Source organism: Megalops cyprinoides, chromosome 20, assembly GCF_013368585.1.
Source record: "Megalops cyprinoides isolate fMegCyp1 chromosome 20, fMegCyp1.pri, whole genome shotgun sequence".
NCBI classification, from domain to species: domain Eukaryota; kingdom Metazoa; phylum Chordata; class Actinopteri; order Elopiformes; family Megalopidae; genus Megalops; species Megalops cyprinoides.
The window spans coordinates 21,567,053-21,711,231 of NC_050602.1; the positions used below are offsets into that span (position 1 = coordinate 21,567,053).

General features: G+C 44.8%; 3 protein-coding genes and 1 non-coding gene across 4 annotated transcripts in view; 2 read left to right on the forward strand and 2 right to left on the reverse strand.

Moving 5' to 3' along the window:
• The window catches only part of LOC118796155 (transmembrane 6 superfamily member 1-like), a 10,071-nt gene extending 6,111 nt beyond the window's left edge, over positions 1-3,960 (forward strand). Inside the window, exons 8-10 of the mRNA XM_036555006.1 lie at positions 283-375; positions 2,090-2,209; positions 3,075-3,960. Of these exons, the coding sequence (XP_036410899.1) occupies positions 283-375; positions 2,090-2,209; positions 3,075-3,284 (423 nt within the window). The 3' untranslated portion in view covers positions 3,285-3,960. The remainder of the gene's footprint in view (positions 1-282; positions 376-2,089; positions 2,210-3,074) is intronic.
• A 2,568-nt stretch (positions 3,961-6,528) lies between these two features.
• On the reverse strand, positions 6,529-6,601 carry trnaa-agc. The gene has a single exon. It is a non-coding gene; the product is annotated as a tRNA-Ala (tRNA).
• Positions 6,602-16,555: 9,954 nt separating this feature from the next.
• LOC118795626 (neurocan core protein-like) lies at positions 16,556-98,618 on the reverse strand. The gene is made up of 14 exons (XM_036554249.1): positions 98,164-98,618; positions 73,685-73,770; positions 65,353-65,742; positions 62,472-62,646; positions 61,899-62,026; positions 60,871-61,164; positions 59,474-60,295; positions 53,678-54,952; positions 35,220-35,333; positions 24,528-24,686; positions 22,385-22,467; positions 21,255-21,399; positions 16,871-17,053; positions 16,556-16,732 (listed from the first exon to the last, which is right to left on the reverse strand). Exons 2-14 carry the CDS (start codon positions 73,761-73,763, stop codon positions 16,614-16,616), a joined length of 3,966 nt encoding a protein of 1,321 aa, XP_036410142.1. The 5' UTR covers positions 73,764-73,770; positions 98,164-98,618; the 3' UTR covers positions 16,556-16,613.
• Positions 98,619-129,469: 30,851 nt separating this feature from the next.
• On the forward strand, positions 129,470-143,327 carry LOC118795413 (myocyte-specific enhancer factor 2B-like). The gene is made up of 9 exons (XM_036553872.1): positions 129,470-129,482; positions 134,006-134,084; positions 136,483-136,686; positions 137,124-137,246; positions 138,303-138,483; positions 140,035-140,180; positions 140,596-140,698; positions 141,007-141,115; positions 142,844-143,327. The coding sequence occupies exons 2-9, from the start codon at positions 134,031-134,033 to the stop codon at positions 143,181-143,183; spliced, it is 1,260 nt and encodes a 419-aa protein (XP_036409765.1). The 5' UTR covers positions 129,470-129,482; positions 134,006-134,030; the 3' UTR covers positions 143,184-143,327.
• Positions 143,328-144,179: the final 852 nt, after the last annotated feature.

Consider the following 144,179-nt stretch of genomic DNA (forward strand, 5'->3'; position numbering starts at 1 on the left):
TTTTTGCTGTTTTCTTTCCCCTTGTTTTGAATGACAAAATGTAAGTAGTGAATACAACACAAACATTTTAATTGAACTTGCTAATACATGTTTTTGTTCTAAAAATAGCTGCGGTTTGTTTGATATTGTGTTGAAATTATGTCTTGCACAGTACGTTGTCCTGGATCAGGAAGGCTGCTACATATAATGAGATTAATTATGAGAATAATAATAATAATAATAATAATGATGATAACGCATCAGAGTTCACCTGTTGATATTTCCTTTCTTCTCTCTGTCTAGGTGGTTCTCGATTGTCCTCTGGATACCTGTTTTACTTACATCTACCAGTACGAACCCTACCTGAAGGATCCGGTGGGCTTTCCACGAGTCATGGTAAATCAGCCGGGTTTAATTCAGCTGTGCAGACCAAACTGACACAGCCTGGAAGCAGTGTTCCAACCTGTCTAAAGTGGCTTTCACTCACGGCTTAGGTGGAGGGCGTGTTTTTCGCATCAGAGCTCCTGTGCCGCTTAAGTTTGTTTCCCTTTGACAGGTGTGAAAGCGTGTTTTCGTAATGCAATACAACTACAACAAAAAAAAAAAAACAGACAGAGACAGAGCTGAACTGTACAAAGTGGTCTCAGTTTGACTCCGTACGAGCAGGGAGGGAGTGGAGCCAACTGGAGACGATGGGGTGGTGATGCAATGTGCAAGGGGTTGTGTTTAGCCTGCTCTACATGTGTAAAGACACAGCAGGGAAATGTCAACACACAGGGAGCTGTGCAAGGTGGGCTCCTCCTTAGCCCTGAGCCAGCCAGATAAAAGAAGCAGCAGGGGGAAAATATGGTGTGCGTGCTGATTGTGCACTAAATAAAGATAAGCATTATGACATGCAAAAGATTATTGATGGTGCTTGTGTCTGCTGCTGCTGACCGAAGGAGTGGTAGAGTTTTTATTGTTGCACATCTGTTCCTGTGCAAAACAACTTCTGCTGTAAGAGGCTGCAGTACGACCTAATTTTGAAAAAAAAAAAAATCCTACTGATAAATTTTTTTTTTTTTTTTTTAAAAAGGAATACGAATCATTACTGTTGCCTAATTTTGTTACTCATAGCAAAAGACAAGTCGTGTTACGGTTTGATTGAAGCCGGTCCAAAGTCTCTCCTGTACGTCAGATTGAGAGAGCAAGGCACTGATTTGAAGCACCACCTGGTCAATAGACTATCAGAAGTCATTATTGCGGCTTTCATCCCGGCACAATGGGGGACTAATGAGCAGGCAGGGGAGGCGGTGGGAGTCTGATAAGCCGGCCCACCCCAGCCCCTTCCACCCCGAACCCTCCCTAACACTGATAGAAGGAGACAGAGGGGAACGAGAGGAGAGAGCTTGCTTAGGGCTCCATCGCTCTGACCTTTTTAACTATTGATGAAGATAAATGCTAGCAGACAGATAACCTGATGGCCAGTGTCGTGCGGGTGAGCGCTCCTCGGGCCATGCTGGGAGGCCTCTAATTGTGTCTTGGGCTGCCGTCTGTAGCTCGTTACGCTGAGAGCACAGTCTGACGATAAAAGCACCCGCTGAAAAGTAAAGAGATGATACTGCAGGACTGCAGTCTATAATTGACCGCCTGTGCTTTTGCTACAAGTGAATGGGAACAGGCCCAAAGTAGCTCCGTATTGTGCTGTCCCCTACTGTGTATGGTCCAGTTGAACTTATGTATCCTGTATCACTGTGAGGGCCAGTAGTCCTACAGGTGTTTTGCAGCCAGGCCCCCTGCCCTGGAATATCCACAATGACAGCAAAGATACTGTATACAAACAAGATGCTAGACTTTACTTACTTTATTGCCAGTTGTGCCCCCATTTGGTTGAACCGAATATTCCATTGCCAAAACTCCTTAGTTTGACAATTTAAATCCCTGCTACTCCTCAGCTGGTCCAGAAAAGAACAGAGGGTGTATAGCCTCTCAAGTGATACATCTGGTCTCTAGGTTATATATATATTAGGCTTAGGCGTACTAATGATGGGACTGTTTTGGTAAAGTTGAGGATCTTGGCTCCTACAGTACTTTGGTGCCATTTTGAATTGTGATGTCATTGCTTCCATAGATGCTGTTGTACGTGTTCTATGCCCTGCCACTGATGACTGTGTTCATCTATGGTCTGTGGACACCTGGCTGTACCTGGATGCTGGACTGGAGTGTATTCTTTGCAGGAGCAATAGCTCAGGTAATGAATTGCATTACCCTTACTTCCAGATCTAGGTGTGAGAAAAAAACACCACAACCACATCATCTTATATTTAAGTATACACTTACTGCAGTGCTTTTTACAATGAACTGGCTGATTTGGACCAAAAACTCAGGTTGATGGTCTCCCTCTCTATGTAACCTTTCTTTAACCATGGAGGTCAACTGAGAGCTCAGTTGTCTTTTACAGTGAGGAAACAGCAAGAGAAGCTGTTGTGAGCGTTTGTGAGTAATTAGCCAGTTGTAGGGGGGTGGTTAGATTGTCTAAAATTAGACTGTTAGATTGTCCTTTTTTTGGAATTTGACCCCTACTCTTTCAATAAGTGTCATGGGATCATAAATGATAAGCACGAGTCAGTACTTTAGCTTAGCATCTCACTCAAAAGGGTACAAAACTCCTTAGTTTGAGAATTTAAACCACTGACTCTTACAACAGAGGTGTGTCACTCCTTTTGTGAACTGAAAGGGTTTGATAGCATGTTTCACATGGTGTGAGACACAAAAGTTTGCGCCAGGGAAGAGCCACGCCCACGACCCCTCCGGCTTGCAAAGAGCTGGGTGATATCTCGCTGTCTGCTCGCCAGGTTTATTATGAAATAATACCTCCTCTGTTGTAGGAACAGTGGTATAAATTGTCGAACTAAAGGGTACAAAACTCCTTAGTTTGACAATTTAAACCACTGTTCCTACAACAGAGGTGTGTCACTCCTTTTGTGAAAGGAGTATTCTCTGACTGGTTCAATTGCCGTGCCTCGGGTTGTTTTAACCTATGAAAAAAAAACACCACTTTGATCATCGTGTAACTTGCGTTTCCTCTTTGACCCCCACCCCTCTCTCTCCCCTAGTGCCAGTGGTGCCACACTGGGGCTTCCCTCCACTCCCGGACCCCGTTCACATATCGGGTACCGGAGGGGACCTGGTGGCCTGTCGTCACCCTAAACGTGCTGTACGCAGTGGTACCCCAACTGCTGGCTCTGCGCTGCACAGCCAGCCCCACCTTCTTCATGAAGACTGTGCCCAAGGGACAGACCAACCACGAGAAGAAACACAACTAACCCCGCCTCAAACCCCGCCCCTTATAACAAGGCCACGCCCCAACACCCCGTTACCCCAGCAGCAGCTCTACAGCGGGGCTGGAATTCTGGAATTCTGGAACACACAGCTAACTGTGAAAGCTTATTTATGGAGAGCTGTCCCAAAGTCATCGTGTGAATGACCTCTTCTCTGGATTGTAAAACCGAGGCAGATAACGAACTATGCCAACTTGCCTCAATATCGCCGACTCGGCTTGGACTGTTGGACTGCTGGAAATTATCACCGCTTCCACAAACACAATTAATCTGAGTAACCAAATGACTCATCCTTGTAACCTTAACGTCGACATCTACACTAATCCTCCCCTCCCAGATTTTATAGCTCAGTATATCAAGGCTCTAACACCATGTCAATGTATATAGGAATACAACACAATCAATGTGATAGTATGAAGATAGTGATGACATAATGGAAAGCAGTGACTCCAGTAAGTGACTAAAAGCAAGGGGCATTCTGGGATTGGGAACAGTGCAGTGTTAATGCAGACATATCACAAAGGTGGTTTATGACTGACAGCAGTATCATATTTAGGCCTCTTCAGGAAATAGAACTGCTAGAACCTGCTTTTGAAGAAAGGTATTATGTCATAATAAACCTGGCGAGCTGTGCTTCTGCAGACAGCAAGATATCGCCCCGGCTCTTGGCGAGGCGGAGGGGTCATAGGCGTGGCCCTGCCCTGGCGCAAACCCTTGTGTCTCACACCATGTGAAACATGCTATCAAACCCTTTCAGTCGGCTGCACTTCCTCCGAGACAGCGAGGGGGGTCACAGGCCCATCAGATACTAGCGGAGCCCGAAGGCTTAGCATTATCACATCATTGTCTGAGGCAAATGGAATGAGCCTGCAGGTGCTTTTCTGTTCCGTCTGGGAGGGGGGGTCTGGGGGGGGGCGCAGAGACGTGCTGACCTCTAGCTTTTTATCTCTCCCCAAATTACGTCACTGGGATCTGCGCACCGGTGCCCGACTAAACTTTGTCCTTCCTGTCCTCTGCTGTAATGTGAAAAGATAACTGATGAACAAGCCTTCTCATGCATGTCTTTTTTGTTTTTAAACAATCACACGTATATATACACACACACACACACGCACATGCACACGCACACACACGCACGCACACACACACGCGCGCGCACGCACGCACGCACACACACACACACACAAACTGACACTGGCACAAAATATTTATGCTGGTTAATACGGGCTAGTTTTCTAAAAGTTGCCCATGCTGCATGTGGTGAATAAGCAACGTGTCATTCTCTGGCGCAAAGGCCTTCTGTTATCTTTTATTGAACTGTTATTGGCGCATACAGACCTGCAGACACAGTGGGCACAGAGTCCTCTTTCGCTTCATACCCTTACAGGGCACTATTGTTTAAGCAGTTACAGCTCTGCTCATGAAAACAAATGTCTTCAGCAGTTCAGCTATCTGTGTTGTTGTTTTTTTTCTCAGAGTGCTGGTTAATGGTTTTGATAGATCCTCGGGACACATCCTCAATTGTAGATTTGTATTTCTTGAAGCATCTTATTACAGCTACAGTGATAACAATTCTCGCCTCGGCTGGTGGTGTCTGACACCTCAGAAAAACCTGACAAGACGTTCTGATTGACCTGTGGGAATGTGTCGTTGTGTCCCCTCACACTGGCATGATGATTGGAGAATATTAAGGCCACATGATATTAAAAAGAAAAAAACTGGTTGCTTTCAACAAGTGGCAGCACGGACTGTAAAAACTGCAACGATTTCAGGCAGATGTCTGAATACTGACCATCAACAGCCTCACAACAAGGAGTGATACTCTGCTCTTATGTCTACTGTAATTATGTCATTTCCTTTTGACGTGGAACATTGAGTAGCCCAGCTACAGGATATAAGAAGAGCAGTCTACAAAACAACATGCCGTGTATTCTAAAGACTCGCCAAACGGCAGCCTGACTATGCTCTGCTGTATAAATTAAATAATCTATTACAATTAACACACCAATTAACTGGGATCAAAGGGCTGCTGCCTGGCACAGAATAAACCTAAAGAAGCTTTTACTGGCCAGCTATGAAACAGCTCCTTAGTTAGAGCCCCTTCTGACATCTGTGACTTGTAACCCACGCTCAGCCTCAATATCCGGACAAAAGGACACATGAAGCATGTACTATAAGTGACTTCACTGAAAACCCAAAATGTATCCTTTGTCAGTTCTACAACAGAAGCTGTCGTTGAAATGGATCAAAATGTGTCTTGAAAAATGGGCCAATTTTCCAATAAAAAGTGCAATTCAACAGGGGTTTTAGAAACATATGTGTTATTTCTCACTGTGGCTACAATCAGAAGATCTTTTCTTTTTATCAAGGAATACAACTAGTTAATCTGAATTTCTTTCATGGTTTAATGCTCAGCATAATGGTAATCAAAGCCTCATTCAAATTCCAGGACACATTTCACATTCGAACAGAGTGAAAAAACTCAGATCTTAAGAATATTTAATGGCCTTCATTTGTATGCCTTTAAAACATTACTCTAGAGACAGAACATGTTCTGTGAGAACTCTTCAGACCAAACTCTTCAGACAGAGATGCTATATTCAGCTGGCTTCCATGAAATTCATTCAAGGTTGGCAAAATTGCTGTATTATGCATAAAAGTATGCTCCCACAATGATCATACATAAAATACTCAACTTTGAGTACATACACTCTTCGTGATTCCCACTACTCAAAGCCTGAAGATAATTTCAAAATCTGGTGAGGAATAAATAAATGTAAATTTCGTGTACAATTGATTTTCACCTTAAAGTGCTGATCACATCATAAGCCAGGTCCTGTCGACAAAACTGTTATTCCTTCAGCTGTCGGAGGGAGGTGCTCATATTCTCCTTACTTTCACTTCCCGAGCCCGTTTGTCTGCAGGCCCCAAAACATTATTTCTTACGACAGCTCCGTAAAAAGTTTCTTGTAACATTTTATCATGGATCAACAGATCAATTTCTTTTAAATTCTAACTAAAATTTTGATGCTTAGTCTATAATCTGAAAGGATAGCATTCAGAAGTAAACTGAGTCAATTTATTGTAAAAGAATCGATCTAGTTCATCAACCGCAGACCACAGGGTCTATGTGTGTTGATGCACAGTAGTATTTACACACAAAACGTTCTGCGTCCTGACACAAAATCAATATTAGCTGAAAGAACTGATGGTTAAGGACACAAAAGCTTGGAGAATGCGGGCATCGATCCCGCTACCTCTCGCATGCTAAGCGAGCGCTCTACCATTTGAGCTAATTCCCCTCCGTATCTACGCCCCTTCGACACGCATAATAACTAGTTCGGTACCCTGTTACTTCATGATTTCGTAATTGATTAAATGTTCTCTATGACTTATCCGACTGACGTTTGTTCATTTTCCGCGTTTTTCCCCGTTTTACTGTGGCATATACACTAAGAAGTTCAATAAACCACGTTAGTCCCCTGCGTTCTCTTAAAAAACACCTACCAACCCTCGTAATCAGGCCACATTACCGTCCTACAGGTGCCTAAATTTTAGAGAGCACTTTATTGTGGCCCTGGTGAGGCTGTCTACCACTACGATTGATATTCAAATAAAACTTTTAAAACCGTCGCCAAGTAAAACTGACAATTTTTATATGCATACACAACCCGCTATCACGAAGGAGGTGCCTTATTGATTTTGTTTTCAGTGAATTTTTCTGGGGTCACCCCTAAACAACCCGAAAAGATGCGTTGCCAAACTGAACTACACGCCAGGTGTGTCCTCGACAACGCAAGAAACTCAAGGAACAGCAAGGAGAAGAGCACAGAATATATTGTATTTTCTTATTATATTCGCATCAAAGGCAAACAAACAGAGACACACTGGTCAATCCAGCATCCTGTGGTTCCCCTCCCCACTCCTGTTGCCGGATGTTGTCTGTCTCATCGCAACGTGTGACATCATTTAAATTTGAAAAGAACCTGATTCTTTGGGGGAAAAAAATTCCCTTTGAAAAAAAATAATAACTTTGGATACTATTGGAAACCAGATACCTGACATCCAGGATCTGGAATTGTAGCTGTTATTAATAACAGAACAAATATTTTATGTTTACTTACACAGAAGTCTTAAAGCAGTGCCTCAAATTGTTTCACAATGACAGCAAAAACCGGGAAATTACGCTCACAAACAAGTGTAACTGACAACCAAAGCAAACAATGACATGTAATATAAATAAGGCTTTAAAAAGCCTAACAGATGGATTTTTTAAAAAACAGATTTGAAGCTATACAGACAGCCTTGTTACAGCGTTATATAAGTAGGCTACAAGCCTTTGATTCCTGGCCAGCTATTAAATTCATCGTGAAAAAAAAAATCTAGTTGAGTTTGCACCTCCAAGTGCGATATTAGAGAAAACACATCGGGAAAAAGGTCAGAGTTGACGCAGTGGTGTGCGGCAGTGTTAGCAGCCCATCTGGGAAAGACACACCGAGCCCAGAGCCACCTCCTGGGAAAACACGAGACTAATTTCCTCGCAAATAGGCTGCCATAAGATAAACAGCAAATCGATAACAGTGCGGAGGACGGCTGGCTGCTTTCTGTGGGAGAAACTGGCTGAGACTTCTCCCAGCTCAAGCCCACATTGTTTCACCGTCCTCCGTTTTCAATACACTGTGAAATGGACTATTTTTCCATCCCCACCACCTCTCATGTCATTCTCAGATGTGAGACATATTTTCTTGACAATACAACTATGAAAGTGGAAGCGTGGTTCCATATTTATAGAGCCATTCGCATCTTTATTCATGAAGCCCGGAACAACATCTCACAATTTTTGAACTCCACAATGGAAAAAAAAAAATCTCCCAAAACTCACAGGTGACACAAAATCTTCAGGATGCTATTTTGAGTGTTATTGATAAAAAGTATTTACTTTCTATTTTACTATTTACTTTAAACATTGTTGGCAGTTGTGACCTAGTTTTCTTCCTGTCTTAAAAAAAACTGTAATGAATATCAGTTGACAGTCATGCTTTATAAATATATAAATATATATTGGTATTAGAGTGGAAATGTGTTTGGTACAGATTAGAGTTAATGTTCTCATGAGGTGGTTCTGGATTAACGCCAAATAAATTCTTCAGCTGTTTGACAGCAACAGCAGCATCCAGCAGCATCCAACACACCATCATCTCCAGCAGCAGGTCCACTGCTGTGAAAGGGCCTGAATCTGGAGTCCTTTCCCTGGGCCTCACCGACAAGAAGGTCCACCTGGATGGTGTCCACTTCCTCCACACGGTCAAAGACGGCCCTCAACCTCGCCCTCACTCACAGGATGGTAAGCCTGTCTGCTGCTTCTGTGTCTAAACTGCTTGATTACAAAGTTATTTTAAAAGTCTCAAACATTGCCTCTCGCTGTCTCAAGCCTGTTCCCACATAGGCTCTTGTATGGGGACAGCTGTCTTCAACCTGCTACTGCCATGAGGTGAAATTCCCGGATGAAAGAATTTTTCCCTTCCTGAGTATGATGAAACAAAGTTAGACCAGTTTTCGGTCACAAGCCACAGATTGTGTGTTCTAACATTGTTACAGCCAGATACATCTTTCCATGCAGTAGGGAACTGTCCAACCAGTTCAGTTCTCTTCCAAGTACCATGATAAACCCACCAGCAGCCTAAAGGAATTCATTAAAATAGCATCTTTCCATGTGTGGGGGAAAAAAACCCAAGTTGTACCAAATGAACCGAGGTTTAGATCCACACTTCAAATTAACATGGTGTAATGGCACTGAGAGGGATGCCCTCACTGCAGATGTTTGTGAGATTGCTGCTAGGTTCATCAGCATAACAGAACATAAGTAATCCGGTGAACCACCAGCCAAGAAAAGTGCAGCGGACTTGGCCATTTGATTTCATAGAGGAGCCAGTCTCCTCCAATAAAGTGGGAGGGAATGCTGTCTGCAGAGAGACAGAGGAATATCTGAGCGCCTCAGGTATTCCACCAACTGTCAATCCTCTGCAGATCTGGAGCACACAGAGTTTGGAGCTTACCAAACTAACTGCTGACCAGATACATTATTTTCCTGCATCTTCTGCATCTGGAGAGCCCATATTTAACATTGGAAGCTTTATCTTTAGGCCTGACTGTTGCTCATTTTCAGTCAAAATATTTGAGAGGAGTTTTTGACATGTTACTAGACTGGAGTGCATGTTGTGATTAAAACATGAAATAAGACCCATGAATGGCATGTTGGTTGTTTTTCTACACAAAGATATTAACAATGTATTTCCAAATACATCAAATAACTAAATACTTTCATTTGTAAATGATTTTTGTAAATACATGAGATAAAAATGTCTGAAAAGCTGAGAAATATCTGAAATATGAACAATATGAACAAAGTCTGCCCAAATCTAGCCTCACTGATGGAAAGTTAGGTCTCTACTACTTCCTGAAAGACAATGTGAATGTGTGGATGGACAAGAGTCACATTGTTTTCACCATCATCAAGCAACATTTTTGAGGAGGGGGAAGGCATACTATGATACTGTACACCCACAGTATAGTCCCACTGCTCTCAATGACTTGTTCTTAAATGGGTTTAGAAGACAGGATAATTTGCTAGAGACAAAAGGAGGCAACATTAAATTAGTAGTGGCTACACATTATCCCCCTCTTTTTTAAATTGAGATGTCACCCATTCTTGTCCAGCCGTGAGTGCCAGCTATTCGTCTGAAAGACCAAACAATTAGACACTGGAGGATAATTACAGCTCCATGTCACTGACACACTGCATTCAAAAATCCTTTATGCTAACGGTTTACCGCTGCGTCTATGCATGATGACAGAAGCCTACCTCTCTGCTTCAAATGGATGTTTTCCCCTTTGTCTGTCCCAGAATGATGCACACCAGCAGCGGAGTCCACTGTTTGAAATGTTAATGGGTGCGAGCAGAGGCAGGTAATTTAGCCATGAAGGCAACCTCGCGACGAAGGCAGCACATTAATCAACGCTGTCTCCCAGGTCTGGTTATGAAAGAATGATGAGTGGCCTGATAAAGCTGATCCTTTCCTCCCCCTCGGCCTCGCGCCAGCCCGAGCTCTGCCTTCCAATCCCTGCTGCTCTCATGGCTGGTGATGGAAGAGTGCGTGGTGGTGTAAGGACAACCGTGAGTCAGCTGGGGCATCGCTTTCCCTCGAAAACATTCACATCCGCCACCCTGCCATGTGATGAACTTTGACTACAGATCTGAGATCAGGAGGGAACCTCTTTCGCTCCAGCCATTGTAGGTGGCAGTCCAGCATAGTAGGAAGGAGCAGGACTCGGTTGCCGGTTCGATTCCCCACTGGATTCCCCGTTGTACCCTTGGGCAAGGCACTTAACCCAGAATTGCCCCAGAAAATATCCAGCTGTATAAATGGGTAACGTGAAAAAATTGTAACCTATGCAAGTCGCTCTGGATAACAGCATCTGCGAAATGACAGTAACGTAATGTAATGTAACCCCACACTACTGAGAAATTTGATTTTGGGAGTATTATGCTGCCTGTTGACATTCACTGGGCAAATATGAATAGAAGAAAACAAGCTATATATGTAGAGGTATCATATGCATAAAGTATCCACACCACATGACACTAAATTAAAGTTTATGTAGGCCTCGTTTCATTTGAATGGGATACCTGCTGTAGCATTGTCCTTGAAAGCTGTCTCTGGCACATGTTGAGCAGGAACATGCTGGTTTTCCCTCGTTTTGAAAAAAACCCCAGCCTGGATAGACATGGACATGTGGGCGGTCCATGAACAATATAACTCTCTTACTCTAGAATGAGGCTAAGCCTGGGTCATGTGACACAAGGAGCCCCAAAGCAAGTAGATATTAGAACACCTCAGCAAAAGCAGCAAGCATGGAGAAATAGCGAGACAGAGGTGAGAGAGAGAGAGAGAGACAGAGACAGAAATGGAGAGAGAGCAAGAGAGAGGGAGAGAGAGAGAAGGAGAAAGAGGGAGAGAGCTCTCCCAATAACTCAAAAACTCAATCCAGTCCCCCTTCAGATGTAGAGCTATGGACACGAGGAGTCGCCTGACACTGGAAGCAGAAATCCTTCCATGGCCCATCTCCCATGTCCACGTGCTGCTGCAAGATATCATTGCTGGCGCCTGTAAATCTCAGCTCACAGCTTATCTCAGTGTGACTGATGTTCACCGCTGGGGTATGCGCTGGCCACGGTTCCGGACTCCTGCGCACCACCATCACTCTCCAAGGCTGTAACGCTCAAAAGATACTGTACAGCCTGCCAAGAAAAAAAGACACTAATTTTAAATGCCAAAAGATGGGGGGGGGGGGGGGGGGGGGGCCAAAAGACGAAGGTCTCTAATCACGACAGCAGAACTGTCCTGTATCGGACGTACCGTCGTGCGAGAGGAGAAAGATGAAGCAATGCACGAAGTAAATGTTGAGAGTTTCCGGAGGAATATGAAATGTGGAATGTTAGAATCTGCCAGGGACATTCTATATGACAACAAAGGGCCAAAAAGGGCCAAAGAAAGTGCCAGCCACATCAACCGTTATACACTGAATCTCAGCCACTGGCTGTGCTAATGTGCATTCAACTAAACATGCACACATATGAAACCTGCAGGGTTGGGTATACATACACATACACACACACACACACACACACACCATACACACTAGTTTAGCACTTAACTCAGTATCTGACTGACCTCTTGTAATACTTAACTATAAGTATATAAGTATATATTATTTATATATATAAATAACTACTCTTAGCATAGTGATGCACTTACCCAGTCACTCTGGGTAAGAGCGTCTGCTACATGATGTAATGTAATGTGTACGGTGACAACATCTCCTTATCAAAATTGAAACAGAAATATTCTTATGTTAAGGCTGTTTGTTCTGCGGAGAGGAAAGTTCTACAGAAGACGTGTCTTTGGTATTCCCTTTCGGTTCCAGTCCGGCGATACACGACAACATAAGTGATGCCGTTCTAAACCTGCTCGGACGGCCAAGCGGAGCTCGACGGCTGTGAATTACACGCTACAGACACCAGGTGTTAGCGCTGCCACCTCTGCCACCAGCTGGACACCGGCTGTTCGTTTCACCAGTGCAGCAGGCGCGAGGTGAGGAGGCCAGCCAACCACGCATCAGCGCTTCGTGCTGACATCACTTCCTGTCAGCTTCAATCGGGTTGACTGGCAGGGGGAAGACAGCCACAACATCCCACTGTGAAAACACTGCGATGAAATGATACGCCGTCCGTGGAATGATGTGCTGCTTTGCCACCAAGGAAAACAAAACCCTTCTGTGGTTCAATCTGTCACATTACAGACAAGGGACGGACATACGGGATCACAACTGATTGTTTTGTTTTGTTTTTTTAAATGTCTGATGATTGTTTATTTTTCATCCTTATAAAGAATATAATGCAATAACAATAATAACAACATGGATGGAATTCATAAGAACATCAAGAAATATTAATACTGTACTTGCGGACCAGATTCACAAAACCTTTCCCCAACACACAGTTTTCAATCGCTAATGAACTGCACAATCTTGAGAGGGACTGCCAATGCTAAATCCATCAGAGAGCTGAAATACACATCTATTCAGAGACCCGTCAGGCATTTTGAATGTTTCCTTTTGATAGAGCAGGATTAAGGGTTTCCTATCCGACGGGGACATTGTGTGAGGGAGAAACAGTATGTGAATAAGGTCCGGGGAGTCGAAAGAACAAACACAATCAGATTTCAAAGAATTGCAAATCCCACAGAGTATTTACATCACAGAAAGAAGAAAAGTTCAGTTTGTTATTACTGTCTTGGTTCTGGGAGAAAATGTTGGTTTACACTCTGAAAAAGTCTCCATAGCTGTTTTTTTTTTAGTTCTGTGGTTTTCTATTTTGCCTGTAACTAAAATTATAATTATACAATGTGCTGTAAATAAGGGATATGTTAAAAAAAAGATTAATCCAGTGCAGCAACAGAGGAGAAGAGGATAGCCATCAGCAGCAGACAGCATAATTTATCCTCATTGGGGATGAACAAGAGTCACTCAGGACTGGAGGGGAACAGATCAGTGTTACCAAAATGAGAGAGAGGAGGAGGGAGAAGGAGGAGGAGATGGAGAGGGAGGGGAAAGACAGCAAGAGCAAAAGAGAGGGGAGAGCTGAGAAAAAGAAAGGAGGGAGAGAGATGGGAAAGAGAGAGCAACTGAAAGAAAGGGTGATGAGGGAAGAGGATAGAATGGGAGAGAAAAGAAGGCAGGTTAAGATAGCAAGGAAGGGAGATGGAGACAGAGAAAAAAGAGAGCGAGGGATGAAAAGAGACAGTGATACCTAGGGCCCTATTTTTCTCGACCCGTGTGACTCAGGCAGGAGTTCAACTTGTATTTCAATCAGTATCCTCCAGGGGTCGCTGTAGGCACTCAATTATCAGTCGTGTTCTGCACAGTCACCTGACTAATTATAAAATTATTGGCAAACTGTGAAGTTCTTAAAAATACAATCATTTGGCCTGGGGGGAGGAAGAAAGGAAGGACCATGGAAGGAATGTCAAGAAAGATTATCTGTGAGCCAAAGATCCACATTAGTATCAGTATCGGTATTAGGGATACACTGTCATTCATGATTTGACAGCGTTCCTGCAAGCACACATTTACCCCTTGTTTACCCTTCATTTGGCAAATTTTGTCAGCTTTTTACAGAAAATGTTTAATCCCATTTGCCGCTTTGACGGACAAAAAAAAAAAAATTTGACAAGTGATTCATAGAGAACGCTATCTGTGATGCTCTGCCCCTTTAAAGGGTTCGTATTGGTCCTCTTTTCAAATTCATCCATTTGTTTATCTCACAGAAACCATTTACAGTCACAGAATAGAAATTTCCTCTAAGGATGCCTCAAAGCCTCCATCTGAAATCAAAGACTACCTATCTACAGTCATTATTAGGAACAGTCCGCAACACTGACCATCACGTTAAAAAAAAACTGGGCAGGGGGATACAGGACAATGGCTTTTTCAGCTTACAACAGCCTAGTGCCCATGATAGATTCCATATATTACTATTCAAGGATTTATGTTCAGAATGATTTTTGTAAATTAAAGAGCTAAAATAAATTAATAGACATGAATTCATTTATTACTGAATTATTGTTTTATGCGTTTTAGAGCCGTACTGTGGAGCGCTCTATTGCTCCTGAAACTCATTGCAAATTAAAAGAATGTTACAGCCATAGTCTAACTGAAATATTTACTGTACAGCATGTCAACTGAGCAAAATTGCCAAGGGTTTGTAAAATATACCTGTGCCGTCTTTATGGTGATATTTTCTTCGATAGTAATGAAACGATGAATTGCTTACCTGTGAAAATAATGATGGACAAAATTTCTGTCTGTTATTGTGGTGGATGAAAATTCACCTTGGATAATCCGTTTTTCTTTAAAAAGTGGATAATCCAAAACTTTTGCTTTTTGAACTAGCATGTAATAAACACTGAGGAACTAACTTCAGCCGACCAACTTTGACAATATTATCTTCCAAGGAACAACCGACTTGCATAAAAACAAATTAAAAGAAGTGATCCAAACATCTGACACTATATCTATAGTCACGGACGAATCAACAGATGGTGAAAACCATTATGTTTCACATATTGTATTTGTTCTGCAAGGAAACTCCATCATTCTCAATTTTAAAGCCGTCCATGCTGACAGTGTACCTTACCGCTATGAATTACTCAGTGGCTGCAGACGGCATAAAGAAATGCAGACGAGATTTCATTTTAATAATGCGGCCGCATTCGTGTCAGACAATGCCACCTATGTGTTAAAGGTATATGATGACATCCTCCAAGGCTTGTTGCAATCACTCCCCTGCACAACATTTCAAACACGTCCACATGGTCTGTGGTTCACAACAGTCCCACTGAATTTAATAAGGGACAGCGCCAAACCTAAACTTTGCTATAATTTGTGCTTAATTGAGAATAATTTGCTCATTAACTTAGCTGATTGTTGAGGTGCAATCATAATTGTTGATAATTGTTTAAAAAGTGGCTTGAGAAAAGGGTGTATCGACTTCTTGGTGTTGGAGGACTTAAGCAAATGCAAGAGAACAAGCTGAGAAAAACCGAGGGGGATAACAAGAGAGAGAGAGAGGGAGAGGGAGAGGGAGAGGGAGAGGGAGAGGGAGAGGGAGAGGGAGAGGGAGAGGGGGAGAGAGAGAGAGAGAGAGAGAGAGAGAGAGAGAGGGAGAGGGAGAGGGAGAGGGAGAGGGAGAGAGAGAGAGAGAGAGAGAGGGAGAGAGAGGTAGAGAGAGAGAGAGGGAGAGAGAGAGGGAGAGAGAGAGAGAGGGAGAGAGAGAGAGGGAGAGAGAGAGAATAGAGATAGAGGTCAAGGGAAGGATGGAGGCAGAGGGAATAGGCTTACTTTCAAGATCTGATATCTTTATGCCTTGCATTGTCTTTGCAACATCCTCCTCTAGTTCACAATATCAAACCATCACATCTTTTCACTGTAATAAATCATTCCACTGTTTAAAAATGCAGACAACAGTAAAGGTAGCAAAAAAACAAAAAAAGTTACAAAGAAAAATGAATAGATGCATAAATAAAGAAATTGGTAAACTTGTCAAGAGGAACAGGGCTAGAGGTACAAATTTCAGCTATCAGATATTTGGCAAGTCAGTCAAAAACTGTGCGGACAACGAAGTACAAAAGGAATGGTCATTAAAATACTCAATCCAACACAAGTCTGGTCCAGGAATACACAGACCTTTCATTAAACAAGTCTACGTTTGTGATATGACCTTTTAGCAAGAGGAGTTCATTCAAAAAGTAAAATACTTATATTCCTAATCAAGTCTTGTTTTAACACAACCGTGACCTTTTCGAATGAGACTATTTACAACGACAGTTTACCAAACCCAACCCCTGAAAGATAAAGAAGAACAGAATGACAAAATCAATTCTGAAAACCGTGGTCACGGGGGGCCGTGGAGTAAACAGGAAGAAAATGATTTTGACGGACTCCACAACATATTCAACAACAGAAGAAGCGAAAGACAGTGAGGAAGAGGAGGGGAGAAGGAGGAGAATACATAATTACATAAACTGTCCGTGAGAGAGGCCTAGCGGTATTCCTCCAAGCCTCAGAGTTGGGTAGGATTCCACCCGACTTGCTGAGCCTCTGGCTGGGCCAGACAGGGCACGGGGGGGGGGGGGGGGGGGGGGAGAGGAGGGTGGTGGAGATGGTGACTGTGGAGAGTTAGCAGCGGCCGTTGCCTTATGGGTGGTTGTGGCCCTCGGCTCCGCCCCGGTGGCTTCCTGCTCCATGTCTCTTGTGCTTCCTCCTCTCTCGTCGGGACCTGTGGTGGTGACGCCGATAATGGTGGGGTCTCCTAGCTGATGGAGGAGAGTGAGGGTGTTACTTATGGCATAAATATTCACACACTGAACATTATTATACAAGCCACCACGATTTCAGAGAGCCGTTGCACTCCTGGATGTGAGCACACAACGCTTTTGGCGGCTTTCACTCACACTTTGTGCAGACAATCTTGGGCGTGTCCCACTTCCCGTTGGCGCGGCACTTGGCGGTGGCGACGTGGCGCTGGTGGAAGCCGTCCGTGCACTGGTAGCGCACCACGGAGTGGATGTCGTAGCGCGACAGCGTCCGCCCAATGAGGAAGGCATTGTCCACGGCGGGGGGAGGCCCACACAACACTGCCACACGGAGAGACAGAGGCTGAAGACACTCTACTCAACAGCACAACTGAAGGAAGAATGACACAGCAGCTTCTCACTAAAGCCCCAGCAAATATTTATATATAAAATATATATTTATATATAATGATGTTTTACCATCAATTATAACACATCACTGTGAGATGAACTGAATTGATGTAAGTTGAATATATATATATATATATATATATATATATATATATATATATATATATATATATATATATATATACACACACACTGTATATGCACATACATACACACACACACACACACACACACATATCATTTGTACATTCACAACGTGAATACTTGAGAAAAGTAGTCTTATCACTAAATGTATCACTAAAAGCTCTAGTGATAACAGAAGAGAGAGAGTTCTTTTTGATCACTGATCACCACTCTGGCTTATCTGTGCCAGCTACTGCACATTGGTCCTTCTGTTACAGTAGTCCGTCCATACATTAATTTGAAACGAGAGTGTTTAGTTTTTTAGAGGTAGGCTTCCCATTTTCATGAACGTATTCATATGTGAAGGCACTCATTCGACAGTGGCCATTGAGGTTTGGCCGGTGTGATTGTTTTTTTAATGTCGGGTGAGAGGATAACTGGAGATAAATGCCTAGCTTAAGGTTAAGTTTCAGAGAGGAATTCTTCACACTGTCTCATAATGTTCAAACCAACGGCAGCAGAGAGACTCTGCTGTGATTCTGTGACTCTGCTGTCTTGTGAGGCCAGCCACAAGCTGGCAATCACCACATACAGTTCTCTTGCTGCAATTCCTCTCTCCTTCCCTAGATGGCGACGTTGCTAGTGAATCCCAATTGGCTGTGCCTCCACAGGCGAAGCACTCCGAGTCACCGTCTGCGCGTTCCTGCATGCTGTATGAATCTGCAGCCCCTGCCGCGGACGGTAATGAATGCCAAGCTTGTCAATTCCCAGGACCTGGGCAGCCAGAGGCAAAACTTAAATATAGAGTGCCCCCCCCCCCCACCCCACCCCGTCCCCTCTCTCCACCACGGTGTACATCAGCACCGCTTACCATCAGTCCAGCCGGAGGGGGGTCGAACCTGCGTCATTAGTCCCAGAACACAGCTTCACACAGCATTTAAAATCAAATGAATCCTGGAGAGAACGCCCCATCTAGGCCGTCTGTCGGACGGACCAACCAGTGGAAAAGTACCAGGGAGCAGATCTGAGGGGCTAGGCAGTGACTACACTGCGTTTCTACTTCACCAGCTGTACGTGCATGCCCGCTGCACGTAGCCTAGCCTCTCTCAGCGAGCAGAATTTCGGCAGTCCACAGCACTCCGTGTTCAATGTGAATGGCACCTTATCTCCGCTCAGCTTGTCGTGCTGTTTTCTTCCACAGGGACTCTGGAGAATCGGCTCCAGCTTCACTGAAAGGCACACAGGCCTGGATTCGATTAGCATTCGCCCTTAACTTTGACTCAGTTTGGCAAGTTCGGTGATGGCAAAAAATTTATGAAAAAAATGCTGTTTTAAATGTTTCCTGCATTTCTTTTCATTGTAGGTAAAGGACATATGGACATAACAGATTGTTCAATAGCATCAGCTTGTGCAAGAAACATGCAACCAACAGCGCAAGAAACATGTGACCAACAGCGCAAGAAACATGTGACCAACAGCGCAAGAAACATGTGACCAACAGCGCAAGAAACATGCGACCAATAGTGCAAGAAACGTGATCAACAGCGCAAGAAACATGTGACCAATAGTGCAAGAAACGTGATCAACAGCGCAAGAAACGTGATCAACAGCGCAAGAAACATGTGACCAACAGCGCAAGAAACGTGATCAACAGCGCAAGAAACGTGATCAACAGGTCACTGATCACTCAGTCACTGAAGTGATGCAAGCCCTTGTGCTGAAACATAACAGCATAACTAAATGCACAGGCATACACATATAGTAACTGGCAATGTAATTGACTAAATGTAGCCAATTACATCGGAAAACGGATGAACTCAGGTCAAGAGAAAACCACCAAGCCGGTCTCCAGAAACATCAGTTGAGCTCGGTTGGATCTTTATTTTTCTTTTTTTCCCCCCTTTATCCAGAAATTTTCAGTCAACTGGAAATGTCACCATTTTCATTTACTGTGAGGACACGGAAATCAGAGAGGGCTACAGTGATACTCCAGAGTAGCCGAGCCCGGAGATCGATATCATCTGTGAGAAAGAGAGCGCTAACGTTTCCGCCAACGCGCCTCAGCTCAGCTCAGCAATTCTCAGTTCACAGGCCTGTAGGAGGGTGCGTTCACACCTTGTTATCACCAAGCTGCTCAGTAGTAACCCTTATCCTAGCAACACCTGTAACTTCTATTTCTACACACATCAATCTACCACATTTTATTTGTAACAGCGTATTTTCGAAATTATCACAAAGTAGTGTATGTGTTGCATAGATTTTTCAGAGAGAATAAGAAAACAGAAAACGCAGGGCCAACTGGGAATAAACTGGAAAATTATTCCGTGACCCTAGGAGAAGGCTGGCAAAAACAGACCTGGAAAAACGTGGAAATGTTAACATTGGAATAACACACAGGCGTTTACACAGCCTTATATTTTCTGAAACAATTCAATTTAAATAACCTGGCTGAGGCCACAAAAGCAACACCCCACAAAGGATTTGAACTTGCAACCCTCTGACTACAAGCCCGGTTTCATTATGCCAGACTGCTGTCCTGCAAACCTGGCTAACAGCGGTGCCCCACTTAGGATGTGAACCAGAAACATTCAAATTACAAAGTTCAGCTCCATTATGCCGGATCACTGCCCTGTGAATCCAGCCGACAGTTGTACCTTCAGCTGGGATTTGAACTGACAACCCTCCGGTGTCGGGTTCAACCTGCTTGGGGTCCAGAGTGACGCTAAATGCAGGCGAGCATTCTGGACGCCCCTGAAGCGCCCTGCCTCTCGGACTCCTCCCACCAGGGACGCGGCCCCACGGCTATTTTTGCAGCGGCTCTGTCTCTCCCTCATGCAAATGGCGGGACAAAGCAGGTCTAATAAGCCCACAGAGGAGGGCGTTATCTCTGCGCCTCTGTCTGCTGGTGTGCCTCTGTGACAGAGAGCCGCAACGGAGCGCTCCACAGGGGGGACGGAGGGGCTCAGAGCAGATGGCAGCTGAATACCAATTTGGGCCTGAATCCGAAAAAAAAAAAGCCGAAGACCAACCCGAAGCCCACTGCGAGCAGCCGAAACAGTTCCGGGTCATTTGTGCCTGTGCTCCCCCGGAGCTTCGGTAAAACGTGGAGAGACCTGGGAAAGCGGCACGCGTGTCTCTTCTGGGGCCTGCTGTGTGCTGACAGCGAGCCGCGCTGTGTGTTTTCTTAATTGCACGGAGACCCCTGTGGGGAGCAGCTTACACGGAATGCATTTTACACGCTACCCGTTTCACAGCAGATATATGGAAATAGGGTTCAGAAACTCGCTCAAGGGCATATGAGCGGCAAGATCCATGGGATTCAAATATGCAACCTTTTGATTACTAAGTCCAATTCCCATCCGCCTAATAAACTCTGCCGACCCTGGAATGTGAGAGAGGACCGAGGCAAGTGCGTAGCAGAGCTGATAAAGGATTGATCAAGAGCGCTCAGAGTGTCTGCCTCTATCCCCCTGCCTCTCTCCATCTTTCTCTCTGTCAAACACACACTGTAAATTTTGACTTTTTAATTTCCAAATGCTTCATTGGTATAACACATTTGAATAAATATGAGACAAACACCAAAAGTATATTTTTAAAAAACAATAATGACCCTTTCGCTATCTCTCTCTTATGCACGTACACACTGAAACACACACGCAGACACCCCCGGCCCCAACACACTGTGACACACATCCATACAAGCGCACGAACACACACTGTGATACCCCTCCCTCAACACACTGTGACACACATCCACACAAGCACACACACACACACACACGGACACACACACACACACACACACACACACACACGACACACACACACACACACACGACACACACACACACACACGGACACACACACACACACACACACACACACACACACACACACACACGGACACACACACACACACGCACGCACGCACGCACACACACACACACACACACACACACACACGGACACACACACACACACGCACGCACGCACGCACGCACGCACAGACCTGTGGCTTTCTTGCAGATGTAGGGCAGGTTATAGTTGCAGGGCACGTCGTTCCACTTCCCGCCCTCATGAGCCACCATCACCACGCAGTCCTCCCCTCCCGCAAAGAAGTTATCCGGCTGCTTCTCCCGCCAGTTCTCATACTCCTGCACGGGTTTGGGGGGGGTGCAGAATCAGACAGGATTAGCCTGGAACTTGATTTGGGATCCATCACAGCACAACAGTGTAAATGTAGCAAATGGCACAATTTCAGCATCATAAACGCATAGAAGAAACAACTTACAACTTAACCGGTTTGGTTTGGACTAGCGGTGAAATTCGAAGATATCCGTAATCAGTGGAAATGACAGATTCAGAGGATACTTGAACCAACACTGTAGCTTGTGCAGTCGCTGAGATATTAATACTAATATTACTAATACTAATATTAAACCTGTCTGACCCACCGGTGGGTCAATGGGACCCAGGGGGTTAAATACCCTGCAGTATAGCAGCAACAGCCCATCTGGGATTCAAACCGGCAACCTCTGGATTGTAAAACCAGCTTCTAAACTACTGCATCCTCATAATGTAGATAAATAGGCAGTGCTGAACACCAAACATGCATCATTTATAAAGTCACACAAGCAAAAAAATCTGTCATTGCGCCAAATTATTTGTATTGAATGTTATTATATATCATATTTCATATTTTTGCAGCTTGGTTTGTTGTATCAATGCATAATATTACTGCAGTAATAAATTAGACATTCAGTATTAATAGCAATATGCATTAGACCTCCTCTGTAAACATCAGGCATAACTTTACATCAATTCTGAGGCTGTTGCAAAATTATGCCTGATGAAAAGTTAAACATAACTTTAAACTTAACTTAGGAATAAAAGTTAGCATACACGCAATATGCTGAAAATGCCAATGGGCAGCAGTGTAGCATAGTGGTAAGGAGCACCGGTCATACCCCAAAGGTTGCTGGCTTTCTTCCCTGCTGGGGCACTGGTGCTCTACCCAGGGCAAGGTACTTTAGCCAAAATTGCCACAGTAAACATCCATCTTTCTAAATGGATAATGTTAAAATTGTAACTTTCGTAAGTCTATCTGGATAAGAGCGTCTGCAAAATGGTGGCTCTCACCAGCTCCAGGTTGTCTGTCCATTGGAAGTCTTCCTCTACTGTGCGGTCATTCAGTCCGATCCAGGTGTTCTCGTGACCCAGACCTGAGGGACCGGCAGAGTCAGACACCACTTCTGGAGTAAAGCAACTTTATGCACCACACTCAGAGATGTAGCGGTGTTATACGTAACTCAGAGGGTAACATGATCCAATGATGTTACACAACACTCTGGAAGTACATCCGATATTATACATCTATTACAACAGCGTTATATACCACACTCAAAGTACAGCAAGACTATACAGTAGATGACTCTTAGGGTATAGCAGCTAAACACACCACTTGTAAGGTACAGCAGGATCATAACCCCTTTATAACAGTGTTATAAACTAGTTTCAAAGTATACCAATTTTAAACACCATACCCAGAGTACAGCAGTGTTTTATATGACTCACAAGGTACAGCAGTACAGCGTCATACACCATTCTACATATATAAATGTTTTTGAAAATTTAAATGTTTGTTTTGGAAAGAAATTCATACATAGGCATCACCTTCACTATTTATCTTTGTCTAAGAAATAAATTTCAATCATTCATGCATGAGTATTCAGAAAATGTCTTTGAATGCATGTTTCCCATTATCTTAATCAGGTGTGGCCAAAAGTTTGACTGGTACTGTATGACTTTACAGGATATTTCACATAATATCCATTCATAAATCTGCATATTCATTCATCAAGTCCCTCACTCAACATTTCAAGAGCAATGTCCCATCGGACAATCCAAGTTGGCTGGTCCCTCAAGGACAACGCCTATACAACTGTAATATCCTGCTATATCACATCATATCACCATGTGAGTCTTCTCTTTCGCGGTGAGGAGTGCAGGTTTAAACGAGTCTGACAGAGGGGTGCAAAGCGGAACCCCTTTGTTAACTTCGATACCGGCTTCACTTGACCCCCGCGGCTCCCTGCGGGACACTGCAACGGAGCAACGCATGAATTAAAAAAAAATCACTTTCAAACTTTGTGGGTCTGGCGTAAAAGGGGTCACTCTGTACTTACCACCTGGTGTCTGCAGCTCACCCACATACCGTCACCGGGCTTGAATATTAACTTACCGCCGCCGCTCGCTGGGTGTGAATATCAAGTTAAGCCACTTTAAGCGCCGTATAATTTTTTTCCTCTCCAAACGAGGGCAGGGCCATTACCTATGCAGATTTTTTTTCAGCTAAATGTAATTTCAGCGTTCGAGCCTGCGATGGGCTGTATTTTCGGGAACATTAATCTTGCTGACGGCTGTGGTCCTGTAATCGCGAGGGTAGGGACACCCATTTGCATGGCAATTAAACACTTCTTTTTTTTTTCCAACTTTAATTTTTTGGGAAATGTGTTCCTATTGACGGAGAGTCCGAGAGCAAACTGGGGTCTCCCCCTCTTTGTGTGCCTTACTAAGGCTCCGGAAGTCCACAGGAAAATCCATTATGCAACACGTAGGAGGGGTGGGGGGATACTGTCCTGTAAGCTAATTAAATCAGAGTTTGAATTTCTGTCGCCAGGGATACGGAGGGTGAGCACTGCTTTACTGTACACCAAAAGACATATTACATTTATCACTATTCAGGGCAACGTCCACAGTTTACCTATCATCCATTTAGACAGCTGGATATTGCCTGAAGCGATCAAGGTTAAGTTGCGTGAGGGCATACCAGTGGTGTCCCACCAGAGAACCAGCTGCCAACCTTTAGGTTACAAGGCCTACTCCTTACTGCTCCACCACAGCGCTGTTTGAAGGACTGTGCCAAATGTTTGTGGCGTTACACACTCCATACTAAGTTCCCCAGCTTGTGCCCTGCCCTGATATACTGTGTTGGGCAGTGTAGCATAGTGGTAAGGAGCAGGGATGGTACCTGAGAGGTTGCCGGTTTGATTCCCCCGCTAGGACACTGCTTCTATACCGTTGGACAAGGTACTTAACCTATAATTGCCTCAGTAAAATATCCAGCTGTATAAATGGATAACATGTAAAAATTGTAATCTGTGTAAGTCGCTCTGGATAAGAGCATCTGCTAAATGCCAGTAATGTAATTTTTCCCTGGTATTTGCCCCTCTCTGCTCTGTGGTGCTGAGCTCTGACCCACCCGACGGGGGTTCCCACACACCGTTGAGGAAGTCCTGCTCCATGGCGGAGTGGACGCTGGCCAGGTGACCTCCGTGCTCCCGGCAGTCCTTCTCGGCGTCCTCCCAGGTGTGGCGGTGGGTGAAGTACCTGTAGCAGTGCCCGTGGAACTTCTTCCAGGTGTGCTCACAGCCCTGAGTGTCTGCAGAACGACGGAGACAGACGTTACTGAGGGGCGATCGAGAGGGGGAGCTACTCCCTGCATCGCTTTGCACAAAAACAGATGCTGCGGTCTGTGACAGCCACAGCATGTGGGGATAATTCACTCACTGCAAGCAATCTTTTAAACACTCTTAAAGGCCATCCAGGGCCATTCTGTGAAAAACAGATGAGCAGTTTACCTCACAAACATTATGTAAAATGTACAGTACCAGTCATAAGTTTAGACACACTTACTCATAGAAGGGTTTTTCTTTATTGTTACTATTTTCCACATTTTAGAATAGTAGTAAAGACATCAAAACTATAAAATAACACAAATGGGATTATGCAGTGACCAAAAAAAGTCAAAACTAACGTAGAGGAATCTTACATTTTAGATTCATCAAAGTAGGCAAGAAACATTTTCTTCACTTCTTTTTTTTGGAAAGAAATTCATACACAGGCATCAACTGCAAAATTTATGTGTGTCTAAGAAACAAATTTCATACGTTTAAGCATACATCTTTAGATCAAAATGTCTTTGAAAGAATGTTTCACATTATCCTAATCAGGTGTGTCCAGACTTTTGACTGGTACTGTATATATAATGGGAGATAAATAAACAGGCAGTTTTCTGGGAAAGTTCAGAGAGTTCCGGAGTGGCACCCCCTCAGGGAACGCTGAGTGCTTTTAAGCCACCCTGCCACATTCCTCTCTGCTTCCTGACGTTCACTTTTCTTCTCTTCCATAATCCTTGTCTTTTTCGAAAGAAAAAAAAGCTTAGCGATGTAGGAAAAAAAGCTTTAATCCGCCGAAATGGCTTCCTCCTTGGCAGTCTTTGGCTAATTAAACCCTGTCACATCCCTGTCAACAGAGCATCCCCCTCTCTTTCTCTGGGGTGTGACTGTGTCTGTGTTGATCCACAGAGCTAATACGCTCTCCTCCCCCACTGTGACGTGTGTGTGCGCGTATGTGTGTATGTGAGTGCGTTTGTGTGCATGTGTGTGTGCATGCGTGCGTGCGTTCGTGTGAGTGTGTGTGTGCATGCGTGCCTGTGTGTGCGTGTGTGTGTGTGAGAGTGCATTTGTGTGTGCGTGCATGAGTGTGCGTGCATGTGTGCGTGCGTTTGTGTGTGTGCGTGCATGTGTGTGTGTGCGTGCGTGGGTGTGTGTGTTTGGGGGGAGGACGTTATCTGTCTGCACAGCTCTGCTCCCTGCTATGTCAGTTGAGTGAAAGATTTAATTTGACTCCTGCTTTTTTTGCACTACATTTCCAAGGTGAGGCAAATAAGGCTGGCTGGGGCCCTGCTTAGCACGCAGTTGGTTGCAGGAGCAGGACTGGGACATTGCGGTTGGGGCTGTCTAAACGCTGCCCTTTTGAGTCCCCCGCCAAACTTGTAGACGTTTTAATTTAATTTCCGTTTTTTTTTTTTTTTTTTTGCAAAGAGGTTGGCGTCAGTCCGTTAGTCTCACCTCTGCACGTATACAGGATTTCTGGTCATTCTTGGCCATCGGCAAATGAAGCCTCTGACTCCGAGAGCTCACAGACACACGGGCATCTGTGACCTGCTTTCACAGCGCCTGCTGCCAGGATGCACCTCTGCGTCCAGCGAAATTCGTTCCTCAGCAAGCGGAAATGTTCTCGATTCAGTATGTGCCTCCATTTGCAAAAGTTTACACCAATAACAGCAAGAGGCAAACCGCCACGAGGGAAGTTGCCACCGGTGCTTGAAAAGACTGCAGCACCTTAGGTTCACAACTCGAAGCCGTTTCAGTGCAAGCTATCGCCTCTGCCTTAACTTGAATCGATCCCAATATTATTCAACTGAAACTGCATCACGGAAATGGCAGCCTCCCCCATATATCCTCTCTTGCATTTCAGCATGTGCACAATTGTTTTGGGCTTTTTTTTTTCCCCCCCTCCACATTTCCCTGATTTTGAAATGCAAACCCCTCTGATGTCTCCTGCACCTTCCTGCCCTGAGGAAGAAAACGGTGCAAAAGCAGAAACTGCTTTTTAAACGCTGGAAATTTCTGCAGACTCTGCAGCGCAAAAAATATGCAGCAGAGCTGCAACCACTCTGCGATATTCACACTGAGGTGTTGATGACTTTGGAAGTCATTAACACGTCTACCTGTACACAAACTCCTCCTTATGGGCAACATTAGACAGATAATTGCTCGGGTTTCATAACAATAATAAGATGATGTATTCTTTAATGAAAATTAGGCGCAGACATACAGATCAAGTGGCACAAAATATCCAGTGGCATCATAATTGTAGTGATTTGCGCGGTGCTTTAATAAGCTGACTGGTGACTGGAAAGTGGAAGATCACAACAGTGTAGATTCCAGTGAACCAGAGCACAGTGGGATGAATTACAATTGAACAGAAATCAGCAAGAGAGAGAATTCATTTGCGTCCTGGAATGCCACGGCAACAGGAAATCTCAGCTAACAATCAGCGCAGCCATCCTTTTATTTTTTTCACCCTGATACCTTCCTGGCAATTTGACTGCACAGCGGTTGGCGTATTGCATTAGCGTGGAGGGTATTCAGACTGGATGCGATGGTGGAATACTGTTGTCTGCAATAAAAGGGAGCGCTCTCTAAGTCTGTATGTGCCCGACTGAAGGGGCCTCCAAGGTCTCAGTCCATCCACCGGGGACCTAAAGCGAGCCCCTCATTAATGACCACTTCTTACCATTATTAACGTCATCGTTAACGTAGTTTATTATTTCATTGATTGCTAGTTAGGACACACACACACACACACACACACACACACACACACACACACCTCTCTGACTCACATTAAACCTCCCACTGTATGCACTCCAACGAAGGGCCAGCGAATGATATATATATATTTTTTTTTTGTTAAGTCATAGTTAAAAATGAACTGAACATAGTGTTTTTAGTGAGCATTTACAGCTACTTTTTTGTGATGATTTTGGCAGTACCTTGACCTCTAGTGAAATCACCTGGGGCAGGCTGATTAAAACTGGCTTCATGTTTTTGGGTACGTGTGGGTACTGTCGGAATGAAGATTGTCCCCGGGAGCAGTTATTCCCCTGCCAAACAAGTCAGTCTGAGAGGAAGTGCCTGGAGCTTCAGACAGACCATGTCCTGCAGAAACCCCTCCTAACCCCAGTACTGTAACTCCCTGATGAGTTCAGTCTAACAAACGCCACTCATTAACCACCTACATGCTAATCAAATTATCTCCCCTTTCGCGACTGAACCATCAGAATTTTAGTTTTCTTGTCTGAAATTTCCTTACTCTCCTATTTTGCATGGACAAGGTTAACAAGGACATTATTCGTGTCCTTTCAATGTATCCAGACTAAAGTATTCAAAGAATGAAAAGTGTTGCATTTTAAATTAAATTCCTGCATCTGGAAAATTAAAGGTGAGGACTGATGACAGGAAAAAATAACAGACTGAGGCCTCGTGAACCCCAATAATGGGTGGAGTTCTCTCTTGCCATCAGACCCTCACTAGCATGAACCAATCAAATGACTTTGGTCTCCGTAGCAGAACCCTACGATTGGTTCCAGTCAGTCGCTAGTAATTGATGAAGCCTCGCTCTCCCTGGAGACAAGCATACAGCCTGGTCTGAAGAGAAATGGCTGAGAACGGCAAAGCTTCACAGTTTCTAAACTAGTGTGGAGATAAACACAGGCTTCCTGCTTGGCATTCCGGATATGCATTGAAGTAACGGACTTGCATTCGGTACGTCACAGGCACTTGAACAGCAAGCCACCACCCGGCAAAGAAACCGGGGCGATTCCAGACCCTGAGTGCCTTCAAGCGGAAGCCCCCAGGGTCAATTACAGCCGGCTTGAGATGGCATGCTCCGTGCTGCATTCTAGTGTTTGCTGAAGTACAGAAAATAACGCGGATAAGGCTTTTATTAGTGCGACGAAGAGGAGAATCTGGTTTACATTATGGGAGAATCTGATTGGGCAAGATTACGGACGACTCGCGCGGTTGCCTGCCTCATTTCATCTTGTTACCTGGAGACACTGCATTTCCAGGGCTGCTGGCAGCAGAGTTTGACAAGCAATAAATACACATTGCCGAGATATCATACTGAGAATGACAAAGGGCAAATCAGATTTTTATATGAATGGAAAGATGAGAGAGAATGCTGGAAAAAAAAGAGTATGAAAGAAAGGAGAACTGATTGCTTCACACCAATAACAAATATACAAATTTAAATAAGGATCACCAATTAGTGTCAGATTCCTTTTTACCTGAATGAACTGCAATGAGGTATCTTTGCCTTTGGGCACCTCACAGGAAATCATCAGATCTTTTGTTACAATCAAAAATATCTAACGTAACCTCAACCTCTTGGCTATCACTTCAATGATCTCATATAATGTGAAGTGTGCAAAGTAAATGCTACCCCATTAGAAAAACACAACACACACACGCAAAGAGCAACCAGCTGCTTGACGAGTGATAATTACCAAAACTGACAAGCTTGTAAATGATGAAAAACGTTTTCAGATGAAACCGTTCCCAGGTGAAAGGTCAGCTCCCTGTCTATGCATAGCTCACAGGCCAGCTCTGACTGGTAACTGCCTCCCAGTCACAGCATGTCCACATGGTCTCCTGGTCACCTGCCCTTGGGCATACACCTGTCAGTGCACCTATGGCTGCACCTAGCTGCTCTTTGAAAAATCACTCATTTACCCTGCAGCCCTAATTTAACATGTATGTCTGAGTGCGGGTTGAAATCAAAGTATCTGAAGATTGAAACCCCAGTTAAAGTTTTTAAATGGTACATGCAGTACAGCACCAAGCATTCACAAATCATTCTCGTAAGAACTGAAAGCGTAAGGCTGTGTGTTTACACCGTTGGTTCTTACCACGCTGGCTAAAGGATTCTTGGTAGTGCATTGTGCTGTACGTCCTAGCCAACCACACTCAATGGGTTTATTTTCTGACAGACCTACTCTGGCTGGCTTGTAAATGCAGTGATGCCAGAGCGGGTAGGTGGATGGATGTTCTGTACTTTGGTTGCTTGTGACAGAATCACTTTCAATTGCCAGGTCAGCTGCCCACATCCTAGCTGGCAAGGAGGCGAAACCTCTTCTCTAACAGCTCCAGAGCCACCACTGCTGTTAATGCCTTAAACTCCAGCCCAACGGCAGCAGGAGACACCCGTAGGCTGACATCTTTAAAAAAAAAAAAAAAAAAAAATCTTGAAAGGCTCTCAAAAGACGGTGACAACAGAGAAATAGTAATAGATGACAGGAACTGGATGACTCCCTTTGGTATAAAATAATTTGAGAGGATCTCTGCACTGGCTTTTTAAAAACTTCAAAGAAGAAGTACAGAGGACATACGGTCGGAATGCTTTGTTCATACGATGAAAAACTGAATGAATGATAATCATGTGAATGATTTCCATCCCGATTCAACCCTCAAGGACAGAAGAAGATCGGCCGGGACGAAAGTACCATTCAGAGCGATATTGCGCCGGCTAATTATTGCTTGGCGTTCAGAGGCTTGTGGGGCTCTCTACATGGTGAGCCTGCGCAGCCGATCCGCGGACTTCTGTTTTAATCCACAACACATGTTCCTCTAGCTGTGCTATTAGAATTCATTAATCTCCATTAGCGTTAACATTGCTTAAAGACTCAGAGGAGAAAAGATTAATTTCACAGCGTGTTTGTGGAGCCGCATGCCTGAGAGAAGAGTTTCAGAGCCCCCTTTCATCGCAAAGTGCAGGTCCCCGCCTCACCGCAGAAGCCTGCTGCTACCTATCCCGCATTGCATGTTGGGTAATGGGAGTGTCTGTGTTAGCTCGGTGATGCACGTGGGAAACCTTAATGTGTGGATTCAGTCAACATGGGTTCTTAGCTTTGATAAAAAAAAAAATCCATTTTACTTTCACTTGCAAACAGAGGCACAGCAACCAAAGAGCGACTTCAAACCCCTACCAAGTGGTTACCAACCATGCTGCAGAAAAGTCATTTAACAAAATCAATTCTAGTAGTTCTGGTCTGGGCAACCCCAGAACTCTTGGATCAGTCCAGTACATTTCACTTACTTAGGAAATTAAGGGACTTATTGGTGATCAGATCAATGGAATTCTACAGCAAATATGAGCTTCTTGTAATGGGTCAAATGCCAAGAACTTGAGACCCATAAAAAGTTATCTAGGTGTACCTTCTCTGTCCATCTTGGCTCTCCAATATCCCTCGCAAATATTTTTACAAACTTCATGAAAAAATAAATATGTGGACTTTCACATACGAGTGACCTGCATCCCGTGCACTTCAAATCTTTTTTTTTCAACTGCTTATCAAATTTCAGATCAAGAAAATTCAATTGGACTTGAATTCATTTGCAAACTAATGCATGATCGTTTATTCAGTCTTGCTGCTTGCTTCTACTTCTACGGGTTTGACAACAGACAACTTTTTGATAGCAGCTGCTTCACTTGCCGTTTACCTGGGGTTTACTATCTCTGGAAAACACAGGCTTCTGATAGTGAATACAGACACTCCACTTGCTGCGATCTTGTTTTTCGCCATTTAACTGCGGTAGAATTGGAGCGTAACAGCAAGAGTGCTGTCCGTTTTGGAAATCGTTCACAAGTGACATCTGGTGAATGAAAGCGCGTCAAATATGTCACTTCCCACGATGTCATGTCTACAATGTGGTATCCTTACTGTGCGGTTGATTTCTAGCTAAACCTCAACGCGTTGGCTTTGGTACCGCATTAAGAAATTTGGGTTACATTCCAAACGCCTCTCTGCGGTGGCCACAGTTCAACTGCCTTAATTCACATCCTGAAGAAATTATGTCAGTCTCAGGGGTTTCGCATATAGCCGCAGATGAAGTGAACCGTACTTGTATTTAAAATAAGCGGTCAAAGCAACTGCGTGTGTGAATGCACTATGTTTCTGAAAGCGGCATCCCCCACTGGTTTAGTCTGTTGCGCCAAGTTCACCCTAAGTCAAGGGAACTTGCAACACAGCCAACCAAACACTATCCCTGGGTTTTATTTCCTCACAGAACAATCGTGAGCATTTTCTTTGGGGACCCTCATGGTTCATCCCTCAAACTTGATTAAACAAGGCGGGTTCTTCAGCAACTCCACTTTTGTATGCACAGCAGCAACACCAGGAAAAAAAATACAGTACATGCACAAATTGGCAGTGTCTCAGGGTGGTTGCTTTTGTGATGTGAAATTCTTTAAAGATAAACAAAGCACGACACCAAGCCTCACTCAATTAATTAAGCCAAAGAAAAGCCAACAGAAAAAAATTCTCGTACTGAAAGTTCGCAAACGAGTTATTTTTGGGAGGAAAGTGGTAGATGCTTGATTAATTTCTGGAAGGTTATCCTTACAGAGCTACTGTGTAGCACACAAACAAGAGGTGGATTTGAAGACACACAATGAACAAATAAAAGCAGTGGATGTCAATTTGCCAGACAGCATGTCGGGTCATTGCTTTGAGTGGTGAAACGGGCAAATATTTGCTGACGGACGGCCGAGGGGGGGGGGGCGGGGGGGGGGCTGTCAGCTGTAATGGTGGACCCTGAAAGATAAATAAATCCAATATGTGTCACTAGGAAATATCAGATTCTATCTGCATCACCATCACAGTGAGGGTCTCTCTTATATTATAATGCTTTCACATTCACACCTTCCTTTTGATAACAGCTTGTATCGTATGTCACAACATAATAGTGTGCGCACGCATGGCTCAGATATCTGATGAAAGAACACAATATGAAGAAATACAGTAAAAGGATGCCGGCCAACACTAAGATATCGTAAGCTGAAAAAATGCCACTCCTCTTTCAAAGAGGTTTCATTTGCTGTGTGTATCTCAAATTGGTTGTCTGCCAAAAGTCCCCATTTTCCCAAAACTGAGTCATTAAGATTCCAAGAAGAACGGGGTAAAGTCATCTTAAAGCTGCTTAAACAAACCACTGAAACTGTTAATGATTTCTCTAAATTCCAGGTTACAGCTCTACAAAGTATTGTTACAGTAATATGTACAATACATCGTTCACAATATATTAATTTTGTAACTCTCTCTGAGAAATACTGTGAGGGCCTTCAGCTTGGGCAATATTGGGTGGTGAAGACCTATATAAGGCCCCGGCATGGTCTGAAATGCTTTGAATTCTACTGGATAATTAGTCACTTCTTCCAAGAATGGGTGTGTCTGACTAGGGAAGATAAAGCATTACTCTGAGATAATCCATAGTTTGTTTTGTGTGGACCTTTGTAATAAACACTGATAAAACCCACAGAGAAATGACCAGAATGGTATTATCTGTCCTTGCTTAAAAGAAAAGAAATCATGTTTTACTTGTTTTATGAAGACCACAGCTGTCCAAAGCAAGAAAAGACTGTAGTTGGCTGAGATTAGCAGCGTGTGTATCATTCAGTGTTGTGGACTGGCAAAAAATAGTTTTGAATCGCGGGTGCCAATTTGACTGTGGAATTCCTCTGGTGAGACCAAGCCGATTGGTGACATGTGCTGCCAGTAATTCAACAGTGATGTTCTGAGAAGATCTGAGCAAAGGGCAGAACTGGGTTTTTGATTCTGATGGGGAGAGGCGGACAAATACGTCTCATGGGTTTCTGTTTTTCCCTGTCTGTGCTCTCGGGCTGGGATGTGGTTAGCAGGGTGACGTTCTGTGGTCATCTGACAACTTTAAATGGAGGATTTAATTGCCTCCAGTAGCAGTCTCCATGGAAACCAGAGAAGGACAGGAGGAGCACGCACACTGTACATTTAAACTGACAAATATTTTTGGATCACATTTCATCAGTGAGGGAGGAAGAAAAAAAAGATCTTTATACAGATGGTTCTGGCCCAGGCTATCAGAGGTGAATATTTAATCTACACAAAATAGCCTTTCACAAATTCCTACAATTTTCACACCAGCTTACACTAGATATAAAATGTATAAAAGACTTAAGTATTTAAACAATCTGTCTATGCAATCAGTACATTCATCTCTTATTTTTTTTTCAATGCACCATGAGCCCAAGTGCATTCAGCCAGAATATAGCACACAGTACAGAGAGATTCAGATGTGGGTGTTAAATAATACATCTCTTTGTTTCTTAAACAGCAGTCACACTCTGGCTTGCTGGTCCCGCTCAAGCATGAACAGAACAGAATCAGAGCTGTGCCTTTTTTCCCCCCAAAACTGTGTGTGTGTGGGTGTGTGTGGGCGTGAGTGTATGAGTGTGTGAGGGAAGTTGTAGGAGGTGGGGTGGCTCCAGGGGCATAAGGTGACCAGGCCTGAAGGGATACCTGATGATCTACCATGCTGATCTTTCCTGGCCTCCTGGATACTCCTGTGAGCTTAGCAGGCATCTGATTGGATGTGATGTCATTTGAGTAAGTGGAACTTTCTAAAGCACTGCTGCACTTACCCCACAAAAAAGGCACTGGAATGAACCCCTTCTGTGATTGGCTGTCAGAGCGGGGGCTGGGTGTGGGCACATCAGTGATCACAGCAGCAGCAGGGGTTTGGTAAACAAAAGCAGGGCGCGAGGGGGAGGATTGGGGGGGGGGGGGGATTGCATTGGGTGCTCATCCAAATGGCTGCACCGTTTTGAGGGAAGTGCCCATATTGTACGTTGCTTGTATGTTCTAAGCATGGGTCTCACTCTTTTACCAGAAAAAAAAGCAGTCAAATAACAGCATCCTGAAGCAGCTTAGCATCGCTCAGGCAGGTTGGTTACAGCAGCGACATCCCACTAGCATTTGGTGCGTGGGCTCAAAAGTAAAAAGAGGGTTAACTTCATGTTGACGGGGGGCTGCTTTGCAAATAAAAGCCCAGCTGTGTTTTGTTTTCGCCTGTAGCTGCTGCAGATGTACAACCTGTACTTTCCTCCCCCTGTTCCTCTCGCTGTCTCAAGGAGAGGGAGGTGATTCAGTGCCAACAGCACGCGCCCCTTTCTCTCTCTAACCTCCCTCACATGTGGCTCTGTGAGGTCCTGTCTGTCTCTCACCTTCCTCACATGTGGCACCGTGAGCCTCTCTCTGTCTCTCACCTTTATCACATGCAGTTCTCTGAGTCCCTCTGTCTCTCACCTTCCTCACATGTGGCACCGTGAGCCTCTCTCTGTCTCTCACCTTTATCACATGCAGTTCTCTGAGTCCCTCTGTCTCTCACCTTCCTATCATGTGGTTCTGTGAGTCTCTCTGTCTCTCTCCTTTCTCATATGTGGCTCCATGAGCCTCTCTCTGCCTCTCACCTTCCTAACATGTGGCTCTCTGACTCCCCTCTCTAACCTTTCTAACATGTGGCTCTGTGAGTCTCTCTGTCTCTCTCCTTTCTCAAACGTGACTCTGTGAGTCTCTCTGTGTCTCTCACCTTTCTCATATGTGGCTCCATGAGCCTCTCTCTGCCTCTCACCTTCCTAACATGTGGCTCTCTGACTCCCCTCTCTAACCTTTCTAACATGTGGCTCTGTGAGTCTCTCTGTCTCTCTCCTTTCTCAAACGTGACTCTGTGAGTCTCTCTGTGTCTCTCACCTTTCTCACATGTGACTCCTCCGTAGCTGGCCAGACAGAGGCAATAGAAGGACTCGGTCTTGGCGATGCAGGTGCCTCCGTTCTGACAGGGGTTCGAATGGCAGGCGTCGATATCTGCAGCAGTACAGAAACACATCCTATCAGAACACAGCAAACTGCAAGAATGAGACATTATAAATACCGAAATCAGGGGCGCCTACCTTTTGCTGTCATGCACTGACTCATATTGTTTTATTAATATTTCATATAATCCACACAAATCTTGTGTGGCAAGAACACCCCTCCCTCCTGTTGGCAATAGTCACACAATGTAGGACAGAAAACACATCTGTTCAATGAAGCAAAACAGTAAAAAAAAAAAAAAAAAAGAAAAGACAAAGTGACAGGGAGAAAAGTAAACAAATAAAAAATATATACCAGCTGAGCAACAACTGTACCACTTGTGTAACATTCAGTAATTTCACTGAGTTCCAACCCGGTCTTGCCAACCCCGTCTTGCATGAAAATCACTGACGTGCATGAAAAAATCAAAAGACTTGCTCTCCATCCCAAAACACCATGATTGGCTCAAACTGCACTGACAGCACACAGTAGCTCCACCCATGAAGCCTCCCTGCCTCCCTCTGCCTCACCTGGTGACCATATAGCCAGGTATAAATCTGAAAGTTTTGGAGATCAGAGCCTCTTAAAGAGTCCTAACAAAGCAAATTATTGATTAATAAAGGGATTTTCCTATAGGTGCAGAAGCAGTGGGCTTGCACACACACACAAACACACACACACACACACACACACAGCAGTCTGAATTCCTCTCAGCAAACATCAGGTTCAGACCACAAGCACGGCGAAAGGCTGGATGACATCTGAGCAAACACACACACACACACACACACACACACACACACACACACACACACACACACACAAGGAGCACAGGTCTACATGGACATGGATGCTATTCTAACTTACGCATCTTGCAGTGTGTACATGCAAACGAGTTTTGGATTAAAACGAATCTACAGGGCTGTGAAAGTCTCATCTGCAAACAGAATAGATACTGTCCAAGTGTAGAAGTATACAGACACACACAAGTGTGCACACGCGCACACACACACATGCACACACACACGCTCGCGCACACGCACGCACACACACACTCACGCACACACACACACACACGCTACAGCACTCTCCCTGTAAACACGCTGGCCTGATATCTCCCCTGACGGGTGAACATTCGCTCGCTCCGCCAAATGGGGCCTGTGGGCAAAATCAATTTCAAAGATAGCCGATATCCCAGCATCCTCTGCCCCAGAACCGTCTTAGTGTCTCTCTCAGAGGGCTCCTTGAGACAGGCACACACAGTGGAGGGAGGCGATGGGATATGAGTTTGTGATTTTTAAGATTTTAAAAATACTTCCTGAAAGCAGGAGGATGGTAAATCCCCCTGGATGGATTAATGAGGGTTTTTTTTTTTTTAAACAGCAAGCTGCACTCATCTTTTCAAATGTTGTTGAAACAGGAGTTAGATACACAACATGGAGGAGACTGAAGGCTGTATCAACTTGCACTGGGGTGGGTTAGCATCAGAGAGCATCCAAGATCCTCTATAGCTACAAGATTTCAAACTCTGTATATCAATATGTGCATTCTATGCTTGATTTGCTTCTACACTGCCCCTAGTAGAATGCCCCTATTCTTTCATCACTGGAGAGGCTTGGATTTTACTATTTTTTTGTTGATGAGCATCTGAATATTGATCCAAGTAATTGATTGGTGATCTCTTGGTAAAATAATGAGGAGTTGTTTGGTCTCTTTTGGTGCAGAATTTGACCAAAAGGTTCAATATTCCCGCCACACCCTCTACACCCCTACTCAACATTAAAATTCTGTGCTGCTCTCTCGCTTGCCTGGGAGGTCAAAGGTCATCCTGTGGTGATTACAGCTGGGAGATAGTGACACCAGAAGTCCCTCATTAGCAGTTATTTGACATGCAGAGTTCGTCAGTGGCTCGGCATGCGGTACTTTTGGGGGCTGTCAGGACGAACACGATGTGCCATCGTCGAGTTCCCTCGGCGACAGGACTCCCTGTGCTGCCAAAAGGACAGATATTACGGGCTGCCGGGGCTGAGCAATGCAAAATAATGACTGTGCCCATCAGCTAGGGGCGATCATATTCAGCAACGATTTACAAAAAATAATTAAAAAAATAACATAAGGGGGCTCCGTGATTTTAATTCATTTCTGTCACTGCACCATATTTCAGGTGGTAACCTACTTGTTTAAAAGATGAGCACTGGCTGATTTTCCTAGATGTTGTGAAATGAGAGAACAGGGTACCGGGCCCATCCAGCAGGCTTTTGCAGTTTCACATAAAGCATATAAAAGCCAGCCGAGCTCCTTGCCGCTGACAGACATGCGGAAACCTCACAGAGAGTCGAACAGAGAGAGAGAGAGAGAGAGAGAGAGAGAGAGAGAGAGAGAGAGAGAGAGAGAGAGAGAGAGAGAGAATTTTAATTCAGTGCCGTCTGTGACATTATTGTATTACCATTTAACATTCTGAAGGATAAATTACACACTACACGGGAGGGAAGAATGAATGTTCCTGCTGATTGTCTCTGCTGTAATTGCTACAGGAAAAAAAAATGGGAATAGTCCTGTCTTTTCAGTGAAGAATGCTTTGTGGATTGCACGGTGGAGAGAGGGGTTGTCTAGGGGGAGAGATGGAGGAGGAGAGAGAGAGAAAAAGAGAGAGAGAGAGAAGGAGAAATAAATGGGACAGACAAGAGCCTTTCTCCAGCTGTCAGTGTTCAGAGCCGCGGCAGCCCTGACTTTACACACCAGATCATTTGACACTTTCTCAGTCTGAGACGATGTCGCCTTAACATCAGCGAAACATAAGACCCAAATAATGTTAAACCCTCGTCTATCCCTCTGTCGTGCCTGCCATAGGGTTTTAGGAGGAGCTCAAAGCTCGGCTCGCTGTGTCCTTATGCATCGAGGGGCAACTCCGAGAAACTTAATGTTCGCCATTTTCAGATCAAACGGCGTTTTGATCAATTAAGGAAAAGCCTGTGAAGCCGAAAATGCAAAGGAGGCTTCACCTCTGGGAGCCACAGACAGAGAGGCTTGTGGAGTGTGGACGTCCAGACATCAGAGAGAGGCCATGCAGATGAACCAGGCCCACGATGGCTTCAGCTCTCAGCCGCTGCATGAAAAGATCAAAACGGGTCCACATGATGGACTCCTTCAGGCGTTTCTCTAAAGAACGTCCCCCCTTGTCGTCTTCTCAAAGATAATTGATGATCCTCTACCTCTGCAAAGACACAGCCAGTAGAGGAAGCTCTGGCCATGGTAGAGTGTCAATGAGTTACAGTGCTGGACTGCAGTGTTTTCAGTATCTCATTGTTAGCAACTGGCAACAAGAGCATTGAGTAGGTCATTGTTAGCAACTGGCAACAAGAGCATTCAGTAGGTCATTGTTAGTAATTGGCAGCAAGAGTGTTCAGTAGGTCATTGTCAATAATTTGGCAGGAGTGTTGTTATGCATGTCCACTAGAGACAGAAACCAGGCAAAACAAAGGATGACATGGATTGAAAAAATGGCTAAACAACTAGAAAACTTGATTCATAACCATAGGGTTGCGGGGTCAAATCCCATGTTAGGCGCTGCTGTTGGAGCCTTCAGCAAAATACTTCACTTGTGCTTGATTTATTGGCATGCTTCTCTAAATATGAAGCCGTACGAATCGATGATATGTGAAATGAAAGCTATGAAAATAGCCCAATGCATAAATAATGTATGGGGCTAGCCTGTGGGTAGCCAGCAGGTTGATTGCAGCGCTTGCACAGACAAAAAGGAAAGAAGCAATATTAAATGAAAAACATGTCTGTTAAGTACACACAGTGCACTCTGTATTTATTCATACCCCTGACTAAATCGGAACGAAAACATGTCACGTGCATACTGGCTCACTGTCTACTTAAAATAAATAAGTTATACAGTACTTTAAATTTAATAATGCTGCACATTTACTGCAAAGTAAATATCGTTCACATTTTTATGCCATGCAGTCCTGGCCAACTGATCATGGGCTGGGGCTACATCCGCAGCATGATGTAGTATTTCAGGACTTGGGGGCCGTGACCAGAGGCTTGTGCCTTCAGTCCCCAGTTGGGTCACTGCTGTTCTGCCAGGCACTCAAACTTGAATGGCTTCAGGAAAAACTGCAGCTGTAGAAATGTCTAGCATTCAGTACATGTGAGCTGGGCGAGTGACCTTGAATGAGTCTTTATGCATCTGCGCAGCGCATAAATAACAATAACGCTGAACAAAGCCGCTACGCCCACAAACGGGGCAAGCGCTCGGACCGCTCGCGCCTGCCGCCGCCGCTGCTGTGGCGGAGATGAAAAGGTATTAATCGCCCCGACTTCATTTATCTGTCAGACTCCATCTCACGGTCCGCTGTTAAACGCAACTTGACTCACTGCTTTCCTCAAAGGGCAGAGACACTGAGGGGATCGATCGAGGTTTGTTTAACACGAGCGCCGCATTAGAACTCAGGCGTTGTACCGTAAAGAGAACAGAGGGGAAGGCGCTCCGTCTGTGTGCGCATGTATGTGTGTGTACGAGAATGTGAGCGTGTGTGTGTGTGCGTGTGTGTGTGTACGAGAATGTGAGCGTGTGTGTGTGTGCATGGGTATGTGCATGCATGCCTCTCTATGTGTATGTGTACATGTATGTGAATGTGTGCATGCATGCATGTGTGTGTGTGCGCGCGCGTGCATGCGTGTGTGTGTGTGCGCATGCGCGTGCATGCGTGTGTGCGCATGCGCGTGCATGCGTGTGTGTGAGAGTATGAGTGTGTGTGTGTGTGTGTGTGTGTATATGTGTGTGCGCGTGCGTGCGTGAGAGAGAGAGAGAAAAGCAACCAGTGGTGGAGCCATTTAGAGACAAAGCAAAACATACAAATCTGTGAAGTACATACCAACACCAGTCACGTACACTTTTTACAGTGTACACATGTATAGCCGTTATAGAGAAACAAGTGCAACCTCTCTTCACTGTTTCAACCTGGCTGAGACAGGCCACTGAGGAACAGCAAAGGATGGTTTAATGACCTCCCGCTGGCCCTCTACATTAATGAGAGGAGATAGCATGGAGACCTACCCTCTATTGACTGCATTCCTCCCTGTAATGATGAGGGAAGACCAGAGGGGGGCAGTGTGGGGCGCCACACACTCAGAGGGCAGAGGCTAATCAATCACTGTGTCACCCCTTTCAAGTGATGGGACAATGAGACTTTGTGGACCCCATCATGGGTGGAGCTACTTTGTGCTGTTAATTATTGATTTGTAAGGAGCCAATAAAAAACCCTTTGCTGTCCATAGCAAAACGCTATGATAGGTTCAAGCCAGTGCGGTCATCAGTAACACAATGTAGGTCCACCCATTTTGTGGTCACTTTCACACCCCTGACTCTCTCTACTTCCAAAGGTATGCTGTTAGAGCCAGTATGACAGGAGTCCATGGAACAGATTTATTTCTTTAATTGCTGGTGTTCACATGGTGTAATCCCCGTTTTTTTTTTACAGCCTGCTCACTGCCTCACTAAAGCTAATCCACACTCTCCATCACTCAGAGACCACGATACACACACCGCCCAAAAAAAAAAAAAAAAATTAATTATAGCAACAAACTGTCACTCTGCATGGACCGAACAAGACAGACAGCCATTGTGTCTCCCTCCACCATTATCCATTCTTTGAGTGCAGCCCCCCCACTGCACCCCCCCCCACCCCGTGTTACTCATGTTCCACAATGATACACAGAATAAAGTGCCTTTGAAAGGAGTCAGGCTCAATGTTCACCTCCCCTCCAAAGAGAATCGGCAGTTAGGCTCTGTGCTGCTGGCTGGTGCTCGCTCCGTACAACAATTCAGCACTGCCGAAAATGTCCGGGTCTTGCCAACCTTCCCTGTCAAGAAATACTCGTCACAGAGCTTAGCAGAATCTACATTAGCTCATGAAATCTCATGAAAACTCCTTTTTCAGTCTTGTGTTGGCACTGTTTAATGGAAAAAAAAAATCGCTCAACGGCCTGTGTCAAACTTTTGCCATCACCTACAGAGCTGTGTGACCTCTGTCCTTTTGGACTTGTGAACAGACTTGGACAGCTGGCTAGTTGCCTGGAGAGACCTGGAGCAGTCTGTACTGTACTGTGGTCAACCTGAAATTCCCAGTGGCTGTGTCTGAGTGAGAAAGCAAACGCATCTCTGTGTTAGACAGGTAGCTCTGGAGATAATTTTAGTGAGTGGGAAATAAGACTGACATGCCCCCCTGCCCACACAACAAGGCAAGAAAAATAAATATTTTTTCACATACTGTTTGATTCTCTTCTTTGAGTTAAGTCAGAGGAACTCTTGCGATGGGTTTTTAGAAGCACACAATTAATTTCAACCGCCTTCAGTGGTAATTAACATTGTGCTGACACTTAACGAAAAGTCACAAAACTCATGGTGGCTTTTTGGATAAAAACAGAGATAAAAAAAGGAATTAATAATTATACTCTGAGCAATATCAGATAACATAATGTGGGCACATCCAATGCTGCCTGAAATACAACAGGCAACAGAATTAAATTATACAGAGGGCTCCATCCAATCGTGCATACTCCATGGAATCAACTGACAAGTTCTGCCATGCAGTGAGGTCTGAGCTTGACAGACAAAATAGCAAAGTTGAGAACGATGTGTTTTTTTTTTCCCTCTCTCTTTCACCACATCCCGGATCGTGCTCCTATTGATCTTTAATGAACAATTACAAAGTTAAAAACACAATTATCCACTGGAAACTGGCAGCTCTCCAAGCCATGTGGTTTTGTGTCCTTGCCCATGTCCGTCGGGCGTGACTCATGCATCTCCCGATCAGCTGCTTTACTTACGAATGTGATCTGAAAGTGAAACTGTTAACACACGGTCCCACGACAAGACCACACATTTTAATTACTCAACCGGCGATACCGCTAGTGAAGAGTCATCCGTATGAATATGTATTCACAAACACACCGTGCATATCCGGTGCAGATGTAGTACAGATAAGTGCTTCATCGGCAAATCCGTGTTCAAGTGCATATAAATGTGGTGAACTGTGCTGACGAAGCCGCCGTGTGACTGAGACGAATGGCAGCTGTAAAGACAGCCTTAAGGCAAGAACACACTAAACATTAAGTCATTATATTCTATGGAGGCACAGACAGCTCTCCTGCATCTCCTCTGTCATGCATGGGTGATGCAAAAATTACTGTTTGTCCAGGCGGTGGGATTGATGTTATCACCCTGAAGCCAATTGGGCAGTCGGGGGAAGCTGAAATGCAGTTCATGTCATACTAAGGTATGGCCCTGAAACCAATCAGGGCATAGGGGAGGATTCACTGTAGTGTAATGGTGGAGGAGGGATGTCTGAATGTAAAATATTGTATTTGTTCTGAAGGCATGATTTGAATGTAATGCAGTAGGTCAATAAGGCAATGAGCATTAATGTATTATTTATGACAAACCTGTTTCATACAGTCTGTGTGTGTATAGTGTGTTAGCCTGCCATTCTCTTCCCGGTTTTCCCTGCCCCTGTCTGCCACAGGATTGGCTTCACTAACCAGATGCCCTTGCAGCCACTGGTTTCCCTCATGGGAGGAGCCAATGTCAAACTACAGTCATCACACAGGCATCTTGATCAGGTCAGGGTCAGGTCAATGTCCAAACATAATTTTATTTCAGGTTCGAGCTTAACTGTTTAATATTAGTCAGCCAATGTTTCCTGAGGCTTGTTGACTTTCCTGCCTTCGACAGCACACAATTTTTGCTCTATTTTCTAAAGCAAAATTAAACAGTTAAACCCAGTCCGTCTTTGTTGCCACACAATGTTCTCCCCCCTCCGTGGAATAATCCAGCTTCGTACAATTTTTGTCCTTTTGCTCAAAGATTTCTGCCCTGTCAGGGTAAGAATCCGTCAGTAGTTTTGCAGTCCAGCTCACAGACACTAAACGATTCTGGTATGGACAGGCTATGCGACAATCATGACTATTAGGAATGAAGTGTAGCTGGCAAGCTTAGGTAAGGGAGATGTTTTTCATGCCCTGGGAATAAAAGAGAGGCAGCATCAGGAAATAACACCCTGAACTCTGAGGGAAGACAGACAGGGTTGATAGAGCTTTAAAAAATGAATCTGTATTGTGGCATGCACAATAGCAAGGCTGGAGATTGACAGAAGATGGCTGGACTGCAACATTGGCAAGAACAGAAATGTGGTGATAAAGAGGCACACTATGGCTTAGGCATTTTCTTTCTTTTTTGCATTTTTCCCCTAATTCACTAAACATTTGTGACCGGTGATGGTACATTAGGCTTATCTCGCATTGACAACACAGGCCGAGGCGAATGCAGTTCTCTGATACGGACACATGCTAACGCAGCTACTTTCCACACTGCAAGATCAGCACGGCGCCAGGATGCGGGGTGTGGGTTCGAAGGATAGGCGCATCTCCCTGATGTCATCTGGGAAACTCACAGGCACCCAATCGAATTGCTGGGTGCAAACATCGAGGGAATGAGTGAAACTTGGCAGAAAAAACCCTCCCCTGCCCTTGGGGAAGGAAGTCAATTTGTTCCGCTGTTGGGTCGGTCTCTGCCAGTAGATTATATGTATGGGCTCTTGCCTGGGCTTAAGGGCTTGAGCTGCACTTAGAACAAGAGCCTTAACTGCCTGGGCCATTTAGGAGCCCCCAGTGCATTTTCCCTCTGTATGGTGTCTATAACTGCAGCAGATCCTCATCATGGTTAGCAGTAACTAGCTCTATTGGTAATGGCCTGGGGAAACAGTGTCCCATGATAATGGAAAACAGCACAAGCATAGTGCTTACTACCCACTGTATATATCTCAATTTAAAACGCTCAGCGAGATTTTGCTGATGATCAGTGCGACGCCCTCATTTTAACCCCGACTGCTTAGAGAACAAAGTTCATTCATGCAGCGCTCTAAGCCTAAACAACTGTAATACACTTGATGTTCTCTGTTGATGTTTCTGTCATAGCAACAGCTAAAAATGAGACCGATGAGGTCATGACTACAATGGCCACTGCTGTTAAAATGTCTGGCTGCAGATAAACACCAGAATGCTGGCTCCCTATACTAGCCAGACCTATCTGTGTCTACAAAGCCACAAGTAAGTTCCTCAAAATATCTGTACAGCTTGGTCTCTCCGGAGATTTTTCTCTCAATTAGCAATTAATTTGTCTTCAGTGATTCACATGATATCTTCGTGTTCACATGCTCCCCCAGGCCAGACAATGGCCTCCAGTCCAGAGGTTGGAGTTCAGGGAAAGGACATCGAAACAATTCTCACACAAATAGTCACAACTTCATTACACAGAAATTAGATCCTGCTCCACACCATCTGTGAACAGAGAGCATGCTGGGAGAGCAATTTGAAACAAATATGTATGTACTGCTCAATGATACTGTTCATCTCCAGAAAAACAAACACACACGCACACACATACACACACACAGGCACGTCCGCACGCTAACTCATTTACTGACAGAATGTGTCTCACTTTGTCTAGCTCAGTTTAAACACAATGTGTCTCAGTAGTTTCAATGTGTTTTGTATTTGTTTGACCGCTTAAAGGTGAGACCTGTGTCTTTTTTATCCTGCCAGTCAAAGATGAGAGGGGGGAGAGAGAGAGAGAGAGAGAGCGAGAGAGCGAGAGAGAGAGAGAGAGAGAGAGAGAGAGCGAGCGAGAGAGAGAGAGAGAGAGAGAGAGCGAGAGACAGAGACAGAGACAACAAAAAGAGCCCCACTCAGACAGGTGCTAACTCATAAAGATTTTTTTTTGCTTTACGCTACTAGCTTCTGATTAATTACACCCAGCTCTTAAAAGACTTGCCCCCTCTCTCTCTCTGGGTCGCTGGCGCTCTAAGCGGGAATTGGCGTTTGGCACTGCGGATTAATTTTTCACTCCACTCCGCAGTCAGAGAGGAGCCACAGACCCATGGAGATGCAGGAAAAGGGCTCTGCGCTTATGATAGGACAGAGAGAGCAGGTATGGGTGGCCTGTCACTCATCAGAGCCCATCTCTCAGGTTCTCAAAACATGCTTTCAAAGTGCTGACCAGAAATAATAATAATAATAATAAAAAAAAAAAAAACGCATCAATAAAAAGCAGAAAAATGGAGTAAGCATAACGCTGCCGCTGGTGAATATTTATCATCTCTCTGCACCTCAGTGACTCATCACTCGCTGAAATGAGAGCTGTATCTGTGCGGAAACGCACCGCCACGGGCCAGAGAGCGCTAAGAGGACGGGGCCTTCCTGCTGCTGCTTTGTTGTCCGAGGTGCACTGGAGCTCCTGCGTGTAACCCTGTCCACGTGCGAGATTTCGCCACATCTCCGCTCCGGACGTCACACGTTAGCGCGGAAACGAACGGTCAGGCAGCAGCTTTGTGCACGGCTGCATGTGTTCTAATAGCCGCCCGGGGGGGGCGGGGGGCTTCTGCACAGTGATGGGAGAGTGAAGCCGAGTGAAGCCGCAAGGGGCGGAGCTACCATGTGTTACCAATGAATGACTCGCTCATTTGAGCGATCCATGGCGTGCCACTGCACAGGGCATTTGATTGGCTCACACAGGTGAGTGATTGACATCATATAGCAGCTCCTCCCCATTTTGAGATTCATTAACCCTTATTTGCCTGCCATTACATTACATGATTTTCATTTAGCACTCATCCAGGGCAACTTTTGGGTTAAGTACCTTGCCCAAGGGTGCAACAGCAGTGCCTCAGCAGGGAATTGAATCAGCAACCTTTCGGTCACAAGCCCTGCTCCTCACCACTACACCATACTGTTGCCACCACTACTATTACATGTTTTAATGTGTAAAAATACCTCATGTTCATTTTCCTTGATGTCAATGTGCTCATCTACTAGCCACTGTGGCTAAGACCGCAATGCATCCTGCCTCGTTTTTCATAGTGATGTCAGTCCTACTGATATTGTGCAGCCATCCACTGTGCTCTCAGTCCTCACACAAACACACACACACTCTCACACACACACACACACACACACACACACACAAACACACACTCACGCAACACTCCTGTATTCGCCACTGCCGTCTCCCATCGTTCCAGGAATCACTGAGCCTTGTAATAGGTTTCCAGAGACACGGCTCACAGGGGGGGGACTCCCGCTCAAACACATGTCTCTTGGCCAGATAAGCTCTGCTGGCCCCTGTCGTGAAAAACCCAAGACCCGCCTGAACACAACTCGACGCGGTGCCGTGAAAGGGGTAGAGCAAGGACACCGCGCTCAGTAAAGACTGGCTAATCTTGAGCAGGATTACAGCGCAATGACAGGGACTGGAAGCGCTCAGCTCCCGCTGGCGCCATGACAACCGCATGAACCCGGGCCCCCTTTTCCGTAGGGTTTATACACACACACAAATCTGCAGAACCTCAAGCACCTCTCACTGGCAGGCTCAAGAGGGTCAGAGTCTGTGGTAACGGTAAGCCAGCACAAACCCTTCGAGGACCCTATTAAAATAGGGCAAAACGCGAAAAACAATCTCAGATTAAACCACTTCCTTTACAAAAACCATCTATTCGTGCGCTGCATATTTCAGTGGCTGGGGGGTTTTTGAGTGGAGTCAAACAGCCCATCTATTTCAATTAGAATTTTGGGAGCGAAAGAGAGACCTGCTCAGACAGGTGGTATCACATAAAGAACCATATATTTTTCATTTCTTCTGCTCAACACGACTGGCCTCTGATTAATTACACTCTTAAGACTTTGCTTTCCTCTCTCTCCCCCTCTCGGTCTCTCTTTTTCTCTGTCTCCTTCTCTCTGTCTCCTTCTCCCTGTCTCCTTCTCTCTGTCTCCTTCTCTCTGTCTCCTTCTCTGTCTCTCTCTCTCTCCCCCCCTCCCTCTCTCTCTCGCACTCAGTGGATGGCTGCACTGTAAGTGGCAGTGTGGATTAATCTTTCTCTCTGCTCCAAAGTTACAGAGGAGCTACAGAACTCTGCAGATGAACACAGAAGAAAATGGCTCTACCTTTATGACAACAAAGAGGCAGCAGGGCCAGGTGGTTTGTCAGTCTGCCCTGTCATCACAACCCTTGATTAACTCCTCCCAGCAGCATGCTCCACCTTCACTGATGCTCAAACCTGCTGTCACTCAGGGGACAGGAAGTGATGTAATACCCATGGCCTCACTCTCTCAGATGGAACTGTCAACACTTCAATTATCCGGTCTGAGACTCGAAGGCAAGGTGTAATAGTCCATCTCCGCAGTCCCCAAATGGTGGAAAGTTTTTTCTTTCTTTTTTTTTGTGGGGGGGGGGGGGGGGGGGGTGTCATGGCATGAAGAACTAGAAGAACAGAAACTGCAGACAATGTTTTTAACCATTATTTCTCTGTCCTCATTTGCATCTGTCAAAGCTTGAAACTATCTCCCCCTGTTGTCAGGGATACAATACAAAAAAGCATGCACCTTCAACAAAAACACTGGTAGAATGCTCCCTCTGAAATAATTACCTCAATCTTTTGTAAAAAAAAAACAAAAAAGTGTTACATAACCCTCCCCCCTCTAGCTCTAAGTATCATGCAACTTCTTTTTGTTTCCAATTATTTTTGTCAGCAGTAAACATCTATTATCTGAGATTCAAAAAGAAACATCTGGGTTTCTCTTAACAGGTTCATTAATCACTGAAAGAGAGAGACACACAGTTATTCTGGGTCTTTGCTAAACCATAACAGTCAGGTCCAAACCTCAGTGGGCTGCTTTGACGTCCCAGGTTTCCAGTGGCATTGATGTCATTGCATACGATCTGAATCAATGTCAGTTCCACGGTCACTTTCCTTTCAGTTAACTGCAGTCCAGAGATAACCAGTTCACAATTACATTATTATGGTGAAAGGAATCATGAAAAAAAAACCACCACAAGAAAGCCTTCCAAAGCAAAAACACTTAAAATGTCAGGCTTAAATATTGCTTCAAAAGTATCACGCTCTCTAGACCAATTACGTAAGACTCTCGCCATTTGTGAATTTCAGATCAGCGGTCTTGGATTTGCTTCAGGCAGAAAGCTCTATTCCGTTGCTGGCACATAACTGCATTCGATCAGTGTTCTTGAGGGAAACGATGGGGGCAATTTTCAATTAATACCCTGAACTGACTGAACTGTAACGGAACTGACCCCAACCGGTGTGTTGGTCAGCCAGGGCTTCCTCATTCTATTGCTCTCGCCTGCGATTTTCTAAGCACCTATGAATAGCTTCGATGACATCAGAAGAGGAGCAACTATCTTCCAATCAGCGTCTGCTTCATTGCAGTGTACTTCAAAGTGTGAAAAATAGTTGTTCACTCCATTTAAGTGTATCTTCGGATTGTATTTGTCTTGCTTCAGCACCCCTCTGGGAGTACAGAGGTTATCACAGCGAAACCTGCCTAATGTACCACTGGTGACTGCAAAACAGGATGGAGCAAAAGGGTTGTTTAAAAGCAGAAAAAGTATGCATTAACCTTGTTTATTACATTTTTATCTCTGACTCTGGACACAACCCCAGGTAACAGCTTAAAGGATTTGTAAAAGGTGGTTTCTTAGTTATCACTACATTTTTTAAGAATACAAAAACCCAGTATTTTTGATTAACTCCGTTAATCAATATCACTTGGCAAATTTCTGTTTCATGGTACTTTAATTCAGTCAGAATTTTGAAGGAGTATGTCTTGTATTTTGGGGAGGAGGTCCTCCAGGAAGAATTCAAACAAATCTGAGTCCTACAACTGGGTGGGAAGGAGAAAATAAATCACATGTTGAAAACACGCTGGCAGGTACCTTACGATCATCATAATTAAGTCTCCAAAATGAAATACTTATACATGGAGAGAGAGATGTAAGGTCTGTATGGATCATGTAATCCATGCTTACCTTTACATTTCATTTAAGTATTGATACGCTCGCATTGGCATACATATACCGTTTAACAAAACTACTGCTGACATTATAGCTCATTTAAATGTTTTCACACAGTGAAAGTAAGTACAGAAGGTCACAATGGTGCGAAACGTAAATGGAATCACCCTTTGAGTCTCCAGACTGATCAGATAACTTCCACTGATACACACAGCCACTGAGGCAGGGCTGATTACAGTGCCGGCAGCTGTCTGGAAACAGCGAACATTAAGCACAGAAGGGAATGTGTAATTATACAGCATTTATTATGCGGTACAGCACAGCTGAAAGCAGGTTTCCAAACACAGATAGGGAAGAATCAGGGCTCTGTTGATTGTGGTTACATTCCAGATCAGTGTGAGTGTTTTTATAGCTACTGCAGAACTATGGCAAGATGCTGCAGTTCTGATTTCGAGAACCGCCTACAGAAAGAGGCAAAATTCGAATTTAAGTGCATTGATTGGGCAAGAAGGGTGGACGAGCCCCATACCCCCCCCCCCCCCCCTCCCCCACCCCCCCACGGCTGACGACCATTAAATGAATGGGTCTTGTTTGTCCAAGACAATGACGGAATGCTCACATTTAATAAACCCTGATTGGTTGGTCCCCTTGTCAGTCAGCCAGATGCCCTCGGCTAATTGGTCTGCGGGGTGATGAGAGGTCAGCCTCCTGCTGAGGTAAGCTGTGGAGCCGGAGATGTGCATTTATAATGCCCTGATGTAGCACTCAAGGGCAAAGGAAGCTTTACTCACATTATTCGACAGGGAGCCATAATAATGACCCGAGGACTAATAGAAAATCCTTTATAAGAAAGATGAATCTGTAAGAGCCAGACTCTCAATAAAGCCAGCGGAGCAGAATGGATCGATAGAAGAGGAAAGGAGGAGACAGAGCTCCCTGCTGCGCCGCGCGGTCCCAGACACAAAGTTCAGGCAGCCTCTTTTGGGGATCTGAGATAAACTGCAGGTCTGCAAGCAGAAGCTGACACACACGGCTGGGCAAAAGGCTCCGTTGTATTTACTGAAGCTATTCTGGGGGCGCCGTCCTCCTTAGCTTGACGTGACTGCGGGGCTTCATATGTGTTGAATTTTATTTTGTGTTACATTATGCTGCATGACTGCAGAGACCCACGTGTGATTCAGATCTGCTGGCACAGTTTCAGCATTACAACTCCATGCCATCAAAAATGTTATTGAATGAACATTAGATGTCAGATGAACATTGTGACAGTATGTATCAAACAGTAGGTGTAGTTTAGGTTTAGATGTGCCCCCCCTTGTTTTATAAAGAGACATTGCGCACCACCCTCAAGTGGCTAATATTTGAACAGAAAAATTGCAAGCTTTTCCCCCTCCAAAACCACCCCAACCTATCAAGTGAAACCTGGTGTATGCCACTGTGTCCACTGGTAGTGTGTGTATGTGAGTATGTGTGTGTGTGTGTGGATGGATGACAGTGGAACAGAAACAGATGCAGTCTCAAACTGCACATCTCATCTGGATGTCACACACACACACACACACACACACACACACACACACACAAACACACACAAGCCTAAAGGACAGCAGGTGTGTAATATTCAGAGAGAGCTCTGCACAAGATCTGATTGCATGACATTGCCAGCCTAAGCATCCAGAGCCAATGACACTCAGTCAGCAGGCAAGAACATTCACCTGCACCAGCAGGGAAGACAAAACTATGGGCAAAAATTTTGTCTTTTTTTGTAACTGACGGCTTATGCTCGGTGCAGGTCACAGATGTTTGGGGCCAAAACCTCGATGTAACCAGCAGCTCAAACGTCACATCGGGTCGAAGCGAGCCGTCACCTCAATGGCTGGCTGGGATTGCAGACGGCGTTGGCACGGCGACATGGCAGAAAATGTGGGCAAGCGCTTTGGCTCGGCGCTGCTCGGCAGAACACACTATCGCCATGGGAACGTGCAGACGGTAAACAGCGCCTTACAAAAGCGGCTGTCATCTGAATGTCAACAATACTGGCTGAGCCTCCTTAGGTGGATGCAATTGTTTGGAAGCCACACCGCGCTCGCTCGCCGAGCTTTCCAACGGAGCGTCAAATTAAGCCAAAATCTGATTGATTTTCATTTTTCCTGCAAATAAATAAGATATTTTCAAATCCATCTAATATGAAAATTAACTTGCAGAATAGAAGAGAGAGCGCATTTATCATCTTTAAGTCCACAAGGCAAGGGATGACAACAGAGCACTGAAGTATAGAGTAAAACGCCCCATCAAATATGCACCTAAAGATTTGGGAGGGAGATCTATCGCAGCTAAAGGGAGCGAAGCACTGACCCGTGAATTCAATCAACATTTCTCCTTAACTGTGACTTACAAATAAATGAAAGTGCTATTTTTCCCAATACAAACACCTCTTTTATTCTTTTTTTTTTTTGTGAACTCGCCTAATTGTCTTTGTCAATAAAAAAGGACATTTGTAATTTGTTCTGAGTCAAAGTTAAGGACAGATGGTGATGAAATCCATAGGCAAGTCTGCTTAGCCTCACTCGCCGAGACACTTTTCCTTGTGGAGAAAACTCAGTCTTCAAGAAACGGACGCATTAGTTTTTCATAGCTTTGGAGCTTAGCTGTGAAGCCAAGACGATCTCCTTCAAAAGGCTTCTGTCGTTTCAACCCAACTCCACCACACTTTGTCTTTGACTTTGAATAAGGTATTGCAGCAGGTGGTGCATTTTAGACTTTCTTACACCCATATTGCAGGTTTGGCAGCCACTGAATCAGGACCTTTACCTCTCCGGAACGAGGTTAAAAAGAGAAGAAGAAAACGTACATGTTGCGTGCTTAACAAAAGAAGTTACACTGGCTAGATCCTGCGGTCGGGTTCGTTAGCTGAATCCGGGCCGTTTGTCTCCACGAGCGGAAAACACGAGCGAAAAACCGCGCCAAGCTGTCAGGGACGTGTGCAAATGAAGGCCGCCCTCGCGGGAGCCTCTCGGAGGCGCAGGGCCCGGCGCGGGGAGCAGGGAGCTCATTAATTGCTTCCTCCCACACCTGCTCGGCTCGCCGGAGAGCAGGGGGGGGTGGGGGATCAGCGCTCCCAGAGCGGGCCGAGGAACGAGGCCGCGTCGCAGGAAACCGTCACACCTTTTCAGCGCCGCTGAAAGCCAAAGCGTGGGGGGGGAGACTCGTGATACAAACAGCTGCCACTGTCTCTAATCCTCAAATCAAACGTTTCTTTTTTTTTTTTTTTTAGAAGAAGAAAGTGAGGTATTGCCAGGCTCCATAAAAGTGTTTGCAGGTGGGAGAGGAGTTCATGCTTTGGATCTGAGCAGAAGTCTCATCCCACCAAAGAGAGGCAACCTTAATCCCCTAATAGAGCTGGACGGCGTTGCAAGAGGGGCATCCAATCAGAGCATTCAAAGAAAAGTGACCTTTCCGCGCTAAGCGACACAGGTGCTGCTATCAGGACTGTGGCCCTGGGATTTGACAACGCCACATATGTGCTCATGCAGTGAGTGTAAAGATGACATCAAAGCTACACTAGGGGAATTTAAGTACGTAAACTATTATACCAGGCTGCTGTGTGGAGTGGTGGCTGTGGGACATGGGCTGTGAAGAGAGAATGTGTTTAAACCCTGGGTGGAAAACTTCACCCTTGAGCATGAACTTCCTAACCTGAAATAGCTGCAGTAAAATTCCACCTGTCTGAAAGACGGACATAAACATGTCTAAACATAGGCTAAACACAAGCCTTGTGGGTCTCCCGATGAGGGCTCTCACTGAGCACATGAATTATGAAAGAAATATCCGCCACAACGTGATGCAACAACAGAGCCACATCACAGAAAACGACCCTCTGTGGTTCTCGGTTTGCTGAGGTTTTGATATCTCCATTTCTCAGTAATGGCTTTAGCGCTGGCCTGCTTATGACTGCATGGGTCTCAAAGGAGGTTTCCATTCCAGGAGCTTAGAGTCTAGATGCTCACGCTCTTTTCTGTTGCCACAGAGAGAGACAGAGATATAGAGAGAGAGAGAGCGCGAGAGAGAGAGAAAGAGACAGAGCGAGAGAGAGAGAGAGACAGAGATAGAGAGAGAGAGAGAGAGCGAGAAAAAGAGAGAGAGAGAGAGAGAGACACAGAGCGAGAGAGAGAGAGAGACAGAGAGATAGAGAGATAGAGAGACAGAGAGATAGAGAGAGATAGAGAGAGAGAGACAGAGCGAGAGAGAGAGACAGAGACAGAGAGATATAGAGAGGGAGAGACAGAGAGAGAGAGAGAGACAGAGAGATAGAGAGAGCGACTACTGTATGCAAGGCAGTGTGAGGGCTTAAGTTTCAAGGCCAGCACCATCGCCAGGGAATGTATCGTTCTAAAAAAGAACCCGTGGAGGGAGGCCAGTGGCATAAAAGGAGGCCATTTAAAACGAAAAGGTCGACCACGACAACAGGGAGCAATTGTAAACCTACCGGGGGTGGAGTTTTGGGAGCCATTGTTCCATCTGTGCTCAAGGCTGTGGGCGCCCCCCTCTCCGGGGGCATCGAGCTGCCGACCTCCGGCGGGCTCATCGGTTGCGGCCAAAGCGGACTGACTTTCGGGGGCGGGGCTCCTGCTTTGGCCTACCGCGAGAGACGATGCCTGAGCTGTCTGTTGTGATGTTTCTGAGACACTCTTCAAAGGTTCGTTGGCGGCAAATGCTTCTTCCCTCTTTGCTGGGGGCCACGGGCTAGAGGCAGGCTGTTCTCTGCCAGTCTGTGACAGAGAGCCAGTTTCCATGGTGAGGAAGCGTCCTTGTAGCCCAGAATCTGCTCTGGGGGGTCTTGAGGTGGCCAGGAAGGGTTCCACAGGAGGCAGTGCAGTGGCCGCGCCTGGGGGTTGAGCGCTGGTAGCAGGAGCTTTGGGGTCACTTGGGCTCTGCTTCTCTTTGATCTGTGCTGTTGGTGGAGTGCCTGTCTCTCCCTGGAGCCCACCTCTGCTGGGCGAACTAGTTCTGAGTTTTGGATCGCCGTGGTTGCTGGGGTGATAGGAAGCCCCAGATTCCTCTGGCCAAAAGGAGCCGGCAGGATCCCTGGATGATGTGATAGGTTGTTCTTCAGAGGAGTGCTGGATGGTGACTGGCTGACCAGTGGGTCCAGAGGTCACATGTCCCAAACTAGGAAGTTCTGAAGTGGTACCAGAGTCAGTAGGTGACAGCTGACCCCCAGAGGCCGATCCACTCAGAACCTCCCTTCCTCCGCTTCCCTCTGCCTCCTTTTCCGAAGCGGACCGAGGCGGCTGCCGGTTCGAGAGAAGCCTTTTCGGGAAGGGACGGGGATAGCCTTGCCCTTCCTCTTTCTCTCTGCTTTGCCCTGAGTAATTCTCCAGGTTTTCTTTATATGAGGGAGTCACTGGGAGATCCGCTGACCCTGCCGTAGCCTTGGGGACCAGCTCTGAGCTCACCCGATCTTCACGCTGGCCAGAGGGGGCTGCAGCTAGCACCTCTCCCAGCGTGGCATCTCCCGGACCAGATGGCTTGCCTCCTGATGAGGCAACACCAGGTGATGTGACACCTTTTGGCCGGGCAGTCTGAGAGTCAGTGGCCCACCTGCTTACGGAGGCAGCCGAGCCTGTTTTGGGTGTGGTCGTAGGCTGGCGTGCCCGTTCATCTGGGCTGCCAGGTGCACTATCTGCCTCAGAGGACCCGGGCGATTTACGACTGACCAGAGTCGGTTTTACCATCCACGCACCTCCTAGGCCTACGGGTCCTGCAAGGGGACAAAACACGCCATGATTAGATTAGCCAACAGGAGAGCCGCTTTTAATTGAACACCTGTTATATGAGCAACCTTATCAACGCAGAGATGTAGCCATTGTCCAATTTATTCAATAGTGTAATTTGTTTGTTTGTGTTGTGTATTTTTCTTTGCATCGATTCACTTGCTTTTTAAAATTGTATTTCAACTGCTTGTTCCGTACCAAAAAGCTTTTTTCTTTTTTTTTTCTCCCCTCAAATGGAGTGAAAGAATTCTGTGAAGCCCATTATTCATTTCAATGCCCATAGGAATTCAGAGCGGCAGTTTATTGTAATTCCTACTTAAACTGTTTGAATAATTAATTCTTGTAGTCATTCCAATAACAGCCCTCGTGTTTTTGTGTATTTATGTGCTTTGTAGCTCCCCATTATGCTTTTTCATTAGGTTCTATAGAGTCACTGCAGGCAAAGCAGAAATCTCCTCAAGGTAATTTTGTGTATTCTCCTGCCGACTGTCTTTCATTCATTCCCACCGCAACAGAAGCAAGCAAGTCAAGGTCTCCGTTTGCATAAATAAAATAAAAGGATTTAAGATTTGTTTGTAGACATAACTCAGTTGGGGAAACAAATCCAATCTTTTTAATTAAATGAGTCGCAGATTTCTGTATGGGCTCTGTTAAATGTAACCGCAACAGGCTTTGCTATATACTTTAACAATGAATGCAAATGGTTTTTTTTTCTAATTTTTTTAAACAACCTAACTTTGGGACATGAGACAGCATGGGACAGCAGTGTGGCGTAATGGCAAGGATCAGGGCTCATAACCAAAGTTACTGGTTCAACTCCTCACTGGGGCACTGCTGCTGTACCCTTGGACAAGGTACTTAACCCACAATTGCCTCAGTAAATATCCAGCTGTATAAATGGATACAATTGTAACCCACTGCAAGTTGCTCCGAATAAGAGTGTCTGCCAAATGACAACAATGTAGTCAAATGTAATGAGTCTGACAGTCGCTGATGAATGAGAAAAGTAACGTGCCCATTTATATTCAGTCACTTGGCAGATGATCGCTTCCAGAGAGACTTTCAAAGCTAAGGTACGCTCAAGTACCATATAATAAGCTAATGCCTGTATAGGATTGTTGCTCAGTTAAGCGCAGTTTGCGCTTGGATTGAAGAGACCTACGTCACATTGTGCAGCGTGTGGCTGGTGTCACTATGGTCATTGACTGTGCCGGTGACCAGCGCATGGAAAGCTGACTGGCAGGACTTTGAACCTCAATCAATCCCTCTACACAATCCCTCTCTGCAGCGCCAAACACAAACAAACAGCCATTTAGGAATTATACATTGGTATTAAATATTATACCCTTATTAAAGTATTCACCACTATTGCTGTTGCTTTCCTGCGTCCTGTGAATACATTTCTGGCTGCAGTATTTATTACACAGTGAGTGTTCTGAGTATAATTAACCAATCACGTGTACTTTCCCTGGTGCATACTCAAATCTCCTCTAACCCAACACATGTAAACAAATTCATGCATATGGCATCTGGTTTTAAAAAATGGTAAATGACATACACCACAGGAGTATGGAGTGACTGAATTTTCGTGGTTGCTCCACAAAAAAAATATTTGCCTTTTTTTTCAGAAACGGTGAGTTTCTGATGTTGTATCCTTCTAGTAGTGCAGCTCCATACTACAAAACACTTAGAGTAACTATCTATAATTACCATCAACAATATGCAAAAAGGAGTATTCATGGCTATCTGGATTACCTCCATCTATTGCAAGTGTAAGCCCAAGTGGGCCAACAGGGATATTTAGGTTAAATGGCACTAATATATATTTATTCTTAAGGTGTCAAACCATATTCTGCAGTATAAGACATCCTGTAGACCATGCAATAAAGAAAATAAGAACGTTTAATGATATTTTCTGCCTGGTCTTGACCACTCAAAGGGTCTTGGCTTCCACTGCAAGTCCTGGAAAGCTATTTCATGCATTATTACCTCTGTTGAATTTTTTTCTTATCTCTGTGTGAAAGAAAATGCTTCCTACTGTGTGTAAAAATTTCCCTTTAACTAATTCCCACCTACCATACACCCTCTTGTTCTACTGACAGAGCGTAACTTGATATACATTCCATAATCCACTTCATCAAAGCATTTTAAACAATGTAGAAACTTCAATCAAATGCTCTCTCTTTTGCTGAGACTAAAGAGATGATGTGTCTTAGGTCTCCTTTCCTATTATATAAGTATGACACCCAGGACAAGTCTTGCTGCCCCTCTCAGTACATGGAATACATATTTTACTGTACTTATTTGTCACTATGACTGTCTTAACATTTGGTAAACAGCTTCATCATGTACTGTATATTGAGAGAGTGCTGAGTGCTGAAGAGTGCTGTTTTTTTTTTAGGGCAGACGAGATGCTTCCTTCTTGAAAAGCGTTGAGCTCCCAAGCCTGCCTGAGATTTCCCCATTGAGGTTTGGTGACAAGCGCAGCACAGTTTCCGACCAATCAAAAAGCTACACGGCAGGAAATCACCACGCAGACTCCACATGGGGCGGGGGGGGGGGGGGTGCAAGACAAGGCTGACAGCACCCAGAAGCGTCTCCCCCAACCCCAATCGACTCACCAGTTTCACAAGAAAATCAAGTGAGTCGAACTGACTTCTGCCATCAAAGCGCAGTTAAAAAAAAATCCCTGTCATATCCATGTATCGCGTGGGGTTATATCTGTGAGTGCTGGTCATAGCGCTCATTTAGCGACAGGGGTGCTAATTGAAGGAGGAGCGTCTCTCGGACGCCGCGTCTCCGGTAACAGCCAGGAAGTGATGCATTAATTAGAAATGGCCTTTAATAATTCATGCAGGCTGAAGATAAATTTCCTCCCGTGTTAAACATTAATGGCCCCGGGCTGAATTTGGGTCGGGGAGGATATCTTATTAATGAACCCCTCTGGGGATGGAAAAGGGCCAGGGCCTTATTGAAATCGGACCCGGGACGATTGATCACACCTTTCCTGTTGGGCCTGTGATACGTTTATTTGTTTCTCCTCAGTTATTGAGCAAGGTGTTGAAGTAACAGAATGCCGCCATATACCCTTTCTACACAAAGAGAAAAATCTCTAGTGAATGGAGGTCCTGGTTTTGCATCACAGTGGTGACGAGTTGAAACCCATCATTACGATTCCCCTTCTATCACCAGGTCACATTTATGCAGAGGTGGACACCCCGGCTTCAGAAAGTAAAAGTCCTGCCATGCATTTGTTCTAGCCATTCACTAAACAAGGTGATTTCACTAATTAGCTCCTCTACCTGGCTGAAGAGTTGTGCTAATTGAATTCAGCTGATGTAATGAATGGCTAGAAGAAATATGTGGCAGGACTTTTACTTTCCTGAAGCCGGGGTGTCCACCTCTGCGTCTACGCATATCGGCCCTTAACCAGGGGTATGCAAGATTGCATCACATCTATTCACACGAGCCCTGACGAGAGGTTTCCTACATTTATTCACATTGGATTGACCAGATAGGTGTGAGACCTATTCCCAACTGTTCCCGCTCGAAATGATGAGAGGTGATTCACACCAATTTGTTCCTGCCCACACCTATCGTAATTAGAGGTGTGTCACAATAATTCACATTTATTCACACTTTCTCAAGGAACTGAATACTCCTCCGCCGCTGCTCTGTCACAGTGTCCACTATTTTCTTCCTCCGTTGTGTCACCTTTTTTTTTCGGTTCCTCAACTGGCTCTGGCTTCAGTATTGTGTTTGTACAACTGTACAACTGTGAAGAGGCTCTCTCCCTCAATGTCAAGTTCGATTTCATTCTGTTTAAAAAAAAAAAAAAAAAAAACGAAGCAAAAAATTTTTTCACAATATGCTCCTCCAGTTTTTACGAAAAGCCTCTCTGGATAATTCACGGGCCTCTCAGCACAGCTATGAAGGGCTTGTGGAATGACGAGCCATTATCAAACAGACCAGGGAAGAGGAGAGAAGAAAAACAAAATTACACGCTGTTAGCACCAGCTGCATCGTATGCAGTGTTGTGATAACAGCGAGATGATTTACTTCGAGGAGCGCTTCTGCGTTTCGTCAAACACCTGCATCGGCCTGTCTAACTGGAAATAATTACTTTTAAAATGATCATATGTCCTAAAATAATCCAGCAATGGCCATGGGAGCAACCCAACAAAAGCAGCACTTCACAGATACAGCCACCACTTTTCCACATGTGGAGCTGACACTGGGCTAGCACAGGCTACAGCCATGGCTGGCTAACCTAGTATATCTTTTTCCATTACACTAGAACTGTTGCACCTGACATTATAGTAGATCTTGGGGGGAACTGCTCCAGTTCCACAATGGGAAAGGGGTTTAACGAGCCAGACTGGCTCCAGCTTTACGCTGGGAAAGGGGTATAACAAGACACAAGAAAACAACCCTTACAACATTTATGTACACATTTGAAAAGCAAATCTGCTAAAATCAAATCCCATTGCAAGTCTTAATGCTCTCACCTTGAAGTAGATCTGTCTTTAGTGATGACGGGGAGCTGGTTGGGCCTCCGCTGGAGCTGATCCGGGTTGGTTCTGCAGCCGAGTCATTGGATTTCAGCTTCGAGATGACTTCCCCCTCCTTCTCAAAGAGCGCCTCATTTGGGCTCGCCAGGCCACCGTCCAATGGCTGGAGTGGGACCCCTCCCCTCACATGCCCCAAGACAGTGTTTCTGGAGTTGGCTTTGCTGACCTCCAGCTGCCCCCATGGAAGGGTTCCTTCTGGCCCCAGCGGGCCCTTGCTCAGCCTAATTGGGCCTGGGGTAGCAGACGGGACGCCTGTGTCACTGGAACCAGTCCAGTACTTCCAGGGACTCATGGGAGAGTTCCTGAATCCAGATAGCTGGCCATTGCTGATTCGGGCCTGAGGGGAGGCAGAGGGCGCATGAGAGACGGGCTGCTCCCCCGGCCCCTCGTCCTCCTCTTCCTCATCTGCCTCTTCCTCTCTGGCCGAGCCCCCTTGACCGTCCGGCCGCTGTGAAAACGCAGGTCCCCAAGGTCCGCCAGAGACTGGGGCCAGCGCGTCACCCCTGCCCATGGAGGACCCTCCTGACCTGGGCTGGATCGGTACGTTCTCCCCAGACATGTCTGGTAACATGTTAGCTGCCATGGAGTGGACTCTTTTCTTCTGCAGGTCAGCCGGGCCGGGCCAGGCAGACGGATGGGCCTGGGGCAGGTGTGAGGGCTCTTCCCCCCGGGAGTCGAGACCCGGTGTCTGCTTGCTCTCTGTGGCACTCAACTGAAGGAAACTCACAGATTGTGTCTCCTGAACTGGTGCCTGCATTTCTGCAACACAGTTGTTGGTGAGATGATTAAAAAACTGTTTATAATGTCTACATGCAAATATTGGTCATCAATATTAATGCCCTTGTAAATTAATCATTAAATTATGCATATTTTTTCTGGCTACCACATCTCCTTTTTCTTTAATTTAACCCTGTAGACACATGCAAATGTACCAAATAAAGTGTAGCATAATTATTTTTGTACCATTTGATGCTTTTTCACTTAAAGATGTTGAATAGTACTAAGCCAAATTTTTCCTAGTTAGACAGGACTAATTTGGGAACAGACATCCAGATTCTGGTTGTGCAGAAGGAGCTCTTAAGTCTGTCTGGAGCACATCAAGTCCTGCTCAATTACAATCTATGCAATTTACCCTGAATGCTGGCATCTGCAAAGCAAAGAAATAATTATAATAATATGACACCCTGTAACCCTGTATTAAAAAATGAGCTGTTTGCTACCCTTGGGTGCCCTCGCAGAAAAAAAATATCTGTTCACCCACATATGGCAAAATACATAACTGCGACTGTTGGATGAGTGAATTGTATCACACTGTAGTAGCTCGAGTGTAATACCCCTGTAGCAGTAGGCATCAAAGAGGGTGGTGGGATCATGGTAGCCGGTCCCATTGGGGTTACGGTAGAGGGTGCGAACTCCTGCTTTATCCCCTCCGCATTCCGGACGGGGCTGGTTGATGGGGTACCGCACGCTGCCGTCAGCCAGCCAGCCCGGGTCGCACTGGTCCAACCCGGCCTGCCAGGCCAGGATGAGCTGCCCGGCGGTGGCCAGCCGCCCGCCCAGGGACTGGCAGTGAGCGGAGGCCGAGGCCAGGGTCAGCTTCTCCGGCACGCTGGAGTGGAACACCTGGCCTGGGGGGGTGAGGGGGTGGGGGGGATGGAATGAAGAGGGTGAGTGAAACAGGCGAGAGACAGGAATGTAGTGAGTGGGTGGTGAGAGAGCAGCAGAATGAAGGATGGAATTAAGTGAGAGGAAGACGGGGATTGAAGTAACAGGGAAGGGGAGAATGCAGTGGAGGGAGAAGGGAGTGGGGTAAGAGAAGGATGGGAGTGCAGTAGAAGAAGGAGGATTGGAACGCAGCAGAAGGAAGAAGAAATGCGTGAATTGAAAAGAGAATGGGTGCATGAATACAGAGATGGGGAGACAGCGGAAAAGAAACCTTAGCCGTCATCCCCTCTGAGAACGAATAAACGGGGCCTGAACACGAAAAAAATAAGCACGCAAACAGAATGTCAGAGGCTAAAAGCTCTCGGGAAGCACATTAGCTGGTTTCTGCCACCTCTGCAGAGCGCGGGACATTCGCCGGGGCCTGTTAAATGACCCAGATTCTGACCGGTGAATTATGTCTGAAAATGACCTGTGAAAATGACTGCCGGAATGCCCCTGTTGTAATTGCAGAGCACAGCGCTGGCTCGCACAGAGGCCTTCCTTAATGACTCAGACCTGCTTTTACAGTGGGACATTGAATTTGGGGGGAAAAAAAAAAGGGGCCGGCAGGGCCTCGGTGTCCCACCGGCCGCTGGAAACGCCGAGCCCTAGGAGGTCCCCCGTGGGACGCCTTGGTAACAGATGAAGCCCGCCGTACCTTGCAGCTGCCCGGCGAAGCAGTACGCGTCAAACAGCTCGTCGGCATCCCTGCGGCCGTAATTCCTCACTCCAGGTGAGTCTTCCCTGTCTCCATAGCAACCGGGCCTCGGTGACTGGATTGGGTACCTGCAGAGAGGAGACAGCCAACGGCATCAGGAGGGACTCGACTGCGGTCCCCGTTCCGGGAGACAAACCTCGGCCTGTTTGAGGGTCTCGACGCACCATCATGAGAGAGGGCGGTCAGAGGGCTGATAATGTGATTACATGCACCAGAGGGGTGTACCAGAGGCAAGGGTGAGTCAGATTCATCCAGAAAATGCATCATGTCTTTAGCAGACCAATAAATGAATCTATCAACCAATGAAAATGCATTGGTCACAGGGTATTTATACCTTTGCATTGTCACAATGCACTGGACAGAGTATGCCATGCTGATTTCAGACAATGATGTTACAGAGGGGAATGGCAAAACATGGAAGAACCAAGAGCCAACTGGGGGACAAATGACAAGTTAGGTCACTGTCATCACTGGTTCCCCAGTCGGGGAAAAGACACCACCTTGGGTCCTCACCTGACTGTCTGGTCTGAAAGCCAGCCAGGGTCACAGTGCTCGTATCCATCAGCAAATGCAGCCTGCAGCTGAGAGGGTGTGGCTATCAGGGCCGAGTTCTCCAGGCAGGCTCGCCGGGCGTCCAGGAAGGAGAGGGTGTAGCGGTCTTGGGGCGAGCGGTAATGGAATACCAATCCTGGGGACGGGACATGCCAGTGAGCTGATACTGATACTCAAAGATTCACAGACACTTAGAGACACACTGAAACTCACAGACACGCTCACAGACAAACTCATACTTATACACATTGACACACACTTATAATCACACACACTGATACTCACAAACTGAGACTCAGACACACAAAGATACTCACACATGTTGAAATTCCCAAACACTCATAGTGTCACTCACCCTCACACACATGCCCACACATGGACACTTAAAGACACACTGACACAGACACTGTAACACATATAGTACACACCCAAATTCTAATACACACCAAGGCACCGACAAGCATGAACAGACTTACCCACACACACACACACACACAGACACACACACACACACACACACACACACACACACACACACACACACACACACAGACACACACAGACACACACAGACACACACAGACACACACAGACACACACATTCAAACCCATGGCAACAGCACACCCAAGCAGAGATACATTCAAATCCCGCATGAAGCTCCACATGCAAAGAACGACATTCTGCAGCCACACATCCTGATGAGTAGACCCAAAAAAAAAATTCCAAACCACACCTCAGCAGCGTAACACGGTTTTTTGATAGATGTCAGACAGTATTTCCTGCAGAATGACAGGCATTGTTCCCGGGCTGAGGGAGAGAGGAGCTGCTTTTTTTTTTGCATCACATCTGTTGCGTTTGCATTACACAGGAAATACAGGTGAGAGAGAGAGCGAAAATGAGAACTCCCCATGGGGGAGGATTCCATCCCTGCCTGCTATGATCTGGGCATGGGTGGGATGCTACTGATGGATCTGCTTTTGAAGTGTCAAACTCCACCCCCATCCCCCCATCCCCCTGGCCCCCCCCGCCCCACTCCTGTTCCCAGAGCCGTCTCCTCTGGCAAGACAGAAATCTGCTCCCCAGGGCAACAGCATCAGGGAAAAAAAGCCCCTCTTCTTCTCTCCTTTTTTTTCGCCTCAGCTTGTAACTACAGACAATCCTTTCAGTTAAGGGCCAATTTGAGCCATCAGGCTTCAGGCTGAGAGAAAAAAAAAAAAAAAAACCCCGATATCCATCCTCCATTTCAACTCTTTGTGGTCATCACCTTGAGGTGACTGCACCTGCTTTTAAAAAAGAAGCTCCCACTTCAAAACTTTCTCCCCCCCCCCCCCCCCCCCCCCTTCTTGCCTCTCTCAATCAGCCTCAAAGGAAGAGAAATTCAGCAAATGCCTCCGAGTACACAGCTAAACCAGAAGCCATCGGTTACACCAGGGAGGCTTACAGTGGGAGGGAGCACCAACCCCGGATCCTTTCATCTTTATCCGCCTCACCCCGACTTCCTCCCTCACGGAGGGGGTGGGCGGGCAGACGCCGGGCAGGGTTTTGCTCAGAGTGGGTGCACATGAAGCAGCCCCACACAAACCGGGGGTTTTATTTTAGCTCGCGCGGCGTGGGGCTTTCACACCACTCTCCGCGTGGTTGGATCACACAAAGCGGGAAGGACTACCAAACAATCCGCCCAGGATGGATTTTGACAGAAATGGCAGGGGCGCGGTGCCATGTTTAACCGATCGTTGTATATTTCACAGAGCAGCTGTTGTGCGAAATCGATCACCGGGACGGTAATTGGAGAGATATGCATGACTGACCACTGAACATGTGCAGAAAAAAAAAACAAAATTGTACTGACGCCAGGATAAACAGGGCCCCTCTAAATGAATGCGATATTGACAGAATCTATCAACATGAGTGCAGGTTAATTATCAGCTTAGGGGCATGAAATATATTGAGCAGTATTGAGTCTTCAGCGTTTCGTGACTCCAAAGTGGTGCAAACCATTAAAGCTCTGTTATTAATGAAGGGGTAATTTGAGAATTAAAAATGCGGGGCTCCTGGATGGTTCAGTCAGCTGAGGCACAGCTATGTAGACTGAACCGTAGGGTGCAGAAGACAATACTGAGGTCCCCACAGGGCCAGAACATTTCTAACCCTCTGAATTACAGGATCTAACAGTGCTAGGACTTGTTTTTTTTTCTTACATGTATTCACACTAATAAGAAATGTTCTAAACTGCAGCTCATGACCTTTCTTTCCTAAGCTATTTATTTTATTCTCGGCACACAAAATATGTTGCTAAATCTGTTCTCCCTGTCATAGTTTGTAGCTTGGAGCGCGTAGCTCAGAGCACTCAGCTTGGACTCAGGCGCTTCCCCAGTTTCCTGTCGCTTGATGATTTTGCTCATTAACACCAATCTGGTCACTGAGGTTAGCGTAAGTTTAGCGGATGGTGTGTTTACAGCTTGTCTGTCTTGGTGCAGAGGACATGCGCATCCCTCCGGGTTTTGACATTGCAGGCCGTAATGAAGTTAGAGGCTGGTGACTTCCATTGCAGCCTCTCTCATTATAGGGAGAAATCTGCTTATGTCAGAAAAACACCACAGTATTTCGACCCAGCCCTTAGAAAATGACAGAGAAAATAATGCAGTTGCAAGCTATGTGAACCCTACTGGAAACATTTTGTTTTGCTGTAACTAGGGAGAAAAATATGAAAACATACACCACAGTGACCAAGCTGTTGACAAACATGATAATAAACCCACTCCAGTGGTGTTTAAATACTGTTGGTCTTGCGCATTGAACACTGTTAAGCGCAGTAGTTTTAGGAGAGCATGCAGTACCCACCTATGACCTCCAGGGGCACTGTGTCATGTTCCACAGCGACGCCCAGCGCGACCTCACAGCGGTAAACACCCGAGTCACTGGAGCGCAGGCCGGTCAGAGCGAGGCTGGCGTTGGAACGGTCGTCACGGTAACCGGGGAGGGCCACCCGACCCTGGAAGGCCTTCGTGACCTCCATGAGGTCGCCCTTGGCAACCAGCACCAACTGCTCCTGCTGGATGCCGCCATCCCCTCCCCAGACCTTGGTCCACCTGACCCCGGGGGCGTCGCCAGAGGCGCTGCCGGGCGGGAGGGTGAGGGCGCAGGGCAGAAGGGCGTCGCCCGCCAGCTGCTCCGACACGGGCTGGTGCGTCACCCTGTGCGTGTCCACCTGCGCGTCCGCTACGCTGCCGCCTGCAGGGAGTGGTGCAGAGGGGAAACCTGTGAGGAACACTGACGCAGCAGCCAGCTGCCAGCTGCAGCTGCAGAACTCCACAAGGTTCCACAATTCCGGTCTGTTTCAGTCATAACTCACACTGGCAGTACCTGGGGACAGAGGTGTCCTGGAATCATTATCATGTAATATTCACAGTTACCACTCTGTGCTAATTCACTCACAGTACTGTTTTAAAACACTAAGCTAGAACGCTGAAACGCCCCCCCCCCCCCCCGATTTTTATTGCTCGTTCCAAGTACGCTGTAGTAAAATACACAAATTCATAAACACAAATAATAACAATGTAATAATGACGGTCATTCAGCGGAAACGATACAGTTAAACTTGAGCTTGGAGTCTGAGGGAGAGCGATTGCACATGGCGGCATGGATGATGTTGTTGACCCCCTGAGGACATTATGGGCACAGGAAAAAAGAGAAATCGCAAGAAAAAGGAGGAGGAGCGGGGGACGGATGCTCAAAAGAGCTGCCATGAGAAGGTGAAAGACACACACACGCCGTTTTTATACCTGCCGAGAGAACCATGCTGGCAGCTTCATTCTTCCCTGCTGAACCTTCATTTAAAACTCCATTAAATCGGATCAATTAAAACTCAGAGTTATAATTTAAATTCTCCGCTAAAGTACGGTCCTTCGGCATTTTTCAGAGGGAGGATTTTGGCAGTGCTGTGTCAAGTAGACAGGCTGGGTGGACGTTCAAACACAACACTTTCCCACTTCTTGGGCCCAAAATACAGTACACAGAGTACACACTGAAATACATCCATGCATACACAAGTCTCCGTGGCTTTGCCTAGAATACCCACAGGCATGACAGGTCTGTTTTCTGGGCCCACACATCTTTTTATTTGGATAGCATCTAGAAAAAAAATCAATAGTTTAATGTGTTTATTGAGTGCGAGGACATGGAGGCTCTGACAGAGTTAGGGCTATGGATCATAGGCATCAAATCAAACTCTAGGCGCTGTGGTCAACGCCAAAACCCGGCCTAAAATGGCTGCCGTGCACCACCACACATTGTTGTTGGCTGATGGCTTTCAGAGTCTTGAAAGCAGATCACAGGCGCTTGGTGGTTGAAATTAATTATCGTAATTTACTATTACTGTTATTAAATTAGGAATCTGCCTCTGAGTGTCTGAGCCTGCTGGGAGCTCGCTGGAGTCATTCTCACGTCTGAGGCCCTCCCTCCGCTCCCAGCATTCAGTCTGGGCCTCCCATGGAGTGCTCCTGGCTCACGTTCACTGAAAAAAAAAGCTCAAGGCAAATCCCGGCAAAGAGACTCCCGCATTCAGACCAGCAAAACTCTTCCATTTTCATTTCTTTTCACGGGTTTTGTCCGTCTTTTTGTCTGGGCTGATTGGCAGACAGCTGCATGAGCACGTTTCAGTCATCACCGGCATGAACTGTCAAAAGGGGGTTTGTGAAGAATTATGTGCAGGGGAGTTATGTATAGGCAATTGTTCACTTAGCACATTCAGGCGCTAATTAACTACTCGGTTACATAAGAATGGACCAATGAAGCCAATCAAAAGGCAAGTGATTCAGTTATAATATATACTTGCTGCAGAGCAGCTATTAATAAAAGCCTTGAGATTCAGTGCAGATGTCATCTGAGTGGATCGGGGGAAAAGTTCAGACTGAGACCAGCGCCTTTGGTTTTACACAGGAAGGAGGGAAATCTAATTTTGGGGCAATCTGAACGTCGCAGCGAGCCACAGGAGAATAGCGGGGATGCTGCGCATTCAGTTGAGTAAAGAGAAAATTCGTTTATCGATAATAATTTCATTATTACAGCTCAGCTTTGGCATACACGCTGACTCTGGCTCCTTTTTTCTTTTTAGTTTTTTTTTTTTAAATGATTTGATTGGATTTGATGTAAAAGGCTCTGAAGCAGCAGGAACCTGCTGTTTCTTGTACCAGTTTGGAGTCTCTCAGCACCAATTAACGCTGCGGGAAGGCACAAGCGATATGTCCCAAAATAATCATAGGAGCACAAACCGAACCTCATCGTCGTGGTAACCTTAGCCCGAACCGGTGCAGTGATTCAAAGACAATGTGCTTGAGATTTTCAAACTGAAACGGGCAGGAAATTTTACTGATGTTTCCTTATGTCCTTATGTATATCATTCAGTCAATCAATTAACCAACCAACAAATCAACCAGACTGCATTCAGTATGCCTGCCTCAAACTCTTGCTTTATGAAACAAGATGGTTGAAACAGAAGGACAGTCAGATTGACCATCATGACACACCAACGAAACTGGAAAGAACAACCTCTGAAAGGTGTTGCAAAATTCCAGAAAACTTAGAGTGAACTTGTCCTTGGAATTCTTTGCCAACTCTTTTGTCTTCAAACCCTGATTCACTTGCAGTTTTATAGTGCATATGTTTCTCACCTTTACTAAACAAATCCCACAATGCATTTCAAAACAGAAACTTGGAACAGATTGGTATGAAAAACCCCAAAAAGCACAGGTACAGAGGGGGATCTGTTGTGGGCTTCAGACATTTTCTATGAGACAGGAAAGGCTTGAATGATATGCTGTATCTGAATCTGCTGACACAGTGAATTTGCAGGTAGGAACCAGAGGATTGGCAGCACCAACCTCACGCATTTCTCTGTGAGGGCACACCCATCACACCAACACACGCCTTCTCAGCAGGCTTCAAAGCAGTTAGATGAAAAACAAATCCAAGGAAAGTTTGCATGATATTGCGACTTGCTCTCTGGGTCCAACTAACAACCTCCCCTAGGGTTCAATTCATTATTAACCTTTCTTTCAAGAAAACTTCAGTTTCAAGCTGTAATTAGATAGACGTGCTCGACGACGGCTATAATTTAAAAGTACTCATGACATTTCGGAGAACAGCCATAGCTGGTAAAATATCCCCAGCATGCCGCCTCTGGGATGTTTGGTCACCTATGCGAGGAGGTGTTCTGGCAACCACTTAAACGTAGCCAAGCTCATGTCCAAGGGCCTGTTTCTGGTCTTTCTTTAACCGGCTCCTGCTACTGCAGATCTTACAAAGGAGCGCTTGCCAAACACTCTTAACAGAAGACTTATGGCAAACACCCTTCCAAGTAATCCTCCCTGCTTTTGTGTTGTCTGCTTAGTCAGAGCACTAAAACAAACTGGCAGAGACGGATGGATAGCAGAACTGCAGGCAGACGAATCTCCATCTCCTTCTGTTGTCTTTGTTCTAAATTTTCCTCTTCTTCTTCTTCTTCTGTCGGCTCTCAGTTGTCTTCCTCCCTCCCCTCCGTCACACGCCTCTCCCCATCCGTATCCAGTTTGAGAATCTAAACCCGAGTAAATCAACTGCAGACCCCTGTCTAATATCCTTCTTGCAACCAAATTACAAGTTATTTAAAGAAAATAAGGAATGAAATGTTTTTTATTCCCGCATGGCCACATAATTAATGTAAACCCCCCCCCCCCCCCCCCCAAATACGCATAGTAAATCTGCATTTAGATTGAAATGTTTTCACAAGCATAACCCTCCAGAGAGCTCTTCCCTGTTTGGAAATCTGCCAGCTCTTTTCTCTCCTTTTTCTAAATGAGACTCAATCAAAAACAGTCCACCCTTTTAACGGGAAGGAGGACCAGGAGAGAGAGGGAGAGACAGAATGCATACGGACACTTGCACACACACACACAGGGAAAATCTGAGAGGGGTTCCATGTTCTCTGCTGAGAGAAAAGACCAGATCTGGCACGACTGCCAGCTTTGCTGCATTAGAGAGACTCCACCGCATTCGCTTTTTGCTCCTTGCTTTTTGCTCCTGCTGCTGTCGGAATTCTTTGTCTGCAGTTCCTCCGACACTGAGCAGAGAAATGCTTCATCATATACGTGCAACATTAATAATCACCTCGGTATGTATACCTGTGTGCATCATCTTCTCTAATGAGCCTTGATACTAATGAGTTTACTATTGAAGGCCTTCTTCCATTGACCTGAGCCACCCGCCCGGCAAATTGAACAATTAAACCGATGGACCCCCCTCCCTCCTCGATATCACTGAAATTGATCATTTCTCTGTGCCTTTGGTGGAGGGGTGGGCACATACATCCAGGAGGACAAGAAGCTCTAGATCTATTTATTTATGCTTGCTATTTACGTATGCTTTTCGTACGTCCGGTTAGATGATAACTGCATTTCATTGGCTCTGTACCTGTACGCTGCACAATGACAATTAAGTTGAACCTAATCTAATATGATATAATCTAGATGGATGTTCTTCTGCATGTAGCCATTAAATGTGTACCTGCACACCACAAGCGTCTGGGAGAGAGCCTCAGACACAGCGTGTCGACACGCTTCGTGGCCTCTCTGTCCCTCCTGAGGAGAGGACGGCGAGAGACCGCTCAAAGAGGCCTGAAGCTGACAGCGTGCTACGTTTATCACCTGCAGACGAAAATCACCCTTCAGCCATCACTAATGATAACCATGGCAACAGCTCAATTGCTGAGGAGCAGGGGGGGAACACGGTTAGGTGTGTGCGTGAGTGCGCGTATGCGTGTGACTGCACTGTACGTGTGTGCATGTGTGTGTGTATATGTGTTTGCCTCTGCTCGTGCGTGTGTGTGTGTGTGTGCGCATGCATGTGTGAGTATGTGTGTATGTGTGTGTCTGCACATGTGTCTGTGTGTGTGTGTGTGTGTGTGTGTGTGTGTGTGTGTGTGTGTGTGTGTCCTGCCTACATGCATTTCTCCTGCTTCCAATCCTCCACTCCAGAGTATCACATCAGGGGTCCTGATCGATGGGGCTCCGTGAGCCCACCATGCACTCCACGGACCACAGCTGCAGTCTGAATAGCCGAGCGGCCACAGAGCTTCCCTTTCAGCGGGGAGGAGAGCCAAGGCCGGGCAGCTCCTCACAGCGAGCGCCGAGCCCCACGCAGGGCGCAGGTGGGGGCAGGTGTTCTCTTTAAACAGGAACCGAAAGCTTACGCTTTCCCCGGCTGCATTTTGCAGGCGCTCAGACATCGCGCCGGAGGGATGAAGCGTTCCCCCAGCGTCGCGGGCTGCTGGTTTTCTTCTCCGCTCCCGTCGGTGGGGAATCTGACGGCCGATTATGAAACGGAAGAGCGGGAGAGCAGGTAGCCGTGCAGACATGCGTGGGGGGGGGGTGATTTTAATGACATTCCCACAGTGGTGGTGGTGGTCCCCCCCTCCCAAACACAGCCCGCACCTCCCCCACCACCCTCTGAGAGCTCCCTCTCCCACCTCCTGCTTTATGAATAATAGCAGCTCCCGGTACAAGGCCGAGCGCTCGTCCTGCCATCTTTTAACGCTCAGGAGCTGCAGGAGTGACTAATACCCTGCCCCCACCCCCCGCATCTCGTAATTATAATGACACCCAGCATCGTGCAAGGGTGACCCCCCCCCCTCCCTTGGAGAACCGTCATGCAACAGGAGACGCCACCCGCAGCCTCTGCTGGGGATGCCTGCTGCTGTCAGCCCTCATTACCATATTTATTTACCTGAGCGGCGGGGGGCGGTGACACTCGCAAACGCGGCCTTAGCACATGCAAAAGCTGGCGGCGAGGAGGATCTGTGAGAAACATCCTCTTAGATTCAGGAAGCTCTGCTTGCCTGTGTGTGTGTGTGTGTGTGTGTGTGTGCGTGTTGTGTCACAGGACTAAGATGTTCCTGTCTTGCAGAATAAACAGCCCATGTGGAGGAGCTGTCAAAACCACATTTACATCAGTGACAGAAGAGTGAGGCTTCATGAACCCCTTTTTGAGCATTTTGATTGATTCATAGTTATTAACTGACAGGGTATAGTAGCTCCATGCATCATACTTCTCATAATCCCTCACACGTAATTTACAGACTACAAAAGGACTCGCCATATTTCAGCATTTGTTCATACAGTATATAAAAATATAAAAATACATAACATATTAACCTGTTTTTGTTTTATTTTTTATTGTTGTTATTGAAAACATTCATGAAAAGCAACTAATATTTGCTTTTAAGCATTATGTGTCAGTCATTCAGTGTTGTAAAATGTTTTGCCAGCATAATCCGGTCCATTATGTGCTCTCATTGCACTTTTTTGTTTGATGCTGTTTATTGGCATGCCAAGGAAGCTTGTTTGAACTGGACGGAATTGAGTCGAATTGACTGACTGCAGCCAAATGAAATCTCAGAACGTCCGTAACAGAGTCTGGATTCCAGAGCCTCAGATACGCCTCACTTTCGGGTGTGAAATCAAAGATCAGATTAAATGGTGTTGCTTCAGTGCCCTGCCCCTCTGTGTAAATGGTGTTGCTTCAGTGCCCCGCCCCTCTGAGTGCGGGCACATTTCAGGCGCAGTGGTAAACGGAGCTCTTCCCAGTGCTGCTCTGTGCCAAACGGACAACTGAATGATGTCCTTCCCACCCACGCGCCACCCCCCTCCCCTCCCCTCCCCTCCCCTCCCAAACCCTCGGGGATTCACGAGCCTGTCATTTAGCATTCCTGTTGACAAATTTACCCGAGGAGCGGCTCGGCAGGCCCGGCTTAAAAGGACAGCAGCTCAGGCAGCCGTCCGCTGGAGAGGCCGCCTTGTGTACGGGTTCGAATGCCATCACGTGTGCGTGTGCCAGAGGGAAGCAAAGCACAACTGTCCCTCAGGACCGCCTCCCACCCTGCAGATCACCGGAGAAAGTGGATAAATAACTAGAGTTCTAGAAACGGAAGGGCGGAGGTCTGAATCCAGATCGGAGCACTGCTTGTCGTCCATTTGTGCAAGGTACCGGACCTGATCCCCCTTTGGTAAATATCCTGACGTATAAATGAGTGTCATGTAAGAATGTTGGAAATCCGAGTCATGCTTGATAAGGATATCTCTGGTGTACGAGGAAGAATCACAGTGTTATGTGAAATAAACAGAATTAGCTGAGCTGCGGAGCGGTTCAATGTGTCTGATCATCACCACTTCCTTAAACAGTTGGCCGATAAAGACGCCTGTCGGAATCCGAGCCGTCGTGTCCTGCCAACCCCGACAGCAGCTGATACAAATACGACCACTCATGCAGCAGGTCTGGCGATAAGATCCCGAGGAGTGGAGAGAAGCGGAGCCGAAACTGTTCCAGTATCTCTCTCCGGCATGCGCCGTGGCACGCCGGTGGACCATGAAGCGCCCCCGAGCTAAAGCCGGGACGTCCCAGATAACATCGCCTGGGAGGAGCTGTTCTGAGATCAGGGGAGCAAAGCAAATAAACCGCCTAAGCCGCCACAGCAGAACCCGACTGCTTTGAACGTGCCTTAGCTGTCATGACCCTCTCCAATAAAGGGCGCAAAGACTGAACGTGTCTCCCAAGATGTTTGGGAGCTGTGATTTCAGACACAGGAGATGTGATCTGGGAGATGTGATTTCTGGGCACGTCTGAGTTCACAGAAATCTACAGTGCTGCCTTGTTAAGTGCAACCCTGTAGAGCACTGATCCATTACTGCATGCCTATTTAAAAAGATCCATAGTCAGAGCCAACCGTTACAAGTGTGAAAAGTGCAGCTTCCTCATCCAAGTGATTATCCACAACAGGTTTCTGCTACTGTACTGGGCAGCTGTTCAGTTCCAGGCTTTGAAGGCATCATGAAAATCAATGCTTAAGTGGAGCTCTTTTTTTTTTTTTTTTAACTGAAAATTGAATGAGCGTGCAGCTCTCCAGTAAATAGAATTGTGCTCAACCACCTCTTCCTTCCTTATTTTATTGCCATGTATCACTACTTATTGCATGTCAGTTCTTCAATAAATGGCACTATATTTACCGTGAGACAGCAGGTGGTGTGCGGTGCGGGACGGAGAGGTGACCCAGAATAGCAGAAGGCAGGGTGTCAGATAGAGGTGACCCAGTACAGAGGGTGACAGGATGAGGGGTACAGAGGTGACCCCGAGACAGCATACTCACCAAGCCCCACTGAGTGCAGCAGGAACATGGCCAGAAACATCGGTACTACAGCTGCCACCTCCTGGACCACACCCACCATCCTATACCTGGGGAGAGAAAGACTTTGTCACAATCTGGCAAAAAAAGAGGCCCTCATACATGAAAAGACCATTTCACTGTTGACACCCAGGCCCCCTGAGTCCTCTGTACTACAACATGTTTATGAACGTTTATGTGCTGTATATAAAAATATGCATATGTATGTGTACATGCACAGTACATGTCTAAAGTTTAGACACACTTTATTTTTAATATTTTCCACATTTGAGAATAATAGTATAAATGTCTATGAAATAACACAAATGGAGACATGCAATGACCCAAAAAGTCAAAACTATCTTATATTTTAAATTCTTCAAAACAGCCAAAAAATATTTTTTAAAATTACATTTTTTTTAAAAAGCAATTCAAACATCACCATCAGCTATTTATGTCTGTCTATGGAACACGCCAAGCATTTAACCATAAGTCTTTAGATCGAAATGTCTTTGAATGCATGTTTCCCACTATCTTAATCAGGTGTGTCCACACCTTTGACTGGTACTGTATGTATATGTTTCATTGGGTAACTGCTCTTATCCAACTTTCCAGGCTATCATTCGAGCGAGAAAAGTAGAAAAGAGAGAGAGCGTGAGGAGGAGAGAAATTTGCTAATCAAGGACCACACAAAAGTATTAAACACCTCCTCCAGGACTAAGGTAAAGACTTTTTTTAAATCAAAATTCTGCTAAATGAATCTCTTGGTTAATGTTACCGGTACTGAGCGTTACTGCCTGCTGTGAGCTCCAGTTTCACTTTATATCTCAGCTGCGCCGTTTTCAAATAACAAGGACACATAATGTCAAGCTGCTCAGTGTTGCACTGCTCTCCCCCATACATTACCATGAAAACACTGTTTTCCTGCATTCCAGATACAGCAACAAAGGGCATTTAGTGGCAGTGAGATCTCACCATCTCTCTTGCTCTCTCACTCATCTATCTACTCCCCCCCCCCCCTCTCTTTCCCTCTCTCCATCTATCGCCATGTGGAGGGCTGTAATTTTTCTTCTCCACGACCTCTAGCCTGGCAGCCTGTAATCTCCATCACATCTCCCATCAAAGCTGGAGGACTCAGGAGTCTCCCTCTTAAATTTGCTTTACTGTAGAGACAAAGGCATACTGTTACTGATGGGAGCTGTAAGATGCTGCAGCCGTAAGATTGATTCTCACACACACACACACACACACACACACACACACACACACACACACACACACACAAAGAGTCATTCACACACACACACACACACACACACACACACACACACACACACACACACAAAAAACACACACAAATTCAATAGCACACATACAAATACAATCATACACATACACAAAGACTCACGCACACAAAAATTCAATCACACAGATATACAAAGATTCACTCTCTCTCACGCACACAGAGACAAAAATTCCCACAATAACATGCAAACACACCCAAAGAACACCGCAAACAGATATGAGCACACACTCACACACACACAATAACCCACACATAGACACCTACACACATTAAGAAGCATGCACACACACACTCAGACACACACGGGTACTCCTTTGTTGTATTTGAGGGATTAGCCTGTTCTTTTTTGTTATTGGTTATTCTGCTACAGAGTTTTAAAAAATGACAACACAGATATTAATATTCATCAGAGCAGAGGCATACAGATGGGTACTCAGCAATCACGCATGCTCCATCTTAAGGCCAACAAAAAATCCTGCCATGGATTTTTTTTTTTCAGGGCATAACAGATGTGTCCTGTAGTAAATTTATATTCATTCACATCCATTCCGAGACAACAGCTCATAATTTTGAATTAGCTGTGGGGGAAAAGAGGCAGAGACTTCTCCATTCATTTTACTTTTCACAAATGCCACCAGCAAGAAATACAGTCTTTGCTGACCAGGGCGGACTTGAAGCAGAAGCGGTCATAAATATCCCAGCGTGCCTGTGCCTTAGCCAGGTTTTCTCAACGCTCTGATGGAACGGGGGAATCACCATCTTCATCATCATCATCATCACTATCATCATCATCATCACCATCATCATCATCATCATCATCACTATCACAGGTCACCATATGGACATTGCACTGGGGAGAGTTTTCCTACATGTCAGTTAATTACGCATAATACGCGTATGCTAAAAGGTATTTCATTTGCATTTTACTCATACTGCATTTTAATAAGCATTTTTATGTGAGCCACTGTGTGAATGCACACAACTATGCAAGCATGTGTGTGTGTATATGTGTGTATGTACTTATGTGCAGCCATGAGTGTATTTGCATGTGTGCATGTTCGTGTGTGTGTGCATGCATGCATTTGTAAGTTTGTATGCTAGTGTATGTGAATGTATGTGTCAGTATACATGCGTATGTGCGTCTGTGCATAGTATGTGTACATGTGTTAGAACATGTATGTGTGAGCATGTGTATGTGGGTGTATGTGTCACTGTGCAATATAAACATGCACATGTAGTTGCTAATATGTATATGTCTTAGTAGCTACATTAGTGTTTGTATGTGTGGGTATATGTATCTGCGAGTGGATGTATGTGCGTTTGACATGTGTAAGGAATGGGCTTTGGAAAAAAAAAAGGCACAACCCACACTGAAAGGCACTTTTAATTACACTTGAGTGAACTCCATTACTGCGGTTGCCTTTTCCACCCGGCGAGCTCGTTGCTTGCCTGTCTGCGTTTTATTTGTCAGGGTGTGAGCAGGGAGCTGATCGGGGTCACCCTTTTGCAGAAATGTATACGTGTGTCGGTGCGTGTGTGTGTGCATGTGTGTGTGTGTGTGTGTGTGTGTGTGTGTGTGTTTCTGCATGGCACCCAGGTCTGTGCTTTAAGCCTCTCAATGACTGTCGCAGCAACTTACCTGGCTGGGAAACACAGCCACCTCAAACATGCCTCCGATTCACCTGCGTCTCCTCACAGCTGTCTCTCACTGCTCCCTGAGGGAGACGCACAGTCTCAGCTTGCATGGGGTCTGTGATTTCTTTACTGCGCTTTTATCATTATTTTACTGCCAGAAAGCAGAACAGTACAACACAACCCGACGTGCATGCCATCTCATCAAACACTCAAGTGTGCCACCCTCTACCAGTGGTGTGGGGAACGTGATAACTCATGTTATCCGCATAAGTTAGATCCACATAATATGCTTTTACAGTGAAATGTGCATTTAAAATAGCCTTGGTTATAAACTGTTACTGTTATTATTATACAACAATTATAAAAGCAGCGCTACTCTCTCATCTCCACTGGCACTGATGCTAAACGAACCTGGCAGGTAAAATCTGGCAGAGACAGAAAGCTGACTTTGTGAACCCCCACAGAAAATACTCTCTGCCTCCAGATTTACTTTAGAGCCAGGCATCTGTGCCCACTTCAGATCAAATGTGAAACATCTTTTAAATGTCTGGGTATCTTACCTCCTGGCTTTTGAGTGCAGAACATTAAGCTGAGTGGATAAATGACCTGACTGTTGTCTAAGGGCAGTAATGTACTACAGCAACATGAGGGTTTCTTTACTGTTGTTTACCGTCTTTTTTAAAGCAAGGTTGTGCTCCGTGTTAATTTTCAAAGAAAAACAGCATTTCTCTTGTCCGCTGTGTGACCTACGACCTAATCGGCGCTACACTTCTGCAGTGTGATAACACTGAGGCCCCTCTTTGAAAAGCAGCTAGCATTTCTAACTCCTGTCCATTCCTCTAACCCACCCAATGCCAAACTTAGTCCTAAACTTCACTTTACATTCATCTGCAGCAACTGTTGCAGACGGCTGGGAACACTTTTGGCGACACCATGTCTTTGATATGGGTGGAATGATGGGTTCTTTTCACCCGTCTGTCCAGTAAGGGGTGCTGCACTGCATTTAATGGTACTGACACAGGACAGCGAATGGAGAGTCGCTGTGAGAGGATGATGTCACTGCTAAATTACCACCCGCACACACATGCCTTCCTGGCCCATAATTCACGGCACTAACCCCGGCCCTCGCTTGGATTCAGCAAATATCGAAACACACTGGATATAAATCGAGCCACTGCTGACTGGAAGCTGTTAAGGCCCTTCAGTTAATCAAAGCTGCAGGCTTACCAGCTTTGATTCATGGGTAAGTGACCCGAGCTTCAGCGTTTGGTGTCTTTGCGTCGTCGTAAAACCCTCACCGTCCAGTCAAACCTTGGAGAGCGCTTCATTTCTCCAAACAGCAAACTGCAGCACTGCACATTTCCTGAACCGCAAACAGCATTTATTATACCATTTAAAAAACCTCTCCATTCCACTTTGTTGGATTCATTCTTTAGCTTATTTCTTTGCTCCACAAATAACCTAACCCTGAGTAACAGACAAGACATGTATTATCCATTAAAGGTGCAGGCTGGAAAAATCAAATCCATGGTGACAAAACAGCCATGTCCAGCTTTGGATTTGAACCAGCAACATTCTGGGTTACAAGTCCAAGTCCCAGACTGCTGTGACACCCAGAACTCAGTGACTCACCCAAACTCAGTGTTAGAAATGCCTTTTACAGACCCCCCAACCACCTGTCCATACCAAACACACTGACAGGCATCGGGCAGGCATGAATGTCGTATAATGTAATGTAATGTGCGCTTAACTCTCCTTAGGCCCTGTTTACCCACCACTGCCGAACGGCCCCACATACCGCCCCCCTGCACCGATACTCTGGCAGGGCTTTGAAATACGGCGTGTCCCTTCAGCGTCGGCCTTGCAAAGGGACATTATTCTCCCTGCTGCGGCGGATGAGAGCAATTACCCAGACTTTTGGGAGGGCGACAACGAAGCATTTAGGGAGACAGCGACCGGCTAATTACACCCGCCCTCCCCGCCGCCTGCAGGATGGGTCCTGGCTCTCTCATCCTGCATGGATGATTAAGCAGGACCCCGAACGGGGCGAGCGCTGAAGAGGAGGGCTAATCTAGCCGACACCCCCCCGGCCTCCCCCCACATCGGAGCTGTCCTTGCGCGGGTGGGGGGGGGTTGGTTTCGCGGGTGGGAGAGAGGAAGAGGCAGCTACCAGGAGCGGAGTTTCCAGCAGACACATATTTACACTGCTTGCTCACCTAGAGCAATGTCCATACCTTACATTTTACAGTATATACTATCCGTCTATATGGCCGGATATTTACTGGCACAGGTTTTGCTTAAGCACCTCGACTAAGGGTGAGACGGCAGTGCCCGTCCTAGGAAACTAACGTGCAACCTCAGTGCTGCAGCAGATTTGGATGCTGTGCCCTCTGCTTGGGCCTGCGCTGGGCGGACTGTTAATGTCTCCGCTCACCTTCAACAAGCTTTAACACGCAGCCGTTCAAAAGCACTCCGGGATCTCACCTCCAGGTGAGCCCACGGTCAAAGAACAAAAAATGTTTTGGAAGGGTGGGAGGCACACAACTTTTTACACCACCATGGGAGTCTTGTGCTTGACCGGTCTGGGGCAAGTGACAACTTATTGTACTGTACGGTGGCACCTAGATATTCAATTCACTGAGCACATATACAGTATTCAGCTCTGCATTTTCTTACACGCTTAAGAGGTTCCAGTTGGTAGCAGGACAGTTCCGGTGCTGTCCACATCACTGTGGCAGTGATGGATGTTCCCTTTCTCCCCCAACACACCCCTTCATGAATAATCACAACAACAGCATTCAAGCTGTCAGAATCAACAACAGCTGAGATGGAATTTCCACCCAAGCGTATCGAGCCAAATATCTGTCCAATAAATAAAATATCTGCGGTAATACTGTGTTTCATGAACACAGCGGGACAGGAGCCCACACCTCTCAGGTCATTCCCGCTGCAGAGACTCAGCTCAGAAACCCGTCCCGCCGCTGTCCTCTGAACTGGGTAGCATACGCTGACTCCATGTGCACCCCTCTCAAATCTGCTCTCTCACGCCCGCTCTCCCTCCCTCCCCGAAGCCCTCGGAGAGATACTTGACACGTTGCTAAGCGCCAGGCAATATGGCTACACTGACTGGGTGCTGTGGAGCTGGGGTTCATGGTGACCGCGGGAGACGGTCTGACACCTGTGACACCCTGAGAAGACGACCTGCATTCTCCGCATCACCCCCGCGAGGGGGGCGGTGAGGGGGTGACAGATGGAAGGGCAGGGGGGTGCCTGAGACCCAATCTGCCGATTTGGGCTCTCCAAGGTCACTGCAGTGAGTGGTTAAGTGTCGGGGGCCACCTAGGGTAGTCCTTGGAAAAAAGTACCACCCACGGAAAGTGTTGAATATGAGAATTTGTTTTTATTTTCTATGCTTTTTCCTTCGTGCAGTTTGTGTTTTTGGAATCGGCAGTTGCACATAGGGCTCAACTCACTGCACCAACCTCTGTCCTCACACAGGAGCACTGAAGCAAAATGAATGTAATCCTCTGATACACCAAGCGATATGACCGCAATCCTCTGATACACCTCCTCAGAGTTTCAATGGCCAACACAGGCTATGCACTCCAGTGGAGTGGGCACTCATTGGAGGATAGGCGCTACTCTGCCGATGTCATCTTTAAGGTGCCTGACGAATCACAGAACACCTGAGAGCATGACGCGCAAAGATTCTGGCTGACCCACCGGCCTCTGTCCCTGGCCAGTTTGGTCCACTGCAGTGGGATCCCAGTCACTGTCAGCACATGACACAAGTTTCAGTGCTGACCAAAGTGCTTACTTACCGCATGCTGATTTCTAGGGCATACTTACTACTGCTTACTAACCTAACAACCCAAGCCGGTGGTTTGGAGCACTGCCCTGGTATATGCTGTAGTATACAGTTGTTAGTGCACGTGGCTAAACACTTTCCCTTGAGTTTGTTCATGTTAAAATAGTCTCTACTAAGTTCTAATTAGACATATGCGTTAAATAACTTATCAGCAAATTCCCCTTGCTGCCCTGCATATTGTGGAAGGAGACAGTCCTCAGTCGGCTATCAGTAAAAAGAAATTATAAAAAAAAAAAACCTTTCCACTCTTTCAAAACAAACAATTCCAAACATTTCCTAATTTCTACGATTAATGGTATGAAAGAAAGGCCAGCCCCCTTGGTGAACATGTCATTTCATGTCATTCAAACAGGAAAGCAGTGATGAACACATGCGATATGCGAACCCATCCCTAACGGTCAGAGTCTGTTTCTTTCCTCAAGGTGAAGAAGGGGAGGGAGGCAGAGGGGACCAACGAGTGAAATATCGCGTAATATCTTCCCCGGGAGCCAGCCATTGTAAAAAAAAAGAAAAAAAAAAAGAAGAAAGGACGGGAGGAGAAGGGAGGGAGAGAAAAGGAGAGAGAGATAAACAACATATAATCTGTACCATGAAGGGGAGAGATGAGAAATAAAAAAAACTGAGCGTCATAAAATGGAAGAGAGAGTGAGTGTGAGTGAAGGCGAGAGAACTTTTCTAACTCTAAAACTACAGAATGAGTGAATATTAGGAAGTGGAGACGCAAAAAGAGATGAGCTCTCTTGGAGAGGGTAAAGTGAGAACGGTGGTGAGAGAGAAAGAGAGGGGGGAGGCACACAGACATGGGAGGGGTTAAACTCCTCTGGCAACCCATTCTGTACTTTACCCCTCTGACTGTTGTTTTCTTTCTTTTTTTTAATGTTTTTGCATGTTAAATAATCACATTTAAAGAGATTAATGAGTCATGAAATCCCGCAGATGCTTCTAGAATACAGAACAAGGTGCTTTAGGAGGAGTATTCTCTAACAGCAAAGTAAAACACAGGGGAAATTTTTGGTTGAGCACACAAAGCCTAGCAAAGTACACTTACTAGATGTATGCTTGGTGTTTTGACATGTTTGGTATTTTGACATATATATGTGGCATTTTGACACACATTCGGTGTTTCCAACTAAACATGTAGGTTCCAGTCCTTACAGTAATGTAACTGTTCCAGGGAACTTGCATCATGTTCTCACTGATACTTAAAAATAAAATAATGAGAGAACCGGTTATATTTTCTTCTAAACTTAGTACGCTTTCATTCCTGTAGGTATTATAGATTGTGGTCAGCAATTTCATTTGAAGCCTCATCAGGCTGGACCTCATGGCCCTGGAGCACATGAGGCTGATCTGAGTCCAGGGAATCCCAATTAAACCCCTGCCAGACCAAAAATAAACACTTAGCCATTGATCATTCCAGTGGCCAGATCTTTAAAAACCCAGCCTTCTCACCTGTGCGCCTACTCCCTATTTAGATTTTTTTTTGTACCATTCCATGGCTCAGTTTCACGGTTTTGTTTGTTTCCGATAATTGTAGTGGCACTCTAACATTTCATAGCGGGAAAATAATTACTGTGCCAGGCCAGTTCTACAGCCTTAATTGCTATTATTGTTCATCTGTATTAGAACACTTGTTTGCTCTCTAGTTATTTTAAGGTCTCTTTGTGTGTCTACTGGCAGGCGGCCCAGGTACTGCCAATAAAAATGAGCTTACAGCTATATCGGTGCGTAATGCATTAAAATGTGGATTCCATTTCTGTTGTGCGCCGTTCCCATTAATTACACATGCGTTACATTCTTGCGACCTCCATCTCATTCACACACTGCACTCTCTTTTCCCCCCCTCATCACAGCATTATTTCATAGCCTGACATGTTTTTCACACCCTAACCAAATCGGAATTCCCACTGCACTGGATTAGTTCATTACACCGGCTCCTCACTGCTTCTGAGAACAGGACTCTATTGGTTAGGGCTGCAACTAACAACTATTTTGATAGTCGAATAATCTATCCATTATTGAAACGAATAATTGATTATTCGGATTATGAATCGCACAATTACTCAATTTATCTATCGGCTTTTAAATTTAGCTTGAGGTTGTTTTAGGCATATGCTAACTAACAACAAAGACAATAAAGATGAGAACTTCATTCAATAATATGTCTTTTAATGAATGGATATTAGGACTAATTCAGTGGGGGTAGTTGCTTGCTGGGGAGTACAAGTCTGCTTCCTTTGAAGAAAGCCATCCATGGTAACATTACGAGATCCAACAAACCCATAACTCATCCGAATTAGTTTGAATGCAACCCACATTGGGCACACACGCATAGACGAGTTGTAGAAATCTTTTGCAATTTAGAAAGTATCAAATTCTCTGGTGTTATCCAAACTTGTGCACTTGGCAGCAACACCATCTCCAGCCATAAATGTCGCAATGACAATGATGCAACGTTTAAGCAGAGAATCTCTAATTATCAGATAAGCTCTGGTTTAATACTGTAAAGTCAGGGCACATTTGGAATGTGAACAGGATCGTTGTGAATAAGAGGTTATTATTTGCTACATTGTGTGTTCAACGTCATTAATAATTTATTGATCAAGAGAAAATGTATTTCAAAATAGAAAACGTTACAGCTCATAACGTGAAGTAACATGACTTTTAACATTAACATTAGTTATGCTAGCTAGCTAACTAACTTAACGAGACGAGTCTTCATCATCCAGAGAGCCAACGTGCCACCTCTGCAGAAGCTTGAGGATAACTGGCAAGGTCAGGTCTGCAAATGTTGCAAATGTATGCTAAATCTGATGCGATTAGAAAACTAGATTGGAAGAATTGTAGTTAATTTTAGCTTTGAGGACATGCTACATAGCATAAAAAATAAGTTACGTGCGAAAGGGTTAGGAGTGAAATGCTGCCACACTTTTGAGGTCTTTGGTCGTGACGGTGTTGCCATCTCTGTTGTTCACTCCAGTAAAGCAACGTATCTTAGGCTACATGTCTGAGCATTCCGAGTCAGCACGAAAAACACATGCAATGACATCACCAACTAATCAGCAATTGCATTCATTGGCGAGTAATTTGGTCATCGATTTTCGTCGACTACGTCGATTATTCCTTGCACCCCTACTGTTGGTAATCTGCAGACAGCTGAGAAGTTGTTTTGCTTTTTTAAAAAAGCAACAGGAGAAAGTCATCAGGCAGGCCCCACCCCGCCCCACCCCGCGGTTACCGTTCGGTAAACAAACGAGACGAGGCCACGCTGAGCCGGAATCTGGAAGTGTGAAACCAAGACATCAGCTCTGGTGAGGCTTTGACTCACCACTTTGAATGAACACCTACCAGTGGTGACAGTACGTACTTTGAATCGCTCTGACAGGCGCATCCACAGACACCAGCGTGACTGTCAACACCAGCCAGAACTGTGTCGTCCTCCTCTATTAATCAGTACTGGATTTTAAAGGCTTTCTGTATAATTTATTGCCTATGAATTTGTTTAAGCCCTGATCCAGTCACCTGTGTGTACTCTTTTTCTTACATTTTTACGTGCTATTTTCATGCATTTTGTCATTTTTAATATTTGCAATTTTATTCATTTTTATTTGCCTGTAATAACATACATTTTGATGCTACATTATCCTGAAACAAAACAGATTCTTAAACCTCAGTGGAATGTCCTATTCAAATAAGGGAAATAAATAAATAAAACTTCTGCAAACATCTGTGGCCTCGCTTGTCAGCGTCAATCGAGGGCAGAGATTTGCCACTTGCTCAAGGAGATGTTGCCGAGTTCTCTGTGATTGTCGTCTCCATGGGCAACCGAAGACCTTTCAGTCCCTACCGCTCTGAGACGGAGGCCATTTTGGATGGAATCAGGAGCTAAACCTTCTGGAACGGGAGAAGATCCGTTTCCCTGGTTTCCTGTCTGTAACGTTAAGCAGCTCTGATCATTGACAATTACAATTCACTCAACCCCCCCCAAACATACACACACCCACACACACAAACAGTCTTACACACTTCACTTCTCCTCTCTCCCACCTGTTTGTAATCACCAGTCCAGTCGGGTACTTGTATTAAAACAGACAGTTTGAATAACACGTTAAATCGATCAGTGACAAAACTCAAATGCAATCTCTTCAATATTTATCCTCTCCAGTGACACAGCGTGTTGTCGGGGCAGGGAAAGGTTAGGAGGGACTCAGCCGCCTCCACACTGAGCAGCAATCACATGATTTATTCCCCAAAAGTACAAGGCATATTGTGATAGTTACTGTGAAGATCTTAGGTCTATTCTTTCCCCTCTGTCAGGGGAGTGACAACAAAAACAACTTTATTATGCTCCTGTGTAACTTTCATTAAAGTGTGGCATGTCTGCCTCTGTTGTCACCACGGCGATACCTGTGTCACGTCTGTTCGGTAATTGGCGCGCCTCAAACCATCTGTCGTTCATTCTCGCCCCGTTACGTCTGCGGCGCCTTTGTCAGATTTTGCACGCTACGTTTCACGGCAGCCCGTCTCATCCTCTACATCTGATCTCATGTCAGCTGCATGATCGTCTCAGTGAAAAGTGCCAGGAGGTCTGACTTCTCAGAGATTGCCAGCAGGAAGTTTGCAGGGGGGCAAAGGCATTCCAAGGTGCGCAATGCATCCTACGCGTTCAACTCAGCGGAGTACTACACACAGCTTATACAGTTCATTACCATTATAGAACAACATCGTAGAAGAGCAAATCATATTAAAGAGCATATTACAAAATCATGCCATGAGCAAAAGAACAATGCATTCATTCAGATAAAAAAAGAAATGAATACATTCTCACATAACACACACTTAACAGCCTCAGATTTGACCAGCATTCAAGGAAAATCAATGTGAGGCACTTTGTGTAAAACATGGAGGTTATAATACAAGACCTCTGTCACCATGGGTTCTAATCAAGAGGATTCAGGTCTGATTGAGGAAATAATACCAAACCATTCAGAAACTGCTCTCCAGTGTGTGGTTAATTCAACCCTTTACTGGTTCAGCTGATGTCACGCAGCAACAGAGACACAGAAAGGAACACTTTGGTCCAGATTGTTAATTGTAGTGATTATTCTCACTGGAGTCACCAAGGATCCCACAGCAGGTACTAAAAGAGGCGGGTTACACCTCTGATGTTCTGGCCAGATTTCACAATCTGAGCAATACATAGGAAATATACACACTCCCATTTTTTTTTGTTCTGGACAGAAAGTCGTATAAGGGAAAGAACCAAATATCCATACAGTGTTTGCCATTTGCTGTGTCCACAGAAAAAAAAAAAACAAACAAAACATTTGGATCCAAGGTGTATCCTCCTCAGGAAGAAGATCCATATTGGATCAAATGGTTGTCTGCATCGCCAAAATAAATCACATTCAACCGTGTGCGGATGTCTGGCTCATTCACATTCTCAGTCTGGCCACATAATAATCCTCCAGGACTCATCTAGGTCCAATCATCCAGGACTGTCTCTGCAATCGCTTGCCTTTCACACATTCTCTGTTTCTCATGTTATTGCTGTCAAGGCAAAATTAGCTCCCAGGATACATAAAAGTTTAAATGAGTGAAAACAAATCTGGGCCTTGTGAAAGGTGCACTGCCTTCCCTAAACATTCACGGCCTCTGTCCGATCCTGGAGCTACATCCTACATTCAAGAAACCGCGGGAAGAACCACGCTCTACCTTATGCCGCAGACTTTTCTCTCTCCCTCTCTCCCTGTGTGAGAAAACAAACCAATCCATTAAAAAGAAAATGTAAACTGTATCTGCTGGTGTCAGGACGGTCTTTACGTGCCCGATTTAGACTGTCAGCTGTGATCCATGGAGCGAGTTTTCCCTTCTCTTCACCTAATTACAGTGCTTTAATTATAGCAGCCCGATAGGCCAGCCAGCTTCCTTCATATTAATGGTGCCATGTGACTTGATAACGAGTGTGATTGGAAGTAATGGGCCCTAATTTTGTGTGTGTTTAAGGGATGCATATGCCCTACCTTTTTCTGTACATAATTAAGTTGCTTTACACTTTGTTTAGCAGTCGTTCTTAGCCGCTATTCCACATGACTTACATCGATGGCATAGTTCCATCTATTGCAACCTCAGGATGACAAGCCCAGATCTTTCAGTAGACAGACACAGCCTGCCCCACAGTAAGACAGGTTGTAGAAAAAGGGTCCCGCCATTTCAGTTTAACCCACGCCATCAAAAAAAAAAAAAAAAAAAAACAGACTGTTCATCAGGGCAGGTTAAAACTGCCAGCCCCCGGGGTTTAAGTGTGCCTGTTCGGAGGACGAGTCTGTGACAGATGACAGCAGAGTCTCTTCTTTTGAAGTGCAGCCTGCGTATCCACTGATTTCACCCCGTCAATCTCATAATCGCCCTTCCGCTTGAGTGACAGGATGAAGTGGGAGGGGATGACTGACAGCAACTTGGGTTGTTTTTTTTCCCCCCTGATCTTCCTTGACATGCCGATCAGACACGGAGGTATGAATCGGCTTGCTAAATAAGGGCTCATCGTCAGTCTTAGCAACGCGTGTAATGATATTTGTGGCATACAAGCAGCAGCTTAATTGTGCCCTGAAGGTATTACAACTCTCCATCTCAATTACAAATGCCATCTGTGGAGGGCCCTACAAATGAACTACACAAATCCTTCACAAGCGCTACACAAGCACTGCACAAGCATTCATAAACACTCATGCCAACTGACAAAGGCTGTCATAGCCTATGGGGCTATCTGTCACCATCCATGTCATAGGTGACCTTACCAAAAGACACGTGATCAGATTGAAGGACACTTCACTGAAAGTGTTACTGATGTCTCTTCATGTCTACCCTCCTGTCCTTTGCTGATTTCCTCACCTGTATACCAGCATCCAGGTGCGGTGGCAGTGTAGCACGCGGGGCGGCAGTGTGGCACAGTGGTTAAGGAGCAGGACTCGTAACCAAAAAGTTGCTGGTTCGATTCCCTGCTGGGGCGCTGAAGCTGTACCCTCGGGCAAGATGCTTAACTCACAATTGCCCAAGTAAATATCCAGCTGTATAAATGGATAACATGGTAAAAACAGTAACCGATGTAAGTCGCTCTGGATAAGAGCGTCTGCTAAATGCCAATAATGTAATGCAATGCAATCCAGCAGCGGTCTGCACCTGGCCATACGGAGCAGCGCCTGGGGAACTGGACATACAACCAGAACATTTCACGCCTAAACCTCAGATGGGGCACTGCTGCTGTTCCCTTGAGCAAAGTATTTAACCTGAATTCATTCAATAAACGTCCAAGTGTATAACTGGTAATAAACAGTGTTAAGTGCTGTACATCACTCCGGATAAGCAAATAAACAGTAATAACGTGCCAACCTGTACACCCCCTTTTGACATCCGTTTGAGCGTAACTGGACTAACTTACCTGTGAAACAGAGGCCGGCGCACCTGCAATGCAACTCCTCTGACCTTTAAATACCACGGCGTGCTGGCACAGAGAGGCAGAAGCATCATTTATCTGCAGGGGGGAACACAGAGGCCTGGCTCCCCCAGGAGGTGGATGTCTTTGTGTGACAAAGCGGCCAGGCATGGAGGCAGAGACTGCCGGAAAACACACGCTCAGCCTCCGCTCTTCATCATTGTGACATCACTACTGCTGCTGCCATCAGCATTACGCCCCGTTATCGGATATCGCAGAATACGCTGCCGTTTGAGTCACAAATAGCAGTGGCCAGTCACTGGACAACAGTCCTGAGTAAGTAACTATTACTTTGTAAATCTTACTTATTTGGATGGGGGGTAAGTCTGTACACAGCTGAAAAGAGGAGTATAAAATACAAAATACAAGAGAACAGTGCAGACGCAAGGGCTTTGGGCTGGTCAATAGGGTGTATAGTGGTTGATCTGTTTAATGGTGGAGTGTATTGATATCTGTGTGAACCAACGAGAAGAATGTTCGGGTCAAATCAAAGGGTTGTTCTTGGATTCAAACAGCCCCATCCATTTGATTGGCTTGTGAAGCACAATCGTCCCATTATGAAACGCAGTGCGCCATCATGGCTAAAACCTTCGGCTAACACTCCCAAAGCACTGCTATTTCATTTCAGTTTGAGAGCTGAGCATGTTTAATAATCGACACAGTGCAACAGTACCAGTGTTCTGACAGCTGTAATATTGCTTCCTCCTCCAATGTGTAATGAGTAATTTTGCCTAGCAAAGGAGAAACTTCTCATTTGGGAATATATGGAAGGGAATACAAGGCTATTGAAACCAAAGGAGTACTAAAACAAATGTTTTGGGGGTGGGATCTACTGATGGAACCACCAGCAGTGTGTGTGTTGTGTGTTGTGTGTTGTGTGTTGTGTGTTGTGTGTGTGTGTGTGTGTGTCTGACTGTACACACACTACTAGTAGTTCTATGTATTGTATGATGCCCAACCTTAACTATGCCCAGAGGGGAAAAGGGAAAAGGGAAGGGGGGTTGCCCCTGGTGAGAAGAAGTAACAAGCTGCCGTTTCCATTAACTGTCACTTCCTGCCACAGGAGGAGGAAATAAGAGTGGTGGGCAAACAGGAAATGACTTAAACTAATCGCGTGGGGGTGAAGCCTCCCCTCCCAGTACATGACACACTGCCACAGTTAAACCTGCTAAAGAGGGCAGAGAACACTATCCCCCAGAGAGCAGCTGAACTGGGTCAGGTCTCTACCAGTCCTAGTAACCCCCACTTCCCCCCTCTCCCTCCCCCAAAAGGAAACACCTTTACTTCTCCTCTCCTTCAAAAATTCATGTGGAGAGGAGACACAGGAGGATAGGGAGTCCATTTAGAAAGACACAGCCCGCTGCAAAACGAGGGCAGACGCAAGCCCTGGCGCTCTGTAGCAGAGGGAGAGACTTGCCCGACTCAGACGAGTTACATTAATAATGCATGAGTGGGGCTTCACGAACCCCCCAGAACAGGTGCCGCTCGCATACGCTGTCAATGACTCACTGATCTGAAATGATCGGTGATTTTTACAACAGAGAGCAAAATGTTTTGATTGGTTCACACGTCAGTAATTGACAGCATATGGTAGATCTGCCCATTTATTGGGTTCGTGAGGCTAGTTTCCCGTCGTTATGCGAAGAGTACTGCTGACAGAGAACCCTCAAAATGAGCGTTTTTACAGCAGTCACACTTCAGCTGCTTCTATGGCACTGGGTTTCTCAAACTCACGCCGTTGTCTCATATTTTAGTGGAAGAATTGTAATGCCACAGCACATGAGGAACAGCTGAGCCATGCTCAAGTAAAAAGGATCACCGGTTAGCCAACAAACTCTATTATTAACTGAAATAATATATTAACTCCAAGGTGTGTGTGTGTGTGTGATTATATATATATATATATATATATATTTTTTTTTTTTTTTAACCTGCAACAGTTTTCAGCTTGTTACCTACACCTAGCCCAACAGTGCAAACCTCACAGCTGCAATGCTAAAGCTTTAAAAGTATCAAGCAAAACCCTGCAAGGTAGGGGAGTAGCTTATCCCCAGGAAGATCGTGTGATTGGCTGCCACGTTCGTCCCATGGGGCCAACACCAGCCACTTTCCCTGCTTGCTGAGGGTTCCCGCTAATTAAACCCACCAGAGCTAACGAAGACAAGATTGTTAATTAAAGTGAGGGACAAGAGGAGCCCTGTACGACACAGACAGGGTTGGGGGGAGGGCAGAGGTGAAGGGGACATGGGTGCGGGGGGGGGGAGACTTTACCGCCAGGGGTCAGGGAACACACAGAGATCAGGATCTGTCCTTTCCACAGATACCGCTAATTAAAGCACACCCACTCCTCATTCCACATTCCACATTTTTAATCACTGCCCCGTTCTGCATTCTATTTATTTATTTATCTATCTGGCTATCTATCTATTGACCGATTGATTTTAGGAAGCCGGCAGTTAATTACAGAGGGGAAACCTGCCTTGTTTAATCTTGCTGCAAGCATTCTAAATCGAAAAGCAATTTAATTGCGGTGGGGCACAGGCCATGCCCAAGCTTTTCTGTTCGCCAGGTATGTGCTCGAGAGGCTAAGCCTGGAAAAAGAGTCTGCAACTCGAGGGATAGCACTACAGAGCTACTATTTTTCTATTGCTCATGATCAGTGGCATTTGTTATAGCATATATATTTGTTAGCATATATATATGCCCCTATGTACAGCACAGGATACATAGAATGTTAATGACACACACCTAAGCACACACACACAGAGCCCACAGCTTTCTCTGCTCTGAGTGAAATATCTTTGATGCACCCAGACGTCCATGAATGTACTGCTGGTCTACTGACTTGATGATGTCTCTCCCTTCAGCGAGAGAGAGGAGGGAAAAAAAAAAAACACATAAAACGGCTAAGATGACACGCAAATGGCTTTTTGAATTTCCCCCGTTTGTACTTTATTGACTATAAGGCAATGTTGAAATTACATTAGTGGCGAAGTGCTGAAATTACATTTTGAAATGGCTGTTTTCTCCTCAGAAGGCCCTATCATGACAGCAGCAGGATAAGCGATGGGCAATTTTCTCCATTTAAGGAGCAAGGTTTGCTGCCTCCCTTTTAATGTATCTGCATATATCACACACTTGTACAGAACTGCCTGCCATAAAAATTCCCACCCTTTATCCCCACGCTCTCCAGTACGTTTGGGGGAAAAAAAAAAAAAAAAAGCTGAAGGTCTGGAAAATCTGGAACAGAATGATTTCTTTCTCTGTGCAAAAACCACTCCGGACAGGACTTCTTAAATCAGACCACAATGAAACCTGAAAAGGATATCAGACCCATAATAAGCTGTGTAGTTCTGAGATTCAGACATTTAAACCGAGGCCACTGAACTCCGCTCCTGGAGGGGTGTGATCGGATAAATTTCCTGGCTGTTAAACTAAAAAAAGACTCCAAAATGGGGAGGAATGGTAAATTGGTTCATTCAAGGCGATGATAAATAAAACCAGGTCATTAGGCACCTGACAGGAGTGAACGCCTACAGACGCTGCAGCCCTCCAGAACCTGGCTGCAGCGGCCCTGATTTAAACATGCAAGCTGCTTTGACTTTTTTTACTTTGACTTCTTCTTCGTGCAAACTGCATTTTCCCCCCTCTTGGTGATAAAAGTCTGGTCTGAAACATCAGAGGTGATTCTGTGGTTCTGCCTGGAGACAGTGTCTGTCAATGGGATAGCGGAGTAAGTGCAGGAATAGGGCATCTTAAAGGCTGCTGAAAACTGACAGCTCTTTGGATATCCACACACATTAAACATCTGAGTCCTGTCCATGCCTGATAAATGCGAATGAATGAGAAGCAGGATTGCGTATGAGTAGGTGTTCCTGCGTGCATCTGAGACTGTGTGTGTGTGCTTGTATGTGTGTGTGTGCACATGTGTGGGTGTGTTTGTGCGTGCGTGTGTGCGCGTGTAGGTGCAGGTATGCGCATGCGGTAGGTACAGGTGTGTGTGTCCATAAACGCCTGACTGTACCGCCAAGCATGCTTTACTCTGAAGGCAGTGGGGTTAAATCGGATAAAGGAATCCGTCCCACCCTGTCACCTGTCATTGTTCCCTTGACTGTGGTCACAGCTGCGTGTGACGCCTAGGCCTCTCAGAGGAACTCAGGTGAGAAAGTGCAAAGTCCCCTGAACCGAGACTAAGGAGTCGGCGCAAGCAAGGGGATAGGGTGAGTCAACGACATTCTGCAAGGCCGATTTACACTGCGGCTAACCCACAGATAGGAATCGGGGGGAGACGAAGCACAATAGGTTCTGCTTGTGCGCCCAGTCATCGCATAAAGGAAAAAGATTAGCTCACCAAATCCCACTCCACCTCCCAAAAAAAGCTTCAGTAACATCTATTAACATATTAATGAGTGTGGCTTTTGTATCTGAAGGACAAAAAAAAAATGACAAGAAATTAATATACAATGACGCTGGGGAATACACGAGTCTGGGAGCTTGTTTTCACAGTGGGGAGAAATAAAAGTGTAAAGGCAACACAGCTGGAATCCTGGGGATTAATTACATTAATTAATTATATTACGGGGATGAACACCCACATACATGAGAAATGAGATCACTGTGATTCTAACAGTACTGATAGGAGACTGAGGCTTCATGAACCCACCGAAATGGGTGTAGCAACCATGTTATCAGTGACTCACCGATTTGAACCAATCGCATGGTTTTGCCGTTGAGAGGAGTGTTTTGATTGATTTTAAGGCTCCTTGTAACTCCACCCATTTGGGAGTTCCTCACCCTCCCGTCACAAACAGGTATCAGAATGCTCTCAAATCTGCGGTTCAAAGGGAAACTTAAGTAGGTGGAGTCAGACGGAAAGAGCTGAACACTTGGACGGCAAGTGCTTCTTCTCCTGCTGTAGCGCTAGCGTTTTTCTGTTCATTTCAGGCTCGTGTACATCAAGCCAACCCGCTGAAAACCTGACGGACAGCCAATTCATCATGCCAAATCAGCGACATATTACACAGGCCCATACAGACCCATCAGGTCCTCTCCAGAGTCAATGCAATAAACACACCCAGGAATAGTCAGTATGATTTACAAAATTAGTTCATAATTGCTTCCTTTCATTTCTGAATAGCAGACAAAGACAAATGTAGTTAATCAACACTAATTCCGCTTGTCGTGCCAAGCATTGCACTTTGTGGTTCTGTTATAATTAAATTTTTATAACTTGAGTTTCACACAGTGGTTTCCAACTCCTCTTCCCCATCATCTTCTCAAATGTTTGTCACAGAGTCAAACCAAGTACATGAGCCCTGCTGGGTCTCCTGCTTCTATTCACTTCCCAGTATGGAAGTTGGAATGGTTCACCCCACCTCTAATTGGTGCCCCTTCATGTCCATTACATCTCTGATTGGCTCAAGGACACCGCATAAGAAATCAGCCAGGTAGGACACAGTCATTTCCCATGCACTGCCGACTGCCCAGCAGCACTGGCCCACGTGCACTCACCAGACCACTCCACTTTGGAACCTTAGGACACCTGTCCGCCCCTCCCCTGTGGCCTCACACACCTCCCCTGTCTGTCCTGGCCCCTATGTGGTGGAATGAGCTCCCAACAGTAGAAAGGACAACAGAGTTCCGGATCATTCTGGCACAGACTGAAACCACCCTCTTTATACTACATGCCGGCTCCTCTAATTAATTGTTGCAGCACTCAAGTCTCATATTTTAGGGGTGTTATACCACTGGCTCACAGACTGACAGTTATTTTGTTGACATTCTGATTACTGCAACACTTCAACTAGCCTGAATTTTCAGTACAGCACAGGATATTATAGCAATGTGTGATGTATGCTTTTGATCAGCTCGCATCTTCTGTATGTACTGGTGCTCGTGCATCTGTCTGAGAAATGAATGGCAAACATGAACGTAAATTTAAATGTTAATGTTGGTGGACTGGTTCAGCTGCTCAGCAGCTGAAGCATTTAACATGTCTATCCACACCCACTGGTGTGGCGGCATAGAATAAAAAAAAAAAACCAAGAGGTTTAATCTGTCTACTTTTTTACATTTTCCCCTAAGCCGACACACCAGTGAGTCCTGCAGTAAGAGGCTCTGAGGATCTGGGTGTTCACAGTCCACTGGAGCTGTCCAGTGCTGAAACCTCCACATGACCAAACCGCTCAGTCATGGGCCTCCAATTAAAGCCAGACCGAATCCAGCGCCACAGGTATATCTATGGAAAGTACTCCACTAATTACTGAGCTCTGTTTAACTTGGGTTTTGCAATAACGCACAGGAACATTTTCTAATTATATATTTAAGACCGAATGTGCAGAGTATTCCCAGAGCAATTTGCACAATGCATGGTAAGCACAACCACGTTAAAAAAAAGGCAAAGACAAAAATCAAATCCACCACGCAGCAAAAGGAAAAAAAAAAACAAAAAAAACAGGACTCCCACAACTAATGAACCTGTTAGGCTAACCCTCCTGTGGGACACCTATGAAAAAAACATCAAGAATACTGGCTACCAGATGTCACTTACCATTTATGAATTTTAATAAGGAAAAGGGCAGTTTTGTTTTTTTATGTGGGCTAATTAATATTCAAATGCTGTGATAGAGCTTTGCAGTAATATTTTATTGATTAACGGTACTGGCTTCAGTCAACTCATTTTATTACTGTTAGTACAGCCAGTCACTGAAATACCAGGCCAATCCCTGCCCTGTCTCCCTTATTCAGCCTGATAGGATGTTGCTACATAGCTCCACCAAAGCACAAGGCACTACAGATATGTTTAACTATATTAGAAAATCCCTACCACCTGTGCTGAAACCACCTCATGCTCTCAAAATGAATGTTTTCGCTCTTCCACAATACAAGTCACTATGCCGATACCAACAGACAGAATTTTACATTTTGACTGGAGAAAGAACGATAAATTTGACCTTCATGACTTCGCTGTTAGCTACAACATGTAATGTAACGTGCAATACATTACACGCATTTAGCAGACGCTCTTATCCAGAGCGACTTCCAGCACATTCTGGCGTAGTAGTGAGGGACCTAGGCTTTAAGCCAGGAGATTGCAGGTTTACGTCCCAGGTGACATGCTGCTGCTGTACCCCTGGGCAAGATACTTAACCCGAACTGCTTCAGTAAATATCCAGCAGTACAAACGGATAATGGGGGAAAAAAAAAAAAACAAAAATGCAAGCTGTGCACTGTAAGTCACCTTGGAGGAGGGTGTGTGCCAACCAAATAAATAATGTAATGCAAACAGCTACAAGCGGAATTCCATATTTATGTCGCAGGAATCGATGCTTTGGCGGGGAAATCTGCGGCTGTTTGCTGTTATTCGTGGCTGGGCGCCGCATTAGAACAGAACCCGGTTCCTCCTGAGCCATCGGTCCGCCCCCCACCCCCCCCCAACATCTCCGCTCATTAGCGTCCGATCCGGCTGACAGGAGGGCTGCTGGGGAGCTGACAGCCTCCCGAGGACCCGGGACGTGAACACACACACACGCAATTAAAGATGCGTGCGCGCGCGGGCGGGCTGAGCCGGGCTTTCTCATTTCCCCTTAACGAGAGGGGTCTGGGTGAACATGCCTTCGCTCTCCGAGACGGGAGTCCGCCCCCCATCGGCCGGGACGGGAAATGAGATCAAAATCGTTTCATCAAGCCAGCCTCCTCCCGCTCATCAAGTTTTAAATGGTACTGAGATTTTTTTCTTTTTATCAAAAAAAAAAAGAAGTTCAAAACAGTGTTGATTCTCCAAACAAGATCTGCACACGCCTTGGTTGTAAGATGCAATCAATATCTCATTAAGTTCATGTTTTTTTTCTTTTTTGTTTCTTCTCTGGATGATGGTCAAGTGTAAAATGAGCACTGTAACTAAGTGCTGGTGGACTGAGTGTTCACGAGGGCTGTCGGGTCAGAGCTCTGTGTATCAGTGCTTTGGAAAATTGTTATCTGAAAAAGTGAAAAAGCGTACACACAGTAAGATGTACACACACAATGTTTGCACAGAGATTACTGCCTACATTGCACATCATAGCTACTCTACTGCAGTGACAGCATGTTTGAACATAAACCAAGATCAGAGTAATTTCAATAAGTAAGTAAACCTAGAAAACACACATGATAGTAATGGCACTGGCCAAGCCCATCCAGGCCAGCATTCCCCCTAGAGACATGGGGGACTGTCCCCTGAGAGAACGGAACCCTGACAGAATGGAAGCTTATAAACATTCCAACCATGACGAGAAGCACTGATGTCACAATCGCTCTGTGACAGAGTGGGGAATGATCTGGCTGGGAGCCCAACGTGATCAATAATGAACAATGCAGCTGTTCAGGTGTTCTGGCTCCACCACCCCCCCCCTCCCCCCCTCCCCTCCCCTGCAATGCACAGCTGCCCCCTCCTTCTGCGAGTCAAATCTGTCTCCAGTGTTTGATTTGTAGACAAAAGCTCAGGCGCGTATACTGATGTGCACAACCTTCTGTTGTTCTGTTCCAGACTCGAGCAGTCAAACACTTACAGAGGACGTGCACATACACTCACACATACAAACAAGACCACAGACGTACACACCGTAAATAAACAAGACCACACGCACACAATCACAAAACTGCACACATACAAGGACACCCTGCATACACACTTGCATACATAGACGCACTCTCACGCACGAGAACACACACACACACGCGCGCGCACGCACGCACACAAAGAGGTGTGTATGCAAAGTTGAAGCACCTGCTGTGCTACATTAACCCTCCCTTTTCCTCGCTTACAGCAGTTTTGTCTTCTGCTGCCTGACGCCTGAGAGGAATGTCCCCGAGGCTGAGTCTCACTTCTAAGCGTCACTCCCGTCACTCTACATTTCGGATGTAGCCGACAAAATACCCCCAACAGACAATCAGCAGCAGCCAAGAAGCTATTTAAAAAAATCTTTTAAAGACATAAAAAATCAACAGCCACGAGCATTCATTTACACTTCAGACATCGGTTTACCCAGGAGCTGTAGCGCTGACTCCTGGGGGATTTTTTTTTTCCTGAAACGGATCCGAAATGCACGGATATGGTTGACAAGGTGCCATTAAAGGTTGGGGTTTCCTCTCCGACGGGATGTGAACTCGTCGGGAATCACAGCGACAGAGCACCCTCTCCGTCTGCCTGCCTGACTTTGCACCTCTACCTACGCATTATAAACGATATGTTTGCAGTAACAATCTCCTATTCATTATACAGAGCTTCTCAAAAACAAATACTAGTGTTTGCGTTGGGTCCCGTCCATACGGGATACCTTATCACTTGGTCAGCATCCTGTTGAAACGACTGTTTAATAAAAACGTAACATTCCCAAACGTATTTCGTTTTTTTTTTTTTTAAATCACGCTTCTCTGGAGACGGAATGTGTTTGCAGCTCAAACATTACATCGCGCTATAAAACCACGGGCAAAGACTCCGTTCCGGGAGCTCCGTTTCCTGCATGCTACAAGTATCACGCGCATACGTTAAAAGCGCAAGTTTAAATAATTGAAAAGGACACCAGACATTCCCTTAACCGGAGCACAAACGGGGATGTGTTTATAAGGGGTGCAGAACCTATAAAATTATTGACCGTGAACCTGGCCCTTGCTTCGACAGAAGTCAAAACAAGATTGTGGAATAGTCACATACATATTATTGTACATACACATATACATATTATACTATACATATCATATGTATACATTATAGGTATATTATATATAACGCAGTGTTAATCAGCGATGAATGCGATTAATGAAAGAGTGTACGTTTTATCGTAGCAAACGCACACTCTCACCTCTCACGAATTCACTACAGTTTGAGCAATTACGTTATACTCACCGCTACCTCAACAATCTCAGAACAAATAGCCCACATCTGGAGTTAAAACGATGTCGATGAACAGCACTGCGGAAAATATATACCTTAAGTATACCAATCTTATACATACAATACACACTTTACATATCAAGTGTCGCAGTTCATTCCCACCTTTTATAAAACAATGGAACAGCACGCAAATCCAAAAATGCCTCGTAAATTCAAACAAAGCCACGTACACACGAAACAATTTTAAAACGACAATAGCCAGAAAATATATATCTTTTGCCACTGAATGTACCTTTTTAAGGGCAGAGGTACGTGGAAGCCGTTGTCCGTCAGTCAAGTCCTCAGGAATGTGTACCGGACTCGGTTCAGCGGAAGGTTTGATTTCAGTGCAGGTGTTCCTTCTCTGTTGATGTGCCGTTGTCTGTACTGACTATGACACAATGTTTTACGAGCTGTTTCACATGCCGAAAATATTCAAATTACGAATAAACGGAAAAAGAACGCTTATGTTCAAAGGCAAAATGCGTTTAAACGTTGAAAAATATTTCGAAGCAGAGGGTGTATGAGCTATGTGGAGCCATCTAAGACGGAGGTTCCTATCGCGCAGGGCGCACAGACAGTCGAGTACGGAGATTTCCTCGCAGTATATAGTTTTATCGAACAAAGGGCGCTGACAGGAAAAATCTCTCCTTCTGTTGGAATCGACGGACAAGGGGAAAGAAGCGAGAGGCTGAGGATAGGGTTGATAAAATGAGGAGGGGGGTGTCTGATTTAAACGGTCAATGGCTTTAATGCATTCCGCCCCCCCTCCATTTAAAAAGACAGTTTTTTTTCGTTGCTCAGCCTATACCAACTAAGCCGCTGAAAGAATCGATCCAGCACTGCATTTTACTGACGCGGGCATTTTGTCTCCGGTGTAGCTACTAAAACTCAGCTCTGAGCTTGGTGTTCAACGAAACTGGAAAAAGTTCGCACGTTCTTATTACTGCGTCCCACGACTTTAAACAAATGAGTTAACAAGAAATGTGAGTCCAATTGTTTTGGACCGCCGCTTTAAATTTAAAAAGGATAGTTTTGATTTTCAGAACGAACTTACAGTTGTTAAATAGCCATGCGCCTCGTAAAATAAATATAATTTATAATAACACGCTTAAACGAATACACAGAATTTACAAGGGCGTAGCTTCCCAGCCAATAGCTGATGGCCTTGACGCCTCGACCTGCGAGTCAACGGCGTTTCCAGCCCCCACAATCCATCAGTTTATTACCGAACCTGTCGTCAATACGAAAGCTGATGGCTACGAGCCGGGTCTTCCAGCAACGTGAATCAAACCAGATTTCAACCTATACAGACGAATCAACAGAGCGACACGAGGCTTCTGTCTGCATGTCTCCATGCAAGCTGTACAGCATTGTTACTGCAGAATTCATTAATCTGGGGGATGGTGAATCCACAAGGTGATTTTCGGGAGCTGTACCTGGTGGTGTTAAAAAAAAATGACAGGGGCCGTCACAGTAGCATATAGAGGCAACTTCAGAGTGACAAGTTATCAGTAACATTGATGTCATTTTTTTCCTTCCTGGGAATTACCGGGTGTTCTGTTTCTGAGGAGCATTATTGACCTAACAGAAATGGGAACAGGGAGCAGGGCTCATGACCGAAAGGTTGCTGGCTCGATTCCCCGCTGGGGCACCACTGCTGTGCCCCCGAGCAAGGTGTTTAACCCAGAACTGCTGCAGTAAATATCTAGCTGTACAAATAGATAACATATAAAAATTGTAACCTGTGTAAGTTACTCTGGATGGGACTGTCTGCAAAATGCCAGTAATTGAACGGAATGGAATGAAGCGGAACAGAACAAGAACTCTCTGACAGACAGGCAGTAATACGCGTATGTGGTACAGAACAGGTAACCAGGACATTGTTGATTTGAATCAAGGAACCAAGCCTGGATATTTCTGGGGGAGCCATTATTATGTACATACCTCCCTATAAATCTTTTATCAATGTATGTTATTGATTATTGATAGTGGTGGAGTTGCAGGGAGAGATGAGCGTTCATTACCCGGGATACTGTGCACATTCTCTGGATGGCCAGACAGTTCATATGCTGTTAAATTTCATATGCTGTTAAATTTAAATTAAAGTTGAGAGCCTGCCATCTTGAATACCTTTTATAAAATGTCTTTGTTGCCGTCATCAAAACACTTACAATCAAAAGTCAGATCCCCCTCACTATGACATCCGCACACAATTACATCATTGCTTTCCGCTGGTGCTCCAGAATCACTTTGTTTTCAGGAACCCTGCGGAGAGCTCACTCAGCAGCAGTTCTAATTCTAAATAAAAAATGCTCTCGCACCCGCAGCTGGGGTTTATCAGATCTCTTCTCAGCCAATCACATCAAAGGAAGCCAGGCCACCGGCGTGGAGGGAGCTAGGAGAGATTCAGAAGCTTCATCGTGCCAGATTGTTGTTTTTCCACTGGTCCCGAATGGAACTCAGTTTTTACCTAGCCAATTTGTCAAAACTTAATACAGCAGCACTGTGTGGGAGCTGATATTAAAATCATGTTCAACATCTACACTTGCAATTACTGTTTTGCAGAGTTTTGGGGACAGACAAATTCTTTACATTTCTTTAGACTTTTGGTGGTTAATGATTTGTTTTTCCAAAGTTCTTTCTGTCAAAACAGTATGTTTCAGCAGCCTGTATGATGCCATGAAGCAAACCATTTAAATGTAAAAGCACTGTCAACAGCCGAATTATTCCTGTGGTGTCATTATATTTTATCCTGTTGTTGAATGTGCTACATTTCTCTGGTTCAGCTCCCTCAGTCTGGGCCACGCGGGGTCTTTTCTTGAATCAATACTAATCAAGTAATGTTCATTCAGTTTACACAGCACAGGGGAACCAAGTTCACATATGGCTTGTTTCCGTCAGCCAAGCTGAGCTGAGTGTCGACCCGTCCATCCAGTGAATGAACTGTGCTTCCTTATCTTGAGGTGCAGTCAGTGATAGGGGGATGTCAGACGTTTACCCCTCTTGTATCCTGTCTCCCTCACTGAGGTAAACAACTTGCAAAGCAGCGGAGCTGCTCGCAATCCACCAAAAAAAAAAAAAAACTAGCATGTTATCACTAATTAGCAGATAGCTTGCAAGGTCTAATATGGTCCTCCTAGACACACTTTATCCTCCCGCATCATTTGGTGTGTAACATCAGATAATTAATGGTTCCCTCTCTTCTGCTATTTTGATTCGCTTGTAGCAAGTAAACATGCAGGAAATACCTAAGCGTGGATGAGGTTAACAGGAAAGTACATGCTCCTCCTCTTACACAACAGAACAATGTCTCCATCTGCCTTGTGTTCAGTGTTTACGGTACTTTAAAAATCATTGGCTGTATCCAGTTCTAGGCAGTTGACTCTATCTACAGTGAGCTCTACTCTCAGCATCAGTTAAGTGTCAGCTAGTTGTGAGCAGAAACAGCCTCTTCATAGTGGTCACCCATTGTTGGGTGTGGCTCATGGAAAAAAGCAAAAAATATGTGCCCTGGAGTAGGAGCTAACAAACCAGAGGACCCTGGCTTTGGGGCGACACAGCTTAAACGGGGTTGCTAAGTTTGGTTTTGGCAGGTCTTCAGAAAATGTACAGTGACTGGCAAAGTTTAACATAGGAACCAATTGACTGGACAGTCCTGGGTAGCGGTCCCTTACAATGGGGCAGAAGTGCTGCGTAGTGTTAAGGAGCAGGGCTTTTCACTAAAAGGTTGCTGGTTTGATACCTCACTGGGGCACTGCTGTTCTACTCTTTGGGCAAGGTACTTATCCCACACTTGCCTCAGTAAACATCCAGCTGTATAAATGGATAACATGTAATATGTAACATGGATAACATGCATCCTTGTAACACACGTAAGTTGCTCTGGATAAGAGCATCTGCAAAATGACTGTAATGCAATGTACAATGAGTCAGTTATTTGTGCAATCACAGTGGAAGTGAGCGCCTATCACAGAGACATATAATCCGGTTTGTCTTATAAGGATACACTTGTTTTTCTGGGTCCTGGCTCAAAGCTCCCCCGTGGCACCAGAAGGACACGTATATCACTTTCAGACTCGGTCTTGGCTGGTGTCAGCGTTTCCTGCTGCATCCCCTCTGAAGGGCTAAGATGAAAAGTCAGTACAGACAGGAACGTCAGAAACAGTAATTCATCATTAATTGGGCTGACAAAGTGAGACTTTTTTTTTTGAGGGAAACGGGGGGAGGAGGAGGGATGTGTAATAAAAAATCCATAGGAAAAATAAAAAATAATTGAAGAGTCTGTGGTGTAATATGAGTCAGAATTCCCCGCATTACCATAATTCTTAGAAGACTGCCAGGCTATGAGCGGCAGCACCGTACATCAAAAACCGGGAGCATTAAAAATTAAACCCTTCTGAGTCCTTTTGAAAAAAGTTGCAGGCTGACACAAAAGTTCAGCTTTTTTCTACGCAAAGCCAGGGGACTGCTTTCATTCATATATATTGACTAAATGCATATCTACACATGAAGAAAACCTTTCCTTGCTGTTGCAGGAGGAACAAACTGCAAGGCAAGAGGCTGAGAATTCTGAGTGCGGTAAACTCTCAGTCAGAATGGTCCTTTCCCTCCTTTTCTGCCATAGCAATGGATGCGAGTTTTTGTTGGCAGCGTGGCATCATGGCCAGGGAAGCAGATGGCCGGAGGTTTGAATCCCAGGTGAAGCATTACAGCTGTGCCATTAGACGAGGGGCTTGAACCTGAACCTGAATTGGCTCAGTAAACATACCACTGCGTAAATGGCCATGTTTACTGTACTGTAAGTAACACAAGTTACCCCTGGATGAGAGCATCTGGCAAGAACATGATAAATAATATTGTTTTGGTTTTTTTTTTTAAATGAAAAATGCAAAAATTTTGGGACTCATAAATAAAACACGCGCTGAGACACACCTGCTGTGTAATCTGCAGGATTACTTGCGTGTAAAATGACCTCTGTAAACAGAAAGAGCCTTGGGGTACAGTCTGGTCACTGGGCTAGGACAGAAAACGGCCACTGCAGTCTCCCTAACGTTTCTTGCCAGTGCCTGCTCTTGCTCCACGGCAGACTTGGATTGGGCATTGATTACACCAGCATATTTTGTTTTGAGTGATAAAAATGTAAATGTATTGGGCTCCATGCTGTGACTGCCCTCCAGGTGCCAAAAGTAGCACACGCAAATTGATAGGGCAGTCAGCAGAAACTCCAAACCGAAATGAGATAACCTACCCGGGGGGCTCTTCAGGTTTTGGGTAAATAAGCAAAAGCGCAACGCGAAACCTTCCCAAAAGAGTTCAGCGCGCAACAGTCATCCGTTCTATTGTTTTATTGTTTCTTTCGGTATATTTTTCTCTTTGTCAGCTGTTGACAGTGACCAGAAACGATCAGTTTTTTTAGGAGGGGGGAGGGGGGGGTCTCCTTCTGGGAGGCAGCTGCGAAATGGTAATGTCATCCAAACGAATGTGCTTCCAAGCAACGCCGCAGTGATCCTCCCTGATGATGCGGCGTGAGCCAGAAGGGGAGGCAGGGAGCTGGAGGAGGAAATTAAGAAGGAACGACGCTGAAACACGGTTCACCCTCCACGGATGATTTCTTTAATTACACGTGAAACCTAGGAAGGGGAGGGTGGACAGAGGCGGCGGTCACGCAAATGTACGCACGCCCGGGCCTGAAGCGCTTCCCGATGGGAACGCTTGTGTTCTGCGTGATTGGACGGGGGGGAGAGATGGGAATGAGAGGGAGTCCATGAGGAGATGAGAGAAGAGAGCGGCGCTCCAGGTCCTGCTGTACGAGTGCCTGCTTCCTGTTGGTATGTGATGTACTGTATGCTAGTCTGTGTGCGCAGGCTGATCACAGCGGGCCTCATTAACACACCCATCTGTATATACACACTCACGCACACGCGCACACACACACACACACACACACACAGGGGCATACACAGGCATACACACACACAGAGGCCTATGCATGTACACCCATATGTACCAGCATGTAAATAAATGTACAAACTCATACACCCACGTACACCCATCCGTATGCATATGTAAACACATGCACGCATACACACACACCCGCATCCACACACACACATACACACACTCACTCACATCAAACACCCAGCCTGTGGGGCAGAGATCGTTAGCTATTGTGATCTTTTTCAATATCCTTCATAAACACAAATCAGAAACAAAATTTAATGCTCAGAAAAAGAAACTTTTAAATGCATTCTAATCAAGTGCTCCTACAATGAACAAAAATAAAATTAGGGAAAAAAGCATTTTGCATCTCTTTTGGGGGGAAAAACAATAAAACAACCATTACTCAGCAGTTAGGAAATTAATTGAAACTCTCAATAGTAAAGAGGTAAGCTATGCTTAGCAGTGAGATGTGTGATTGTTTTCAAAGTCTAAATAGCAGAATGTGATGGATGACACAACGAGGACCTAAAGTTTCATGTGTCTGCTCTTGTATTTTATGATCTTCAGACAGCAGCTTCAGCTTCAGCTAGATGCGTACACTGTGAAGAGTGCTAAAATTAATACTTTTAATTGAGTCATTTGAAATGATCTCCTTCCTTACAGAGGGCCTCGTCCTGTCACCTAAGCAGTTGGAATGACTGATGAAAGAGAATGTAAAAATAATTTCCCTTAAAATACTCACAGGCTGCGTCAGATCTATAAACGGAAGAAATTGACTGAAATTTATGCACACTGTGTTAGTGCTCAGGACAGCCACACACATCATAAGAATAACACAGACTGGTTGATCAGCATGCAGCTGAATGTTTTTTTAAAACAAAAAAACGCTTCTCACCAATCAGAAAAAGACAGATTTGTGATCTCACTATACTTTGCGTTTTGCCCTGTATATCCATCAATACATGAATCAAGAAATCAATCAATGTGGAATTTACCCAGCTACCCCGCTAAGGAAAATGCAAATATGGATGCGCACGTACGGCTGAATCATTTCATGTCACGCGATGTGTATATTGTCCTTCTGAGACCTGTCCCCTCCTCTCAGTCCGTACCGCCATGCACAGAGGGGGGCGATTACCGCCTCTAATGCTGCTTGGTGACTTTTACAAATGTCAGCCACTCCATCCTTTCACAAACTGACAAATGACGGCTGTCACTCCTGAGCAAGGAAACACTCCTCTGCTAACATTATTGCCACCCAGACTTCTTGACAGCCCTTCCTCGCTCAAAAAAGTAACAAAGATAAAAACAGGCAAGTGCTCTTACATTCAGCTGGTGTCCTTATTCAGAGTGACATAAATTTTACAGATTACCCATCTATACAGATGTATGCATACTAAAACAATTCAAGTTTAATGCTTTGCACAATGATGTAACAACAGTGTCCTACTTTGGATTCAAACCAGCAACCTCTGCATTGGGAGCTTAGCTCCTTAACCATGTATGACCCAGTGGATGAACACAGATTATAAAATGTTGTACCTGAAACAAATCTAACATCTTTTCACATGGATAATTGCAGTGTGCTGACTTTTGTTTTTAGGAGAAAAGAGACTTCTCTAGAAAAACATCAAGCATTGGCTGAACATTAAAGAGCACCCAAAGCTGGGAAATAAACCCAGGGGTAAAGTTTGGTTGGACATTCACCATTTGCATAGTAAGTACAGTAACATGCAAATCTTAAGCAAATCACAGGATTTAATTTTCGGTTGTTTTGCAAGTACTGTTTAAGTTAATCTCCAAATAGATATGCATGTTAATTATTATTATGGTGAAGCATTAATATTTTCAGAAAACTACTGTAAGCTCTCTTTAATGATCTGAAATTCACAACAATGCATGGATAATCTTCAGCTCACATTCACTCAATTTTATCTTTGCATAATACATTTTTAAACAGCCTAACTTTTGAGTCCCAACACAATATTACTTTGACAGTCACTGAAAGGAAAAGAAGAAAGAAAAATATCATGTTCAATATAAAAAAAGGTGTAAAATCTGACAATGAATTAAATTCATTACTTATTCAAGTTAAACACGAATCACATTCTGGCTAGCTTGAAGCTGTTCTCTAGATCACTTGTTTGAAGAGCAAAGTTTGTTCTGGGATAACCCTCCCCAAACATGACCACCACAGCAATAAAGAAACCCTTTCCAGTTCTTTCCTTGAGCAATCATGATTGATGGGGCCGGGGAGGGGGGGGGCTTGTGCACCCCATGGACAAATGGGGAGTGCTTCTGTCGGTTATGCTTGGCCTGCTGACAGCAAACAAATGAGCAAAGGGCCAGAAACGATCGATTCTCCCAGACCCGGCAGAACGCGGCCCTCTGCCATTTTAGCAGGGGCTCCAGAACCGGCCCTCCGCGAAGGCCAGTTCATTTTAAACCGACTGCCGGGCGGAATTTGGGTAATTAAAGAGCCAAATGGGGACGCTTTCAGGATAATGAGGTGTGAGCCTTTGTTCCGGCGGAGCTCCCTGCCAGCATCAGCAGTGTGGCACAGTCCTTAAAGTACCTGTCTAATTAAACCAGAGGGCTGTATGTTCAAATCCAGGATGGGGAATGGGGAAAGCGGTCATCATACACTTGCCAGACGTTTTACATGGCCTGTGTCTGTATAATCTGAGCTGTGTAAATGTGCAATATGTCAATCATGAAGCTAATTAAATTGGATGGGATAAAGGTGTCTCCAGTGCAAATATAATATGTTTTATTAGGAGTCTGTACATATTATTAGGAATCTGTACATATGCCTTATTCATACCTGTGTTATAGGAATTGTAAAGTTGGAAACAGGGAGCGCTCTCTGGGGCAAGGTTAAAGGGGATGAGATTGAGGCTGTGGTGGAGATAAAAAGCTGATGCCCCACATCCAGCTGTCAGAGTATCTGAATACCAGTCTGTGTGTGCAGACTGATCAGGGGGGGGCATATGCATACACACACAGACACGCACAGACACAGACACAGAAACACGCACACACACCCTCACACACTCCACAGTGCTCATACACAACACATACAGGCTCACACATGTGCACACATACACATACACACACTCACACTCACACAGACACACGCACGCACACACTCACGTTCACACGCATAAACACCACCGGCAACACAAAAATACTTCAAAGCTCAGTGCAAACTTCAGCACCTCGGGCCATACCTGTAGGCAGACTGCAGGAGAGAGGGGGAAGGCTTCTTTCCATTCCTGCCTTTCAGTTTCATTTTTAAACAGAAAGACTGGCGGCTGTGCAAAATAAAAAACCAGGTCAGGCTGGTGGCGGCCATTTTAGGGGTCAGTCCCAGGACTGAGCTGGACCTCGGCTGAAGTTGGTGCGGGACAGTCACCATCTGTGCAGTAGTCATATGTCCACAGAGAGGGGCTGTGACACAGAGCTGCACAGACAGTGCCAGCCAATGAAATCCAGACTTCAGTCAGTCACCTTCCGGAACTATGGAGTGGGAGAGAAGTCTTGAAATATTGACCTCCATTGGTCAAACAGGCAACCTTTCTTCTGTCTCCCACAACCCGGGAGGCTTTAAGACCTGGGAGAGCACCAGCGGCCTTGCAGACAGGCACTGGCACAGCTGATTCTGAGTGCTAATCAGTCCCGGTGTTGTTTGTTGGCTTCGTTGGCCTGCTATGAAGATAGCCAGCAGTGCCTGTATTAGGGGGAGAAGCTGGGGCGCTGCCTATGTGTTGTGAGAGGATTTCATCATACTTGGATGTGTATTGGTTTGGCTCTTTCGGTTGAAGTGCGTTTATTTATTTTGTTGCCTCCCCTTACCCCAGTGTTGGGGGAAGTAAATGGCTGCTGGCCAAATGCAGCTTCGGGACCCTGCGTTCTCATCCAATCACCACCTGCCACATAAGCTTGTGCGTTAGGAGAGCAATAGAGCGTCGCTGCGCAGAGCAATATGCAGATTATGTGGACAGTTGGAATCTATTTACACGAGCAGCGGGAAAAGAGATTCAATTCCAGCTCAGATTACAGCTCTTCCCCTCCGAAGACCGAACAAGAAGATAACGACACTTTGCTCTCACACACAATTGGGCATCGGCCACAACTGTGTGCTTAATGGGACATCACAGTCAAATTTACCAAATTGTAGGTGTAAAAGGCACCTGGAGCCATTCACTGAAAAAGCAGGACCTTACCTGAGAATTCAGTTTTAAGTTTTCTTGAAAAAGCATTGAGTACTGAAAAAATTTAACCTCGGTGTTCACACATGAAACTAATGGCACATACAGTACAGATGTTCAGTGCGGCCAACCATACATTTTCCCTGGGTTTCACTTTCACACAGCCACTCTGGGTGCCTTTCAAGGCGAGCAAAAAAAGAGAACAAAGAGGTGAAGAAGAGAAAGGAGGCTTGGATATAGGCTTACTAATAAATATTTCACGCCGTTCCCTGTTTTGTTTTTATCTTTGTTATGCCGACAGGAGTCATGTAGTTCAGCGGGCTTGGCAAAAACCTCCCTCCCTAACTCAAAAGTAAAATATAAAAGTCTCTTCACTCTAAATTAAACCGAGAGCTACGCTGGTGTCTTTAAAAATTCAGCTCACACAGGAACCTGCCAGCAGTCCGCTGCTGCTCTCAGGCTCACATCCACACACTAATCAGCTCTCCTGAGAAGCCGCCGTAGCCACAGGGGCAGTGGTGCCCCCGTCTTCCTCCTCCTCTTCCTCACGCACTGTATCTCCCGATCCAGTTCCTCTTCCTGCCCCGGCACAAAACAGGGTGCCGGGGTAGCCCCTTCAGACTCAAACGATTTTCTTTTTTCCTTTACGCCGACAAACTTCTGGGGTCATTCGAAGGGCTCGGGATTTGGCCTTAGTCTAGAAGGCGACGAATGAACTGAAATATGAAACTGATATGTCTGAGACCCTGTTCACATGCTTCTTTCGGCTTGGCAGCAGCTGTAACTAACAGCACTCGGTGTTACCCTGTGTTCTTACACGTGCACATGCACTACTTGAGTGATTCCACTGCCGGCGTGTACGAAGAACAGAACTCGCGCTCGCTGCACGTGGTCGCAAACGTGAGGCGGCCGGCTTGCCAACGCGAGGGCTGAGCGTTAACAGTATGTGCAGCGTGCATGTGGTGACAGCAGCCTTGTTATTTTCTTTCACTCTCATTAACGACGGATCCACCAGCCGAAGGTGGGAACTGTGACGCTTGTTGATATTGTGACACAATCAAGGGACATGCTGGGGGTTTTACATTAAATCTACATTACTTTCATTTAGCAGACATTCTTATCCAGAGCGACCTACGTAGGTTATAGTCTTTTTTTTTTTTTTTACATGTTATCCATTTATACAGCTGGATATTTACTGAGACGATTTTGGGTTAAGTACCATGCGCCGGGGTACAACAGCAGTGCCCCAGCGGGGAATCGAACCAGTAACCTTTCGGTTACACGTCCTGCTCCTTACCGCTATGCTACACTGCTTCCCATGGGTTGAAGCACGGGTGGAACAATGCAATGGAATGATGGAGGCAGTACAAGCCTCTAGCGTGGCTGTCAACTACGCAGCTACTACTTATAGTCAGCTACACTTTCAGATCATACACACACACACACACGTTGCTGCTCATTAGCATGCTAAGCAGCACCGCTAACAGCCTTCGCCACCTGCCTCCAGCGGGGCTGACAGCTGTAGTTGTTGCCTGCTTGTAGCCAGTGTGTGTGTGTGAACTAGACCATATTCAATGCAGAAACAAGGGGTTTAAAACGCAAGCTGGCCACGCTCTACATTTCCAGCTCCCAATTCCATTTCTGAACAAGACGAACGCTGATTTATTCAGCTTTTGCATGGTTCTCACAAACACGCTCCTGCATATTTATTGATTACAAGGGGAAAAACATAGCTCTGGCGAATACAATCAAATCGAATCAAAACGCCGTCAGATCGCATCCAAAGCGAGAGGAGATGCCTGGGCTTTTCCTGCCTCTTGATGTTGGCATCCCGGGGTGTGAGGCTGGGTGGGGGGTGACGCAGTCGGGGTGCAGAAGGTGAGATCATCCATTTGTTTGAATTTCAATCCCATGATTCCCCTCTGCACAGCTGTAACACATGCTGAGGGTAGAAGAGGCCTTTCTGTTAACTATCTGTACTGTCTAAATATGGCTGTACCAAGGCCTATGTAACTGTGTGTGTGTGTGTGTGTGTGTGTGTGTGTATGCATTACATTACATCATCGTCATTTCACAGACCCTCTTATCCAGAGCGACTTACATAGGTTACAATGCTATCCATAATATAGGTTACATGCTATCAGTTTATACAGCTGGATATTTACTGAGGCAGCTGTGGGTTAAGTGCCTTGCCCAAGGGTACAGCAGCAGTGCCCCAGCAGGGAACTGAACCAGCAATCTTTATAATGAGCATATGTACATATGTATATAGAAACTGATTTCTATGAGCACTCCTGTAAGATGCCGTTATCAAAATTGCTCCTCGTGGGAAAAATAAAGTTGTTTAATATCATATTGCACAGCTCTGCCGGGACTATGCACTGCTGATTTGTTTCTGCCTTTGAGAAAAAATTTCATCACAGAGGATTTCGGGAGTTCATCAGGAACACAGAGATCATCTGTGTTGCCAGCCTTGTGACCACGCCTTCCCATCTCTCCAATCCTGCTGTCTCTGCATCTCCATCCCTCACAGTGTCTCTATACCATTACATCACATTACATTACCATTACATCATTCCCTTTCCTGTGACCGTACAGCGCTGGCACCGAGATCACAGTACTTCAACCAGCTGGAACGATTTAACTTCAGGATCAGTTTAAACAGTAACGGCAGTGGTCCAAAATTGGAAATTTTCTTACCCCTTAATTAAAACTACACTCAACTCAGTAAGAGATAAACCGGGCTGCAGGCTATCAATTCAAGAAGGCTATGTGTAAAAGAGAGTTCAATAACTGCAATCTGAATGGGCTGTTTTCATCTCTTAATGAACAAACATGCCTATGCCTTTTCAAATGGCCTGGCATGAAAACATATATTAATGCATAAACATACTCATTACTCTCTGATTGACATCCCTTCCCCTGTAAACACACAAAAAAATGTACATACATACTGTAGAAAAGGGCCACATTCGCTAGTAGTTCTTGTTTGTGCACACCACCCCCACCTCTCACAGGCACTTGTTTACGACTCACTTGTAACCTGCAAACCAGTCCTGCTACTCCCCTTATCAGCAGGACCCCCGCAGGTAACCTGAGGCACAGGCACACCCCCAAGGATGGCCCCCAGGTGACCATTTGCCCTCTGACCTGTCCGTATCCTTTGGCCACCGATAAGAACCCCAACAGGGCCAAGGATACGGGACAATATAAAGATAGTGGTGACCTCCCCCACCTCAGCACTGCACCAATACCTGTGGGGTGAAGAACTGGGGAGACCAAGCCCTTGGGGACCGAGTATTGTGTTGTTGTGCGCGTCTGTGCCAAAGAAACCACACACACAAACAACACACACATCCACACGTTCTTACACATACTCCACGAAAATCCTTAATAAAATTCTGAACCCGGAAACTGGCTCCTGTGTTCTGACCGACACCCCACTGCGACAGCAACATTAGCCTGAACCTAGTTTACGGGTGAAACTGCCCCCTCAGTTTCACGTACATAACCACCCAAAACACATACACCACACAACCTTCCGACACACGCATGCACACAGATGCATACACACACATTCTCCCTCACACATCATATACATATGGTACACACACACACATACAAACACACACAGATACACATTTTCTCCATACATCCAAGCCACCATTCGCACACACATTCCCTCTGATCCCCGCAAACACACGCTGCTGCTGGGAATACTAAATTCCCTGAGTGGCCGTGTACTTCCCTTTGTCACGCTGTAGAAGTAAATCAGCTTCATGAAAAGGGAAGGATGTGAATGTCATTGCTCTAAAGGGCAGCGCTACAGTGCTAATTAATCATTAAACGTGGCTAAAATTGAAAAAATATATTCTGCCTCGCTTCAGCAAATAAATGAAAAAATAAATAAAACGCAATAAAATTCAAACTTAATTAGGTTTTGTATAAACCCGGCCCGTAATTCTTTTTTTGCGCTGGATTAAAATTTTACATTATTTACATAACTTCATGCAGATATTTTAGATATACACCAATTTGTTTATAAAACATTTCACATATACAATTTTGCTACGCCACGATGTAGTTTGTCACTTAGGTTTGTAGGTAATATTTTTGCAAATGTCAGAAATGCCGGCAGTAAAATGGTTTTTCTCCGCGTTCTGCAGGAACCGTTTGCGTCCTGTAGGGATGCACTCTGCACCTCACCCTCTGATGGAGATTACATTGACGGGATAGCGAGTAAAACCGCGGGGCCTGACTCGGTCTTACTGTGCTGCACGTTACCTTAACCTCAGATTTATGCGTGCGTTCATTTTTTAACCATTTTCCTCTATTGTCAGCAGCCGCCGAACTCACAGCCATACCTAAGACGTGGGAAAAGTGGCATTCGCTGATTCCGGTCGCTCAGGTTGTAGCAAGGTTTACCCAAACCCCACAGCTCCCATAAGAGTTTTCTGCTGCAAATAGAACGGCGCTCCCACAAACAACGAGTTCGTCAAGTACAATTCGATCAATCCGGTCCAATCTAAATCTAACAGAAACTGGACTTGGTTTGGTTGTTTCATACGTCTGAACGTGACACTTTTCTGTGACTATGCGAAAAAGACATTGTCATGAGTTCGTAAATACGAGTGCACCGAGATTGACTTTGAAAAACGGGAAAAGAGCCATGAAATACAAAGGCCATACGAAGGCCCAGATTCAGTCAACATTTAGCTTTTGGCAGCCGCTTTGATGCAAGTGTTATTTGTCATTATTTGTTTCTTCACAAACAGTGGTGAGCTCAGCGGTCACTAACTATGGATGGAAAAAATGTGTTTGCACAGAGAAGCTGCAAAAGTTACTTTTAATTGTGAGTCAAAATTGAGTGCAAATGTTAATTGAATCCATGCCAAAGTGCCGTAGCGTGAGAATGAGCACGGTTTCCACTGTCCCCTGGTTTTATAATATTAATACGGCTGGTAAAGCCTGACTTTATTGTGCTCACCATGTTCACTCATGTATTTAAAACATTAACAAGGAAGCAAAGACAGTCTAGGTGGACCAGGCGAGTGGAGGAACAGCTTGGTTGGAGGATGTGAGATTGATTGGATCACTTACAGCCACTTCTACAGATGAATTGCTCATCGGCATTTTGACAGATGAGTTAATTAGGATTACACTACATTAAACCTGAGATCCATTCGGCATTTTGCCCGCCCGGCAAACTGCGACATTACTCACATCTCAAACGGCTTATTTCTTTATGAAAAGGGCGGTAAACACATTTTCACAGACTGCTGGGCCATTGAAACACGATCGCGAAAATAAACGAGTTCCGCCTTCTTGACTTTCGAACTGACAGAATCTTGAAACCTTCCTGTCATCCAGCGCGTGAGGCCAAACGAGAGAACCGAAGTGAAAGCGTTTTCCATTATGATTATGTTTTTTAGCAAGTATGCAAAAGTTGATAGCGCATGATAGTGCAAGTCAAAATTCATTTCCTGCAGTCTATAGCAGCCTGAACTCCAGGGAGTCTACATCAGGAAGAACAGGTGCAACTTATCCTACAAGATCAAGAACCCAGGCTCAAAATCTTCCCAGATGTGTGGTCTTAACCAAATTATTGACCAGCGGAATTTAACAGATCTACTGATTTAACTGATTTTGTTAAGTAACAAAAAGACTTAACTCTGACTCCATTTTTGTTACTTGAAGCATAGATCATTCACAAAGCATGGCCACCTCAGTGTGTAGCAAACTGTTGTTTTTTTACATTTACATTTATTCATTTAGCAGACGCTTTTATCCAAAGCGACTAACAAGTGAGGGAGAGTATAACACAAGCAAATATCCATAAGGAGTCAGCAATATTAGATGCGCTGCATGACCAGGTTTCGGTTGGTCAGACAAGGTAGGGCCTACATGCTAGCTAGCTGGTAGAGATAACAAGTGCATTAAACCATTAGATTACATTTTTAAATAAAGTTGTAGTGTATATATATATATATATATATATATATATATATATATATATATATATATATATATATATATATAGCAAATTGTACTGATGTGAGTAATATTGTGTGGATGGTGAAAAAATAGCAAGATTCCAGATGTTTAAATTGTGTTGAGAACAGTGCTGGAATATTCAGAGCTGGAATTGTTAATGTTCAGATTGATCTGAATTGGATGAGACAGGCTGAACCGGTGAGTACCATGCACACATGGAGCTGCCGCTCACCCTCGCCCTTAGCTCTGCTGATCCGCGCACACAGATACACCTTCAAACACACACACATGCACACATGCCTTCGCGCGCACACACACACACACACGCCTTCACACACACACACATGCACACATGCCTTCGCACACACACACACACACACACACGCCTTCACACACATGCACACATGCATTCGCACACACACACACACACACACACACATGCCTTCACACACACACACACACACACACACGCACACATGCATTCGCACACACACACACGTCCACGCCCACAAACAGGCACACACAGGCATATGCATATACTGTATATACACACACAGACATACACACGCACACACATATATACACACACACAAACACAGGTATGTGCATGTACACAAATGTGCATATGCATGAAAATGAACGCATATACTCATGCACCCACACACACACAAGCACACACATACACACACACCCCACCACACGCACAGACACACACACACACACACACACACACACACACTGCATGACACACACACTTCCACACTCCTGTCTGCTTGGCACATACAGTGGCACAGGTGCTGGGTATTGTCAGAGTCTGTATTAGTCACAGTTAATGAGAATTAATTCCCATAATTACTGGCACTATTTAGTGATAATTGCTGTAAACACAATTTGCGGGGTTAAACTAAGCGCCCCCGTTACATTACCCAGACAGAGGCTGGGTGGTAATAGACTATAGCGTGATGTACGCTTTGCCCTCAAATCATGCAGTGCTGACCCCCCACAGAGCGATACTACCTCCCTCAGAGGACACTGCAAGCAGATATTAACACTGAGAACAATGATAAAATTATAAAACACAATCTTCCCCAAATACTGCTTTCCTGAGTTTTTTCTCCACCGCTACGGTTTTCTTTCTCTCTCCACCTTTTCCCCTCCCCTACCCCCCCCCTCTTATTTCTCTCTCTAATCACTCCTACTTGTTCTGCTTCTCCACATTCCTTTCAACATGCTATGCTCCTCTCTCTTTCCATCTCTTTCTCCCCCTTCACATGACTCCCTCTCTCTCCCTCTCTCTCTCTCTTTCTCTCTCTCTCTGAATCATCTGAGTCTGTTGTGATAGCATTTGATTTTCTGATTATATTATAGTTTATTTTTTTGCAGTCTAATATATTTCAAAACCAGGCGACTCACAAAGGATCTCAGAGGTATTATATTCTCAGACTCTGAGAGCGAGGAGACATCACAGATTATATTTCGCCCTCAGTACATCCATGTGTCTGTAACCCCAAGCACATGAAAGATATTAACCCAGGTGTGTTTATCTGGACTGCATAATCATGCTGCCCCAGACTGATCCCCACTCATATTCACTCTCCGTCAGTCTAATGGGAGATCTGCTAGTGCCTTGATCGATGCAGCTTTCCTTTAATCTCTCCCCTTTCTGTGTTCTGCTTCGTGTCTGTGCAGACCGCACAAGCTCACCCGTGAGTCCTTGAGCGTGAAAGAACTTCCCCGTTCAGCCTTTCATTTTACACCTACCTGCAGCAGCCCCGTCTGACCTTGATTGCGATCCGAGCTACTTCTGAGCTGAGCTGCCGCAGCCTCCCAAGGTCAAGGTAAATGCCAAACACAGCTGCCCGCGCTGGCCGGAGAGGTGAAAGGTCACGGTAATTACAACGCAGCAGCAGGCTCACCGAGACCCCGCTGGAACGTGGCCGATTCTCGGAGGGTCAGAGCTCAGGCTGTGACCCACCTCTGCCTTTTCGCAGAGCCGGGAGCTTTAATTACAACAGCCCAGCTGGCACACTTCACCCACAATCCCACAAATAGAAAGGAGCTCATGTTCAAGAACAAGTCGCTTTCGGCTCCATTAATGCCGTGCCGCATTTTATAATTCTCATTTACATACGCCCACCAGTATTTACATAGATTATATTGTTATGATATTATGCATTACGCAGCTGGATATTTTTTTCTGGACAATATATTTATAGAGTTGTACAGTAGCTACAAGACAATACAAAAACCATGGAACACAAAAAGGACACCCACAAATACAACATGATTCTTCAACATGTAAGGATTAGGTGGGGCGATATGGCCACTTGCTGTAACGCCCACCCCAAATAGATATTATTACATATGTGAAACCTGCATAGCTGGGCATTTACAGAAGCAATTTGGCTTAATTACCTTAGTCCAGATACATAACAGCAACACTCCACCTGGCATTCAACCCTGTATCCCTCTGGTTATAATATCTCCATGCACCAGCACAGCAAACAGTTTTCTCACAGAAGCACATTAGAAACTGGGGCAGAGTATAAGTGGTAGACAGAAATCAGCAGCAAGAGGAACAAATAATGGCCTCACTGAAAGGGTGTGATGAAACCTTGTGTAAATGGATTGTACCTCTCTGTACTGCCAGAGGGCTGTGCTATATGATAACTCTGTATTATATCAGCCAAAGCTTCCAGGTGGACCCTGAAGAGCAATTAGTTTCCCTGCCAACAGACTAATACTGCAGATATTCTATGTTATGATCGTATATTCAGTTCCCATGTTCCTTCTGTCCTTAATATTTCCTTGTCTAAGAGGTTAGTAACAGGAGGTTCTGCTGCTGTCTATGTTTCCATGCTAGCTATGAGACATTTAATATTTGACCTTGCCTGTTCAAGAATGTTCTCAACCCGGCAGCAAGTCAGAACTCTCACAGCTGCAACAATGGGAGAGACAGAATGTTCAGCGTGAAGCGCTTTGGAGCTCTCTGGTAAATATACAGGATACCTGTGCTAATACCATCAGTGGGGTCTTGTGGACGAGCATCATAACTTTCGTGAGTGAAGAGTGTGAGAGTACGACCTTAAGAGGGGCCGCTGGGCTGACCGGCGCCCACTTAGCCGACTGTGCTATTACGTGCCGCTGGCCTCGGTGAGAGAACTGGCTGTCTAAAAGTCTAATGTTGATCTCCCTTCCTCCTCAGGGTCTCCTTCCATACACCCCTTAATCTCTCCTGTGCAGCCGGGCCGGCAGTGCACTCTTCAGACTCTCAATAAAAGCTGCAATCATAATACATCTTTGCAACAGGGTACACCCTCTTTATATTCCTCCCTTATTTTTCACCCCTCCCCTCCCCTCCCTCTATCGGGTAAGGCAGAATCTTCCTGTCAAGGTTTAGATGTTTGACCGCAGCCCCATTAAGCGAATAAAGGACTGGACAGCTTCTCTTAGCAGATGTGTGTGCGCATGTGACAGAAAAAGACTGGGATGATTTCTTTCTCTTTTTCTCTCTCTCTCTTTTTTTTTGCACTTGTAAGCAAATAAATTACAGATGATGGCTCCGCGTAATGAAGGCAGCCAAGCATACCGTGCGACTGTTTTTTTTTTTTTCTTAATGGTTCAATTAAGAGTCTCTCTCCTGATGAGGAGAAGATGGTACTAATGGAATCAGCAAGTGTGCTACAGAAGGCAGCGGAACTTCATGTCACCGCGGCACACGGAAAAACAGTTTCGGTGCTCTCTAAGCCCTCCTCATTATGTGGTCATTGTGTTATCCGTTTCTGCCATTTGTGGGGGGGGGGGGGGGGGGGGTTTGTTTTTGTTTTTTTTTTTCTTGGGTGTATTTCCCACCCAAGACAGAGTTTCCTTCCAGGAAAGAATTTCCATATAACCGTTTTGAATTCCAGTGACATTTCTGTCCCTTTGTCACAATCCGCTATGAATTAACAGAATGGCGGATAAAAAGGATGCCACTGCAAGAGTCTGTCTCTCTCTGGGCCTCCAGTTTTAAAACTCATTAATGTGTTACAGTGCTGGCCAAAAGTATTGGCACCCCTGCAATTCTGTCAGATAATGCTCAATTTCTCCCAGAAAATGATTGCAATTACAAATGTTTTGGTAGTAATATCTTCATTTATTTTGCTTGCAATGAAAAAACACAAAAGACAATGAAAAAAAAATTAAATCAATTATCATTTTACACAAAACTCCAAAAATGGACCGGACAAAAGTATTGGCACCCTCAGCCTAATACTTGGTAGCACAACCTTTGGACAAAATAACTGCGAACAACCGCTTCCGGTATCCATCAATGAGTTTCTTACAATGCTCTGCTGGAATTTTAGACCATTCTTCTTTGGCAAACTGCTCCAGCTCCCTGAGATTTGAAGGGTGCCTTCTCCAAACTGCCATTTTCAGATCTCTCCACAAGTGTTCTATGGGATTCAGGTCTGGACTCATTGCTGGCCACTTTAGAAGTCTCCAGTGCTTTCCCTCAAACCATTTTCTAGTGCTTTTTGAAGTGTGCTTTGGGTCATTGTCCTGCTGGAAGACCCATGACCTCTGAGGGAGACCCAGCTTTCTCACACTGGGCCCTACATTACGCTGCAAAATTTGTTGGTAGTCTTCAGACTTCATAATGCCATGCACACGGTCAAGCAGTCCAGTGCCAGAGGCAGCAAAGCAACCCCAAAACATCAGGGAACCTCCGCCATGTTTGACTGTGGGGACCGTGTTCTTTTCTTTGAAGGCCTCGTTTTTTTTTCCTGTAAACTCTATGTTGATGCCTTTTCCCAAAAAGCTCTACTTTTGTCTCATCTGACCAGAGAACATTCTTCCAAAATGTTTTTGGCTTTCTCAGGTAAGTTTTAGCAAACTCCAGCCTGGCTTTTTTATGTCTCTGGGTCAGAAGTGGAGTCTTCCTGGGTATCCTACCATAGAGTCCCTTTTCATTCAGACACCGACGGATAGTACGGGTTGACACTGTTGTACCCTCGGACTGCAGGACAGCTTGAACTTGTCTGGATGTTAGTCGAGGTTCTTTATCCACCATCCGCACAATCTTTCGTTGAAATCTCTCGTCAATTTTTCTTTTCCGTCCACATCTAGGGAGGTTAGCCACAGTGCCATGGGCTTTAAACCTATTGATGACACTGCGCACGGTAGACACAGGAACATTCAGGTCTTTGGAGATGGACTTGTAGCCTTGAGATTGCCCATGCTTCCTCACAATTTTGCTTCTCAAGTCCTCAGACAGTTCTTTGGTCTTCTTTCTTTTCTCCATACTCAATGTGGTACACACAAGGACACAGGACAGAGGTTGAGTCAACTTTAATCCATTTTAACTGGCTGCAAGTGTGATTTAGTGATTGCCACCACCTGTTATGTGTCACAGGTAAGTAACAGGTGCTGTTAATTACACAAATTAGAGAAGCATCACATGATTTTTCAAAGGGTGCCAATACTTTTGTCCGGCCCATTTTTGGAGTTTTGTGTAAATTGATACTTGATTTGACTTTTTTTTCTTTCTCTTTTGTGTTTTTTTTATTGCAAGCAAAATAAATGAAGATATTACTACCAAAACATTTGTAATTGCAATCATTTTCTGGGAGAAATTGAGCATTATCTGACAGAATTGCAGGGGTGCCAATACTTTTGGCCAGCACTGTATAACTGAGGGGAAGATGAGCCTGCATCTCACCCCCCCCCCCACCCACCCCTTCCCAACTCAAAATGGGTGGTGCTAACCTGTGCCATCAGTGACTCGCAGATTTGAACGAATCATAGTGCTTATCTGTGAAGTCTAGAGTCTTTTGATTGGTTCAGACGGTTCAGTGATTGACAGCACTTGGTTGTTTCTCCCACCGTGAGGGTTCACTGGGTCTTGCTCTCCAATCACTCAGCATGTGAACAGAGCGAAGAGAGAAAGCACCACAACTTATGCCTACAGTTTGCAGAGGGATTCAGGGTGTGTTTGGACAGAGGAAACATGTTATGTGCACCCTATACTACAGTCAATAGGACATTGCTGAGTTTTGTACACAGCACCACTCTGTTTTCATAGTTCAAAGCTTGGTACTTATTTTGACTAAGGTGACTTTGAAGAGGAAAGTGTCCCAAACACAATGACCTCATTATGTTAACCCGACGGTTGTCCAACTCCACAGAGAAACTGAAACTTTATTTCAGAGGAGATGTCATCTGTACATGTCCATTTCAACAACCCTCCTCTGCTTCTTCGTGAGAGCCGCCTCCGCATATGTGCCGCGGGTCTCCGCCATCTTTGCTGGCTCGGGCGAACCGTTTCCATCGAAAATCCGCTTAGTTGAGGGACCTTGTTGCCGTAGAGTCTTTGGTGTCAGTCCAGCCCAGGGATGCCCGTGAGCGCAGGCATTAAATATTCAGGTCACGCGGCGGACCGTTATCCAGGAGCGCGGCTAACAAGCGCAGTTCATTAACCTGCCAGGAAGTGAGTTTGTTTGTTAAAGTGAGTAAACTCAGACTGCAGTCTGCCACGGAGAAGGGCATCCTGCCTACACCGGCCCCCCCACCACCATCACCACCAACACCACCTGCCCCCTAGCAATTAAAGACACACCTCCTCAGGATAATCTCTGAAGAAGTACTGCAGCCCATAAATCTTGGAGTAGATCAAACCATTTTAGGGGGGGGATGTTGGGGGTGGGGGGGGGGGCTTATTTACTTCTCTACTTCCCTAATGTCTGTAAACAGCTGCAGATCAATTCCCAGCTCCACATCCCCGGGCTTCTGGCACACAATCAAACACAGGCCTTCCATAAGGCCCAATTACAACTCCAGCTGGGCTGTCACACCAGGGCAGAAGCTGTGGATGGAGCTGTCTCACACAATACTGCTGATGGCCGACCCTTTATACACCCAAACACATACTGTACACACATACAGGTAATCAACCATACTTGCACAGTAAACGCACACACATACATACTCTCTCATATACGCACACACACACACTTTAACACAATATGGCTGATGAACAACCAGTTTTTTGTACACACACACACACACACCACACACCACACACCACACACACAGGTACACAACCATACACATACACGCACATAAATACAATTAGCTTTCATTCAGTTAAATGCTGATCTGGAAACTCTCGTAATCCCATCTCTTTTTATAATTAAAATTATGTCAAGTGAAGGACACAGTGTTAATATTGGGCAAGTAAGTAAAAAGAATCCGTCACTGTTGGGTGACTTGTGAATATTTTCAAGCCTTTTGATCACCAAAAACACATTGAGGACCCGTATTACTTTAAAGGTAACCACTCTGCCTCCCCTAACTGACTGCCGCTTGAGCTCACATAAACATAGTATGTGAACTCTGGAAAAGATGTTGAGGTGGAGTGAGTTATCAGATCTACCTTCTGTCAGCACCGTATGTGTCGATACCCACAGTTCTGTGGCTTTCTAATGCAGTTGTCAGAAATAACTTGTGACCAGGCATAATTCGCCATGGCTTGGGCATTGGCGAATTTGCCACCAGGTCTACCTAAACAGCAGATTTTTGGGCCATTTAACAACCTGACAAGCAAGCACAGTAGGCCAAAGTAAGAAGAAGTGAGTCACCCTTGACCAGCCAGAAGACAAAACAATACCAGACAAGTCAGGATGGGGCGTGCATCATCACCTGGGTTCATTTAACACACGTACTTTGTAATAGCTATTGAATTGACTGCAAATGGTGACGTTAGAAAAAAGCATGGAGGCCCACCGAGAGAGGATTCTCTGGTGATTCTGAACACTGTATGCCACGTACCCCTGAATGTGTACAGTTTTATAAAGAAGCTGAAAAAAAATGAATTTGAGTCTGTGCTGAACAGTGTTTAGGTATGAAGACCGCTATGAACTGACTATTCAGCTTCTGTTGAAACAATTAACACGTTTAATGAAAACAAAGCATGGGTCCCTAACTGATGAATGAAAGGAGAAACACAGCTTTTTCAAAATGTGATTTTACGATGATAAAAATCACTGGGATTACATTTAAATTTCAATTAACTGTACCGGTTCATATCTAATTCTTATGGTTTGTGTTATTTTTTAAAGGTTTTAGTGCTAGCTCAATCTTGTGAAAGGCTGCCATCTACAGGAGCTGGTACTCATTTACCAAATATCCTGACAGCCTACAATAGCTTCATGAAGAGCAAGTTTGAGAACGTTTTTGTTTTTCTGAAGAAAACATTTGATTTCTTCTAGAGATTTCTTTGAGTGTATCTCCCATCCACCTGGCTGTCAAGAATCTAATGATCCCATGGCCACAAATTCGCTGAAGAAGTCACGGGATCCTGATTTGGATGGAGCTCTTCGTTCGCCGTCACTTTCATTCCGTGTTACCTTTGGACCTTCTTACACGTACTTTCCAAAAATCCCATAATCAGCCGAGCTGTAATAGCTTTCATAGTCACTATTACATGATAAATACCAGCCCTCGGGGTATGGGCTCTCCCACTTAATCTAGTATTCCCTAAAGCTTTTTCCCTAATCCCATGCTGAGGGGAGGATTGCCACTCTACTAGCTCTGAGATACAGACTTTTTAGAGTTTATCTGTCATTATTCTTTGAGTTTTTGTTCTTTATACCTACAGATCATTGTAGAACTTTGTGACATTTCTCTAATCTGTACTGCCATGCGTTGCTTTGATCAGTGATTGGCTGTGCGTTCTGTTGGTAATGTCTATGTTTTGCTTTTCTTATTGTAAAGCATTCTATGATAAATTCCATAAAGGCAAAAATCCACAGAGGTGTCCTATATCAAATGAAAATTTATAATCATTGATTAAGATGATCTTGGACTGCAGTGTAACATTCAAGGCTGTCAGAGAGGTTTAAAAACGACCTTTTCTCCATTTTCATTCCTTTTCCTCTCAGCCCTCTACCCATGTATGCTAATTCATTTTAGTGAAATGCAGGAATGTGTTGAGTGTTAAATGGTGGGGCAAAGAAATTGTCAGGTTTAGCAGATTCATATCTGGAAAGGCTCACCAGTGATAGCAGTAATTCTACTATAATTCAAGGAAGCCTGGAGATCTGCTGTAGCTACAACAACGTTATTTTCTTTGCGTGCTGCTTTGGTGAGCACACAGGTAGTACTGTTGAGTAAAGATGTGTGTGTGTGTTTGTGTGTGTGTGTGCGCGTGTATGCATAAGTCCATGCATGTGCGTGCATGCATGTGTGTGTATCTGTGTGTGTATGTGTCTTTGTGTGTGTGTGTATGTGTGTGTATGTGTGCACACAGGCACGTGTGTGTGTGTTTGTTCAGGGCACTGTGTCTGTGTGCAAACTGCTATGAGGCCAGTATGCTTGTGGCTAAATAAGAAGACACAGCTCTGGACTGCATTCACACGTACGCCATTCGCTGACCATGGCTATTTATGACACTGGTTGCTCCACCACAGCCGCCAAAATGGCAGGCCCCCTAACGCTGTGAAAAGCAGAAGTGAGAGGTTTCAGGAAAACAGAAAAGGATCTAAACACAACTGCTCGCCTCATGGCCCCCTCATCTCTCCCCAGCACTTGGGGAAGGTACAGTGCGTTTTTTTTTTTTAATTACATCACTGCCTCACATTTTGGGGAAAGAGTTTTGTTAGCTGGTGACATTTCCTCCAATCAGTTTGTATCTTTGTGTCCCTAAATGCACTTCATTGACAAGTATTGTTTCAGCACATTCACGTTGCTCTTGATCTGAAACAACTTGTGATTGAAATTTACAAAGGGAGTTTAAAGGCCTGAACAAGGCTGTCGTTGCTTTCACTTCACACCATGATCTCTCCACCCAGCCTTTCTTCCTGCTAAACGCTCACCCAGCTTGGATTGATATCTACTGGATGGCTTGTCGATTTCTATGCTGTTTGGGCAGAAATACATTCAGTACTCGTGAACCAGCAAACGGATCAGCCTCGAAGTCAAACACCTTACAAGATTCTGGAATGGACACACAACGTGACAAGTGTGGCCATCATAACTGAGTTCACAGGCAAACCTGATGACCAGGTCACGACATAACCTGTGCCATAACCTGGACTGAGTTACACCTTGAATGACTTGTTCACTGGGTACTGATCTGGGTTTAACTTCAGGTGACAGATGCAGTTGCTATTTTTCCATTGTGAAGAAAGTGTGTTGTGTGATTGGTGCGTTTGTGCAAGATAAAAGCTACTCATCATATTTCTGCTTATTTCACCTTATAAAAGGTGAAATACATGTTAATTTTCAGTGTTAGATAATTCTAATTAAGACAAAACTTAATAATTCAGGTCAAGATAACTACTTGCTCATTTATCTGATTTTCGGCCTAGAACAACAATTTTACCAACCAATAAATCTTCACTGATACCGCTGCCCAAAGGCTAAAGACCAACCAGGGCCTCTGCTATTCTCCATGACCACAGGAGATTCTGGCCAAAGTTGCAGGCTGTGTGGACCATTCTTATCCATACAACGATGCAGTTGAGAGATGGAGGTTTTCCAGCAGCTGTCTAGAGTATTGCTGGCTGTTGCATCAGAACACATAGTGAGGATAGAGGAGGAGAACCCCTCCTGACTGCACATTTAATGAGATGTGTGTTGTCTGTATGTAACAGGTACAGTAACTGAAATGGTATACACATCTGGGGAAAAAAAGACATGTCAGGCCAATGTTTCACCCAGGGTCTAGTTCTACCCTGTTTGTGTGTCAACCACGTATGATCGGGAAGCGAACGCAACCTGCACATTCATTTTATCGGCACTCATGGCTACAAAAGCAATTATGATATAAACAGAGCTTCATAAACAATACATCGCCTTCACCACAAGGGTTTTAATAAAAACATCACAACAGCTGTATTGAATGAAATCAGCCTCACACTCAAAGAATGAGGAGTCAAGTATACAAGAATATTTTCTTTCACTTTCATTTACTTTCATTGTAAAAAAAAAAAGTAGCTTATCACTGAGACTGGTGGAGAAGAGGAGATTGTTGTAAAAGGGAACGCAGACTTGCATGTTTAATTACTGCAGCCAATATGCAGCTTTACTTTCATTTGTCCCAATGTGGCTGTCACACTGAACCTCCTCCAGGAAGCCATCATGCAAACATCTCTCCCACAAACATGTGCGCACACACATGCACAATCTCACACCCGCACTCTCTGGCACACATACATGCATGCACACAGAGTTATACAAGTTATTTCATTTCCCAGGGCCAAAAAAAAAACAGGCTCATACATACATATGATTGGTTGAATTATGACTCCTGTGACAAGTAGGCCTTCCGTGAAGTGGGTGTTAGTTAGTTTTAGCTAGTTTTGAGGGGTACAAGTATGATCTCATGGCAAATTGTTTAGCAATTTTTTTCAAAGAGTAAATGTACTAAAATGGTGTGTGAACCACTATAACCACTATAACCATTCCAATGAGTAGTCGTCTTTTACATTCAAATCATTGAATGCAAAAATCAGATGAAGGGGTCACTCCTGCCATGTGCCTGAGGGAGTTTTCCCTCAAACTCTGAACATTAGACCAGAATTTCAACCAAGCTAAAGTAAGTGCTCTCAGGACAAAACTCTGTTCTTGTTAGCTTTTGTGTTTCATTGATTTTACAAAGTATAAATTTCAGAATGATTTTACATTATCTGCTTGGTCGTTATGCTCATCTAGGGCCAGTTGCTTTGACATGCCATGCAGCTAGCCAGCTTCACATACAGTGCCCTCCATATCGGCTCATACCACTGATTAAACAGGGTTATACTTCCTGGAGTAAAATTCATCATTCATGACCGATACCACTTTGCTTTTTGCAATAATACAAACACTAAGGACATTTTTTTTTACATTTTAAGCGGAAATAATTATACAACATTTACATTTTTCTCTGAAATCATGTTTCTTGTTCCTGTTTAATCATCAGGGGGATTACATTACATTACATGACATTACAATCACTTAGCCAGGCTCTCTTTTCCAGTGTGACTTCCAGCACAATAGAACATTATGATGAATTAACATGGAGAATAGGGAAACAGTTCACTGTATCTGGAGGCATTTGGAGCTCTCATAGCCGCTAACCATGAATCTTGATGGACCCAAATGGACCAAAGAAGTGTGGGAATCAGAACCTAACCATGATGCACTGGAGCACGGGGTAACACCAGAACCCTTGGGGTGAGCGGGTCCACATATCATCTGTTTTAGTCTTCTCATCACCCTCTTTATCCCTTCATGTTCACTGTGCTCTGTCTTTCTCTTTCGGTTGTTAGTTGGGACATCTGAGGGGAAATTGACCCACCACACTCCTTGCCTTGTTTTAGGAGGGTCTATTTCCTGCCACTGAGAAGCGTAGAGTCTACCGGGGCTATTTTTAAGTCTATTGATGAATCGTTAGAGGCCGCATCTGGTTTAATTAGCATACGCAAATTCCAGTAATGGGGAAGAAAAGAGCTTGTTTGGTAAAAGGAACTTGTGGGTTAAAACGGTAAACACAACTTTCCACACAGGCTTTCAGCTTCGCCTAACATCTGAGGGGTTTTTTTCCTCAATCAATGATGACTTTGGTTTTTATTTATTTAAAATATATGAATGAAATGGTTCCATTCACCCTACTCTTTTGTTAGGGTGCAGAAAAGGAGTGTGGTGCCCACACACATCCATAACGCATTTATGCATACACCCATATAAATAGCCAAAAAATGCCCAAGGAGTGGGCTTCACTGATCACCCATCATAACTGCCATTAGAATTATGAACAACATAATTCTCACTATTCCACAGGAACAAAATACATAATAAACCTAAACTTCTCCTGCCTAAAGAGAAGACATAGCTACCGTTTTTATTTTAAACAGAGATGCTTTCTCAGGGGACACATTCATGAATTTTAAGTTGGGTTGTGGTAAATGGGTTGCATGTAATGACACGGATGGGAGACCAGGCTGATCGTACCCTGACGTACACTTTGGTCGGATGCGTGACATTTGAAGTAGTGTCTCATTGTTTCTCTTTATAGTCCAGTCTATTATTAGAGCTGAAGAAAAGGAGAAATGGTTTGAAAAACTAACCACAAACTACGCTTTTTTCTAAATAGAGATAAAGAACCTTTGTGCATCAAATGTAGCTAGGAGAACTGGTCCACTGTTCAGGTCCTTTGGCTGTGGAGTGCAGCCACATTCATTACGAGAATACTAAAGAAAGAGCACATCTTTGCTGTCGAGAACCTGTGAGCTTATTTTCTTTAGCTGTTATTATACCAAGAGCAAAAGTCATCACAAAAGAACTGGGTCACCCCCAGTCTGTGTGATTTTGTTATTTCTGAGTAGCCCATTCATGAAACCTTACATCCTAGTGGCACATAGCCTACACCTGATAACCTGTGACTTTGTAACCAAGGTTCTGTGTGTATAGGAGCATTTGATAATAAATAATCCATTTTAATGTTTTTGTTTAATTTATCTAAAGCCCTCATTACTACAGCCTATACGTAAACATTGACCGAATGAAAATGAGCCAGGCTCTCTTTGTACAGTGAACAGTGTCTCCAGCGCTACCTTAGACAGATGAAGGTTATTGTGCAATACCTGGTCGTGCAGAATTACCTTGGCATGTTTTGTACATTTCATTAAGTGACTGAATTGCAACACATGCTCAACTCCACAAAACTAACGGAACTGAGGGGCACATGTCACGGATCCAAGCAGAGGGCGGGGCAGAGGTTGAATTTTATCCAATGGAATATTTCGGTGGGCGTTTTATGCTAATTTACACACGCTCGGCAGCCTTGTAGAGGATCCCCAACTCATGCGGAGCGAGTGAACGTTCCAAAGCTCGATTTAGCTGACGTTACCGGGTGACAACTGTCTTTAAATATATGAAAACAAGAATATATATTAGCAGGACAGCATGCAGGAGTAATGAGTTGTTTTTATTTTTCCATGTGATGTGTCTGTAGTCAAACATAGACTAGCGTTAATTTGGAGCGCGAGGGCCGACACGAGGAAGTCTCGCCAAGAAAAGGTGAGACAATAACTATGATGTTTGACTTGTCATATCTGTGACCCTAACATTTAAGACCACAACTGTAAATTATTGCGAAATGGTTTAAATGTTACGTGATTAACAATGCACTAAAGCTATGTCCATACAGCACTTTGCGACGCCCGAGGTGTGAGCGCTACAGTATGAAGCAAACTTGAAACTCATTGAACTGCATACTGTTTTCACAGCCAGGGAAGCAATTGGCAGTACCCCTGTTTGTAAAAATAGTTTTTGCTCGTGTGATATCTGCATCTGAACTTGAATCTTATTAAATGTGTTAATTTTGGAAACTACTGAGATTTAATGAAAAAACATTTTTTAATGATGCAAAAGTGGGACTTTAAATGTTTTGTGCATTTTGTGACAACTGAACAAGTGTGCCGGACTGCGGCGACGTGTGACCTGCGTAGTTTATTAATGTAACGTTATCAACATATAAACTGTGCACGTGGTAGAAGTTGCCTCATATTTTGCTACGTTACGAATAACTGTCCAGTTGTAGAGTGAAAACCAGCATGTGCGTTTTGTGAAACATGCATGTTGTAGTTAAAATGTAGCACTTTATAATACCTCTATAAATGCTTTGAAACGGCTTCACCAACTGGTTATATTAATGACCGGGCTATATTAATCCACTAGCCCGAAAAAGTTACTGGAGTGCAAGGTTTCTAAAAAAAAAAAAAATTGTATGAATTTCCGATGTGTTTGTTGTGAGTCACAGTGTACGTTGTTGTGCTCATCGTGTTCATTACTGTGAGGTAAGTGCACTAAATGCAATATTTATGCAAGAAATGAATAGGGACAATGGTTTTATGAGTAATAACGACGCACGCGGACACAGGCCGAAGGAAACCGGCTCATCAGTGGCATAATTCTGTTTGTTTGCTATAATTGGCCTAATCTCCGAACTGAATATTGAAGTCGCCTCAAAGTTTAGTTTTACGATCGCCCTTTCCGCATTTTAATAGTTTCGGAGACAGGCATAACACTTAACGAAATTCAATGGAGGTGCGGTCGCTGAAGTGGTAACGTTAAATGAATTGCAATCAAGATAATGCTTTCAAATTTTTGTTTTTTTAGATTTGGTTTATAATTAGCATACTTACAGAACAGTAAATTCTTACAGTATATTCTTGCAGTAACAATAATATAATACCGATCATAATAAAAAGTAAAAATAATCCGAATAAATTCTATTAAAATAATTAAACTATTCAACTGTTATTAAACTATTAAGTCTTCTGTTGCCTGAGGATACTATAAAACTAGCCCTGTATATTAGATGTGTGTGCTTTTTTTAAAGCTTGACTGTAAAATTTGTGTTTAGGAAACGCAAGACGGGCAAGCGGCTGTCATTGTGGTGAGTTTCGTCCAACATTGGCAGCTATCAGAGAAGTGTAAATAGGCAAGTGTTTCTGGTGCACAGAACCTGAAAAACCACACAGAGAGAAGCCACCTAACTCTGTCCTGCTGTGTATTTATAGAGAGAAACTTTTCAGCGTACTGTATCTATGAAAAAGTAGTTGAGCTGCAAGGAGAAGCGTGGCCACCATGAATATATAATTCAATGTCGATCCCCGTATGAAGAAGTAATGTGGATCCAAAACTTAAGTGATACACTGTGTGCATCAGTGTATTTTAGAACATATATCACAAAATATATAAATTATTGCCACATTAATGGACGCATACTTTATTCTACTGTAGTTAACATGCAATTGATGAATGATGGATTTTTTTTTTTAAATGTATGTACGAACATATTACCACATGTTTAAATCACACGTGAATCTTACTTTTTATGCTACTTTTGCAGAAGGGTCACATTTTTTGTCAATGAGCCCTCTGTCGTATTTGCATCTTTTGCCTCTTACACACAGTCGGGGTCTGAGAATTCTCTCAAAAACATCCGCTTCCAAGTTCTGCTGGAGATCCTCTGAGGCGTAATTCTCCTTTCCAGAAATATCCACTTCAGTCCAGGGTTCCCCCTCACAGACATGGTGCACGAGGTCAGATACCCCCAGCTAAAACACAAGATGGAAGATGCGGTGGTGCTGGGGTTCGGTGTGCATGCAAAACACTGTCCGGGGCCACGGCGACAAGAATAACCATCTAATAGTGGAGCAATGTGTGAGTCTGGGTGATATTTTAAGCCCACAGACACGGGCAGATTTAGGCGGGCTAAATTTGATGTCTTGCACAAGCCGTCAGTAAATAAACGGCAGAGAGAGAGAGAGGGAAAAAAAAACAACAACAGCAACTAAGGTTTTTAGACTGCAAGAGTCAGAATGAAATCAGTATGTGCAGATTTGGGAGGGAAAACTGCAAGCGTGTTAATCGAAACCAACAGAAAGCGTGGCGTGAATGTTCTGCCAAGGGGGGGCACAGCAGTGTGTGCTTTTTAAGACCACGGTGACGGGGTGGGTATCTCAGAGGGGCCCCAGCTGCCCTGACTGCCCCGCGTGGGTAGAGGGGAAGTGGGCACTCGTGGGCCCAGTGGGGTGGGGTCGTGGGAATGAAACTACTGTGCCCCTTCACTGGTGGGAAATCAAACTCTAAACATAAACAAGGCCTGTAGAGGCTCCAAAAGCTGGGGCCTCATAAAACATTTCTCCAGTTTTGATTGGGGGGGGTCCTTATCCTGGGCAATTAAACCATCGTAACAAAATGGAGGTGAGCTGGAGCTAGATGCCAGTAAGACAAACAGCACAGTTTCGAGTTAACTCAGTGCTGCTCTGTTTTGTCTTGTGCTGAAAAGCAGCACTGATACCCTTTGAGCTTGGCATTCTCTGGCAATGTCATCTGCAAGATGAGCAAAAATAACATTAAGAAATTTGGAATCGGTTGCCTTTGGGGAGCTGTTGCCGGTCACCTGTTCATACATCATACTTTTCTCGCCCTGCTGGTGGTCGATTAGATACAAAGAGCGAAGGCAGAACACTGACCTTTATTTGATAAGTATCCCGAACCTGTTTTTTACCGTGCTAATGCACGATTAACAGGCATGCTGATGTTCCACAAAGGTGCTGTAATGTTAGACACAGCTGAGACACAGGCATTAGACACAGTTTAGTAAAAACAGCACCAGTCTTAGATGGGGCATTCTTATTAAGCTTGTTAATGGGGAAATATGCAGTCAATAAACAGACTCAGGGCAGTTGTCAGTTCACAGGTAAACTCTCGGCTTCTCCTCTTTTTTTGCTGGTGGATTGCCACCGCTCCTGAACGGGAAAAAAAGGCAGAGCAGTAACAGCCTCCTTCTGCGCTCAGAGCTGATTTAACACGGCCCATTCTCCATCGTCAGGCTCGCCCCTCTCTTTTAGAGTCATCCGATTCTGAAAATAGCTGCAGAGCTGCAGATGTCTGGTGATGCTGTGCATGGTGGTGGGTTTCCAGGGCAGGCTTCTCTCTCTCTCTCTCTCGCTCTCTCTCTCTCTCTCTCTCTCCCGTGTGTTTCCCCTTTTCATGTTTTTCTCTTTCTAGCCCTTATAATGAAGTACATGCAGAGTCACATGTTGGATGGAGGGCAGTGGTTATATTCCAAGATAACTGTTAAAATGCCCTGAATGTCACTTGTTTTTTTTCCCCTTAGTGCTTTGCCTTTTTCCTTGCGACAAAGCACCCAATATTAGTATTCGCATAATGCATACGTAGAGTTATATTCACACTTTAATTGTTCAGTTTAGTAATAAGAATACACTACTAAACAGTAATTCCCCTTAGATCCTTTGAAATGAAGTATCTTTGCAGTGTGGACACTTATTAATCCTTGCTTAGCAGTAGTATCTTATCTAGGATTTGAGCTGGAAACCTTCTGTTTCATAGAGACGCAATTTTAGGGTGACACATCACATGCCTTACACACTAACATGGAGATAGTCAATCTGTGTGAAAAAATGTGGTTGCGTTAAATTATAGTAAATGATGTCTTTCACTCTGCCCCACCCTGTTGCCATGTCTCCTTTTTCTGTGACGTCACTTGGCTGTTTCTACCCTAAGAGTGAAGATAACCACCAACAGCCCAGCAGACCACCCTGCATACAACACTCAGACACCCTCTGCACTATGTGATCCTGGTAGGGGCACACAATGTGACGCTCATGAGACGGCAGTGTGGCATAGTGGTTAAGGAACAGCACTCGTAGCCGAAAGGTTGCTGGTTCAATTCCCCACTGGGGCACTGCTGTTGTACCCTCGGGCAAGGTACTTAACCCATAATTGCCTCAGTAAATATCCAGCTGTATAAATGAGTAACATTGTATAAAATGTAAACAATGTAAGTTGCTGTGGATAAGAGCATCTGCTAAGAGGTGGTATTGTAGTAAATGAGTTCTTGCAAGTGAAGTTTGGCTTGGGAGAGGTGTCAGACACAGCTCTCTGTTAGTCTGACTCCAGTGCCACTTCTAATTCTATATACACAAGGACCTTTAACCTTGCTAGTTGTATATTTAACAATTACAAGGATAACAGGATTACATGTGAATAACATGTATGTTTTATCGTTATTAACCTTTATTTAACCAACAAGTCTCCTGAAGGTAGGAACCTCTTTTTGAGAGAGACCTGCCCTGGAAGTTCTTTACATTTTGACGTGCACATAAGCCAATTGCAGTACAGATGACACACAACCAAACAGAATACTACAATAATGTTAGTTACCCCTCAATGCCGTGAAAACAATTACAGGTATCTGCAATATTTTTGTCTCTTAAGATTTTAAATTCTGACAAGGATACAGTTTCATCTAATCTCGGTACCTTTTGTAAAGTGCAGTATGTAATTATATGGATAATATCGAGAACACGGATAATGCACAAAATTAAACCATATTCATTGCCCCAATGCGAAAGCCTCTGCTAAGAAAATAAATAACATAATGGTTTTCTGTTGGTTTTTCTCCTGTCTACATTGACCTCACTCAAGCATGGGAGAACTGTGGGTGTATGGGAACTTTCCCCACTTATTAATGTTTTTTTTATTATTATTATTGCGTTTGTTTTCTTATCCTGCTCATACAATAGTGCTGGCATTACCTTTTAAAGGCAGACTGTATATTTATAATATGCCCCTAGGAAATGACTGTGAACCCTGGAGTGTCCCAGACCGAGTGGGTTTAGTGTGGACCAGGGCTAACTTTAGTACACATACACACATTGGAGTATAAGTGGCTATGAGGTGGGAGTGTTGGCAGGGGTGGCTGGGGAGTGTGGGAGGGGTTATTGGAACCCAAACTCTGTTAAAGTAACAGGATATTTTTTTTCTGTAGAAGTTATTGAGAAATATTTGCCTTGCATTAGGGATGGTACGCTGGGTAGGAGCGTCAACTTGATGTCAAAAAATGTAAATACAACGTTAAATGCACTTAGATCTCAGGATAAGAGCATCTGCTAAGTGACAAAAATGTAAATGTACTTTGATTGTCCTGAGGGTAAGTAAGTCAATTTTGGGGTGTTTATTTTGCCAGTTTATTTTGATTTATCAAGCCCTGCGGCTATCAAAGCGGTAAAATTGGGGAGAAAACAGCATACTGTATGTCAAATGCCTATGTTTAAATAATTTATTAGTCAAGTAATCTTTTTTATCTTTGCATCTTTTTAGATTTTTAGATTAATAATTACATCAGCAGTATAGTTAATATTTTCAGTAGCGTTACTAGAATTTGTGGATTTAGTTTAAAATTCATGGATAGCGACAATTTTAATGCATTTCCACAGTTCCATGGTTCAGCTATCTGAATATGCCCAAGCTCAGTGCATCTGGGAGATGGCAAGCAAGGAGACTGTGAAAATGATTACCAGCAAAATGAGGTACAGGTACCTGAGGAGGCTGGGAAGTGCAGGGATAAATGCTAAGTGTCAAACATGAAATACTCCTTTTTCTCAGAGCTGCCATTTGCCGCTGGAGAGAAATGGGGAGGAAGAAGATACAGATTTCTCAGATCCTGGACCAGCGCAACCGGCAGGTAGAGTAAAGCAAAACTCGGGGGTCTCTCTCATGCCCCTCTCTACAGCGGCACCCTGTGTGTGGACTGCAGTGTCAGAAAGCCCGGTGCTTTCTGTCTGGCTCTCGTAGGAAGACAGCCGCTGACCTCGGAGGAAAGATGAGAATGGCATTTTATTTTATGAGTGACAGTGTTTGCCGAGGTCACAGGGCCAGACAAAAATTTATTCAAAATTAAAATGAATTATACCCAAAAGCTGTGGTAAGGGACATTGTTTGTTATTAAATGTTAAATGTATGTGCTGCCTTGTGGTGATTCTCAATGTTTTAGATCACCCACTGACAGTGTCATGTAGACCTTGCACCGCAGAAGGTAAATGTGTGTTAGTATATGGTGAATTCTGAATGTAATAATAACGTAAAAGCCAAGGCATTGGCTTTTTAATATATGTCACAAATTGTATGGTATATGTAATTTAATGAATGTATTGTTCACTGTGTTACAAAATTTATTGGTAAAATTTCATATATTTCCTGACGTATGCAGCATTAACGATGTTTCTTGTAAGGGTTTGGTCTCTTTAGCAAAAGACTGATGGAAGTGTCTGGAAATCCCCAGTATGCAAAAAATATAAGCCCCACTTGAGATCACGTACTCATAAATGATCACAAATACTGATAATTGGAAGGTTCATCTCTGGTCTTTGGTCAGGGGGACTGTCACATCACTGCCATTTGTGGTCCAGTTTAGATTGTGACCTCATAATTGCGACATCCTGTGGTTTTCTTTGTAACGGCTCAGGTAAACCGAGTACATAAATACTAGTTGTTTGCTTTAGACGTGCAGACTTCCTGAACTCAGATAATTATTCACTGAGTAGAAGTCTGTCACTGAAACACTAAGACTGCACTTCTTTTTTCAGCATTTTCAAATAGATAAAATTTTATTTTAAAATTTAAAAAAAAAATTTTTAATTCCCATTTTAAAATGATTTTTCATGTGAGACACTACTATAGGCATACTGTTGCAGAATAACAAATTATGTAAACAAATGTGGTTCAAGTGTTTAACATATTTATCATATAATTGTATTTGCAAATGGGTAATTATAATCATGTACATAATATTTAGAAAGGAACACATTTTAAATCTATTTTTTATGACAAATATCATAGTCTCCCTTTTACTGAGACTAAATAGATTAATTAGATAATTGATAAGTAGATGAAGTTTCTTGATACCAGTCTTTTTGTCCTTCTCTATACCTTGTGTAGAGCGTCTGTATCTTTCTTTATATTGTGGTGGGCTAAATGGAGTGTGGTATTCTAAATGTAGTCTTACTAAAGTATTGTATAGTCTTGCCACATTCCCTTTGACTTATATAATGACTTAACTATATACCCCAGCATCACTGCGGCTTTCATAAGTGCTTCAGTGCTATTAGTAGTGACAGAGTCGGAGCCGGTATAACACCTTTTTCATATTTTGCACACTCTAGGTTTTTACCCCCATGAAATATGTATGCCTTACATTTCTACTGCCAGTACTGATGATGAACATTACAAGTAGTGAGATTTCATTAGCTAAGTATCTGAACATTTCCTGATTATATTCATATCTTGCATTTTTTCTAGTTTCTAAACTGTTAACCTTTCATCTGGATTTTGCATCATCAACCAATTAAACTATTTTGCTACTAATATCTTTGCCAAGGTCATTTGTACACATTATAAGAGAAAAATGAGAGGACCCAACACTAATCCCTGAGGGACTCCACTGTCTACAAATCCTTCCGAAGCCAATTTTGAATCCGCCTGGATATAACTGCTTTGATTCCTACTGATTTTAGTTTCATAGTCACTCGTGATACTTTATTTGGCTTTATGAGAATCCAATGATTGGATTGGAATGAAGTTTTTTGTAACTTTCTGAAAAATGTCCAAGATATTTTTTAAATATGACCTCTCTCTTAAGACTTCATGCTGACTGTTCCATATAATGCCCTTTTTATCCAGGAATAACTCATAATTTATCCTTTTTATTGGATTCCAGTATTTTAAACTAGATAAATTAGAGCTAACAAGCCTTTATTTTTATGTAGTCTCCTTTCTTAAATATTCATACTGTATTACCATGTCTCCCATGTCCAGGGATTTCACTTGTGCCTTTTAGATTGTATTGAATTTTTTGTGTGATTTGTAGTTTGTCTCACAAAAATCACAAAAATTTAGAGCAATTGCATATAATCCACGAGTGCTTGCCAACTGATAAAAGTTTAATGGAGAGAATAGGCCATCTTAACTCAGCAGTTAGACACTAAAAATAAAAACGAGGGGGTAATTTTTGGAGTTGGTGTCGAGTGCGCATGCGCTTGGCCGTTTCCCAGGTCACCTCTCCCCGTGTGTTTTCGGTTCCCCAGGTGACGTTCACCAAGCGCAAGTTCGGGCTGATGAAGAAGGCATACGAGCTGAGTGTCCTGTGTGACTGCGAGATCGCCCTCATCATCTTCAACGGCGCCGACCGCCTCTTCCAGTACGCCAGTACCGACATGGACAAGGTGCTGCTCAAGTACACCGAGTACAATGAGCCGCACGAGAGCCGGACCAACGCAGACATACTGGAGGTGCTGGCTGCTCGTCCGCATTTCCCCTGCACACACCAAACAGTTTCCACCCCCTCTTTCACTCTATGTGTCTCACTCGTCATCCACAAAAAGCAATCCCCACGCCTGCACTCGCAGGTTTTAAATGTTATTGATCTTATGTTATTAATGTTATTGATAAGTTACAAACAATAAAAGGAAGCTCTGCTGTTTTTTTCTGATTTATCACCAGCGTGTGAATGTAGAAGGAACCTGCTCTTTGCTAGGCTTCATAATCCTCAACATGGGTGGAGCTATCATGTAGAACCAGTGACCCACTGGGTTGAAACAAATCATGGTGTTTTGCCGTAGAGAGCAAAGGCTTGTGATTGGTTCATGTGTCACTGATTGACAGCACACTTCAGCTCTGCTCATCTCACCCATCACCCCTCTGTGTCTTCCGCTCACTGCTGCTTTAGACACTGCGAAGGAGGGGTGTCGAGGGGGCGGAGCTGGACAGTGAAGAGGCACCGCAGGCTGCAGAGAGATACCAGCAGCTTGGCCCAGGCGTGGGCCTCTCTCTTGCACGGCAGCGCTACTACGTACGTAAATGCATACCCCAGCTTTACTAGGTCAAGCCGATGCCCACAACAAATTAAAGCTACTGGTCTAAACGAAAACCATAAAATATACACATTGAAGATGAAAAACAATACACAAATGAGTACATTTCCTGTAGGAACTGTTAAAAGCTGTAGCGGGCAGCAGTGTGGTGTAGAAGCAGGACTCTTAACCAAAAGATTGCTCATTCAGTTCCCCACACTGGGGCACTAATGTTGTACTCCTGCACAACGTACTTGACCCGCAATTGCCTCAGTAAATATCCAGCTTGATAAAAGGATAAAATTGTAAGCCACTCTGGATAAGAGCGTCCGCTAAATGACACTAATGTAATGTAATGTAAAAGGTGAGCCAGTCCTCTCCTGCCTGACGTGCATCCCACTGAGCAGTGAACTCAGTGTTTCTGACACTCGTTGATATGCAAGCAGGATTAGAGGGCAAATGGTCTGCAGGGCTTTTGATGTGATAGTATTTAATATATGCCACAGTCAGTGTCGTGTCCACCAGAAGAGGCTCATGTGGCTAGTTCAGTATCCCCACTGCAGTCAGTGTATCAGCTGATATTACATTACATTACGTCATTTAGCAGATGCTCTTACCCAGAGCGACTTCCAAATAAGTGCATCACTATGCTAGGAGTAGTTATCGAGAAGTAGGTCAGTACGATAGTTAAGTGCTAAACTAGTGTAGAGTGCTTTTTTTTTAGAAAATTCTTTTTTTTTCATATTTTTAGAAAATTGAGATAGATAGGATAGATATTTGTGTGCCTTTATTTGTGTGTAAGTGTGTCTTTTTGTGCACCTTTTAGTAATGCTGTCTTCTTGTATCTCGCTTGGCATCAAGTAATTTCCTCTCGGAAAGTATTAGTTTATTAAAGTTATTTAACATTAAAGTTTATTCATTTCTATTCTGTGTTACTCCACTCTGTTCTGAACAGGGGGGGCTGTTCGAGAGTAACGGCTGAGAGTGATTTCGAACGGGCCTTCCTCATTCTCACCCTGCTGCTCCTGTGTATTTGCCCATCTCTTACTCCCCAGGCTCCCTCTCTGCTGCCCCCAGAGGCTCAGTTCTCCTCCCCTGCAGGTGGGGAGAATGGACCGGCCAGAGGAGGAACCTCCCCGAAAACCTGCCTGATGCCTCACAAACCCCCCCATCTCCAACACCCCAGCCCCAAACCAGGCTCCTCTGGCCTCTCGGCACTCATGCCCCCCCACGCAGGTGCGGTAAAAAAGTGGAAGTGGCATGTTTTACACCCTTTGCCCTTTCTTTCAGTACGTCGCTTTCTCCGTCCTCTACAGTAAACAGGCTTGGTTTACTTTGTGTCATATCGCTTGCCTATTTGTACCTCGCTGTACAATGCTCGTAGACTCAAACCTGGCTCAAGCCATGGGCCTGTACTGAAATGTGTTTACACCATTCTGACACAGTTAGGGGGAGGCAGTGTGGCATAGTGGTAAGGAGCAGAGGTTTTAAGTGAAAGTTTGCTGGTTTGATTCCCCGCTAGAGCACTGCTGTAGTACCCTTAGGCAAGGTATGCAACCCAGAATTACCTCAGTAAATATCCAGCTGCGTAAGTGGATAATATTGCAAAAATTGCAAGCTACGTAAGCCGCTCTGGATAAGAGCATCTCCTAAATGACAGTAATGTAATGTAATGATAATACAGAGCATGGACGGGCGTTGGAGGTGGAGCAGGCGAGCCGTGGGTTTGGTTCGAGCAGTGTGAGGCCTTTCTTAGAGAGTGTTCTTGTTGTCCTGGGTGGGCGGGATGTACATCTTCTCCTCGTGCCTCGTGGTGCGTGTAGGATACTCGTGAGCAGCTGTTCTTTGAGTCACTGTGTTGGTTCAGCCAGCTGTGAAGACAGGAAGTGCCCCCCCCCCCAACCTCCTCCCTTGCTGTGTGGAACAGACCCACGTGCAGGAGGAAGGGTGTAAGATGAGTAGTGGTGGCTTTTTTTTTTTTTCTTTAATCCCCAATGTCACTTCCAGCGCCCTCACCCAAAAAGATAAATTGTCTGAACCCAAGGTGAAAAGGCAGCTCTCAAACACACAACTGTCCACATGGGGATGTGGCAAATTTGCTAAGTGATTGTGTTCACGGTGAAGCCATTTTTTAATTCCAGAATTGCAGAAGTTTGTGACCATTAGTGACCCTTCAGCTTATTAGTGATTATATTTATGATTATTACTTGTGATTATCTGATGTTACGAGCACTGTTCCCTGACTAAAAAATTGCCAGAATCCAACATAAGTGGTAACCGGATTCTCAAATTAAGGTTGCATTTTTAGAGATTCAGTGAAGTTACTGAAAAAAACTGCTGTAATTTTGAGCTCTTAGGAAGTGGAAAATGAGGGTGACGTGTTAAGAACAAATTAGATCGGTTATGTCAAGTATATAGAGAGGAAAACAGAGAAACACAGAGAGAAAGTAAAAAAGAGAGTGGGAGAGAGAAAGGGAGAGTAAGAGAGAAAAAATATGAATCCTGATATTTGAAGAACTTAATTTGAAAATTAAGTTTGCAGTTTATTTGCAGTGTTTGTAGATAGATTACAAACACTGCATCAGAATGTACTGGCCAATCAAAATTGGAAAGTAACAGATGACCAGTAAGGAAAGACCGTGAGAAAGAGAAAGAGAGAGCGCTGCACTTGTAAGTAGCAGTTCTCTTTAGAGAAGAATCAGCTGCCTTTTTCTGTAAATCAGGACAGAAATAGCACCGTATTGACTTCCTGTTCCACACTTCCTACTTGTCTTCCATTCTCTGCAGGTATTGGCTACTCAGTGTTCCCCCACGGTGACCTGAGCAGAGCCTTGGAGATGAAGACTCCGCCCCCGCTGAGCCGGGGCTGTGTGAACCGGCGAATGGAGATGCAGCCGACCCTGTCAGATGGCCATACCAGCCTCAGCAGTACGGTGAGGGAGTGCCTCCATTTCCAAACTGGAGCCGCCGCAAAAATCTCTGCGGTACAGCTTTGACCCTGAACGAACCATCTTGCTCTCTGAGTAGCCACCCTGTATTTTTATGGAACACAAACTGCTAACTTTCAAAGAGTCCATTGCAGCCAGCAGCCGGGTTGTCAGTTGTTTGTCACCATTTGTATCCTACACTGATATTTTCAATGGACTGCACTACTATACTGGTAACAATATGAACTTTGAATTAAAAAAAAAGAAAAAAAAAAAAACGGTGAGTGTTATGGAGCAACGACTGCAGAGCCCCGGTTACAGCAGGGTTTTCACAGCCTGAGAGTGCTGCTCTTGCCCGCATGCAGTCGTTTGCAGTACAGACATTCCAGATAGTGAGTGCTCTTCTTCACCTATCCAACAGAGGCCGCTGTATCACAGCCTACATCCAGGGAACCACATGGTCGCCATGGGGAAATCGGGCTTGCTAGGACATAGTCTGGGGACGTATGGACACTCCATGCCTGGTAAGACCTCTTGCTCATTCACCACAGTTACTTCCACAGCTGGTTATCCTACACAGAACCTAAGTTACTATTGTCACATTAACACGGTAGCAATACTCTGTTTTTGGTAGGCTTGGTCGTTGTATTTATATACGTATGATATGTATAAACCACAAATATAAATTGTTATGACATCTGTATATACAAGCAAGAACATTCCCCTGTATTCACATATTTTTTTTTAGAAAATCTTTTCAGTATCAGCTAATATAATTCGATGAGTGTCTGTAAATGGTGGCCACTGATGACTTCCTGCCTCGTTTGCCTAGAATACGCCCTTCCAGGCTCCTCCCACTCTGTGGGTTCACAGCGCAGTGCAGTGGGCCCCTGGAGATCACCACATGACCCAGAAGGACGTGTTTCTCTCAGTGGCTTGGGGTAAGCCAAACCTTCCCCACCCATCGATACCAACCCTCAGACTCATCTCAGCTCTGTTACCTAGTTATAGCACTTAAATCCAGCATGTTCATGTGTATATACTTGGGCAACAGTGTAACATAGTGATTAAGGAGCAGGTTCAATTCCCCACGTGGGCACTGCTGCTGTACCCTTGGGCAAGGTACTCAACCCACAATTGCCTCAGTAAATACTCAGCTGTATAAATGGGTAACATTGTAACTGCACTGGGTAAGAGCATCTGCTAAATGCCAGGAACGTAAATGTATTATTTTATTATTGCGTTTAAACACTAGTCATTGAAATTGATGTGGTCTCATGTTTTCTGTATGTACTGCTGTTCATGTGGCGGTTTTATGAGCACTTAAGTGCCTATGCTACAGACACTGGACTGGGTAAGAGCATCTCCCAAATGAATGAAAGTATCTGAACCTCACAGCTCACTGCAGTGCGGTCATTAAAACCTGGCCAAATCTGTGGCCTTGGGAGTGTTTCTTATTTTGAGGTTTGTCACTAGAAACCGAGCCTGCTCAACCCTCGCCAAGGAGAGCTGTGTACATGTAGCAGAGAATGTTCTTTTTTAAAACATAACTCTGAGAATTCTTTTTTCTCAGAGCTGAAATGACCTTACTAGAGGGTGCAACACTAACAGTGTTGGTTTATTTGCTGAACATTGCAGGCGGTAGATGTATTTCTGAATTGGTAAAGTGAAAAACACATTCAAGCCGGTGAATTGGATGAGTTTAAACATATTCATTGAAAGTGGTTAACTGGAGTAACAGCCTTCAGACACTGTGGCCCTCCAGAACTAGAAGCTCTTCCACACCTGCCTTAGTGTAATACCTTAGTGCAGCAGCAGATGGAATTGACTGTATTTTTATGTGCTGTTATTTTCTCCACAGATGGTAAGGGCAGATTTGTCATGTTATCTGGCTCTGTTGTACAGCAGGGACACTGTTAATCAAATCACAGCATTTTGTTGGCAGCTACGCACCTGTGAAATCCAGAGAGACCGCCTGAAAGAAATTCATCACTTGTCTGTTAGTGCCATCTAGAGGCTGAGTGTGATATCTCATGTTGAAAATACAGGCTAGGAAAGAGATGCCTTCTGGTAATTTGCCTTCAGCCACTGTCAGGCTGCATCTCAAAAGTGCTAAATTGGATCTTTACTTCAGTTCTTACATCCTCACAACCTCCATGACCCTGAAATCCTTCAGGACAGTTCCAGGTCTATAGGAGACATATGAAGGCAGCAAGACTCCTCCTCTACGTCAATGTATCCTTATGCAGGTTTTTTAAGAGGTCTGTGATGTAAACTGGCATACATGTGTCACACCATCCTCTGATCCAAGATCAGTTTATCTATCAGTAACCATGACCACAGCTCACTGGTCTATGTTTTCTGACTGGACTGAGGGTTGTTGTCTGATGATAGCATTATAGGTTGCCATCATTTGAAGCTCAAAAACCACTGCTGAGCCTCTCTGGGCCCTTTGTAATGTGTCAGGTTATGTTTTTCATTACTATTGACAGAGGATATTAACTTCATGAACTGCCAGAATATGAATTATTACTGTGGTTATCTAACAGAATTTGCTATGAGCCACCTGCTGGTCTTAGTGCTGCTCATCAGCTGAAATGTGACCCAGCTGGTCTGTGTAGAAGAAGCATGCTGATCCGGGGTCAATGAAACCGCTTTGTTGCTTGCAGGATGTCGGGTGGTGGCTGTTCCTTCTCCACACGGATGTCCGCGACGACCCCTCCTCCTCATCCCTTCCTCAACATCAACATCAAATCAGAGCGGGCCTCCCCCGAATACACCTGCCCGCCAGCCACGCCCCCTCTGCGGCACATGGGCCGGCGCTCACCAATCAGGAACCCTGACTTGACCAACCACAGCGACCCACCAGAGCCGTACCCGGCCAATGAGAGGGAAGGCCTCCGGAAGGAAATCTACACCTCCCCACGAGGCGTGACCAGGGCCCTGGTGGAGGAAGAAGGCAGACTACCCATCAGCCAATCAGAGATCACAGAGGGATGGCAGCGATAGGGGTAAACCTCACGCCTGTCTCTTTGCCCTCTCCCCATAGAAGGTGAAGGTGTGGGAGGGTGTAGAACTTCCCACATTTCCAAAGATAATGTATACGTTTGACCCCCCCCCCCCATGAGCCGTGAATGGTCTGCTCCACAGCCCTCCTAGTCTCCTGAAGTGGAAAAGAGATGGTGGAATCTATGATTGATGAGTCCGCAGACTCTTAGTTTGCACCATAGAACCACACAACAGCAACCCCGTAAACACTCACCCAAGCCCCAGTCAGGACCATCAGCTTTTGGCAGCGTTTCAGAGACTAACTCTTCCTGTGTTTTTGGTAGTTAATGGTTATTTATTATTAATTCTGGGTTATGGTGATAAACGTTTTTCTTCACAGTTCCTTTTTTTTGTGGTAGTTCTTGTATTGACATAGCTGGTTATTTAAAGGGCTATTGAAATCCTCAGTTGAACAGCTCTCTCTCTTATGCAAGGTTTGTAGGACTTCCACAGCATTTATGAATGGAACAACAAATGTTTAGTGTTTTGACGGTGAACATGTGGTTAATGACTTGAATATACTGAACCACTAATAAACGAGTGATTAATACAGCTGACACAAAATACCCAAGTGAAGCTAGAAAGCCTTGATGATTGGATTTGGCACAATTTTAACACATTTATAACACATGTTTACAAACAAACAAGAAAGTATACAGTATAGCAGTGAAGGGCTGAACAGTAGATTAATAAATGGCAGATTAATAAAATCAATATTACCATATTTTTTCTCAGGGATATTTTTTATCACTGTAACTTAAATCATAGCTCCATGTATGTAGCCAGTTTCGCTGCTTCACAGGTCTGTGTCCTGTAATTGGTTTGATTTGATATGTATATACCTTTTTGGACCCCAGAGTATTATATTTATAATCGGATGGCTAATCTGAGAATATGACGTTAAATTGTGAAATATGTCTGAGTATTATTTTATTTTTACATTTTCATACTCATTCA

Bases quoted from the DNA above. Each gene is read 5' to 3' on its own strand.
- LOC118795626 (XM_036554249.1), bottom strand. From the start codon at position 73,763: ATGGTGGGTGTGGTCCAGGAGGTGGCAGCTGTAGTACCGATGTTTCTG. The intron at 35,334-53,677 runs GTAGGTTTACAA...GTACTGCTGCAG, and splicing joins CTCCCAAAACTCCACCCCCG to ATATCGACGCCTGCCATTCG. The intron at 16,733-16,870 runs GTGAGTGAAAGC...CTCCTCCATCAG, and splicing joins CAAGATTGTCTGCACAAAGT to CTAGGAGACCCCACCATTAT.
- LOC118795413 (XM_036553872.1), top strand. From the start codon at position 134,031: ATGGGGAGGAAGAAGATACAGATTTCTCAGATCCTGGACCAGCGCAAC. The intron at 138,484-140,034 runs GTGCGGTAAAAA...CATTCTCTGCAG, and splicing joins ACTCATGCCCCCCCACGCAG to GTATTGGCTACTCAGTGTTC. The intron at 141,116-142,843 runs GTAAGCCAAACC...TGTTGCTTGCAG, and splicing joins GTTTCTCTCAGTGGCTTGGG to GATGTCGGGTGGTGGCTGTT.